General features: G+C 33.7%; 8 protein-coding genes across 8 annotated transcripts; all 8 read left to right on the forward strand.

Moving 5' to 3' along the window:
• The first annotated feature begins 6,771 nt into the window (after positions 1–6,771).
• Positions 6,772–7,456, forward strand: LOC131864153 (putative germin-like protein 2-3). Its single transcript, XM_059215170.1, has 2 exons — positions 6,772–6,829; positions 6,924–7,456. Exons 1-2 carry the CDS (start codon positions 6,772–6,774, stop codon positions 7,454–7,456), a joined length of 591 nt encoding a protein of 196 aa, XP_059071153.1.
• A 16,584-nt stretch (positions 7,457–24,040) lies between these two features.
• LOC131078320 (putative germin-like protein 2-3) lies at positions 24,041–24,725 on the forward strand. Its single transcript, XM_058015988.1, has 2 exons — positions 24,041–24,098; positions 24,193–24,725. Exons 1-2 carry the CDS (start codon positions 24,041–24,043, stop codon positions 24,723–24,725), a joined length of 591 nt encoding a protein of 196 aa, XP_057871971.1.
• Positions 24,726–41,309: 16,584 nt separating this feature from the next.
• On the forward strand, positions 41,310–41,994 carry LOC131864154 (putative germin-like protein 2-3). Its single transcript, XM_059215172.1, has 2 exons — positions 41,310–41,367; positions 41,462–41,994. The coding sequence occupies exons 1-2, from the start codon at positions 41,310–41,312 to the stop codon at positions 41,992–41,994; spliced, it is 591 nt and encodes a 196-aa protein (XP_059071155.1).
• Positions 41,995–58,509: 16,515 nt separating this feature from the next.
• On the forward strand, positions 58,510–59,263 carry LOC131864127 (putative germin-like protein 2-1). Its single transcript, XM_059215144.1, has 2 exons — positions 58,510–58,636; positions 58,731–59,263. Exons 1-2 carry the CDS (start codon positions 58,510–58,512, stop codon positions 59,261–59,263), a joined length of 660 nt encoding a protein of 219 aa, XP_059071127.1.
• A 16,515-nt stretch (positions 59,264–75,778) lies between these two features.
• Positions 75,779–76,532, forward strand: LOC131864128 (putative germin-like protein 2-1). Its single transcript, XM_059215145.1, has 2 exons — positions 75,779–75,905; positions 76,000–76,532. Exons 1-2 carry the CDS (start codon positions 75,779–75,781, stop codon positions 76,530–76,532), a joined length of 660 nt encoding a protein of 219 aa, XP_059071128.1.
• A 16,515-nt stretch (positions 76,533–93,047) lies between these two features.
• Positions 93,048–93,801, forward strand: LOC131864129 (putative germin-like protein 2-1). Its single transcript, XM_059215146.1, has 2 exons — positions 93,048–93,174; positions 93,269–93,801. Exons 1-2 carry the CDS (start codon positions 93,048–93,050, stop codon positions 93,799–93,801), a joined length of 660 nt encoding a protein of 219 aa, XP_059071129.1.
• A 16,584-nt stretch (positions 93,802–110,385) lies between these two features.
• On the forward strand, positions 110,386–111,070 carry LOC131864155 (putative germin-like protein 2-3). Its single transcript, XM_059215173.1, has 2 exons — positions 110,386–110,443; positions 110,538–111,070. Exons 1-2 carry the CDS (start codon positions 110,386–110,388, stop codon positions 111,068–111,070), a joined length of 591 nt encoding a protein of 196 aa, XP_059071156.1.
• Positions 111,071–127,585: 16,515 nt separating this feature from the next.
• On the forward strand, positions 127,586–128,339 carry LOC131864130 (putative germin-like protein 2-1). The gene is made up of 2 exons (XM_059215147.1): positions 127,586–127,712; positions 127,807–128,339. Exons 1-2 carry the CDS (start codon positions 127,586–127,588, stop codon positions 128,337–128,339), a joined length of 660 nt encoding a protein of 219 aa, XP_059071130.1.
• The last annotated feature ends 15,840 nt before the right edge of the window (positions 128,340–144,179 follow it).

The raw sequence follows: 144,179 nt of genomic DNA on the forward strand, positions 1-144,179 counted from the left end.
CAAATTTATTAGAAGTAGCACCCTGTCGGGTTTATGCTTCTAGAAAGGAGCACTTGGTTTGGATTTTGATAGCTACCTTTGTTCATTTGAAATAATATTAGAACTGTTATAAAATGAAGAACGATTAAAGTTGAATGTAAATCTTGACTGTGGATTCGCATGGTCATTGAAATATCCCAAATGTCTAGTTGGCATAAAAGTGCATGTAGCATATTTGAAGTTTTAAAATCTCTGATCATGGATGCTATCACTTTTTAATTCACAAAAAGGAATGGACTAAAGGGATGAGATTATTAAAGTTGTAAGATTGAAAATATTTATTACCTTATTGGGCTTAGTTTTCCTCCAATGATTATAATCCTTCTAAAGATGGAAAAGCTCGAAATATGTTAATAGTAATCTAATCGTGTCGCTTCTTCCTTTTTTGAGAAAGTCCAACTTTTCCAAAAGATTTGTGGGTATAAAAAATTACGGAAATCGATATGAGAAAAGATTAGAGTTGATCAACCTATGAGCTTCTGAAGAAGAACAACATGCGAAGGATTTGTGAAGTTGGAGGGGTTTCAAATTAATTCATGGCCATGTAGAACGGCCACAATCTACTTCTTTCAAAGAAGTTCACATTCTCTAAGAACCTGAGGGAAGTGAAAATGGATGGGATGAGTTCTATTGTAACTTACAAGATGATAGAAAAGGATACTGTAATCAGTTGCTAGGGGTGAAAGGTTAAGAGAAACCATAAATATCAGGACATCCCTAGCCTACATCAAGGCTTAATATACTACCTTCACCAAATCTATTTGCATACAACCTCTCCTATGCTCTAATCTGGCCTAATTTTGGTATCAAAGAGATCAAAGTGAAAGATGGCTTCAAGAGCCCTCAAAATTACCAAGAAACCCCTTAGAATTTCTAGTGGTTTTGGAATTGCTTCCACATAAGCATTCAATCTCCCTAAAAATTCCCAAAAGGGCAATTCCCATATCGAGAGAGATAAAAAAGGGAATGCCCTAGAGATAAAGAGCTAAAAATTGTGTCAAAAGAAGATAATGTTAACAGTAGACTGCATGTAGAATTACAATCTCTCTTGGGATACCAATTTGAAACTGAGGAAAGAAGTAAAGATAAAAATGAAAAACACGTTAAAAATCGAAAAAATAGAAAAGGCAAATCTAAAAAATGAAAGGGTAATGAAGGAGAGTAAGAAGAGGAGATCGACATTAATTGTGGTAATTAATATCCAAGACAAAGAAATTTGAAACTAAAACGATGACACATATATGATAACTAACACTTTGAAAGTGATATTGTACTCAGTTGAGGAAAGAAAAGGTCAAGTATTTGACCTACCTACAAAATATTTCACTTTGGACCTATCCCTTAAAGACGTCTCCAAATCATAGTATCTTATCATCGTGGAGGAGGAGGACTTGGAAACCAGCTTGGCTTCCATAGCACCAGATCCCACCCCGCTTATTTAAACTTCACAAAGAAACAAGAGTGTTAAGCATGGTGAAGAGGAGGATAACGATGACTATGAGATGGAGGTAAAACAAGGTAGACTGAAAGAGAAAACAAATTTATTGGGCAATAGAGATTCTCAATTTGGGGACTCAATTTTCCATTTTCTTGCTATCATTAAGGACCTAATGGATTTATTCTATGACTTCTCGACCTATTTGGCTGAGTATCGCAATAGGCATAAGTCTAGGATGGAACAAAAAAGGCACAAAGAAAAAAGAAATTGAACCAAATATGGAAGGTGAAAAGAGGCAAAGAGGGTGCTACTTGAGAGAACTAGAATTCAAGACTAAAATTGGTCATGAAAGAGTTTGATGCTCTTATGAGCCTCCATAATATGAAGTCTACATAGTTTTTCGTGGTTTGTTATTTTGGTAGTGTTGGGGTTGTGTTGGTGCAATAACTTGTTTGTTATTGAGCTTCTCTGTTTTAATATTCTAACTTTGGGCATGGGACCCTCTTCCCACCTTATCTAATCAAAAACAAATTTTGTGTACACTTTTAATATTACAAATCAATGTTAGATGTGGTTAAAAAACATTAAAATATAGTCAGGTCATAGTATGATGTTGCATTGGACTATGTTGGTAGTGAAGAATTAAATTGTTTACGAGTTTATTTTTATCAAATGAATTGTGGAAATCTCATATCTTTAATTAAATTGTTATCAAATGTATGATTATGTGTGTATCTTATTTCAATTTATATTGGAAATAATTTTTTTTTTTATTTGAGCGTGTAGGAAATTTTCATAGCTAATATAAATTGGAGTTCCCTAAGAGAATCCTAGTCATTTTCAATTCCTAGTGAAGCCTTGACCTTAGTTAATGATAGGGACTAAGGTCTCTGATTTTAGTAATTGTTGTAATGTGATGTATTTTGTGTTTTAAATATAGTTTTATTTTATTTTGATATTTGAGTAAGTTAGCATTTGCGTCCAGCGGCATCCTTATGGAAAGATAGATTTCACACTGAGTAGGTTTTTGAATGACTTTCAAGTGTTTGTTTCATCTATTTATAAGTGTACACAGACCCATACTGAAACACTTAGGAGATGGAGGTAAAACAAGGTAGACTGAAAGAGAAAATAAATTTATTAGGCGATAGAGTTTCTCAATTTGGGGACTCATTTTTTTCATTTTCTTACTATCATTAAGGACCTAATGGATTTTTTCTATGACTTCTCGATCTTTTTGACTGACTATCGCAATAGGCATAAGTCAAGGATGGAACAAAAAAGGCAAAAAGAAAAAAGAAATCAAACTAAATATGGAAGGTGAAAAGAAGCAACGAGGGTACTGCTTGAGAGAGCTATAATTAAAGACAAAAATTGGTCATGAAAGAGTCAAATGCTCTTATGAGCCTCCATAATATGAAGTCTAAATATTTTTTCGTGGTTTGTTATTTTGGTAGTTTTGCGGTTGTGTCGGCGCAGTAACTTGTTTGTTATTGAACTTCTTTATTCTAGTATTCTAACTTTGGTTGTGGGACCCTCTTCCCACCTTATCCAATCAAAAACAAATTTTATCTACACTTTTTATATTACAAATCAATGTCAGATTTCGTTAATAAACATTAAAATATAATCAAGTTATAGTACGATGTTGTATTGGACTATGTTGGTCGTGAAGAATTATTTTTTTATCAAATGTATGATTATGTGTGCATTTTATTTCAACCTATATTGGAAATTTATTTATTTTCTTTGAGTGTGTAGGAAATTTTCATAGCTAATAGAAATTGGAGTTTCCTAAGAAAATCCTATTCATTTTAAATTCTTAGTGAAGCCTTGACCTTAGTTAATGATAGGGACTAAGGTCTTTGATTTTAGCAATTGTTGTAATGTGATGTATTTTTTTTTTTAAATATATTTTTGTTTTGTTTTTATATATGAGTAAGTTAGTATCTGCGCCCAGTGGCATCCTTATAGAAAAAATAGGTGTTATGTTGAGCATTTTTTTGAATGATTTTAAAGTGTCGGTTTCATCTATTTTTGAGTGTATTTAGGCCCATAAAGAAACACTTATGAGTTGGGTACCTTTTTGGGAATTAGTCCATGGGATTTTGCCATCATTTGATCTTGTCCAAGTCTCTTAGAAAAAAGGTGTCGAAAGTCTAACTTGCGGGTGACAGTAAGTAAATTACCACTTTCAAATCCACTCCAACAATTTTATGAATGGTGCTTCCGCATGCCTCACACATATGAGTGGATCCAAAGGATCCTATTGGGGAAGAGTATACAATATTATTCCTCTCATCCCAATGCTCTCACACGTAGGAGCATTTGTGATATCCACATACCCTTAGGTTTTGGTGAGAAGGGGTTAGAGGAGGTGAATGAGATCAATGTGGTACCTCCTGACCAGGGGAGGGGAGGTCATATGACGCATATTGTATATACCATTCTAAGAGTCTTTGTATGGCTTATTATTTTATTTTTTGCATCTTTCTTTTTGGGATTTTTTGGGAGGCTTTGTGGAAGGACTCAAAAGAGTCTTTGAGAAATTTCTATCAAACCCTCCTCATCTATTAAGGAAATATTTTGATATGATTCAATCTTTAGAATGCTATATTCCATTTTGTTGTAAATATGTTAGTGGAGGCTTTTGATTTGATTTTTAAATTTCATCTTTCTATGTCTTTTCTTATGTATATGACACGTGTGTGAGGGTTTAGGCTCTCCCAAGTTGATCAGAGAAACTCATGTGTAGGGTGAGGGATATGTGGAACCTCCAAGGGAACGATTTTTTCTCGTTGAGAAGGAGATTTCTTGGGTATGAGTATCCTTGATTCTTTTGGAAAATCTGTGGAAAAATGGTTCGATATAATTTAGAAGGGATGTGAATTATATGGTGTTGGACTCCCTTAATGGATTTTACATCTGCGTGGAGTATTTATATTGGGAAATCAAGTTTCTCATGGGCCTCTTAGCTTGGGGGTTGGTTGTGAGAAAGCCCAAATGTTGGAAGGTGAGCTCTCCATTGGCTTGTTTAAAAATTGTGTTTTGTAAGATTTTTTGTGGAATCAAATGGGGTGCTACCTTGACATTGGAATGAAAATATTCATTCTCACGTTTGGGTTAGAATTTTTATTACATTTTTTAAATGGGTTGGAGTAAGTTGTTAAAAATTTTATCAAATGGGTCCCTTGTAATGTTGTGTATATCAAGTTGATAAATGATGATGTTGTTGTGTTTAGAAGCGATTATATTTTACTTTTCTAAAAAATATACATATTGTTTAAGGGCTGAGTTTGTTTAAGAAATAACTTAGCGCTTGTGATAATTTGCATTTCATACGTTTAAAAGTTATTGATACTTAATGAACAAATTAAAGTTATTAGTAATAGTGGATTAAATTAGCTTTAAGAGTGTGAAATTTTCATGCACTTTTCTTAATATTTTTAGTTAATAAAGTGAAGGGGATGTTTATCACGCAAATATTGTTCTCTTTGTTATCCTACAAAATAAAAAAACTTGCTCTACTTAAACTTTGGTTTAAAATTAAAAATAGTTATTTGTAATTAGATGTGTATGTTCACCTATTTAAAAATATATATTTTATACAAAGTATATTTACCTTTGTAAACACACACACACAGCAAACTTGAGTTTGGGTTTCTAGTGTTACCATATCGGTTAAGGCCCCATTAAGCGGGTTTAGCATGATAATTAATTCTTTTAAGAGAATTTAATTTAATATAACTTTAGGAAATGAAAAACCTTAGGTGGAGTTGGTGTGCTAGGTTTTAGGATTTAACATGTCTTGGAATCGTTTAAATGTGATGTGGCCTCTCAAATTAATTAGTCAAGTGAAATAATTTAATTTATCTAATTGATAGTGAATGGTAATTAATTAAATTAAATCTGAAATCAAAGTGTAGTATACTTTTATTTCAAAAATTTGGTTTTAAAAGAAAGTAAAATATCAGCTTAGGATTGAGAAAATTCACTCTTTATTTCGTTTTAATTTAGTTGAGTTGGACTCTTCAGAAGAATAAACTATCGTTGTGGCTAATATTTAGTTAAAACAAACAGTATATTTACTTATTAAAAATATTTAATAGAAAATTATCATTTATTCGTTTGCCGCATTTAATCTCTTTATATATCATTGGTAATTAGTTAAAATTTGTTAAATTTATATATAATTTAGCTTAGTTAGGGTTTACTTAGCTATAGGTGTTAGGTCACGCCATAGAGGCCCGACCGGTTCACTACCAATTAGGAATTAGAGGGAATGTTGCCTTCAGGAGTTCCTCCCTTGAGACATGTTGCATAAGGGTTCCAAATCTCGATCACCTTATCATTCTTGTTTTACGTTGTGCGAAATGAGTGTCATAACGCCCACTCGTCTTATTCCTTTTCTCACCTCGTCTAGCATGAGTCCTATGACGTTGAGTATGTAACATATACATGCACATGCCACGATGAATTTGCCTTGTACACCAAGTTCATCCTTTCAATCACAAAACAACCCATTCTCTTATTTATTTATTTAAATTCTCGCAACCAAACTCTATAATTAACATGAATCCTTAATATTATAAACCAAAAATATTAATGATAATTTAGAACTATTCTTTGTTTTAAAGGCTCACGAATATAACACGTATATTTTTATAATAAAACTGAGATTATCCTACCCGAGCGTAAAAAGGTTTTCAAGAAAGACGCAATATAAAGCATGCATGGACGGTGTTTGTGTCAACATCCAAGAAAATTTCCTCTTTTACCAATTCTGAGACGGCTGAGAAAAATGTATATATTAGTTCCTTTGAAGAAGGCCATCGCTCCAATAAAGTCTAATCGTTTCCACATTACTAAATTAATGGCGGTGGCGAGAATATGAGGAAGAATACGTCTAAGGCAGGAGGTAAGCTGATCTTCAGATAAGCATATGCAGCAGAAGATAGAAAATTTCAACGATAATGAAAGAATGGTGAGAATACATCTGCGGTAGCAGGTGAGATAGCCATATGCTGCAGCAAGACTTACTCTGACGTATCGAAAAGAGCAACAACTCTGGAAGTATATTATTATAATATTACAAGGATTGGTGATTTAATATACGGAGTGAAGATGAATTAGTCATAAGGTTTGGGCTATATAAAGCTTGTAATGGGCTTGTAACACACATTCATATCCTTCTGAGCTCTTGTACTATCTGCGTTTCTATTATAATGGCTAACCGAATGATTTACTTCACACTGGGACTTTTTCTGTTGATATGTTGTTACAGCGACAGGGTCATGGCAGGGGATTCCGATCCCTTGCAAGATTTCTGCGTTGCAGATGAGGAAAGCAAAGGTGAGTAAAAAACTTTATACATAAACAATGGTAATGATTTGCTTATTAGACGAGTCGAGTTAGTAATAGATTGATTTGATTTTGCTTTAAACAGTTTTGGTGAACGGGTTCGTTTGCAAAGACCCAATGCAAGTTTCAGCAGACGACTTCTTCTTCCGGGGACTTGGGCAGGCAGGGAACACCGACAATGATGTGGGCTCCAACGTAACGATGGCGAACGTTAAACAGATACCAGGCCTCAATACGTTGGGAATATCGTTGGTCCGCATCGACTACGCAGTGGGTGGAATAAATCCTCCTCACACACACCCAAGAGCCACCGAAGTTCTTGTTTTACTGGAAGGCCAGCTTCTTGTGGGTTTCATTGACACCAACAACAAGTTTTTCAGCAAAACGTTGGAGAAGGGAGATGTGTTTGTGTTTCCAAAGGCACTTGTGCATTTCCAGCAGAATGTGGGGCATGAAAATGCGGTGGCCATATCTGCATTGAGCAGCCAGCTTCCGGGAGTTCAGACAATCGCCAACTCTCTGTTTGCAGCGGATCCTCCTCTCCCAGATTCCGTATTGGCCAAGGCCTTCCGCATCACACAGGAAGTTGTGGATTACATTCAGAAGAAATTCGCATAAGAATTTGCTGTGTTCTATCAAACAAAACAATCAAGAGGGGACCAAGTCTTTCCCAAATTCTTTTTCCTTGCCGTTCAATAAAACAATCTTTCTAGAGTTATTGCCGTCCTCTTCTGCTATTCATAGCATCTGTTTTGAACATGACTATATCCTCCGCATATTCCAAAGATGAAGGATTAATTTGAAGCATCTGAAGGCATTTATGAATATTTTATACAAGAGCATCCTTGTATTAGGTATACATTCATTTGCAACATGTTAACAATATATTCTTTAACATAAATATTGCAGGAACAACAACAAACAAAGTGCTTGACTTGGATAGAATGAGTAACACTATAATTCTTGCATGCCAATCTGTCAAGGGTGTTCTTTAACATAGTCTTAACCTCATTTTAGCTCTGACATAAAAGGTGAATGGTTTGGAAGTAGGAAATAGTTATTGGGAAATATAATTGGTAGTTGTTCTTCAAATCACCCTCACAATCATCCAATGCTTCAAGACTCCCCATCAAAGAAGTCATTCCAGAAGGTTAGGGACTCTCCTCAAGATAAGAATGATTGCTCTAATAAATATAGTATACCTTCGATGGAATGCAATACGGTTTCATTATGTCTAAATTCCAAGAAAATCCATAGAACTAGAATATCCATTGCATCCAATATCGCAATATTTTATCGGGGATAATATGATAACCTTGACACATATTACACCTATTCTTACATCAATCTACCTACATAAGGGTTATGATTGAGGGGCCTCTTGTATTAAACATTTCTAATAAGTTGGAATGACATGGAAAATCTAAGACAGTGAAGATAGATTATTGATAATAACACAATTCATTTACATGGTGTTAATTATGAGGGTAATTAATTTATGGCTTCCCAAAATAAGCTTTTCTAAATCTCCCCTAATTCATTCCTACGTTATAATAAATATGTCAATGTGGATGTTATGTATGAAGATCTAAATACTAAAGGGAAAAAGGATAATGCTCATGTTGATTTTAAAAACTTTGTATGTAATATTAAAAATATGATTAGTTGAAAAATTTAGCAATATATTACCTTGTTCAATCATAAACTATCAGTTCGGTTACAAAAAAAATTCCTCAAACCATTTCCTCCTTGTATAAGCATTTCTATAGATCATCAAATATGATAACCAATAATTTAACCATAGGTTTCCTATCAAAGCAAATGCAAATCTGCATATGTGAATAAGCACAATAGGATAGGAAAATATTGTTGCCGTAGGCCATGTATGTTTCATGCGGGAAAAATATTATTGTTGCAAGCCTAAGAGGTGCATAAAGGAGCTCCTTGGATCCATGGATATGCAGGTGTAAGTTTGAGAAATATGTGAAGGCGGAGGATATTTTCATATTGAAGCCATTTGCTAATTGATATGAGGAAGATAAAAGTGTCGTCATATTGAGAAGTTGTCAATTACACTGTAATGAAGAATAAGATAATAGATATAACTGATACATTATCGGTGAGATATGTCAATTTTATAATCTTCTATTTTTCCTATGTATTTTTAGGGGTTCAAATGAATAAAGCTTCATATATAGCCCCTCTAGCGATCAGTTCATTGTGAAGCTTAAAAGCCTCTTCCGTCATGCCTTGGATGTCTATACCTCAAATAATCTAGTAATATGAGAAGTTTCATTGCGCTTGCATCCATCTCCAACTGTATCGATCAATATATTAATTATCAAGCCCATTCTACATTGTTCACATAGATAACAAATAAGGCTATTGTAAGATGACACATTGCTCTGATAGATTGTGCTTATGATCTTTTCTTTAGCATGTCTAATGCCACATATGTGATCCCTTGCCTACGCAAATAGGGAGTCAATGAGGTATAAGTAATTACTTGATCATGTTCCATGAGGAATCTATTTATTCACCGGGTTTCTCGTCTCTCTATGAAAGATTCGCACGTCAATCATATGAGTCCTGCAAATAGTGGTGGTTCACTAGCACAAATAATTCATGACATTCACTAAACCTAGGGTTCTCTCTCAAGGTCATTGTGGTTAATGCTACACCAAAATAGAATAATGTGGCTTTGGTTATTTATGTACAAGATTCAAGTTGGGAAAATCCAAAATATTGGAAAATGTAGACAAAATGCATGACCCAATGGTGAGCAATATCTCCGATATTTTTTATGTTTTGCAAGAACTTGAGTTATTGTTCATTATTTGAGTAAGTGGTCTTAATAACATGCATCCAAATAAAAGAGAGTGATTGCAAATTCTAGAATTGAGGTAGATCTTCAAAGGAAAGGACAAAACAATAGCGGACATGTTGCATCGAGTTGAGCCATATGTGACCTTAGATATCCAAATTTAAAAAATGTAAAAGAGACAATTTACATTAAATGATATAGAACTCTAGATAACCAATAGATTTATTTGACTCACAAATTTGTCATTGAAGAGGTTTTAGGTCAATACAATACAACTAATTCAGGTCAATAATCTATTGTTGCAAGTCTTTACAAATATGATGTCATTTCCTATCACCGAGTCATCCATAGGTGATCATTCCTTTGGTTTTAGCTTGACGATCTATCTAGATCACATACCGGTTCCATAATTTGCATCGTAAGATCTTTTATATTGGTTCCATCATTCTAATATATCTCCACTTGCACTAAAATCAGGAATCCCCATTAAAAATAGGGTTTTAAGGAAATATATTTCAATAGAACATGCTCTATCCATATTGTTGACACAAATTTGAGTCAATCATTTCATAATTTTTTCACCCTCAAATCGAAAAATATAAACTAGTGATAAATTTTTACAACCTTTCGAAAAATATAAAAATATAACAAAATCATGTGCTAACTGACTGAGGAGAAAATTTATGAAAACCCCTAAAATTGTAATGAGTTACTCAAAATGAATTCAAATCTAGACTTCTGGTGGATCAATGTGCCCTTGTTTAACCACCTAGAATAAATAAAAACAACGATCACTGTTTTGCAACACTAAGAGTGAATTTTGTGGAACCCCTAAGTTCACAATAGCTACCTCAAATATGCTAAAAATCAATATTGTAATAGACTGGACAAGTTCTTGATTAAAAGCCTCTATGAATTATAATTTTCTTTTGTCAAATCGAGAGAGATATGAGCTTCACATGTTGACCTTCTTAATTGATATACAAAAATAGAATAATGCCTTGAGGTCCGATAACAGTTTATAATATTCCTTATGGAAGAATTCGCTACATACTATATCTCCAAGAGACTCCAAATGCAATGTCGTATTCAACACATGTCTTTGCAATGACAATCGTGTCCTATATCTAGAACTCCTAGCAATATAACTGAGGTGTAAACCACTAAATTCATCTAGGCCTCCTAATTATCTAATATAGCTTATGACCAATTATAACTAATTTAAGGTATGTGTACCACATGTTGGCATATGCATTGAATAACATACATTATAATATCATATCCTTGGCTACATAATATATTTCGCATACTCCAAACAATATGATTTGACAAGCACTTTATAATAGTAGAGGAAATGAAGATAAACAAGGATAATGAATGAAAACATATAAAGTTGCTATTATTAAGACCAATATTCGAAATCTTCATCATGCTTGACTGGTTCGCCTACATATGAACTTGATCTACAAAAGATGGGGATGTGTAAATAATTTTCTCTACAACTAGATGAGCCCCATACAAGACAAAAAGATGAACAGTCTGGAGAGATCTTAGATTGATATTACTTTAGTTATTGTGTGTTAGATGTGTTTTAATTCCTCTAGATGCAACTTAATCACGCACTTGTAATTATACATATACCCGTTCAGGTCATGTCCAAATAAATAATTTCATTGAAACATCTATTCTCATATTGGTGACATGTAGAAGATGATTGTTGCAATAGTCAAGCATGTGGATTAAGCGAGTCTTCCTTATAATGCAAGCTAGTGAATTGTGAGCGTTCTAGAAAAGGTCCAAAATGTATTTGAAAGGTCATTAAGCATTTGGCTTGTAAAACTTCTGAGATGATAATGGACTAAGCACCTCACCTTTTCAGCATTTTTTTATTAGGATAAAACAAGTTTTGAAGGGGCCCCAAACCCCTTTACAAACAGAGGGTTTGCATTGAGAAATGGACCAGACTACCTGACAGTGGACAACAGGTTTTAAAAAGGACCTGAAACCTTCTAGACTTACGGGCATCCACCAATCAAAATATGAACATCACAAAACAGGATGGCACAACCATAAGCTCGAAAACAACAAACAAAACATCTCAAAAAACAGAGAACGAGGGTTTTTCTGGCACCCTCGGCCAACTAGAAGCGTTTTCCTAGGCTCCCTCAACTTGTAATAGATTCGTAGGACCACATAAAGCCACAAAGACCAATGCTAACCAAAAACCAACATTGGCCAAACTTGGCCCTTGAAAACTGCTAGCATCCAACCTGTCCCTACAAGAAACAAAAAACATGGGGTTTTTCTGAGCTCCCTCAACCACCGTGGGTTTTATCATGGCTCCAAAAACCATATGCTTTAAAATATGCCATACTGAGAGAAACTTGCCCAACAACCAACTCTCCACCTCTATAGGAGACACACAAGAGTCAGCAAGAAGATCGGCATCAACATCCTTACAGCCAAGAAGAGGGGCCCCATCAACACCCCAACGACACTTCCAGGAAACACCAAAAACATCATACTCCACCTCAATAGGAGACAAGTCAACTCCAACTACATCCATCTCCCCCTCAATAGAAGGGAACCTTCCACAGAGAATCCCACGGACCCGAAAAAAACAGCACTCCAAAACAGCCCAACTCGCAAGAAACCAAACAAGCAGACCAAAAACATCATGTGTTTCAAGACCGATACACAGAGGGAACTGCCCGAAGCCCATTCGGAAGGTAAATAACACCTCAAGGACCACCAAATAGTTACATGAGCCACAAGAATCATTATACTCTTTGTGGCACTATTGGTCTTGTGGATTTAGAGGAATCACATTATTGTATGGAACATAAAAGGGTGCGAGGATAGCATTGTTGGTATTTATGAGAGAATGTACACAATTTCAAGAGAAGTGAAATATGAAGATAGAACCAAAAAAAAATTCCTTCATATCAATGTTGGCTTCAGTAGTACCACATTTATATCAACGTAATATGCAATATTTTGTACTTAAATAAATATTGGTTTCCGTGGCATGTTGAATTATACCATCCCGTAAATTAAGTTAAATATCAAAATGGAGGAAACAAGATCATAACATTAACCAATGCCAATGACATTAGGAATAAGAAAAGGCCTAGTTGTTATCTTTAAGGAAGAGCTAGGAACTTAGGTTCCTTTTCCTTTTGTTGCGAGGGATTGAGATTTTTTCTAAATCATGAGAATGAATCTAAATGGCATTGATGCATGAATTAATATCTGTTCATTTTGAGAATCTTTGTTACCAATTTACATAATCAAATAAAAGGAGTATAGCCATAATTTCCCAGTTTTGGCAAATGAGGCTCACACATTCATTTTCCTAATTGTTTGCAGCTCACAAGTATGCAAGCATCTCCCATGCTAGACTTATCAAATTCCTAAGACTTGGCTCAATTTTTGCAAAGCCAACTGAGAAAATTCAGATGAAAGTAGATATGAGAAGCATTATTTCAGTACAGCCACTTCAACCTTTCTAATGTGACAAGATTTTGGAGTCCTATTTTTAGAGGACCTGCGAATTGCAACGAATGTTGATCTACCAGGTATGTCACGTTCAATAAGATATGTAAAGTAGGAAAAAAAAAAAAAAAAAAAAAGGGAGTTAATTATATATTATTTTTAAAATATAGTTTGGGGAAGAAATATATTGCAGTTAATGTCACCATGAAGCTTTATGCCTGTACTTTTTATTTGATACGTACAGAACAAATTCACTTTTTTAGGATTTGGTTTAAGTCTGGTCTAATATCAATTTTCTAAAATTTTATTAATCGCACATAGCAGCCCCGACATGCTTAGCGGTTACATGAACAATGGTTAAAAGTAAATGATATGTTGTAAATTGTGGTGTTTGCAACCTAGATATAGAGATTGGTAGTTAGAATGAAACTTTAACAATTTGCACATGATTGGAAATGGCATATTCTAATACCACAACGAAGATGTAATCTGTGAACCTTACCCTTCACAAATTGAAACTTGTAAATAAAGAAATGTGTAGTTGTACAGTGATAGATTAACAAAGAAAGACAAATCATAATTTCTAATCTATTTTTGAATTTGGCTCAAATGATCGAATCTGTGAATGCAAAAAAATTTATGTGAAGTAGATTGCTAGAATTTAATTGGAGATCTTTGGAAAAAAACAAATTCTTATTTTAACAGTTGAGTATAACTGATTACAACACAAATTACCAACCATGTTTTGCATTGAAGAGTAGGAGCTCTTTGGTAACACTTGCAATGAAATATTCAATTATTTCCAATTGATATTGCATGCAAGCAAGAGAAATTTGGTATACTTGGAATGAAAAGTTAATTATTTTGAATCCACATTGTATGTAATCAGTTCTATTCTCATTTTTTGATTACTACATATGCATTGTGCCTCATGTGTATGTTGGTATGTAATAGTAGGGGGATATGTGAATATCAACAAGGCAACGAACCCTTGATACAACAATGAATGGGAGGCCCTTCTGACCGTCATCTCCAGTGTTGATTGTTTCTTTTTCTATCATTAGCCCATGAAATTTATATATTTCTAATGAATACACTTTAAGGGGAAGTTGGTAGAACCCACCTTTATTTATTTGGATCTCAATGTGATACAATTATTTCGAGTGCAACTAGTCATCTCATTGATAAATTTTCTAGCATGAGGCATGCAGATGTTTGAATGTGTGGGTTGAACAATTGGACTCTATGAAATCAATAACAGATACCTATAAAAGTTGGTGGTAATACGAGCATACCAATTTTTTCTAGTATCAAATTCACAAAGAACAATCATGCCAAATCCATTCATTTGAACACCTATATTGAGGTAGACTTGATAGGATTTTACATTCTTCAAGATTGTGGTGTTGCATTCTATCTTGACCGTTGCAAGATATCTCATTACTATGTGAATGGTCTGCTAGAAAAATCATAGAGTCTTATATATCATTTCAATTGAACTGGTGGAGAACCAATTAAATATGTGTTTCTCTCAGATGTATTTATATTTCAACTATTCTTAATTCACATTCAATTCAATGATCAAAGATAAAGTTTTTAGCAATGAAGTTGTAAAATTACTACTAATTATATAAGAGTTTTATGGGAGCTCCTCAATCAACAATTTGAGTGGATGGCATACTGGGTTTAGGCAAAATCTAGTGATCACAAGTTACACATATTTCTAAAAATCTGATGTGATTTTAAACTCTTAATGTTATTTGAGTGTCTCACAATGGATGCACATGTTAAGGTTATAGTTGACAGATATTTGTTAGGTTTCACAAATTATTACGTACTTTTCCACAAATAAAGTGTTGCAACATTTTCTTTCTAAATTCTTTGGATTAAGGTGGAACATTATCAACTAAATTTCACTATGAAAGAGTATTGTTATTGATTTGAGAATAATCTTGAACATCTTGATGTAGAGTAGATATATCCTAGACTATGAGAGGTGCATGGTTGACAAAGGAGTACATATTCATGTAGAATTTAATGAATGACAATATGGATTAGATGGGAGATATCGTAGAGGTGGACCTGGAAACCATGCGATTAGAAGGTAGCTTTCACACAAGGAGGTTTAAATTGACAACCATGCCATGTGTCAAGAGGAGAGGATAAAGGAGATGGCTTTGGGATGGGAAACAACGTGCTAATAGTTACTAATAGTTAAAATTCCCATGTTTTCTCTAGGGTTCAAGTCAATTGGTTGGATTGATTCACAACAACAAGAACCTATGGGGCACACAAATGGAGCTAAAAAAATTTGGGGCTCTGTTAGAGGTAAACAAGCCTAGTTTCACACTTGTTGTACAATTGTATCATGTAGATTACAAAATTGGAATTCGCAAGGCTGATCTAGAGGCCTCGCATGACATATTTGTGTGGTGCATAATTGATATAGATAGCATTGAACAACTTGATTTTAAGGGAAAAATACTTATAGGTAAGAGGTAATTTGAAAGATTCATAGGAGAAAAAGAGAAATTTCTATAAGATCCATCATTGCTTGTATTTATTTTAAAAGAAATGGTGAAGCATGCTATAGAAACTAGGTTTTGTCTATTGTTAATAATAATTTGTATATGTATGCTTTATTGAAATCAAAAGGGGGAAAATTGTTTTTTTGTTAAAACTTATTTTTAATTATTGAATTATTTGATGTTAAGGAATAATTAAATTTTTAGGCTGTAATGTCGTAAATCGCATACATTCGCAACTTCACCTACGTTTTGTGTGTACTTTGGTGTCCATTCGCTTAATATTTTTGTAGGCTCATTTTAGTACTTACATAAGCCTTCTTCTTTACCAAGGTGCTCAGGCCGCATTTCTCATGGACATTGGTTTATGTCACCTTTGCATTAGTCCTATATTTTCTTTTCTCCCAAAATTTTTGAACGTATATTATCTAGATACGAGTTTTTCACACGGACATTTGCACATCATGATAGCATCCTACAAAAAAAAATATGCAAGCATTTCTAAACAAAATTCAACTTTTTAGCTTTATAGGGCAGTTGCAATGTTTCGAGATGAATCTAAATGACTCATCAGTATTTTTTCATTCCCCACTCTCTTTATGAACCTTTCTTTTATTTGGCCTGCTCTCTCTTGGCTCTCTCTTTCTCTCTCAATATCTCACACGCTACTCTTAATCTTTTCACGCTACTCTCACGATATTTGTAAAAAGTTGGATTGTGATGTCTCTAAGTAACTCCATTTAGTTTGATTGATTCGCATTAATCAAAATTTAAAGACCTCCCACCGAGGGAGCTAGAGGATGATGGCTCTTTTGGAGGTAGAAAAAAGTAGTTTCATAACTATCACAGTCGCCTAATGCAGATTCTAAAATTGCGGAATTGGAATGGTGATTTAGAGGATTCACATGAGATAGTTGTGAGGTACATAATTTATTTGGATAGAGTTGAACAACCGAATTTTAGGGAAAAATAACTCATAGAGAAAAGGTAATTTGAGAGATTTCTTGGAGAAAAATAGAACTTTTTATAAGATGCATGTTTTTACCTTTTTTCAAAAGGAATGGAGAGGTAGTCTATATAAATTCAGTCTTGCCTATTGTCAAATAAGAATGAGTAGTTTCATCCTTTAAAAATTAATAAAATATATATTAAAATTTAGTTTTTTAGTTTGCTGATTAAACTTTCTTTAATTATTAAGTTATCTGATATTTACGAATATCAAAAAAATTATTTGAATTACATGAATTTAAGTAGTCGGCTATGACTAAATTCGGATCAAGAATCGAAACTACTAGTTGTGAGGCCCACCCTTTGGTGGCTTCGATATTGGCATTATTGGACCATGATTGAATTCTAGGGCTGTATAAGTTTTTAAAGTTATTAGTATTAACACGTGATGATGTTATTAGAATATGTCAAATGTGGAGTGCATCTGTAGAGCAGTTTGATTTTAATATATGCATATGATGAGGACAAAAATTTTGATAGTTAATTAGGTATTTTGATTTCCATGTGATTATAGTGGGTTAATTGATGCTTTGACTTTATAAACATGAAATTCAACTATATCGTGAATTATTAAATTATCAAATTTATTAGAAGTAGCACCCTGTCGGGTTTATGCTTCTAGAAAGGAGCACTTGGTTTGGATTTTGATAGCTACCTTTGTTCATTTGAAATAATATTAGAACTGTTATAAAATGAAGAACGATTAAAGTTGAATGTAAATCTTGACTGTGGATTCGCATGGTCATTGAAATATCCCAAATGTCTAGTTGGCATAAAAGTGCATGTAGCATATTTGAAGTTTTAAAATCTCTGATCATGGATGCTATCACTTTTTAATTCACAAAAAGGAATGGACTAAAGGGATGAGATTATTAAAGTTGTAAGATTGAAAATATTTATTACCTTATTGGGCTTAGTTTTCCTCCAATGATTATAATCCTTCTAAAGATGGCAAAGCTCGAAATATGTTAATAGTAATCTAATCGTGTCGCTTCTTCCTTTTTTGAGAAAGTCCAACTTTTCCAAAAGATTTGTGGGTATAAAAAATTACGGAAATCGATATGAGAAAAGATTAGAGTTGATCAACCTATGAGCTTCTGAAGAAGAACAACATGCGAAGGATTTGTGAAGTTGGAGGGGTTTCAAATTAATTCATGGCCATGTAGAACGGCCACAATCTACTTCTTTCAAAGAAGTTCACATTCTCTAAGAACCTGAGGGAAGTGAAAATGGATGGGATGAGTTCTATTGTAACTTACAAGATGATAGAAAAGGATACTGTAATCAGTTGCTAGGGGTGAAAGGTTAAGAGAAACCATAAATATCAGGACATCCCTAGCCTACATCAAGGCTTAATATACTACCTTCACCAAATCTATTTGCATACAACCTCTCCTATGCTCTAATCTGGCCTAATTTTGGTATCAAAGAGATCAAAGTGAAAGATGGCTTCAAGAGCCCTCAAAATTACCAAGAAACCCCTTAGAATTTCTAGTGGTTTTGGAATTGCTTCCACATAAGCATTCAATCTCCCTAAAAATTCCCAAAAGGGCAATTCCCATATCGAGAGAGATAAAAAAGGGAATGCCCTAGAGATAAAGAGCTAAAAATTGTGTCAAAAGAAGATAATGTTAACAGTAGACTGCATGTAGAATTACAATCTCTCTTGGGATACCAATTTGAAACTGAGGAAAGAAGTAAAGATAAAAATGAAAAACACGTTAAAAATCGAAAAAATAGAAAAGGCAAATCTAAAAAATGAAAGGGTAATGAAGGAGAGTAAGAAGAGGAGATCGACATTAATTGTGGTAATTAATATCCAAGACAAAGAAATTTGAAACTAAAACGATGACACATATATGATAACTAACACTTTGAAAGTGATATTGTACTCAGTTGAGGAAAGAAAAGGTCAAGTATTTGACCTACCTACAAAATATTTCACTTTGGACCTATCCCTTAAAGACGTCTCCAAATCATAGTATCTTATCATCGTGGAGGAGGAGGACTTGGAAACCAGCTTGGCTTCCATAGCACCAGATCCCACCCCGCTTATTTAAACTTCACAAAGAAACAAGAGTGTTAAGCATGGTGAAGAGGAGGATAACGATGACTATGAGATGGAGGTAAAACAAGGTAGACTGAAAGAGAAAACAAATTTATTGGGCAATAGAGATTCTCAATTTGGGGACTCAATTTTCCATTTTCTTGCTATCATTAAGGACCTAATGGATTTATTCTATGACTTCTCGACCTATTTGGCTGAGTATCGCAATAGGCATAAGTCTAGGATGGAACAAAAAAGGCACAAAGAAAAAAGAAATTGAACCAAATATGGAAGGTGAAAAGAGGCAAAGAGGGTGCTACTTGAGAGAACTAGAATTCAAGACTAAAATTGGTCATGAAAGAGTTTGATGCTCTTATGAGCCTCCATAATATGAAGTCTACATAGTTTTTCGTGGTTTGTTATTTTGGTAGTGTTGGGGTTGTGTTGGTGCAATAACTTGTTTGTTATTGAGCTTCTCTGTTTTAATATTCTAACTTTGGGCATGGGACCCTCTTCCCACCTTATCTAATCAAAAACAAATTTTGTGTACACTTTTAATATTACAAATCAATGTTAGATGTGGTTAAAAAACATTAAAATATAGTCAGGTCATAGTATGATGTTGCATTGGACTATGTTGGTAGTGAAGAATTAAATTGTTTACGAGTTTATTTTTATCAAATGAATTGTGGAAATCTCATATCTTTAATTAAATTGTTATCAAATGTATGATTATGTGTGTATCTTATTTCAATTTATATTGGAAATAATTTTTTTTTTTATTTGAGCGTGTAGGAAATTTTCATAGCTAATATAAATTGGAGTTCCCTAAGAGAATCCTAGTCATTTTCAATTCCTAGTGAAGCCTTGACCTTAGTTAATGATAGGGACTAAGGTCTCTGATTTTAGTAATTGTTGTAATGTGATGTATTTTGTGTTTTAAATATAGTTTTATTTTATTTTGATATTTGAGTAAGTTAGCATTTGCGTCCAGCGGCATCCTTATGGAAAGATAGATTTCACACTGAGTAGGTTTTTGAATGACTTTCAAGTGTTTGTTTCATCTATTTATAAGTGTACACAGACCCATACTGAAACACTTAGGAGATGGAGGTAAAACAAGGTAGACTGAAAGAGAAAATAAATTTATTAGGCGATAGAGTTTCTCAATTTGGGGACTCATTTTTTTCATTTTCTTACTATCATTAAGGACCTAATGGATTTTTTCTATGACTTCTCGATCTTTTTGACTGACTATCGCAATAGGCATAAGTCAAGGATGGAACAAAAAAGGCAAAAAGAAAAAAGAAATCAAACTAAATATGGAAGGTGAAAAGAAGCAACGAGGGTACTGCTTGAGAGAGCTATAATTAAAGACAAAAATTGGTCATGAAAGAGTCAAATGCTCTTATGAGCCTCCATAATATGAAGTCTAAATATTTTTTCGTGGTTTGTTATTTTGGTAGTTTTGCGGTTGTGTCGGCGCAGTAACTTGTTTGTTATTGAACTTCTTTATTCTAGTATTCTAACTTTGGTTGTGGGACCCTCTTCCCACCTTATCCAATCAAAAACAAATTTTATCTACACTTTTTATATTACAAATCAATGTCAGATTTCGTTAATAAACATTAAAATATAATCAAGTTATAGTACGATGTTGTATTGGACTATGTTGGTCGTGAAGAATTATTTTTTTATCAAATGTATGATTATGTGTGCATTTTATTTCAACCTATATTGGAAATTTATTTATTTTCTTTGAGTGTGTAGGAAATTTTCATAGCTAATAGAAATTGGAGTTTCCTAAGAAAATCCTATTCATTTTAAATTCTTAGTGAAGCCTTGACCTTAGTTAATGATAGGGACTAAGGTCTTTGATTTTAGCAATTGTTGTAATGTGATGTATTTTTTTTTTTAAATATATTTTTGTTTTGTTTTTATATATGAGTAAGTTAGTATCTGCGCCCAGTGGCATCCTTATAGAAAAAATAGGTGTTATGTTGAGCATTTTTTTGAATGATTTTAAAGTGTCGGTTTCATCTATTTTTGAGTGTATTTAGGCCCATAAAGAAACACTTATGAGTTGGGTACCTTTTTGGGAATTAGTCCATGGGATTTTGCCATCATTTGATCTTGTCCAAGTCTCTTAGAAAAAAGGTGTCGAAAGTCTAACTTGCGGGTGACAGTAAGTAAATTACCACTTTCAAATCCACTCCAACAATTTTATGAATGGTGCTTCCGCATGCCTCACACATATGAGTGGATCCAAAGGATCCTATTGGGGAAGAGTATACAATATTATTCCTCTCATCCCAATGCTCTCACACGTAGGAGCATTTGTGATATCCACATACCCTTAGGTTTTGGTGAGAAGGGGTTAGAGGAGGTGAATGAGATCAATGTGGTACCTCCTGACCAGGGGAGGGGAGGTCATATGACACATATTGTATATACCATTCTAAGAGTCTTTGTATGGCTTATTATTTTATTTTTTGCATCTTTCTTTTTGGGATTTTTTGGGAGGCTTTGTGGAAGGACTCAAAAGAGTCTTTGAGAAATTTCTATCAAACCCTCCTCATCTATTAAGGAAATATTTTGATATGATTCAATCTTTAGAATGCTATATTCCATTTTGTTGTAAATATGTTAGTGGAGGCTTTTGATTTGATTTTTAAATTTCATCTTTCTATGTCTTTTCTTATGTATATGACACGTGTGTGAGGGTTTAGGCTCTCCCAAGTTGATCAGAGAAACTCATGTGTAGGGTGAGGGATATGTGGAACCTCCAAGGGAACGATTTTTTCTCGTTGAGAAGGAGATTTCTTGGGTATGAGTATCCTTGATTCTTTTGGAAAATCTGTGGAAAAATGGTTCGATATAATTTAGAAGGGATGTGAATTATATGGTGTTGGACTCCCTTAATGGATTTTACATCTGCGTGGAGTATTTATATTGGGAAATCAAGTTTCTCATGGGCCTCTTAGCTTGGGGGTTGGTTGTGAGAAAGCCCAAATGTTGGAAGGTGAGCTCTCCATTGGCTTGTTTAAAAATTGTGTTTTGTAAGATTTTTTGTGGAATCAAATGGGGTGCTACCTTGACATTGGAATGAAAATATTCATTCTCACGTTTGGGTTAGAATTTTTATTACATTTTTTAAATGGGTTGGAGTAAGTTGTTAAAAATTTTATCAAATGGGTCCCTTGTAATGTTGTGTATATCAAGTTGATAAATGATGATGTTGTTGTGTTTAGAAGCGATTATATTTTACTTTTCTAAAAAATATACATATTGTTTAAGGGCTGAGTTTGTTTAAGAAATAACTTAGCGCTTGTGATAATTTGCATTTCATACGTTTAAAAGTTATTGATACTTAATGAACAAATTAAAGTTATTAGTAATAGTGGATTAAATTAGCTTTAAGAGTGTGAAATTTTCATGCACTTTTCTTAATATTTTTAGTTAATAAAGTGAAGGGGATGTTTATCACGCAAATATTGTTCTCTTTGTTATCCTACAAAATAAAAAAACTTGCTCTACTTAAACTTTGGTTTAAAATTAAAAATAGTTATTTGTAATTAGATGTGTATGTTCACCTATTTAAAAATATATATTTTATACAAAGTATATTTACCTTTGTAAACACACACACACAGCAAACTTGAGTTTGGGTTTCTAGTGTTACCATATCGGTTAAGGCCCCATTAAGCGGGTTTAGCATGATAATTAATTCTTTTAAGAGAATTTAATTTAATATAACTTTAGGAAATGAAAAACCTTAGGTGGAGTTGGTGTGCTAGGTTTTAGGATTTAACATGTCTTGGAATCGTTTAAATGTGATGTGGCCTCTCAAATTAATTAGTCAAGTGAAATAATTTAATTTATCTAATTGATAGTGAATGGTAATTAATTAAATTAAATCTGAAATCAAAGTGTAGTATACTTTTATTTCAAAAATTTGGTTTTAAAAGAAAGTAAAATATCAGCTTAGGATTGAGAAAATTCACTCTTTATTTCGTTTTAATTTAGTTGAGTTGGACTCTTCAGAAGAATAAACTATCGTTGTGGCTAATATTTAGTTAAAACAAACAGTATATTTACTTATTAAAAATATTTAATAGAAAATTATCATTTATTCGTTTGCCGCATTTAATCTCTTTATATATCATTGGTAATTAGTTAAAATTTGTTAAATTTATATATAATTTAGCTTAGTTAGGGTTTACTTAGCTATAGGTGTTAGGTCACGCCATAGAGGCCCGACCGGTTCACTACCAATTAGGAATTAGAGGGAATGTTGCCTTCAGGAGTTCCTCCCTTGAGACATGTTGCATAAGGGTTCCAAATCTCGATCACCTTATCATTCTTGTTTTACGTTGTGCGAAATGAGTGTCATAACGCCCACTCGTCTTATTCCTTTTCTCACCTCGTCTAGCATGAGTCCTATGACGTTGAGTATGTAACATATACATGCACATGCCACGATGAATTTGCCTTGTACACCAAGTTCATCCTTTCAATCACAAAACAACCCATTCTCTTATTTATTTATTTAAATTCTCGCAACCAAACTCTATAATTAACATGAATCCTTAATATTATAAACCAAAAATATTAATGATAATTTAGAACTATTCTTTGTTTTAAAGGCTCACGAATATAACACGTATATTTTTATAATAAAACTGAGATTATCCTACCCGAGCGTAAAAAGGTTTTCAAGAAAGACGCAATATAAAGCATGCATGGACGGTGTTTGTGTCAACATCCAAGAAAATTTCCTCTTTTACCAATTCTGAGACGGCTGAGAAAAATGTATATATTAGTTCCTTTGAAGAAGGCCATCGCTCCAATAAAGTCTAATCGTTTCCACATTACTAAATTAATGGCGGTGGCGAGAATATGAGGAAGAATACGTCTAAGGCAGGAGGTAAGCTGATCTTCAGATAAGCATATGCAGCAGAAGATAGAAAATTTCAACGATAATGAAAGAATGGTGAGAATACATCTGCGGTAGCAGGTGAGATAGCCATATGCTGCAGCAAGACTTACTCTGACGTATCGAAAAGAGCAACAACTCTGGAAGTATATTATTATAATATTACAAGGATTGGTGATTTAATATACGGAGTGAAGATGAATTAGTCATAAGGTTTGGGCTATATAAAGCTTGTAATGGGCTTGTAACACACATTCATATCCTTCTGAGCTCTTGTACTATCTGCGTTTCTATTATAATGGCTAACCGAATGATTTACTTCACACTGGGACTTTTTCTGTTGATATGTTGTTACAGCGACAGGGTCATGGCAGGGGATTCCGATCCCTTGCAAGATTTCTGCGTTGCAGATGAGGAAAGCAAAGGTGAGTAAAAAACTTTATACATAAACAATGGTAATGATTTGCTTATTAGACGAGTCGAGTTAGTAATAGATTGATTTGATTTTGCTTTAAACAGTTTTGGTGAACGGGTTCGTTTGCAAAGACCCAATGCAAGTTTCAGCAGACGACTTCTTCTTCCGGGGACTTGGGCAGGCAGGGAACACCGACAATGATGTGGGCTCCAACGTAACGATGGCGAACGTTAAACAGATACCAGGCCTCAATACGTTGGGAATATCGTTGGTCCGCATCGACTACGCAGTGGGTGGAATAAATCCTCCTCACACACACCCAAGAGCCACCGAAGTTCTTGTTTTACTGGAAGGCCAGCTTCTTGTGGGTTTCATTGACACCAACAACAAGTTTTTCAGCAAAACGTTGGAGAAGGGAGATGTGTTTGTGTTTCCAAAGGCACTTGTGCATTTCCAGCAGAATGTGGGGCATGAAAATGCGGTGGCCATATCTGCATTGAGCAGCCAGCTTCCGGGAGTTCAGACAATCGCCAACTCTCTGTTTGCAGCGGATCCTCCTCTCCCAGATTCCGTATTGGCCAAGGCCTTCCGCATCACACAGGAAGTTGTGGATTACATTCAGAAGAAATTCGCATAAGAATTTGCTGTGTTCTATCAAACAAAACAATCAAGAGGGGACCAAGTCTTTCCCAAATTCTTTTTCCTTGCCGTTCAATAAAACAATCTTTCTAGAGTTATTGCCGTCCTCTTCTGCTATTCATAGCATCTGTTTTGAACATGACTATATCCTCCGCATATTCCAAAGATGAAGGATTAATTTGAAGCATCTGAAGGCATTTATGAATATTTTATACAAGAGCATCCTTGTATTAGGTATACATTCATTTGCAACATGTTAACAATATATTCTTTAACATAAATATTGCAGGAACAACAACAAACAAAGTGCTTGACTTGGATAGAATGAGTAACACTATAATTCTTGCATGCCAATCTGTCAAGGGTGTTCTTTAACATAGTCTTAACCTCATTTTAGCTCTGACATAAAAGGTGAATGGTTTGGAAGTAGGAAATAGTTATTGGGAAATATAATTGGTAGTTGTTCTTCAAATCACCCTCACAATCATCCAATGCTTCAAGACTCCCCATCAAAGAAGTCATTCCAGAAGGTTAGGGACTCTCCTCAAGATAAGAATGATTGCTCTAATAAATATAGTATACCTTCGATGGAATGCAATACGGTTTCATTATGTCTAAATTCCAAGAAAATCCATAGAACTAGAATATCCATTGCATCCAATATCGCAATATTTTATCGGGGATAATATGATAACCTTGACACATATTACACCTATTCTTACATCAATCTACCTACATAAGGGTTATGATTGAGGGGCCTCTTGTATTAAACATTTCTAATAAGTTGGAATGACATGGAAAATCTAAGACAGTGAAGATAGATTATTGATAATAACACAATTCATTTACATGGTGTTAATTATGAGGGTAATTAATTTATGGCTTCCCAAAATAAGCTTTTCTAAATCTCCCCTAATTCATTCCTACGTTATAATAAATATGTCAATGTGGATGTTATGTATGAAGATCTAAATACTAAAGGGAAAAAGGATAATGCTCATGTTGATTTTAAAAACTTTGTATGTAATATTAAAAATATGATTAGTTGAAAAATTTAGCAATATATTACCTTGTTCAATCATAAACTATCAGTTCGGTTACAAAAAAAATTCCTCAAACCATTTCCTCCTTGTATAAGCATTTCTATAGATCATCAAATATGATAACCAATAATTTAACCATAGGTTTCCTATCAAAGCAAATGCAAATCTGCATATGTGAATAAGCACAATAGGATAGGAAAATATTGTTGCCGTAGGCCATGTATGTTTCATGCGGGAAAAATATTATTGTTGCAAGCCTAAGAGGTGCATAAAGGAGCTCCTTGGATCCATGGATATGCAGGTGTAAGTTTGAGAAATATGTGAAGGCGGAGGATATTTTCATATTGAAGCCATTTGCTAATTGATATGAGGAAGATAAAAGTGTCGTCATATTGAGAAGTTGTCAATTACACTGTAATGAAGAATAAGATAATAGATATAACTGATACATTATCGGTGAGATATGTCAATTTTATAATCTTCTATTTTTCCTATGTATTTTTAGGGGTTCAAATGAATAAAGCTTCATATATAGCCCCTCTAGCGATCAGTTCATTGTGAAGCTTAAAAGCCTCTTCCGTCATGCCTTGGATGTCTATACCTCAAATAATCTAGTAATATGAGAAGTTTCATTGCGCTTGCATCCATCTCCAACTGTATCGATCAATATATTAATTATCAAGCCCATTCTACATTGTTCACATAGATAACAAATAAGGCTATTGTAAGATGACACATTGCTCTGATAGATTGTGCTTATGATCTTTTCTTTAGCATGTCTAATGCCACATATGTGATCCCTTGCCTACGCAAATAGGGAGTCAATGAGGTATAAGTAATTACTTGATCATGTTCCACGAGGAATCTATTTATTCACCGGGTTTCTCGTCTCTCTATGAAAGATTCGCACGTCAATCATATGAGTCCTGCAAATAGTGGTGGTTCACTAGCACAAATAATTCATGACATTCACTAAACCTAGGGTTCTCTCTCAAGGTCATTGTGGTTAATGCTACACCAAAATAGAATAATGTGGCTTTGGTTATTTATGTACAAGATTCAAGTTGGGAAAATCCAAAATATTGGAAAATGTAGACAAAATGCATGACCCAATGGTGAGCAATATCTCCGATATTTTTTATGTTTTGCAAGAACTTGAGTTATTGTTCATTATTTGAGTAAGTGGTCTTAATAACATGCATCCAAATAAAAGAGAGTGATTGCAAATTCTAGAATTGAGGTAGATCTTCAAAGGAAAGGACAAAACAATAGCGGACATGTTGCATCGAGTTGAGCCATATGTGACCTTAGATATCCAAATTTAAAAAATGTAAAAGAGACAATTTACATTAAATGATATAGAACTCTAGATAACCAATAGATTTATTTGACTCACAAATTTGTCATTGAAGAGGTTTTAGGTCAATACAATACAACTAATTCAGGTCAATAATCTATTGTTGCAAGTCTTTACAAATATGATGTCATTTCCTATCACCGAGTCATCCATAGGTGATCATTCCTTTGGTTTTAGCTTGACGATCTATCTAGATCACATACCGGTTCCATAATTTGCATCGTAAGATCTTTTATATTGGTTCCATCATTCTAATATATCTCCACTTGCACTAAAATCAGGAATCCCCATTAAAAATAGGGTTTTAAGGAAATATATTTCAATAGAACATGCTCTATCCATATTGTTGACACAAATTTGAGTCAATCATTTCATAATTTTTTCACCCTCAAATCGAAAAATATAAACTAGTGATAAATTTTTACAACCTTTCGAAAAATATAAAAATATAACAAAATCATGTGCTAACTGACTGAGGAGAAAATTTATGAAAACCCCTAAAATTGTAATGAGTTACTCAAAATGAATTCAAATCTAGACTTCTGGTGGATCAATGTGCCCTTGTTTAACCACCTAGAATAAATAAAAACAACGATCACTGTTTTGCAACACTAAGAGTGAATTTTGTGGAACCCCTAAGTTCACAATAGCTACCTCAAATATGCTAAAAATCAATATTGTAATAGACTGGACAAGTTCTTGATTAAAAGCCTCTATGAATTATAATTTTCTTTTGTCAAATCGAGAGAGATATGAGCTTCACATGTTGACCTTCTTAATTGATATACAAAAATAGAATAATGCCTTGAGGTCCGATAACAGTTTATAATATTCCTTATGGAAGAATTCGCTACATACTATATCTCCAAGAGACTCCAAATGCAATGTCGTATTCAACACATGTCTTTGCAATGACAATCGTGTCCTATATCTAGAACTCCTAGCAATATAACTGAGGTGTAAACCACTAAATTCATCTAGGCCTCCTAATTATCTAATATAGCTTATGACCAATTATAACTAATTTAAGGTATGTGTACCACATGTTGGCATATGCATTGAATAACATACATTATAATATCATATCCTTGGCTACATAATATATTTCGCATACTCCAAACAATATGATTTGACAAGCACTTTATAATAGTAGAGGAAATGAAGATAAACAAGGATAATGAATGAAAACATATAAAGTTGCTATTATTAAGACCAATATTCGAAATCTTCATCATGCTTGACTGGTTCGCCTACATATGAACTTGATCTACAAAAGATGGGGATGTGTAAATAATTTTCTCTACAACTAGATGAGCCCCATACAAGACAAAAAGATGAACAGTCTGGAGAGATCTTAGATTGATATTACTTTAGTTATTGTGTGTTAGATGTGTTTTAATTCCTCTAGATGCAACTTAATCACGCACTTGTAATTATACATATACCCGTTCAGGTCATGTCCAAATAAATAATTTCATTGAAACATCTATTCTCATATTGGTGACATGTAGAAGATGATTGTTGCAATAGTCAAGCATGTGGATTAAGCGAGTCTTCCTTATAATGCAAGCTAGTGAATTGTGAGCGTTCTAGAAAAGGTCCAAAATGTATTTGAAAGGTCATTAAGCATTTGGCTTGTAAAACTTCTGAGATGATAATGGACTAAGCACCTCACCTTTTCAGCATTTTTTTATTAGGATAAAACAAGTTTTGAAGGGGCCCCAAACCCCTTTACAAACAGAGGGTTTGCATTGAGAAATGGACCAGACTACCTGACAGTGGACAACAGGTTTTAAAAAGGACCTGAAACCTTCTAGACTTACGGGCATCCACCAATCAAAATATGAACATCACAAAACAGGATGGCACAACCATAAGCTCGAAAACAACAAACAAAACATCTCAAAAAACAGAGAACGAGGGTTTTTCTGGCACCCTCGGCCAACTAGAAGCGTTTTCCTAGGCTCCCTCAACTTGTAATAGATTCGTAGGACCACATAAAGCCACAAAGACCAATGCTAACCAAAAACCAACATTGGCCAAACTTGGCCCTTGAAAACTGCTAGCATCCAACCTGTCCCTACAAGAAACAAAAAACATGGGGTTTTTCTGAGCTCCCTCAACCACCGTGGGTTTTATCATGGCTCCAAAAACCATATGCTTTAAAATATGCCATACTGAGAGAAACTTGCCCAACAACCAACTCTCCACCTCTATAGGAGACACACAAGAGTCAGCAAGAAGATCGGCATCAACATCCTTACAGCCAAGAAGAGGGGCCCCATCAACACCCCAACGACACTTCCAGGAAACACCAAAAACATCATACTCCACCTCAATAGGAGACAAGTCAACTCCAACTACATCCATCTCCCCCTCAATAGAAGGGAACCTTCCACAGAGAATCCCACGGACCCGAAAAAAACAGCACTCCAAAACAGCCCAACTCGCAAGAAACCAAACAAGCAGACCAAAAACATCATGTGTTTCAAGACCGATACACAGAGGGAACTGCCCGAAGCCCATTCGGAAGGTAAATAACACCTCAAGGACCACCAAATAGTTACATGAGCCACAAGAATCATTATACTCTTTGTGGCACTATTGGTCTTGTGGATTTAGAGGAATCACATTATTGTATGGAACATAAAAGGGTGCGAGGATAGCATTGTTGGTATTTATGAGAGAATGTACACAATTTCAAGAGAAGTGAAATATGAAGATAGAACCAAAAAAAAATTCCTTCATATCAATGTTGGCTTCAGTAGTACCACATTTATATCAACGTAATATGCAATATTTTGTACTTAAATAAATATTGGTTTCCGTGGCATGTTGAATTATACCATCCCGTAAATTAAGTTAAATATCAAAATGGAGGAAACAAGATCATAACATTAACCAATGCCAATGACATTAGGAATAAGAAAAGGCCTAGTTGTTATCTTTAAGGAAGAGCTAGGAACTTAGGTTCCTTTTCCTTTTGTTGCGAGGGATTGAGATTTTTTCTAAATCATGAGAATGAATCTAAATGGCATTGATGCATGAATTAATATCTGTTCATTTTGAGAATCTTTGTTACCAATTTACATAATCAAATAAAAGGAGTATAGCCATAATTTCCCAGTTTTGGCAAATGAGGCTCACACATTCATTTTCCTAATTGTTTGCAGCTCACAAGTATGCAAGCATCTCCCATGCTAGACTTATCAAATTCCTAAGACTTGGCTCAATTTTTGCAAAGCCAACTGAGAAAATTCAGATGAAAGTAGATATGAGAAGCATTATTTCAGTACAGCCACTTCAACCTTTCTAATGTGACAAGATTTTGGAGTCCTATTTTTAGAGGACCTGCGAATTGCAACGAATGTTGATCTACCAGGTATGTCACGTTCAATAAGATATGTAAAGTAGGAAAAAAAAAAAAAAAAAAAAAGGGAGTTAATTATATATTATTTTTAAAATATAGTTTGGGGAAGAAATATATTGCAGTTAATGTCACCATGAAGCTTTATGCCTGTACTTTTTATTTGATACGTACAGAACAAATTCACTTTTTTAGGATTTGGTTTAAGTCTGGTCTAATATCAATTTTCTAAAATTTTATTAATCGCACATAGCAGCCCCGACATGCTTAGCGGTTACATGAACAATGGTTAAAAGTAAATGATATGTTGTAAATTGTGGTGTTTGCAACCTAGATATAGAGATTGGTAGTTAGAATGAAACTTTAACAATTTGCACATGATTGGAAATGGCATATTCTAATACCACAACGAAGATGTAATCTGTGAACCTTACCCTTCACAAATTGAAACTTGTAAATAAAGAAATGTGTAGTTGTACAGTGATAGATTAACAAAGAAAGACAAATCATAATTTCTAATCTATTTTTGAATTTGGCTCAAATGATCGAATCTGTGAATGCAAAAAAATTTATGTGAAGTAGATTGCTAGAATTTAATTGGAGATCTTTGGAAAAAAACAAATTCTTATTTTAACAGTTGAGTATAACTGATTACAACACAAATTACCAACCATGTTTTGCATTGAAGAGTAGGAGCTCTTTGGTAACACTTGCAATGAAATATTCAATTATTTCCAATTGATATTGCATGCAAGCAAGAGAAATTTGGTATACTTGGAATGAAAAGTTAATTATTTTGAATCCACATTGTATGTAATCAGTTCTATTCTCATTTTTTGATTACTACATATGCATTGTGCCTCATGTGTATGTTGGTATGTAATAGTAGGGGGATATGTGAATATCAACAAGGCAACGAACCCTTGATACAACAATGAATGGGAGGCCCTTCTGACCGTCATCTCCAGTGTTGATTGTTTCTTTTTCTATCATTAGCCCATGAAATTTATATATTTCTAATGAATACACTTTAAGGGGAAGTTGGTAGAACCCACCTTTATTTATTTGGATCTCAATGTGATACAATTATTTCGAGTGCAACTAGTCATCTCATTGATAAATTTTCTAGCATGAGGCATGCAGATGTTTGAATGTGTGGGTTGAACAATTGGACTCTATGAAATCAATAACAGATACCTATAAAAGTTGGTGGTAATACGAGCATACCAATTTTTTCTAGTATCAAATTCACAAAGAACAATCATGCCAAATCCATTCATTTGAACACCTATATTGAGGTAGACTTGATAGGATTTTACATTCTTCAAGATTGTGGTGTTGCATTCTATCTTGACCGTTGCAAGATATCTCATTACTATGTGAATGGTCTGCTAGAAAAATCATAGAGTCTTATATATCATTTCAATTGAACTGGTGGAGAACCAATTAAATATGTGTTTCTCTCAGATGTATTTATATTTCAACTATTCTTAATTCACATTCAATTCAATGATCAAAGATAAAGTTTTTAGCAATGAAGTTGTAAAATTACTACTAATTATATAAGAGTTTTATGGGAGCTCCTCAATCAACAATTTGAGTGGATGGCATACTGGGTTTAGGCAAAATCTAGTGATCACAAGTTACACATATTTCTAAAAATCTGATGTGATTTTAAACTCTTAATGTTATTTGAGTGTCTCACAATGGATGCACATGTTAAGGTTATAGTTGACAGATATTTGTTAGGTTTCACAAATTATTACGTACTTTTCCACAAATAAAGTGTTGCAACATTTTCTTTCTAAATTCTTTGGATTAAGGTGGAACATTATCAACTAAATTTCACTATGAAAGAGTATTGTTATTGATTTGAGAATAATCTTGAACATCTTGATGTAGAGTAGATATATCCTAGACTATGAGAGGTGCATGGTTGACAAAGGAGTACATATTCATGTAGAATTTAATGAATGACAATATGGATTAGATGGGAGATATCGTAGAGGTGGACCTGGAAACCATGCGATTAGAAGGTAGCTTTCACACAAGGAGGTTTAAATTGACAACCATGCCATGTGTCAAGAGGAGAGGATAAAGGAGATGGCTTTGGGATGGGAAACAACGTGCTAATAGTTACTAATAGTTAAAATTCCCATGTTTTCTCTAGGGTTCAAGTCAATTGGTTGGATTGATTCACAACAACAAGAACCTATGGGGCACACAAATGGAGCTAAAAAAATTTGGGGCTCTGTTAGAGGTAAACAAGCCTAGTTTCACACTTGTTGTACAATTGTATCATGTAGATTACAAAATTGGAATTCGCAAGGCTGATCTAGAGGCCTCGCATGACATATTTGTGTGGTGCATAATTGATATAGATAGCATTGAACAACTTGATTTTAAGGGAAAAATACTTATAGGTAAGAGGTAATTTGAAAGATTCATAGGAGAAAAAGAGAAATTTCTATAAGATCCATCATTGCTTGTATTTATTTTAAAAGAAATGGTGAAGCATGCTATAGAAACTAGGTTTTGTCTATTGTTAATAATAATTTGTATATGTATGCTTTATTGAAATCAAAAGGGGGAAAATTGTTTTTTTGTTAAAACTTATTTTTAATTATTGAATTATTTGATGTTAAGGAATAATTAAATTTTTAGGCTGTAATGTCGTAAATCGCATACATTCGCAACTTCACCTACGTTTTGTGTGTACTTTGGTGTCCATTCGCTTAATATTTTTGTAGGCTCATTTTAGTACTTACATAAGCCTTCTTCTTTACCAAGGTGCTCAGGCCGCATTTCTCATGGACATTGGTTTATGTCACCTTTGCATTAGTCCTATATTTTCTTTTCTCCCAAAATTTTTGAACGTATATTATCTAGATACGAGTTTTTCACATGGACATTTGCACATCATGATAGCATCCTACAAAAAAAAATATGCAAGCATTTCTAAACAAAATTCAACTTTTTAGCTTTATAGGGCAGTTGCAATGTTTCGAGATGAATCTAAATGACTCATCAGTATTTTTTCATTCCCCACTCTCTTTATGAACCTTTCTTTTATTTGGCCTGCTCTCTCTTGGCTCTCTCTTTCTCTCTCAATATCTCACACGCTACTCTTAATCTTTTCACGCTACTCTCACGATATTTGTAAAAAGTTGGATTGTGATGTCTCTAAGTAACTCCATTTAGTTTGATTGATTCGCATTAATCAAAATTTAAAGACCTCCCACCGAGGGAGCTAGAGGATGATGGCTCTTTTGGAGGTAGAAAAAAGTAGTTTCATAACTATCACAGTCGCCTAATGCAGATTCTAAAATTGCGGAATTGGAATGGTGATTTAGAGGATTCACATGAGATAGTTGTGAGGTACATAATTTATTTGGATAGAGTTGAACAACCGAATTTTAGGGAAAAATAACTCATAGAGAAAAGGTAATTTGAGAGATTTCTTGGAGAAAAATAGAACTTTTTATAAGATGCATGTTTTTACCTTTTTTCAAAAGGAATGGAGAGGTAGTCTATATAAATTCGGTCTTGCCTATTGTCAAATAAGAATGAGTAGTTTCATCCTTTAAAAATTAATAAAATATATATTAAAATTTAGTTTTTTAGTTTGCTGATTAAACTTTCTTTAATTATTAAGTTATCTGATATTTACGAATATCAAAAAAATTATTTGAATTACATGAATTTAAGTAGTCGGCTATGACTAAATTCGGATCAAGAATCGAAACTACTAGTTGTGAGGCCCACCCTTTGGTGGCTTCGATATTGGCATTATTGGACCATGATTGAATTCTAGGGCTGTATAAGTTTTTAAAGTTATTAGTATTAACACGTGATGATGTTATTAGAATATGTCAAATGTGGAGTGCATCTGTAGAGCAGTTTGATTTTAATATATGCATATGATGAGGACAAAAATTTTGATAGTTAATTAGGTATTTTGATTTCCATGTGATTATAGTGGGTTAATTGATGCTTTGACTTTATAAACATGAAATTCAACTATATCGTGAATTATTAAATTATCAAATTTATTAGAAGTAGCACCCTGTCGGGTTTATGCTTCTAGAAAGGAGCACTTGGTTTGGATTTTGATAGCTACCTTTGTTCATTTGAAATAATATTAGAACTGTTATAAAATGAAGAACGATTAAAGTTGAATGTAAATCTTGACTGTGGATTCGCATGGTCATTGAAATATCCCAAATGTCTAGTTGGCATAAAAGTGCATGTAGCATATTTGAAGTTTTAAAATCTCTGATCATGGATGCTATCACTTTTTAATTCACAAAAAGGAATGGACTAAAGGGATGAGATTATTAAAGTTGTAAGATTGAAAATATTTATTACCTTATTGGGCTTAGTTTTCCTCCAATGATTATAATCCTTCTAAAGATGGAAAAGCTCGAAATATGTTAATAGTAATCTAATCGTGTCGCTTCTTCCTTTTTTGAGAAAGTCCAACTTTTCCAAAAGATTTGTGGGTATAAAAAATTACGGAAATCGATATGAGAAAAGATTAGAGTTGATCAACCTATGAGCTTCTGAAGAAGAACAACATGCGAAGGATTTGTGAAGTTGGAGGGGTTTCAAATTAATTCATGGCCATGTAGAACGGCCACAATCTACTTCTTTCAAAGAAGTTCACATTCTCTAAGAACCTGAGGGAAGTGAAAATGGATGGGATGAGTTCTATTGTAACTTACAAGATGATAGAAAAGGATACTGTAATCAGTTGCTAGGGGTGAAAGGTTAAGAGAAACCATAAATATCAGGACATCCCTAGCCTACATCAAGGCTTAATATACTACCTTCACCAAATCTATTTGCATACAACCTCTCCTATGCTCTAATCTGGCCTAATTTTGGTATCAAAGAGATCAAAGTGAAAGATGGCTTCAAGAGCCCTCAAAATTACCAAGAAACCCCTTAGAATTTCTAGTGGTTTTGGAATTGCTTCCACATAAGCATTCAATCTCCCTAAAAATTCCCAAAAGGGCAATTCCCATATCGAGAGAGATAAAAAAGGGAATGCCCTAGAGATAAAGAGCTAAAAATTGTGTCAAAAGAAGATAATGTTAACAGTAGACTGCATGTAGAATTACAATCTCTCTTGGGATACCAATTTGAAACTGAGGAAAGAAGTAAAGATAAAAATGAAAAACACGTTAAAAATCGAAAAAATAGAAAAGGCAAATCTAAAAAATGAAAGGGTAATGAAGGAGAGTAAGAAGAGGAGATCGACATTAATTGTGGTAATTAATATCCAAGACAAAGAAATTTGAAACTAAAACGATGACACATATATGATAACTAACACTTTGAAAGTGATATTGTACTCAGTTGAGGAAAGAAAAGGTCAAGTATTTGACCTACCTACAAAATATTTCACTTTGGACCTATCCCTTAAAGACGTCTCCAAATCATAGTATCTTATCATCGTGGAGGAGGAGGACTTGGAAACCAGCTTGGCTTCCATAGCACCAGATCCCACCCCGCTTATTTAAACTTCACAAAGAAACAAGAGTGTTAAGCATGGTGAAGAGGAGGATAACGATGACTATGAGATGGAGGTAAAACAAGGTAGACTGAAAGAGAAAACAAATTTATTGGGCAATAGAGATTCTCAATTTGGGGACTCAATTTTCCATTTTCTTGCTATCATTAAGGACCTAATGGATTTATTCTATGACTTCTCGACCTATTTGGCTGAGTATCGCAATAGGCATAAGTCTAGGATGGAACAAAAAAGGCACAAAGAAAAAAGAAATTGAACCAAATATGGAAGGTGAAAAGAGGCAAAGAGGGTGCTACTTGAGAGAACTAGAATTCAAGACTAAAATTGGTCATGAAAGAGTTTGATGCTCTTATGAGCCTCCATAATATGAAGTCTACATAGTTTTTCGTGGTTTGTTATTTTGGTAGTGTTGGGGTTGTGTTGGTGCAATAACTTGTTTGTTATTGAGCTTCTCTGTTTTAATATTCTAACTTTGGGCATGGGACCCTCTTCCCACCTTATCTAATCAAAAACAAATTTTGTGTACACTTTTAATATTACAAATCAATGTTAGATGTGGTTAAAAAACATTAAAATATAGTCAGGTCATAGTATGATGTTGCATTGGACTATGTTGGTAGTGAAGAATTAAATTGTTTACGAGTTTATTTTTATCAAATGAATTGTGGAAATCTCATATCTTTAATTAAATTGTTATCAAATGTATGATTATGTGTGTATCTTATTTCAATTTATATTGGAAATAATTTTTTTTTTTATTTGAGCGTGTAGGAAATTTTCATAGCTAATATAAATTGGAGTTCCCTAAGAGAATCCTAGTCATTTTCAATTCCTAGTGAAGCCTTGACCTTAGTTAATGATAGGGACTAAGGTCTCTGATTTTAGTAATTGTTGTAATGTGATGTATTTTGTGTTTTAAATATAGTTTTATTTTATTTTGATATTTGAGTAAGTTAGCATTTGCGTCCAGCGGCATCCTTATGGCAAGATAGATTTCACACTGAGTAGGTTTTTGAATGACTTTCAAGTGTTTGTTTCATCTATTTATAAGTGTACACAGACCCATACTGAAACACTTAGGAGATGGAGGTAAAACAAGGTAGACTGAAAGAGAAAATAAATTTATTAGGCGATAGAGTTTCTCAATTTGGGGACTCATTTTTTTCATTTTCTTACTATCATTAAGGACCTAATGGATTTTTTCTATGACTTCTCGATCTTTTTGACTGACTATCACAATAGGCATAAGTCAAGGATGGAACAAAAAAGGCAAAAAGAAAAAAGAAATCAAACTAAATATGGAAGGTGAAAAGAAGCAACGAGGGTACTGCTTGAGAGAGCTATAATTAAAGACAAAAATTGGTCATGAAAGAGTCAAATGCTCTTATGAGCCTCCATAATATGAAGTCTAAATATTTTTTCGTGGTTTGTTATTTTGGTAGTTTTGCGGTTGTGTCGGCGCAGTAACTTGTTTGTTATTGAACTTCTTTATTCTAGTATTCTAACTTTGGTTGTGGGACCCTCTTCCCACCTTATCCAATCAAAAACAAATTTTATCTACACTTTTTATATTACAAATCAATGTCAGATTTCGTTAATAAACATTAAAATATAATCAAGTTATAGTACGATGTTGTATTGGACTATGTTGGTCGTGAAGAATTATTTTTTTATCAAATGTATGATTATGTGTGCATTTTATTTCAACCTATATTGGAAATTTATTTATTTTCTTTGAGTGTGTAGGAAATTTTCATAGCTAATAGAAATTGGAGTTTCCTAAGAAAATCCTATTCATTTTAAATTCTTAGTGAAGCCTTGACCTTAGTTAATGATAGGGACTAAGGTCTTTGATTTTAGCAATTGTTGTAATGTGATGTATTTTTTTTTTTAAATATATTTTTGTTTTGTTTTTATATATGAGTAAGTTAGTATCTGCGCCCAGTGGCATCCTTATAGAAAAAATAGGTGTTATGTTGAGCATTTTTTTGAATGATTTTAAAGTGTCGGTTTCATCTATTTTTGAGTGTATTTAGGCCCATAAAGAAACACTTATGAGTTGGGTACCTTTTTGGGAATTAGTCCATGGGATTTTGCCATCATTTGATCTTGTCCAAGTCTCTTAGAAAAAAGGTGTCGAAAGTCTAACTTGCGGGTGACAGTAAGTAAATTACCACTTTCAAATCCACTCCAACAATTTTATGAATGGTGCTTCCGCATGCCTCACACATATGAGTGGATCCAAAGGATCCTATTGGGGAAGAGTATACAATATTATTCCTCTCATCCCAATGCTCTCACACGTAGGAGCATTTGTGATATCCACATACCCTTAGGTTTTGGTGAGAAGGGGTTAGAGGAGGTGAATGAGATCAATGTGGTACCTCCTGACCAGGGGAGGGGAGGTCATATGACACATATTGTATATACCATTCTAAGAGTCTTTGTATGGCTTATTATTTTATTTTTTGCATCTTTCTTTTTGGGATTTTTTGGGAGGCTTTGTGGAAGGACTCAAAAGAGTCTTTGAGAAATTTCTATCAAACCCTCCTCATCTATTAAGGAAATATTTTGATATGATTCAATCTTTAGAATGCTATATTCCATTTTGTTGTAAATATGTTAGTGGAGGCTTTTGATTTGATTTTTAAATTTCATCTTTCTATGTCTTTTCTTATGTATATGACACGTGTGTGAGGGTTTAGGCTCTCCCAAGTTGATCAGAGAAACTCATGTGTAGGGTGAGGGATATGTGGAACCTCCAAGGGAACGATTTTTTCTCGTTGAGAAGGAGATTTCTTGGGTATGAGTATCCTTGATTCTTTTGGAAAATCTGTGGAAAAATGGTTCGATATAATTTAGAAGGGATGTGAATTATATGGTGTTGGACTCCCTTAATGGATTTTACATCTGCGTGGAGTATTTATATTGGGAAATCAAGTTTCTCATGGGCCTCTTAGCTTGGGGGTTGGTTGTGAGAAAGCCCAAATGTTGGAAGGTGAGCTCTCCATTGGCTTGTTTAAAAATTGTGTTTTGTAAGATTTTTTGTGGAATCAAATGGGGTGCTACCTTGACATTGGAATGAAAATATTCATTCTCACGTTTGGGTTAGAATTTTTATTACATTTTTTAAATGGGTTGGAGTAAGTTGTTAAAAATTTTATCAAATGGGTCCCTTGTAATGTTGTGTATATCAAGTTGATAAATGATGATGTTGTTGTGTTTAGAAGCGATTATATTTTACTTTTCTAAAAAATATACATATTGTTTAAGGGCTGAGTTTGTTTAAGAAATAACTTAGCGCTTGTGATAATTTGCATTTCATACGTTTAAAAGTTATTGATACTTAATGAACAAATTAAAGTTATTAGTAATAGTGGATTAAATTAGCTTTAAGAGTGTGAAATTTTCATGCACTTTTCTTAATATTTTTAGTTAATAAAGTGAAGGGGATGTTTATCACGCAAATATTGTTCTCTTTGTTATCCTACAAAATAAAAAAACTTGCTCTACTTAAACTTTGGTTTAAAATTAAAAATAGTTATTTGTAATTAGATGTGTATGTTCACCTATTTAAAAATATATATTTTATACAAAGTATATTTACCTTTGTAAACACACACACACAGCAAACTTGAGTTTGGGTTTCTAGTGTTACCATATCGGTTAAGGCCCCATTAAGCGGGTTTAGCATGATAATTAATTCTTTTAAGAGAATTTAATTTAATATAACTTTAGGAAATGAAAAACCTTAGGTGGAGTTGGTGTGCTAGGTTTTAGGATTTAACATGTCTTGGAATCGTTTAAATGTGATGTGGCCTCTCAAATTAATTAGTCAAGTGAAATAATTTAATTTATCTAATTGATAGTGAATGGTAATTAATTAAATTAAATCTGAAATCAAAGTGTAGTATACTTTTATTTCAAAAATTTGGTTTTAAAAGAAAGTAAAATATCAGCTTAGGATTGAGAAAATTCACTCTTTATTTCGTTTTAATTTAGTTGAGTTGGACTCTTCAGAAGAATAAACTATCGTTGTGGCTAATATTTAGTTAAAACAAACAGTATATTTACTTATTAAAAATATTTAATAGAAAATTATCATTTATTCGTTTGCCGCATTTAATCTCTTTATATATCATTGGTAATTAGTTAAAATTTGTTAAATTTATATATAATTTAGCTTAGTTAGGGTTTACTTAGCTATAGGTGTTAGGTCACGCCATAGAGGCCCGACCGGTTCACTACCAATTAGGAATTAGAGGGAATGTTGCCTTCAGGAGTTCCTCCCTTGAGACATGTTGCATAAGGGTTCCAAATCTCGATCACCTTATCATTCTTGTTTTACGTTGTGCGAAATGAGTGTCATAACGCCCACTCGTCTTATTCCTTTTCTCACCTCGTCTAGCATGAGTCCTATGACGTTGAGTATGTAACATATACATGCACATGCCACGATGAATTTGCCTTGTACACCAAGTTCATCCTTTCAATCACAAAACAACCCATTCTCTTATTTATTTATTTAAATTCTCGCAACCAAACTCTATAATTAACATGAATCCTTAATATTATAAACCAAAAATATTAATGATAATTTAGAACTATTCTTTGTTTTAAAGGCTCACGAATATAACACGTATATTTTTATAATAAAACTGAGATTATCCTACCCGAGCGTAAAAAGGTTTTCAAGAAAGACGCAATATAAAGCATGCATGGACGGTGTTTGTGTCAACATCCAAGAAAATTTCCTCTTTTACCAATTCTGAGACGGCTGAGAAAAATGTATATATTAGTTCCTTTGAAGAAGGCCATCGCTCCAATAAAGTCTAATCGTTTCCACATTACTAAATTAATGGCGGTGGCGAGAATATGAGGAAGAATACGTCTAAGGCAGGAGGTAAGCTGATCTTCAGATAAGCATATGCAGCAGAAGATAGAAAATTTCAACGATAATGAAAGAATGGTGAGAATACATCTGCGGTAGCAGGTGAGATAGCCATATGCTGCAGCAAGACTTACTCTGACGTATCGAAAAGAGCAACAACTCTGGAAGTATATTATTATAATATTACAAGGATTGGTGATTTAATATACGGAGTGAAGATGAATTAGTCATAAGGTTTGGGCTATATAAAGCTTGTAATGGGCTTGTAACACACATTCATATCCTTCTGAGCTCTTGTACTATCTGCGTTTCTATTATAATGGCTAACCGAATGATTTACTTCACACTGGGACTTTTTCTGTTGATATGTTGTTACAGCGACAGGGTCATGGCAGGGGATTCCGATCCCTTGCAAGATTTCTGCGTTGCAGATGAGGAAAGCAAAGGTGAGTAAAAAACTTTATACATAAACAATGGTAATGATTTGCTTATTAGACGAGTCGAGTTAGTAATAGATTGATTTGATTTTGCTTTAAACAGTTTTGGTGAACGGGTTCGTTTGCAAAGACCCAATGCAAGTTTCAGCAGACGACTTCTTCTTCCGGGGACTTGGGCAGGCAGGGAACACCGACAATGATGTGGGCTCCAACGTAACGATGGCGAACGTTAAACAGATACCAGGCCTCAATACGTTGGGAATATCGTTGGTCCGCATCGACTACGCAGTGGGTGGAATAAATCCTCCTCACACACACCCAAGAGCCACCGAAGTTCTTGTTTTACTGGAAGGCCAGCTTCTTGTGGGTTTCATTGACACCAACAACAAGTTTTTCAGCAAAACGTTGGAGAAGGGAGATGTGTTTGTGTTTCCAAAGGCACTTGTGCATTTCCAGCAGAATGTGGGGCATGAAAATGCGGTGGCCATATCTGCATTGAGCAGCCAGCTTCCGGGAGTTCAGACAATCGCCAACTCTCTGTTTGCAGCGGATCCTCCTCTCCCAGATTCCGTATTGGCCAAGGCCTTCCGCATCACACAGGAAGTTGTGGATTACATTCAGAAGAAATTCGCATAAGAATTTGCTGTGTTCTATCAAACAAAACAATCAAGAGGGGACCAAGTCTTTCCCAAATTCTTTTTCCTTGCCGTTCAATAAAACAATCTTTCTAGAGTTATTGCCGTCCTCTTCTGCTATTCATAGCATCTGTTTTGAACATGACTATATCCTCCGCATATTCCAAAGATGAAGGATTAATTTGAAGCATCTGAAGGCATTTATGAATATTTTATACAAGAGCATCCTTGTATTAGGTATACATTCATTTGCAACATGTTAACAATATATTCTTTAACATAAATATTGCAGGAACAACAACAAACAAAGTGCTTGACTTGGATAGAATGAGTAACACTATAATTCTTGCATGCCAATCTGTCAAGGGTGTTCTTTAACATAGTCTTAACCTCATTTTAGCTCTGACATAAAAGGTGAATGGTTTGGAAGTAGGAAATAGTTATTGGGAAATATAATTAGTAGTTGTTCTTCAAATCACCCTCACAATCATCCAATGCTTCAAGACTCCCCATCAAAGAAGTCATTCCAGAAGGTTAGGGACTCTCCTCAAGATAAGAATGATTGCTCTAATAAATATAGTATACCTTCGATGGAATGCAATACGGTTTCATTATGTCTAAATTCCAAGAAAATCCATAGAACTAGAATATCCATTGCATCCAATATCGCAATATTTTATCGGGGATAATATGATAACCTTGACACATATTACACCTATTCTTACATCAATCTACCTACATAAGGGTTATGATTGAGGGGCCTCTTGTATTAAACATTTCTAATAAGTTGGAATGACATGGAAAATCTAAGACAGTGAAGATAGATTATTGATAATAACACAATTCATTTACATGGTGTTAATTATGAGGGTAATTAATTTATGGCTTCCCAAAATAAGCTTTTCTAAATCTCCCCTAATTCATTCCTACGTTATAATAAATATGTCAATGTGGATGTTATGTATGAAGATCTAAATACTAAAGGGAAAAAGGATAATGCTCATGTTGATTTTAAAAACTTTGTATGTAATATTAAAAATATGATTAGTTGAAAAATTTAGCAATATATTACCTTGTTCAATCATAAACTATCAGTTCGGTTACAAAAAAAATTCCTCAAACCATTTCCTCCTTGTATAAGCATTTCTATAGATCATCAAATATGATAACCAATAATTTAACCATAGGTTTCCTATCAAAGCAAATGCAAATCTGCATATGTGAATAAGCACAATAGGATAGGAAAATATTGTTGCCGTAGGCCATGTATGTTTCATGCGGGAAAAATATTATTGTTGCAAGCCTAAGAGGTGCATAAAGGAGCTCCTTGGATCCATGGATATGCAGGTGTAAGTTTGAGAAATATGTGAAGGCGGAGGATATTTTCATATTGAAGCCATTTGCTAATTGATATGAGGAAGATAAAAGTGTCGTCATATTGAGAAGTTGTCAATTACACTGTAATGAAGAATAAGATAATAGATATAACTGATACATTATCGGTGAGATATGTCAATTTTATAATCTTCTATTTTTCCTATGTATTTTTAGGGGTTCAAATGAATAAAGCTTCATATATAGCCCCTCTAGCGATCAGTTCATTGTGAAGCTTAAAAGCCTCTTCCGTCATGCCTTGGATGTCTATACCTCAAATAATCTAGTAATATGAGAAGTTTCATTGCGCTTGCATCCATCTCCAACTGTATCGATCAATATATTAATTATCAAGCCCATTCTACATTGTTCACATAGATAACAAATAAGGCTATTGTAAGATGACACATTGCTCTGATAGATTGTGCTTATGATCTTTTCTTTAGCATGTCTAATGCCACATATGTGATCCCTTGCCTACGCAAATAGGGAGTCAATGAGGTATAAGTAATTACTTGATCATGTTCCACGAGGAATCTATTTATTCACCGGGTTTCTCGTCTCTCTATGAAAGATTCGCACGTCAATCATATGAGTCCTGCAAATAGTGGTGGTTCACTAGCACAAATAATTCATGACATTCACTAAACCTAGGGTTCTCTCTCAAGGTCATTGTGGTTAATGCTACACCAAAATAGAATAATGTGGCTTTGGTTATTTATGTACAAGATTCAAGTTGGGAAAATCCAAAATATTGGAAAATGTAGACAAAATGCATGACCCAATGGTGAGCAATATCTCCGATATTTTTTATGTTTTGCAAGAACTTGAGTTATTGTTCATTATTTGAGTAAGTGGTCTTAATAACATGCATCCAAATAAAAGAGAGTGATTGCAAATTCTAGAATTGAGGTAGATCTTCAAAGGAAAGGACAAAACAATAGCGGACATGTTGCATCGAGTTGAGCCATATGTGACCTTAGATATCCAAATTTAAAAAATGTAAAAGAGACAATTTACATTAAATGATATAGAACTCTAGATAACCAATAGATTTATTTGACTCACAAATTTGTCATTGAAGAGGTTTTAGGTCAATACAATACAACTAATTCAGGTCAATAATCTATTGTTGCAAGTCTTTACAAATATGATGTCATTTCCTATCACCGAGTCATCCATAGGTGATCATTCCTTTGGTTTTAGCTTGACGATCTATCTAGATCACATACCGGTTCCATAATTTGCATCGTAAGATCTTTTATATTGGTTCCATCATTCTAATATATCTCCACTTGCACTAAAATCAGGAATCCCCATTAAAAATAGGGTTTTAAGGAAATATATTTCAATAGAACATGCTCTATCCATATTGTTGACACAAATTTGAGTCAATCATTTCATAATTTTTTCACCCTCAAATCGAAAAATATAAACTAGTGATAAATTTTTACAACCTTTCGAAAAATATAAAAATATAACAAAATCATGTGCTAACTGACTGAGGAGAAAATTTATGAAAACCCCTAAAATTGTAATGAGTTACTCAAAATGAATTCAAATCTAGACTTCTGGTGGATCAATGTGCCCTTGTTTAACCACCTAGAATAAATAAAAACAACGATCACTGTTTTGCAACACTAAGAGTGAATTTTGTGGAACCCCTAAGTTCACAATAGCTACCTCAAATATGCTAAAAATCAATATTGTAATAGACTGGACAAGTTCTTGATTAAAAGCCTCTATGAATTATAATTTTCTTTTGTCAAATCGAGAGAGATATGAGCTTCACATGTTGACCTTCTTAATTGATATACAAAAATAGAATAATGCCTTGAGGTCCGATAACAGTTTATAATATTCCTTATGGAAGAATTCGCTACATACTATATCTCCAAGAGACTCCAAATGCAATGTCGTATTCAACACATGTCTTTGCAATGACAATCGTGTCCTATATCTAGAACTCCTAGCAATATAACTGAGGTGTAAACCACTAAATTCATCTAGGCCTCCTAATTATCTAATATAGCTTATGACCAATTATAACTAATTTAAGGTATGTGTACCACATGTTGGCATATGCATTGAATAACATACATTATAATATCATATCCTTGGCTACATAATATATTTCGCATACTCCAAACAATATGATTTGACAAGCACTTTATAATAGTAGAGGAAATGAAGATAAACAAGGATAATGAATGAAAACATATAAAGTTGCTATTATTAAGACCAATATTCGAAATCTTCATCATGCTTGACTGGTTCGCCTACATATGAACTTGATCTACAAAAGATGGGGATGTGTAAATAATTTTCTCTACAACTAGATGAGCCCCATACAAGACAAAAAGATGAACAGTCTGGAGAGATCTTAGATTGATATTACTTTAGTTATTGTGTGTTAGATGTGTTTTAATTCCTCTAGATGCAACTTAATCACGCACTTGTAATTATACATATACCCGTTCAGGTCATGTCCAAATAAATAATTTCATTGAAACATCTATTCTCATATTGGTGACATGTAGAAGATGATTGTTGCAATAGTCAAGCATGTGGATTAAGCGAGTCTTCCTTATAATGCAAGCTAGTGAATTGTGAGCGTTCTAGAAAAGGTCCAAAATGTATTTGAAAGGTCATTAAGCATTTGGCTTGTAAAACTTCTGAGATGATAATGGACTAAGCACCTCACCTTTTCAGCATTTTTTTATTAGGATAAAACAAGTTTTGAAGGGGCCCCAAACCCCTTTACAAACAGAGGGTTTGCATTGAGAAATGGACCAGACTACCTGACAGTGGACAACAGGTTTTAAAAAGGACCTGAAACCTTCTAGACTTACGGGCATCCACCAATCAAAATATGAACATCACAAAACAGGATGGCACAACCATAAGCTCGAAAACAACAAACAAAACATCTCAAAAAACAGAGAACGAGGGTTTTTCTGGCACCCTCGGCCAACTAGAAGCGTTTTCCTAGGCTCCCTCAACTTGTAATAGATTCGTAGGACCACATAAAGCCACAAAGACCAATGCTAACCAAAAACCAACATTGGCCAAACTTGGCCCTTGAAAACTGCTAGCATCCAACCTGTCCCTACAAGAAACAAAAAACATGGGGTTTTTCTGAGCTCCCTCAACCACCGTGGGTTTTATCATGGCTCCAAAAACCATATGCTTTAAAATATGCCATACTGAGAGAAACTTGCCCAACAACCAACTCTCCACCTCTATAGGAGACACACAAGAGTCAGCAAGAAGATCGGCATCAACATCCTTACAGCCAAGAAGAGGGGCCCCATCAACACCCCAACGACACTTCCAGGAAACACCAAAAACATCATACTCCACCTCAATAGGAGACAAGTCAACTCCAACTACATCCATCTCCCCCTCAATAGAAGGGAACCTTCCACAGAGAATCCCACGGACCCGAAAAAAACAGCACTCCAAAACAGCCCAACTCGCAAGAAACCAAACAAGCAGACCAAAAACATCATGTGTTTCAAGACCGATACACAGAGGGAACTGCCCGAAGCCCATTCGGAAGGTAAATAACACCTCAAGGACCACCAAATAGTTACATGAGCCACAAGAATCATTATACTCTTTGTGGCACTATTGGTCTTGTGGATTTAGAGGAATCACATTATTGTATGGAACATAAAAGGGTGCGAGGATAGCATTGTTGGTATTTATGAGAGAATGTACACAATTTCAAGAGAAGTGAAATATGAAGATAGAACCAAAAAAAAATTCCTTCATATCAATGTTGGCTTCAGTAGTACCACATTTATATCAACGTAATATGCAATATTTTGTACTTAAATAAATATTGGTTTCCGTGGCATGTTGAATTATACCATCCCGTAAATTAAGTTAAATATCAAAATGGAGGAAACAAGATCATAACATTAACCAATGCCAATGACATTAGGAATAAGAAAAGGCCTAGTTGTTATCTTTAAGGAAGAGCTAGGAACTTAGGTTCCTTTTCCTTTTGTTGCGAGGGATTGAGATTTTTTCTAAATCATGAGAATGAATCTAAATGGCATTGATGCATGAATTAATATCTGTTCATTTTGAGAATCTTTGTTACCAATTTACATAATCAAATAAAAGGAGTATAGCCATAATTTCCCAGTTTTGGCAAATGAGGCTCACACATTCATTTTCCTAATTGTTTGCAGCTCACAAGTATGCAAGCATCTCCCATGCTAGACTTATCAAATTCCTAAGACTTGGCTCAATTTTTGCAAAGCCAACTGAGAAAATTCAGATGAAAGTAGATATGAGAAGCATTATTTCAGTACAGCCACTTCAACCTTTCTAATGTGACAAGATTTTGGAGTCCTATTTTTAGAGGACCTGCGAATTGCAACGAATGTTGATCTACCAGGTATGTCACGTTCAATAAGATATGTAAAGTAGGAAAAAAAAAAAAAAAAAAAAAGGGAGTTAATTATATATTATTTTTAAAATATAGTTTGGGGAAGAAATATATTGCAGTTAATGTCACCATGAAGCTTTATGCCTGTACTTTTTATTTGATACGTACAGAACAAATTCACTTTTTTAGGATTTGGTTTAAGTCTGGTCTAATATCAATTTTCTAAAATTTTATTAATCGCACATAGCAGCCCCGACATGCTTAGCGGTTACATGAACAATGGTTAAAAGTAAATGATATGTTGTAAATTGTGGTGTTTGCAACCTAGATATAGAGATTGGTAGTTAGAATGAAACTTTAACAATTTGCACATGATTGGAAATGGCATATTCTAATACCACAACGAAGATGTAATCTGTGAACCTTACCCTTCACAAATTGAAACTTGTAAATAAAGAAATGTGTAGTTGTACAGTGATAGATTAACAAAGAAAGACAAATCATAATTTCTAATCTATTTTTGAATTTGGCTCAAATGATCGAATCTGTGAATGCAAAAAAATTTATGTGAAGTAGATTGCTAGAATTTAATTGGAGATCTTTGGAAAAAAACAAATTCTTATTTTAACAGTTGAGTATAACTGATTACAACACAAATTACCAACCATGTTTTGCATTGAAGAGTAGGAGCTCTTTGGTAACACTTGCAATGAAATATTCAATTATTTCCAATTGATATTGCATGCAAGCAAGAGAAATTTGGTATACTTGGAATGAAAAGTTAATTATTTTGAATCCACATTGTATGTAATCAGTTCTATTCTCATTTTTTGATTACTACATATGCATTGTGCCTCATGTGTATGTTGGTATGTAATAGTAGGGGGATATGTGAATATCAACAAGGCAACGAACCCTTGATACAACAATGAATGGGAGGCCCTTCTGACCGTCATCTCCAGTGTTGATTGTTTCTTTTTCTATCATTAGCCCATGAAATTTATATATTTCTAATGAATACACTTTAAGGGGAAGTTGGTAGAACCCACCTTTATTTATTTGGATCTCAATGTGATACAATTATTTCGAGTGCAACTAGTCATCTCATTGATAAATTTTCTAGCATGAGGCATGCAGATGTTTGAATGTGTGGGTTGAACAATTGGACTCTATGAAATCAATAACAGATACCTATAAAAGTTGGTGGTAATACGAGCATACCAATTTTTTCTAGTATCAAATTCACAAAGAACAATCATGCCAAATCCATTCATTTGAACACCTATATTGAGGTAGACTTGATAGGATTTTACATTCTTCAAGATTGTGGTGTTGCATTCTATCTTGACCGTTGCAAGATATCTCATTACTATGTGAATGGTCTGCTAGAAAAATCATAGAGTCTTATATATCATTTCAATTGAACTGGTGGAGAACCAATTAAATATGTGTTTCTCTCAGATGTATTTATATTTCAACTATTCTTAATTCACATTCAATTCAATGATCAAAGATAAAGTTTTTAGCAATGAAGTTGTAAAATTACTACTAATTATATAAGAGTTTTATGGGAGCTCCTCAATCAACAATTTGAGTGGATGGCATACTGGGTTTAGGCAAAATCTAGTGATCACAAGTTACACATATTTCTAAAAATCTGATGTGATTTTAAACTCTTAATGTTATTTGAGTGTCTCACAATGGATGCACATGTTAAGGTTATAGTTGACAGATATTTGTTAGGTTTCACAAATTATTACGTACTTTTCCACAAATAAAGTGTTGCAACATTTTCTTTCTAAATTCTTTGGATTAAGGTGGAACATTATCAACTAAATTTCACTATGAAAGAGTATTGTTATTGATTTGAGAATAATCTTGAACATCTTGATGTAGAGTAGATATATCCTAGACTATGAGAGGTGCATGGTTGACAAAGGAGTACATATTCATGTAGAATTTAATGAATGACAATATGGATTAGATGGGAGATATCGTAGAGGTGGACCTGGAAACCATGCGATTAGAAGGTAGCTTTCACACAAGGAGGTTTAAATTGACAACCATGCCATGTGTCAAGAGGAGAGGATAAAGGAGATGGCTTTGGGATGGGAAACAACGTGCTAATAGTTACTAATAGTTAAAATTCCCATGTTTTCTCTAGGGTTCAAGTCAATTGGTTGGATTGATTCACAACAACAAGAACCTATGGGGCACACAAATGGAGCTAAAAAAATTTGGGGCTCTGTTAGAGGTAAACAAGCCTAGTTTCACACTTGTTGTACAATTGTATCATGTAGATTACAAAATTGGAATTCGCAAGGCTGATCTAGAGGCCTCGCATGACATATTTGTGTGGTGCATAATTGATATAGATAGCATTGAACAACTTGATTTTAAGGGAAAAATACTTATAGGTAAGAGGTAATTTGAAAGATTCATAGGAGAAAAAGAGAAATTTCTATAAGATCCATCATTGCTTGTATTTATTTTAAAAGAAATGGTGAAGCATGCTATAGAAACTAGGTTTTGTCTATTGTTAATAATAATTTGTATATGTATGCTTTATTGAAATCAAAAGGGGGAAAATTGTTTTTTTGTTAAAACTTATTTTTAATTATTGAATTATTTGATGTTAAGGAATAATTAAATTTTTAGGCTGTAATGTCGTAAATCGCATACATTCGCAACTTCACCTACGTTTTGTGTGTACTTTGGTGTCCATTCGCTTAATATTTTTGTAGGCTCATTTTAGTACTTACATAAGCCTTCTTCTTTACCAAGGTGCTCAGGCCGCATTTCTCATGGACATTGGTTTATGTCACCTTTGCATTAGTCCTATATTTTCTTTTCTCCCAAAATTTTTGAACGTATATTATCTAGATACGAGTTTTTCACACGGACATTTGCACATCATGATAGCATCCTACAAAAAAAAATATGCAAGCATTTCTAAACAAAATTCAACTTTTTAGCTTTATAGGGCAGTTGCAATGTTTCGAGATGAATCTAAATGACTCATCAGTATTTTTTCATTCCCCACTCTCTTTATGAACCTTTCTTTTATTTGGCCTGCTCTCTCTTGGCTCTCTCTTTCTCTCTCAATATCTCACACGCTACTCTTAATCTTTTCACGCTACTCTCACGATATTTGTAAAAAGTTGGATTGTGATGTCTCTAAGTAACTCCATTTAGTTTGATTGATTCGCATTAATCAAAATTTAAAGACCTCCCACCGAGGGAGCTAGAGGATGATGGCTCTTTTGGAGGTAGAAAAAAGTAGTTTCATAACTATCACAGTCGCCTAATGCAGATTCTAAAATTGCGGAATTGGAATGGTGATTTAGAGGATTCACATGAGATAGTTGTGAGGTACATAATTTATTTGGATAGAGTTGAACAACCGAATTTTAGGGAAAAATAACTCATAGAGAAAAGGTAATTTGAGAGATTTCTTGGAGAAAAATAGAACTTTTTATAAGATGCATGTTTTTACCTTTTTTCAAAAGGAATGGAGAGGTAGTCTATATAAATTCGGTCTTGCCTATTGTCAAATAAGAATGAGTAGTTTCATCCTTTAAAAATTAATAAAATATATATTAAAATTTAGTTTTTTAGTTTGCTGATTAAACTTTCTTTAATTATTAAGTTATCTGATATTTACGAATATCAAAAAAATTATTTGAATTACATGAATTTAAGTAGTCGGCTATGACTAAATTCGGATCAAGAATCGAAACTACTAGTTGTGAGGCCCACCCTTTGGTGGCTTCGATATTGGCATTATTGGACCATGATTGAATTCTAGGGCTGTATAAGTTTTTAAAGTTATTAGTATTAACACGTGATGATGTTATTAGAATATGTCAAATGTGGAGTGCATCTGTAGAGCAGTTTGATTTTAATATATGCATATGATGAGGACAAAAATTTTGATAGTTAATTAGGTATTTTGATTTCCATGTGATTATAGTGGGTTAATTGATGCTTTGACTTTATAAACATGAAATTCAACTATATCGTGAATTATTAAATTATCAAATTTATTAGAAGTAGCACCCTGTCGGGTTTATGCTTCTAGAAAGGAGCACTTGGTTTGGATTTTGATAGCTACCTTTGTTCATTTGAAATAATATTAGAACTGTTATAAAATGAAGAACGATTAAAGTTGAATGTAAATCTTGACTGTGGATTCGCATGGTCATTGAAATATCCCAAATGTCTAGTTGGCATAAAAGTGCATGTAGCATATTTGAAGTTTTAAAATCTCTGATCATGGATGCTATCACTTTTTAATTCACAAAAAGGAATGGACTAAAGGGATGAGATTATTAAAGTTGTAAGATTGAAAATATTTATTACCTTATTGGGCTTAGTTTTCCTCCAATGATTATAATCCTTCTAAAGATGGAAAAGCTCGAAATATGTTAATAGTAATCTAATCGTGTCGCTTCTTCCTTTTTTGAGAAAGTCCAACTTTTCCAAAAGATTTGTGGGTATAAAAAATTACGGAAATCGATATGAGAAAAGATTAGAGTTGATCAACCTATGAGCTTCTGAAGAAGAACAACATGCGAAGGATTTGTGAAGTTGGAGGGGTTTCAAATTAATTCATGGCCATGTAGAACGGCCACAATCTACTTCTTTCAAAGAAGTTCACATTCTCTAAGAACCTGAGGGAAGTGAAAATGGATGGGATGAGTTCTATTGTAACTTACAAGATGATAGAAAAGGATACTGTAATCAGTTGCTAGGGGTGAAAGGTTAAGAGAAACCATAAATATCAGGACATCCCTAGCCTACATCAAGGCTTAATATACTACCTTCACCAAATCTATTTGCATACAACCTCTCCTATGCTCTAATCTGGCCTAATTTTGGTATCAAAGAGATCAAAGTGAAAGATGGCTTCAAGAGCCCTCAAAATTACCAAGAAACCCCTTAGAATTTCTAGTGGTTTTGGAATTGCTTCCACATAAGCATTCAATCTCCCTAAAAATTCCCAAAAGGGCAATTCCCATATCGAGAGAGATAAAAAAGGGAATGCCCTAGAGATAAAGAGCTAAAAATTGTGTCAAAAGAAGATAATGTTAACAGTAGACTGCATGTAGAATTACAATCTCTCTTGGGATACCAATTTGAAACTGAGGAAAGAAGTAAAGATAAAAATGAAAAACACGTTAAAAATCGAAAAAATAGAAAAGGCAAATCTAAAAAATGAAAGGGTAATGAAGGAGAGTAAGAAGAGGAGATCGACATTAATTGTGGTAATTAATATCCAAGACAAAGAAATTTGAAACTAAAACGATGACACATATATGATAACTAACACTTTGAAAGTGATATTGTACTCAGTTGAGGAAAGAAAAGGTCAAGTATTTGACCTACCTACAAAATATTTCACTTTGGACCTATCCCTTAAAGACGTCTCCAAATCATAGTATCTTATCATCGTGGAGGAGGAGGACTTGGAAACCAGCTTGGCTTCCATAGCACCAGATCCCACCCCGCTTATTTAAACTTCACAAAGAAACAAGAGTGTTAAGCATGGTGAAGAGGAGGATAACGATGACTATGAGATGGAGGTAAAACAAGGTAGACTGAAAGAGAAAACAAATTTATTGGGCAATAGAGATTCTCAATTTGGGGACTCAATTTTCCATTTTCTTGCTATCATTAAGGACCTAATGGATTTATTCTATGACTTCTCGACCTATTTGGCTGAGTATCGCAATAGGCATAAGTCTAGGATGGAACAAAAAAGGCACAAAGAAAAAAGAAATTGAACCAAATATGGAAGGTGAAAAGAGGCAAAGAGGGTGCTACTTGAGAGAACTAGAATTCAAGACTAAAATTGGTCATGAAAGAGTTTGATGCTCTTATGAGCCTCCATAATATGAAGTCTACATAGTTTTTCGTGGTTTGTTATTTTGGTAGTGTTGGGGTTGTGTTGGTGCAATAACTTGTTTGTTATTGAGCTTCTCTGTTTTAATATTCTAACTTTGGGCATGGGACCCTCTTCCCACCTTATCTAATCAAAAACAAATTTTGTGTACACTTTTAATATTACAAATCAATGTTAGATGTGGTTAAAAAACATTAAAATATAGTCAGGTCATAGTATGATGTTGCATTGGACTATGTTGGTAGTGAAGAATTAAATTGTTTACGAGTTTATTTTTATCAAATGAATTGTGGAAATCTCATATCTTTAATTAAATTGTTATCAAATGTATGATTATGTGTGTATCTTATTTCAATTTATATTGGAAATAATTTTTTTTTTTATTTGAGCGTGTAGGAAATTTTCATAGCTAATATAAATTGGAGTTCCCTAAGAGAATCCTAGTCATTTTCAATTCCTAGTGAAGCCTTGACCTTAGTTAATGATAGGGACTAAGGTCTCTGATTTTAGTAATTGTTGTAATGTGATGTATTTTGTGTTTTAAATATAGTTTTATTTTATTTTGATATTTGAGTAAGTTAGCATTTGCGTCCAGCGGCATCCTTATGGAAAGATAGATTTCACACTGAGTAGGTTTTTGAATGACTTTCAAGTGTTTGTTTCATCTATTTATAAGTGTACACAGACCCATACTGAAACACTTAGGAGATGGAGGTAAAACAAGGTAGACTGAAAGAGAAAATAAATTTATTAGGCGATAGAGTTTCTCAATTTGGGGACTCATTTTTTTCATTTTCTTACTATCATTAAGGACCTAATGGATTTTTTCTATGACTTCTCGATCTTTTTGACTGACTATCGCAATAGGCATAAGTCAAGGATGGAACAAAAAAGGCAAAAAGAAAAAAGAAATCAAACTAAATATGGAAGGTGAAAAGAAGCAACGAGGGTACTGCTTGAGAGAGCTATAATTAAAGACAAAAATTGGTCATGAAAGAGTCAAATGCTCTTATGAGCCTCCATAATATGAAGTCTAAATATTTTTTCGTGGTTTGTTATTTTGGTAGTTTTGCGGTTGTGTCGGTGCAGTAACTTGTTTGTTATTGAACTTCTTTATTCTAGTATTCTAACTTTGGTTGTGGGACCCTCTTCCCACCTTATCCAATCAAAAACAAATTTTATCTACACTTTTTATATTACAAATCAATGTCAGATTTCGTTAATAAACATTAAAATATAATCAAGTTATAGTACGATGTTGTATTGGACTATGTTGGTCGTGAAGAATTATTTTTTTATCAAATGTATGATTATGTGTGCATTTTATTTCAACCTATATTGGAAATTTATTTATTTTCTTTGAGTGTGTAGGAAATTTTCATAGCTAATAGAAATTGGAGTTTCCTAAGAAAATCCTATTCATTTTAAATTCTTAGTGAAGCCTTGACCTTAGTTAATGATAGGGACTAAGGTCTTTGATTTTAGCAATTGTTGTAATGTGATGTATTTTTTTTTTTAAATATATTTTTGTTTTGTTTTTATATATGAGTAAGTTAGTATCTGCGCCCAGTGGCATCCTTATAGAAAAAATAGGTGTTATGTTGAGCATTTTTTTGAATGATTTTAAAGTGTCGGTTTCATCTATTTTTGAGTGTATTTAGGCCCATAAAGAAACACTTATGAGTTGGGTACCTTTTTGGGAATTAGTCCATGGGATTTTGCCATCATTTGATCTTGTCCAAGTCTCTTAGAAAAAAGGTGTCGAAAGTCTAACTTGCGGGTGACAGTAAGTAAATTACCACTTTCAAATCCACTCCAACAATTTTATGAATGGTGCTTCCGCATGCCTCACACATATGAGTGGATCCAAAGGATCCTATTGGGGAAGAGTATACAATATTATTCCTCTCATCCCAATGCTCTCACACGTAGGAGCATTTGTGATATCCACATACCCTTAGGTTTTGGTGAGAAGGGGTTAGAGGAGGTGAATGAGATCAATGTGGTACCTCCTGACCAGGGGAGGGGAGGTCATATGACACATATTGTATATACCATTCTAAGAGTCTTTGTATGGCTTATTATTTTATTTTTTGCATCTTTCTTTTTGGGATTTTTTGGGAGGCTTTGTGGAAGGACTCAAAAGAGTCTTTGAGAAATTTCTATCAAACCCTCCTCATCTATTAAGGAAATATTTTGATATGATTCAATCTTTAGAATGCTATATTCCATTTTGTTGTAAATATGTTAGTGGAGGCTTTTGATTTGATTTTTAAATTTCATCTTTCTATGTCTTTTCTTATGTATATGACACGTGTGTGAGGGTTTAGGCTCTCCCAAGTTGATCAGAGAAACTCATGTGTAGGGTGAGGGATATGTGGAACCTCCAAGGGAACGATTTTTTCTCGTTGAGAAGGAGATTTCTTGGGTATGAGTATCCTTGATTCTTTTGGAAAATCTGTGGAAAAATGGTTCGATATAATTTAGAAGGGATGTGAATTATATGGTGTTGGACTCCCTTAATGGATTTTACATCTGCGTGGAGTATTTATATTGGGAAATCAAGTTTCTCATGGGCCTCTTAGCTTGGGGGTTGGTTGTGAGAAAGCCCAAATGTTGGAAGGTGAGCTCTCCATTGGCTTGTTTAAAAATTGTGTTTTGTAAGATTTTTTGTGGAATCAAATGGGGTGCTACCTTGACATTGGAATGAAAATATTCATTCTCACGTTTGGGTTAGAATTTTTATTACATTTTTTAAATGGGTTGGAGTAAGTTGTTAAAAATTTTATCAAATGGGTCCCTTGTAATGTTGTGTATATCAAGTTGATAAATGATGATGTTGTTGTGTTTAGAAGCGATTATATTTTACTTTTCTAAAAAATATACATATTGTTTAAGGGCTGAGTTTGTTTAAGAAATAACTTAGCGCTTGTGATAATTTGCATTTCATACGTTTAAAAGTTATTGATACTTAATGAACAAATTAAAGTTATTAGTAATAGTGGATTAAATTAGCTTTAAGAGTGTGAAATTTTCATGCACTTTTCTTAATATTTTTAGTTAATAAAGTGAAGGGGATGTTTATCACGCAAATATTGTTCTCTTTGTTATCCTACAAAATAAAAAAACTTGCTCTACTTAAACTTTGGTTTAAAATTAAAAATAGTTATTTGTAATTAGATGTGTATGTTCACCTATTTAAAAATATATATTTTATACAAAGTATATTTACCTTTGTAAACACACACACACAGCAAACTTGAGTTTGGGTTTCTAGTGTTACCATATCGGTTAAGGCCCCATTAAGCGGGTTTAGCATGATAATTAATTCTTTTAAGAGAATTTAATTTAATATAACTTTAGGAAATGAAAAACCTTAGGTGGAGTTGGTGTGCTAGGTTTTAGGATTTAACATGTCTTGGAATCGTTTAAATGTGATGTGGCCTCTCAAATTAATTAGTCAAGTGAAATAATTTAATTTATCTAATTGATAGTGAATGGTAATTAATTAAATTAAATCTGAAATCAAAGTGTAGTATACTTTTATTTCAAAAATTTGGTTTTAAAAGAAAGTAAAATATCAGCTTAGGATTGAGAAAATTCACTCTTTATTTCGTTTTAATTTAGTTGAGTTGGACTCTTCAGAAGAATAAACTATCGTTGTGGCTAATATTTAGTTAAAACAAACAGTATATTTACTTATTAAAAATATTTAATAGAAAATTATCATTTATTCGTTTGCCGCATTTAATCTCTTTATATATCATTGGTAATTAGTTAAAATTTGTTAAATTTATATATAATTTAGCTTAGTTAGGGTTTACTTAGCTATAGGTGTTAGGTCACGCCATAGAGGCCCGACCGGTTCACTACCAATTAGGAATTAGAGGGAATGTTGCCTTCAGGAGTTCCTCCCTTGAGACATGTTGCATAAGGGTTCCAAATCTCGATCACCTTATCATTCTTGTTTTACGTTGTGCGAAATGAGTGTCATAACGCCCACTCGTCTTATTCCTTTTCTCACCTCGTCTAGCATGAGTCCTATGACGTTGAGTATGTAACATATACATGCACATGCCACGATGAATTTGCCTTGTACACCAAGTTCATCCTTTCAATCACAAAACAACCCATTCTCTTATTTATTTATTTAAATTCTCGCAACCAAACTCTATAATTAACATGAATCCTTAATATTATAAACCAAAAATATTAATGATAATTTAGAACTATTCTTTGTTTTAAAGGCTCACGAATATAACACGTATATTTTTATAATAAAACTGAGATTATCCTACCCGAGCGTAAAAAGGTTTTCAAGAAAGACGCAATATAAAGCATGCATGGACGGTGTTTGTGTCAACATCCAAGAAAATTTCCTCTTTTACCAATTCTGAGACGGCTGAGAAAAATGTATATATTAGTTCCTTTGAAGAAGGCCATCGCTCCAATAAAGTCTAATCGTTTCCACATTACTAAATTAATGGCGGTGGCGAGAATATGAGGAAGAATACGTCTAAGGCAGGAGGTAAGCTGATCTTCAGATAAGCATATGCAGCAGAAGATAGAAAATTTCAACGATAATGAAAGAATGGTGAGAATACATCTGCGGTAGCAGGTGAGATAGCCATATGCTGCAGCAAGACTTACTCTGACGTATCGAAAAGAGCAACAACTCTGGAAGTATATTATTATAATATTACAAGGATTGGTGATTTAATATACGGAGTGAAGATGAATTAGTCATAAGGTTTGGGCTATATAAAGCTTGTAATGGGCTTGTAACACACATTCATATCCTTCTGAGCTCTTGTACTATCTGCGTTTCTATTATAATGGCTAACCGAATGATTTACTTCACACTGGGACTTTTTCTGTTGATATGTTGTTACAGCGACAGGGTCATGGCAGGGGATTCCGATCCCTTGCAAGATTTCTGCGTTGCAGATGAGGAAAGCAAAGGTGAGTAAAAAACTTTATACATAAACAATGGTAATGATTTGCTTATTAGACGAGTCGAGTTAGTAATAGATTGATTTGATTTTGCTTTAAACAGTTTTGGTGAACGGGTTCGTTTGCAAAGACCCAATGCAAGTTTCAGCAGACGACTTCTTCTTCCGGGGACTTGGGCAGGCAGGGAACACCGACAATGATGTGGGCTCCAACGTAACGATGGCGAACGTTAAACAGATACCAGGCCTCAATACGTTGGGAATATCGTTGGTCCGCATCGACTACGCAGTGGGTGGAATAAATCCTCCTCACACACACCCAAGAGCCACCGAAGTTCTTGTTTTACTGGAAGGCCAGCTTCTTGTGGGTTTCATTGACACCAACAACAAGTTTTTCAGCAAAACGTTGGAGAAGGGAGATGTGTTTGTGTTTCCAAAGGCACTTGTGCATTTCCAGCAGAATGTGGGGCATGAAAATGCGGTGGCCATATCTGCATTGAGCAGCCAGCTTCCGGGAGTTCAGACAATCGCCAACTCTCTGTTTGCAGCGGATCCTCCTCTCCCAGATTCCGTATTGGCCAAGGCCTTCCGCATCACACAGGAAGTTGTGGATTACATTCAGAAGAAATTCGCATAAGAATTTGCTGTGTTCTATCAAACAAAACAATCAAGAGGGGACCAAGTCTTTCCCAAATTCTTTTTCCTTGCCGTTCAATAAAACAATCTTTCTAGAGTTATTGCCGTCCTCTTCTGCTATTCATAGCATCTGTTTTGAACATGACTATATCCTCCGCATATTCCAAAGATGAAGGATTAATTTGAAGCATCTGAAGGCATTTATGAATATTTTATACAAGAGCATCCTTGTATTAGGTATACATTCATTTGCAACATGTTAACAATATATTCTTTAACATAAATATTGCAGGAACAACAACAAACAAAGTGCTTGACTTGGATAGAATGAGTAACACTATAATTCTTGCATGCCAATCTGTCAAGGGTGTTCTTTAACATAGTCTTAACCTCATTTTAGCTCTGACATAAAAGGTGAATGGTTTGGAAGTAGGAAATAGTTATTGGGAAATATAATTAGTAGTTGTTCTTCAAATCACCCTCACAATCATCCAATGCTTCAAGACTCCCCATCAAAGAAGTCATTCCAGAAGGTTAGGGACTCTCCTCAAGATAAGAATGATTGCTCTAATAAATATAGTATACCTTCGATGGAATGCAATACGGTTTCATTATGTCTAAATTCCAAGAAAATCCATAGAACTAGAATATCCATTGCATCCAATATCGCAATATTTTATCGGGGATAATATGATAACCTTGACACATATTACACCTATTCTTACATCAATCTACCTACATAAGGGTTATGATTGAGGGGCCTCTTGTATTAAACATTTCTAATAAGTTGGAATGACATGGAAAATCTAAGACAGTGAAGATAGATTATTGATAATAACACAATTCATTTACATGGTGTTAATTATGAGGGTAATTAATTTATGGCTTCCCAAAATAAGCTTTTCTAAATCTCCCCTAATTCATTCCTACGTTATAATAAATATGTCAATGTGGATGTTATGTATGAAGATCTAAATACTAAAGGGAAAAAGGATAATGCTCATGTTGATTTTAAAAACTTTGTATGTAATATTAAAAATATGATTAGTTGAAAAATTTAGCAATATATTACCTTGTTCAATCATAAACTATCAGTTCGGTTACAAAAAAAATTCCTCAAACCATTTCCTCCTTGTATAAGCATTTCTATAGATCATCAAATATGATAACCAATAATTTAACCATAGGTTTCCTATCAAAGCAAATGCAAATCTGCATATGTGAATAAGCACAATAGGATAGGAAAATATTGTTGCCGTAGGCCATGTATGTTTCATGCGGGAAAAATATTATTGTTGCAAGCCTAAGAGGTGCATAAAGGAGCTCCTTGGATCCATGGATATGCAGGTGTAAGTTTGAGAAATATGTGAAGGCGGAGGATATTTTCATATTGAAGCCATTTGCTAATTGATATGAGGAAGATAAAAGTGTCGTCATATTGAGAAGTTGTCAATTACACTGTAATGAAGAATAAGATAATAGATATAACTGATACATTATCGGTGAGATATGTCAATTTTATAATCTTCTATTTTTCCTATGTATTTTTAGGGGTTCAAATGAATAAAGCTTCATATATAGCCCCTCTAGCGATCAGTTCATTGTGAAGCTTAAAAGCCTCTTCCGTCATGCCTTGGATGTCTATACCTCAAATAATCTAGTAATATGAGAAGTTTCATTGCGCTTGCATCCATCTCCAACTGTATCGATCAATATATTAATTATCAAGCCCATTCTACATTGTTCACATAGATAACAAATAAGGCTATTGTAAGATGACACATTGCTCTGATAGATTGTGCTTATGATCTTTTCTTTAGCATGTCTAATGCCACATATGCGATCCCTTGCCTACGCAAATAGGGAGTCAATGAGGTATAAGTAATTACTTGATCATGTTCCACGAGGAATCTATTTATTCACCGGGTTTCTCGTCTCTCTATGAAAGATTCGCACGTCAATCATATGAGTCCTGCAAATAGTGGTGGTTCACTAGCACAAATAATTCATGACATTCACTAAACCTAGGGTTCTCTCTCAAGGTCATTGTGGTTAATGCTACACCAAAATAGAATAATGTGGCTTTGGTTATTTATGTACAAGATTCAAGTTGGGAAAATCCAAAATATTGGAAAATGTAGACAAAATGCATGACCCAATGGTGAGCAATATCTCCGATATTTTTTATGTTTTGCAAGAACTTGAGTTATTGTTCATTATTTGAGTAAGTGGTCTTAATAACATGCATCCAAATAAAAGAGAGTGATTGCAAATTCTAGAATTGAGGTAGATCTTCAAAGGAAAGGACAAAACAATAGCGGACATGTTGCATCGAGTTGAGCCATATGTGACCTTAGATATCCAAATTTAAAAAATGTAAAAGAGACAATTTACATTAAATGATATAGAACTCTAGATAACCAATAGATTTATTTGACTCACAAATTTGTCATTGAAGAGGTTTTAGGTCAATACAATACAACTAATTCAGGTCAATAATCTATTGTTGCAAGTCTTTACAAATATGATGTCATTTCCTATCACCGAGTCATCCATAGGTGATCATTCCTTTGGTTTTAGCTTGACGATCTATCTAGATCACATACCGGTTCCATAATTTGCATCGTAAGATCTTTTATATTGGTTCCATCATTCTAATATATCTCCACTTGCACTAAAATCAGGAATCCCCATTAAAAATAGGGTTTTAAGGAAATATATTTCAATAGAACATGCTCTATCCATATTGTTGACACAAATTTGAGTCAATCATTTCATAATTTTTTCACCCTCAAATCGAAAAATATAAACTAGTGATAAATTTTTACAACCTTTCGAAAAATATAAAAATATAAGAAAATCATGTGCTAACTGACTGAGGAGAAAATTTATGAAAACCCCTAAAATTGTAATGAGTTACTCAAAATGAATTCAAATCTAGACTTCTGGTGGATCAATGTGCCCTTGTTTAACCACCTAGAATAAATAAAAACAACGATCACTGTTTTGCAACACTAAGAGTGAATTTTGTGGAACCCCTAAGTTCACAATAGCTACCTCAAATATGCTAAAAATCAATATTGTAATAGACTGGACAAGTTCTTGATTAAAAGCCTCTATGAATTATAATTTTCTTTTGTCAAATCGAGAGAGATATGAGCTTCACATGTTGACCTTCTTAATTGATATACAAAAATAGAATAATGCCTTGAGGTCCGATAACAGTTTATAATATTCCTTATGGAAGAATTCGCTACATACTATATCTCCAAGAGACTCCAAATGCAATGTCGTATTCAACACATGTCTTTGCAATGACAATCGTGTCCTATATCTAGAACTCCTAGCAATATAACTGAGGTGTAAACCACTAAATTCATCTAGGCCTCCTAATTATCTAATATAGCTTATGACCAATTATAACTAATTTAAGGTATGTGTACCACATGTTGGCATATGCATTGAATAACATACATTATAATATCATATCCTTGGCTACATAATATATTTCGCATACTCCAAACAATATGATTTGACAAGCACTTTATAATAGTAGAGGAAATGAAGATAAACAAGGATAATGAATGAAAACATATAAAGTTGCTATTATTAAGACCAATATTCGAAATCTTCATCATGCTTGACTGGTTCGCCTACATATGAACTTGATCTACAGAAGATGGGGATGTGTAAATAATTTTCTCTACAACTAGATGAGCCCCATACAAGACAAAAAGATGAACAGTCTGGAGAGATCTTAGATTGATATTACTTTAGTTATTGTGTGTTAGATGTGTTTTAATTCCTCTAGATGCAACTTAATCACGCACTTGTAATTATACATATACCCGTTCAGGTCATGTCCAAATAAATAATTTCATTGAAACATCTATTCTCATATTGGTGACATGTAGAAGATGATTGTTGCAATAGTCAAGCATGTGGATTAAGCGAGTCTTCCTTATAATGCAAGCTAGTGAATTGTGAGCGTTCTAGAAAAGGTCCAAAATGTATTTGAAAGGTCATTAAGCATTTGGCTTGTAAAACTTCTGAGATGATAATGGACTAAGCACCTCACCTTTTCAGCATTTTTTTATTAGGATAAAACAAGTTTTGAAGGGGCCCCAAACCCCTTTACAAACAGAGGGTTTGCATTGAGAAATGGACCAGACTACCTGACAGTGGACAACAGGTTTTAAAAAGGACCTGAAACCTTCTAGACTTACGGGCATCCACCAATCAAAATATGAACATCACAAAACAGGATGGCACAACCATAAGCTCGAAAACAACAAACAAAACATCTCAAAAAACAGAGAACGAGGGTTTTTCTGGCACCCTCGGCCAACTAGAAGCGTTTTCCTAGGCTCCCTCAACTTGTAATAGATTCGTAGGACCACATAAAGCCACAAAGACCAATGCTAACCAAAAACCAACATTGGCCAAACTTGGCCCTTGAAAACTGCTAGCATCCAACCTGTCCCTACAAGAAACAAAAAACATGGGGTTTTTCTGAGCTCCCTCAACCACCGTGGGTTTTATCATGGCTCCAAAAACCATATGCTTTAAAATATGCCATACTGAGAGAAACTTGCCCAACAACCAACTCTCCACCTCTATAGGAGACACACAAGAGTCAGCAAGAAGATCGGCATCAACATCCTTACAGCCAAGAAGAGGGGCCCCATCAACACCCCAACGACACTTCCAGGAAACACCAAAAACATCATACTCCACCTCAATAGGAGACAAGTCAACTCCAACTACATCCATCTCCCCCTCAATAGAAGGGAACCTTCCACAGAGAATCCCACGGACCCGAAAAAAACAGCACTCCAAAACAGCCCAACTCGCAAGAAACCAAACAAGCAGACCAAAAACATCATGTGTTTCAAGACCGATACACAGAGGGAACTGCCCGAAGCCCATTCGGAAGGTAAATAACACCTCAAGGACCACCAAATAGTTACATGAGCCACAAGAATCATTATACTCTTTGTGGCACTATTGGTCTTGTGGATTTAGAGGAATCACATTATTGTATGGAACATAAAAGGGTGCGAGGATAGCATTGTTGGTATTTATGAGAGAATGTACACAATTTCAAGAGAAGTGAAATATGAAGATAGAACCAAAAAAAAATTCCTTCATATCAATGTTGGCTTCAGTAGTACCACATTTATATCAACGTAATATGCAATATTTTGTACTTAAATAAATATTGGTTTCCGTGGCATGTTGAATTATACCATCCCGTAAATTAAGTTAAATATCAAAATGGAGGAAACAAGATCATAACATTAACCAATGCCAATGACATTAGGAATAAGAAAAGGCCTAGTTGTTATCTTTAAGGAAGAGCTAGGAACTTAGGTTCCTTTTCCTTTTGTTGCGAGGGATTGAGATTTTTTCTAAATCATGAGAATGAATCTAAATGGCATTGATGCATGAATTAATATCTGTTCATTTTGAGAATCTTTGTTACCAATTTACATAATCAAATAAAAGGAGTATAGCCATAATTTCCCAGTTTTGGCAAATGAGGCTCACACATTCATTTTCCTAATTGTTTGCAGCTCACAAGTATGCAAGCATCTCCCATGCTAGACTTATCAAATTCCTAAGACTTGGCTCAATTTTTGCAAAGCCAACTGAGAAAATTCAGATGAAAGTAGATATGAGAAGCATTATTTCAGTACAGCCACTTCAACCTTTCTAATGTGACAAGATTTTGGAGTCCTATTTTTAGAGGACCTGCGAATTGCAACGAATGTTGATCTACCAGGTATGTCACGTTCAATAAGATATGTAAAGTAGGAAAAAAAAAAAAAAAAAAAAAGGGAGTTAATTATATATTATTTTTAAAATATAGTTTGGGGAAGAAATATATTGCAGTTAATGTCACCATGAAGCTTTATGCCTGTACTTTTTATTTGATACGTACAGAACAAATTCACTTTTTTAGGATTTGGTTTAAGTCTGGTCTAATATCAATTTTCTAAAATTTTATTAATCGCACATAGCAGCCCCGACATGCTTAGCGGTTACATGAACAATGGTTAAAAGTAAATGATATGTTGTAAATTGTGGTGTTTGCAACCTAGATATAGAGATTGGTAGTTAGAATGAAACTTTAACAATTTGCACATGATTGGAAATGGCATATTCTAATACCACAACGAAGATGTAATCTGTGAACCTTACCCTTCACAAATTGAAACTTGTAAATAAAGAAATGTGTAGTTGTACAGTGATAGATTAACAAAGAAAGACAAATCATAATTTCTAATCTATTTTTGAATTTGGCTCAAATGATCGAATCTGTGAATGCAAAAAAATTTATGTGAAGTAGATTGCTAGAATTTAATTGGAGATCTTTGGAAAAAAACAAATTCTTATTTTAACAGTTGAGTATAACTGATTACAACACAAATTACCAACCATGTTTTGCATTGAAGAGTAGGAGCTCTTTGGTAACACTTGCAATGAAATATTCAATTATTTCCAATTGATATTGCATGCAAGCAAGAGAAATTTGGTATACTTGGAATGAAAAGTTAATTATTTTGAATCCACATTGTATGTAATCAGTTCTATTCTCATTTTTTGATTACTACATATGCATTGTGCCTCATGTGTATGTTGGTATGTAATAGTAGGGGGATATGTGAATATCAACAAGGCAACGAACCCTTGATACAACAATGAATGGGAGGCCCTTCTGACCGTCATCTCCAGTGTTGATTGTTTCTTTTTCTATCATTAGCCCATGAAATTTATATATTTCTAATGAATACACTTTAAGGGGAAGTTGGTAGAACCCACCTTTATTTATTTGGATCTCAATGTGATACAATTATTTCGAGTGCAACTAGTCATCTCATTGATAAATTTTCTAGCATGAGGCATGCAGATGTTTGAATGTGTGGGTTGAACAATTGGACTCTATGAAATCAATAACAGATACCTATAAAAGTTGGTGGTAATACGAGCATACCAATTTTTTCTAGTATCAAATTCACAAAGAACAATCATGCCAAATCCATTCATTTGAACACCTATATTGAGGTAGACTTGATAGGATTTTACATTCTTCAAGATTGTGGTGTTGCATTCTATCTTGACCGTTGCAAGATATCTCATTACTATGTGAATGGTCTGCTAGAAAAATCATAGAGTCTTATATATCATTTCAATTGAACTGGTGGAGAACCAATTAAATATGTGTTTCTCTCAGATGTATTTATATTTCAACTATTCTTAATTCACATTCAATTCAATGATCAAAGATAAAGTTTTTAGCAATGAAGTTGTAAAATTACTACTAATTATATAAGAGTTTTATGGGAGCTCCTCAATCAACAATTTGAGTGGATGGCATACTGGGTTTAGGCAAAATCTAGTGATCACAAGTTACACATATTTCTAAAAATCTGATGTGATTTTAAACTCTTAATGTTATTTGAGTGTCTCACAATGGATGCACATGTTAAGGTTATAGTTGACAGATATTTGTTAGGTTTCACAAATTATTACGTACTTTTCCACAAATAAAGTGTTGCAACATTTTCTTTCTAAATTCTTTGGATTAAGGTGGAACATTATCAACTAAATTTCACTATGAAAGAGTATTGTTATTGATTTGAGAATAATCTTGAACATCTTGATGTAGAGTAGATATATCCTAGACTATGAGAGGTGCATGGTTGACAAAGGAGTACATATTCATGTAGAATTTAATGAATGACAATATGGATTAGATGGGAGATATCGTAGAGGTGGACCTGGAAACCATGCGATTAGAAGGTAGCTTTCACACAAGGAGGTTTAAATTGACAACCATGCCATGTGTCAAGAGGAGAGGATAAAGGAGATGGCTTTGGGATGGGAAACAACGTGCTAATAGTTACTAATAGTTAAAATTCCCATGTTTTCTCTAGGGTTCAAGTCAATTGGTTGGATTGATTCACAACAACAAGAACCTATGGGGCACACAAATGGAGCTAAAAAAATTTGGGGCTCTGTTAGAGGTAAACAAGCCTAGTTTCACACTTGTTGTACAATTGTATCATGTAGATTACAAAATTGGAATTCGCAAGGCTGATCTAGAGGCCTCGCATGACATATTTGTGTGGTGCATAATTGATATAGATAGCATTGAACAACTTGATTTTAAGGGAAAAATACTTATAGGTAAGAGGTAATTTGAAAGATTCATAGGAGAAAAAGAGAAATTTCTATAAGATCCATCATTGCTTGTATTTATTTTAAAAGAAATGGTGAAGCATGCTATAGAAACTAGGTTTTGTCTATTGTTAATAATAATTTGTATATGTATGCTTTATTGAAATCAAAAGGGGGAAAATTGTTTTTTTGTTAAAACTTATTTTTAATTATTGAATTATTTGATGTTAAGGAATAATTAAATTTTTAGGCTGTAATGTCGTAAATCGCATACATTCGCAACTTCACCTACGTTTTGTGTGTACTTTGGTGTCCATTCGCTTAATATTTTTGTAGGCTCATTTTAGTACTTACATAAGCCTTCTTCTTTACCAAGGTGCTCAGGCCGCATTTCTCATGGACATTGGTTTATGTCACCTTTGCATTAGTCCTATATTTTCTTTTCTCCCAAAATTTTTGAACGTATATTATCTAGATACGAGTTTTTCACACGGACATTTGCACATCATGATAGCATCCTACAAAAAAAAATATGCAAGCATTTCTAAACAAAATTCAACTTTTTAGCTTTATAGGGCAGTTGCAATGTTTCGAGATGAATCTAAATGACTCATCAGTATTTTTTCATTCCCCACTCTCTTTATGAACCTTTCTTTTATTTGGCCTGCTCTCTCTTGGCTCTCTCTTTCTCTCTCAATATCTCACACGCTACTCTTAATCTTTTCACGCTACTCTCACGATATTTGTAAAAAGTTGGATTGTGATGTCTCTAAGTAACTCCATTTAGTTTGATTGATTCGCATTAATCAAAATTTAAAGACCTCCCACCGAGGGAGCTAGAGGATGATGGCTCTTTTGGAGGTAGAAAAAAGTAGTTTCATAACTATCACAGTCGCCTAATGCAGATTCTAAAATTGCGGAATTGGAATGGTGATTTAGAGGATTCACATGAGATAGTTGTGAGGTACATAATTTATTTGGATAGAGTTGAACAACCGAATTTTAGGGAAAAATAACTCATAGAGAAAAGGTAATTTGAGAGATTTCTTGGAGAAAAATAGAACTTTTTATAAGATGCATGTTTTTACCTTTTTTCAAAAGGAATGGAGAGGTAGTCTATATAAATTCGGTCTTGCCTATTGTCAAATAAGAATGAGTAGTTTCATCCTTTAAAAATTAATAAAATATATATTAAAATTTAGTTTTTTAGTTTGCTGATTAAACTTTCTTTAATTATTAAGTTATCTGATATTTACGAATATCAAAAAAATTATTTGAATTACATGAATTTAAGTAGTCGGCTATGACTAAATTCGGATCAAGAATCGAAACTACTAGTTGTGAGGCCCACCCTTTGGTGGCTTCGATATTGGCATTATTGGACCATGATTGAATTCTAGGGCTGTATAAGTTTTTAAAGTTATTAGTATTAACACGTGATGATGTTATTAGAATATGTCAAATGTGGAGTGCATCTGTAGAGCAGTTTGATTTTAATATATGCATATGATGAGGACAAAAATTTTGATAGTTAATTAGGTATTTTGATTTCCATGTGATTATAGTGGGTTAATTGATGCTTTGACTTTATAAACATGAAATTCAACTATATCGTGAATTATTAAATTATCAAATTTATTAGAAGTAGCACCCTGTCGGGTTTATGCTTCTAGAAAGGAGCACTTGGTTTGGATTTTGATAGCTACCTTTGTTCATTTGAAATAATATTAGAACTGTTATAAAATGAAGAACGATTAAAGTTGAATGTAAATCTTGACTGTGGATTCGCATGGTCATTGAAATATCCCAAATGTCTAGTTGGCATAAAAGTGCATGTAGCATATTTGAAGTTTTAAAATCTCTGATCATGGATGCTATCACTTTTTAATTCACAAAAAGGAATGGACTAAAGGGATGAGATTATTAAAGTTGTAAGATTGAAAATATTTATTACCTTATTGGGCTTAGTTTTCCTCCAATGATTATAATCCTTCTAAAGATGGAAAAGCTCGAAATATGTTAATAGTAATCTAATCGTGTCGCTTCTTCCTTTTTTGAGAAAGTCCAACTTTTCCAAAAGATTTGTGGGTATAAAAAATTACGGAAATCGATATGAGAAAAGATTAGAGTTGATCAACCTATGAGCTTCTGAAGAAGAACAACATGCGAAGGATTTGTGAAGTTGGAGGGGTTTCAAATTAATTCATGGCCATGTAGAACGGCCACAATCTACTTCTTTCAAAGAAGTTCACATTCTCTAAGAACCTGAGGGAAGTGAAAATGGATGGGATGAGTTCTATTGTAACTTACAAGATGATAGAAAAGGATACTGTAATCAGTTGCTAGGGGTGAAAGGTTAAGAGAAACCATAAATATCAGGACATCCCTAGCCTACATCAAGGCTTAATATACTACCTTCACCAAATCTATTTGCATACAACCTCTCCTATGCTCTAATCTGGCCTAATTTTGGTATCAAAGAGATCAAAGTGAAAGATGGCTTCAAGAGCCCTCAAAATTACCAAGAAACCCCTTAGAATTTCTAGTGGTTTTGGAATTGCTTCCACATAAGCATTCAATCTCCCTAAAAATTCCCAAAAGGGCAATTCCCATATCGAGAGAGATAAAAAAGGGAATGCCCTAGAGATAAAGAGCTAAAAATTGTGTCAAAAGAAGATAATGTTAACAGTAGACTGCATGTAGAATTACAATCTCTCTTGGGATACCAATTTGAAACTGAGGAAAGAAGTAAAGATAAAAATGAAAAACACGTTAAAAATCGAAAAAATAGAAAAGGCAAATCTAAAAAATGAAAGGGTAATGAAGGAGAGTAAGAAGAGGAGATCGACATTAATTGTGGTAATTAATATCCAAGACAAAGAAATTTGAAACTAAAACGATGACACATATATGATAACTAACACTTTGAAAGTGATATTGTACTCAGTTGAGGAAAGAAAAGGTCAAGTATTTGACCTACCTACAAAATATTTCACTTTGGACCTATCCCTTAAAGACGTCTCCAAATCATAGTATCTTATCATCGTGGAGGAGGAGGACTTGGAAACCAGCTTGGCTTCCATAGCACCAGATCCCACCCCGCTTATTTAAACTTCACAAAGAAACAAGAGTGTTAAGCATGGTGAAGAGGAGGATAACGATGACTATGAGATGGAGGTAAAACAAGGTAGACTGAAAGAGAAAACAAATTTATTGGGCAATAGAGATTCTCAATTTGGGGACTCAATTTTCCATTTTCTTGCTATCATTAAGGACCTAATGGATTTATTCTATGACTTCTCGACCTATTTGGCTGAGTATCGCAATAGGCATAAGTCTAGGATGGAACAAAAAAGGCACAAAGAAAAAAGAAATTGAACCAAATATGGAAGGTGAAAAGAGGCAAAGAGGGTGCTACTTGAGAGAACTAGAATTCAAGACTAAAATTGGTCATGAAAGAGTTTGATGCTCTTATGAGCCTCCATAATATGAAGTCTACATAGTTTTTCGTGGTTTGTTATTTTGGTAGTGTTGGGGTTGTGTTGGTGCAATAACTTGTTTGTTATTGAGCTTCTCTGTTTTAATATTCTAACTTTGGGCATGGGACCCTCTTCCCACCTTATCTAATCAAAAACAAATTTTGTGTACACTTTTAATATTACAAATCAATGTTAGATGTGGTTAAAAAACATTAAAATATAGTCAGGTCATAGTATGATGTTGCATTGGACTATGTTGGTAGTGAAGAATTAAATTGTTTACGAGTTTATTTTTATCAAATGAATTGTGGAAATCTCATATCTTTAATTAAATTGTTATCAAATGTATGATTATGTGTGTATCTTATTTCAATTTATATTGGAAATAATTTTTTTTTTTATTTGAGCGTGTAGGAAATTTTCATAGCTAATATAAATTGGAGTTCCCTAAGAGAATCCTAGTCATTTTCAATTCCTAGTGAAGCCTTGACCTTAGTTAATGATAGGGACTAAGGTCTCTGATTTTAGTAATTGTTGTAATGTGATGTATTTTGTGTTTTAAATATAGTTTTATTTTATTTTGATATTTGAGTAAGTTAGCATTTGCGTCCAGCGGCATCCTTATGGAAAGATAGATTTCACACTGAGTAGGTTTTTGAATGACTTTCAAGTGTTTGTTTCATCTATTTATAAGTGTACACAGACCCATACTGAAACACTTAGGAGATGGAGGTAAAACAAGGTAGACTGAAAGAGAAAATAAATTTATTAGGCGATAGAGTTTCTCAATTTGGGGACTCATTTTTTTCATTTTCTTACTATCATTAAGGACCTAATGGATTTTTTCTATGACTTCTCGATCTTTTTGACTGACTATCGCAATAGGCATAAGTCAAGGATGGAACAAAAAAGGCAAAAAGAAAAAAGAAATCAAACTAAATATGGAAGGTGAAAAGAAGCAACGAGGGTACTGCTTGAGAGAGCTATAATTAAAGACAAAAATTGGTCATGAAAGAGTCAAATGCTCTTATGAGCCTCCATAATATGAAGTCTAAATATTTTTTCGTGGTTTGTTATTTTGGTAGTTTTGCGGTTGTGTCGGCGCAGTAACTTGTTTGTTATTGAACTTCTTTATTCTAGTATTCTAACTTTGGTTGTGGGACCCTCTTCCCACCTTATCCAATCAAAAACAAATTTTATCTACACTTTTTATATTACAAATCAATGTCAGATTTCGTTAATAAACATTAAAATATAATCAAGTTATAGTACGATGTTGTATTGGACTATGTTGGTCGTGAAGAATTATTTTTTTATCAAATGTATGATTATGTGTGCATTTTATTTCAACCTATATTGGAAATTTATTTATTTTCTTTGAGTGTGTAGGAAATTTTCATAGCTAATAGAAATTGGAGTTTCCTAAGAAAATCCTATTCATTTTAAATTCTTAGTGAAGCCTTGACCTTAGTTAATGATAGGGACTAAGGTCTTTGATTTTAGCAATTGTTGTAATGTGATGTATTTTTTTTTTTAAATATATTTTTGTTTTGTTTTTATATATGAGTAAGTTAGTATCTGCGCCCAGTGGCATCCTTATAGAAAAAATAGGTGTTATGTTGAGCATTTTTTTGAATGATTTTAAAGTGTCGGTTTCATCTATTTTTGAGTGTATTTAGGCCCATAAAGAAACACTTATGAGTTGGGTACCTTTTTGGGAATTAGTCCATGGGATTTTGCCATCATTTGATCTTGTCCAAGTCTCTTAGAAAAAAGGTGTCGAAAGTCTAACTTGCGGGTGACAGTAAGTAAATTACCACTTTCAAATCCACTCCAACAATTTTATGAATGGTGCTTCCGCATGCCTCACACATATGAGTGGATCCAAAGGATCCTATTGGGGAAGAGTATACAATATTATTCCTCTCATCCCAATGCTCTCACACGTAGGAGCATTTGTGATATCCACATACCCTTAGGTTTTGGTGAGAAGGGGTTAGAGGAGGTGAATGAGATCAATGTGGTACCTCCTGACCAGGGGAGGGGAGGTCATATGACACATATTGTATATACCATTCTAAGAGTCTTTGTATGGCTTATTATTTTATTTTTTGCATCTTTCTTTTTGGGATTTTTTGGGAGGCTTTGTGGAAGGACTCAAAAGAGTCTTTGAGAAATTTCTATCAAACCCTCCTCATCTATTAAGGAAATATTTTGATATGATTCAATCTTTAGAATGCTATATTCCATTTTGTTGTAAATATGTTAGTGGAGGCTTTTGATTTGATTTTTAAATTTCATCTTTCTATGTCTTTTCTTATGTATATGACACGTGTGTGAGGGTTTAGGCTCTCCCAAGTTGATCAGAGAAACTCATGTGTAGGGTGAGGGATATGTGGAACCTCCAAGGGAACGATTTTTTCTCGTTGAGAAGGAGATTTCTTGGGTATGAGTATCCTTGATTCTTTTGGAAAATCTGTGGAAAAATGGTTCGATATAATTTAGAAGGGATGTGAATTATATGGTGTTGGACTCCCTTAATGGATTTTACATCTGCGTGGAGTATTTATATTGGGAAATCAAGTTTCTCATGGGCCTCTTAGCTTGGGGGTTGGTTGTGAGAAAGCCCAAATGTTGGAAGGTGAGCTCTCCATTGGCTTGTTTAAAAATTGTGTTTTGTAAGATTTTTTGTGGAATCAAATGGGGTGCTACCTTGACATTGGAATGAAAATATTCATTCTCACGTTTGGGTTAGAATTTTTATTACATTTTTTAAATGGGTTGGAGTAAGTTGTTAAAAATTTTATCAAATGGGTCCCTTGTAATGTTGTGTATATCAAGTTGATAAATGATGATGTTGTTGTGTTTAGAAGCGATTATATTTTACTTTTCTAAAAAATATACATATTGTTTAAGGGCTGAGTTTGTTTAAGAAATAACTTAGCGCTTGTGATAATTTGCATTTCATACGTTTAAAAGTTATTGATACTTAATGAACAAATTAAAGTTATTAGTAATAGTGGATTAAATTAGCTTTAAGAGTGTGAAATTTTCATGCACTTTTCTTAATATTTTTAGTTAATAAAGTGAAGGGGATGTTTATCACGCAAATATTGTTCTCTTTGTTATCCTACAAAATAAAAAAACTTGCTCTACTTAAACTTTGGTTTAAAATTAAAAATAGTTATTTGTAATTAGATGTGTATGTTCACCTATTTAAAAATATATATTTTATACAAAGTATATTTACCTTTGTAAACACACACACACAGCAAACTTGAGTTTGGGTTTCTAGTGTTACCATATCGGTTAAGGCCCCATTAAGCGGGTTTAGCATGATAATTAATTCTTTTAAGAGAATTTAATTTAATATAACTTTAGGAAATGAAAAACCTTAGGTGGAGTTGGTGTGCTAGGTTTTAGGATTTAACATGTCTTGGAATCGTTTAAATGTGATGTGGCCTCTCAAATTAATTAGTCAAGTGAAATAATTTAATTTATCTAATTGATAGTGAATGGTAATTAATTAAATTAAATCTGAAATCAAAGTGTAGTATACTTTTATTTCAAAAATTTGGTTTTAAAAGAAAGTAAAATATCAGCTTAGGATTGAGAAAATTCACTCTTTATTTCGTTTTAATTTAGTTGAGTTGGACTCTTCAGAAGAATAAACTATCGTTGTGGCTAATATTTAGTTAAAACAAACAGTATATTTACTTATTAAAAATATTTAATAGAAAATTATCATTTATTCGTTTGCCGCATTTAATCTCTTTATATATCATTGGTAATTAGTTAAAATTTGTTAAATTTATATATAATTTAGCTTAGTTAGGGTTTACTTAGCTATAGGTGTTAGGTCACGCCATAGAGGCCCGACCGGTTCACTACCAATTAGGAATTAGAGGGAATGTTGCCTTCAGGAGTTCCTCCCTTGAGACATGTTGCATAAGGGTTCCAAATCTCGATCACCTTATCATTCTTGTTTTACGTTGTGCGAAATGAGTGTCATAACGCCCACTCGTCTTATTCCTTTTCTCACCTCGTCTAGCATGAGTCCTATGACGTTGAGTATGTAACATATACATGCACATGCCACGATGAATTTGCCTTGTACACCAAGTTCATCCTTTCAATCACAAAACAACCCATTCTCTTATTTATTTATTTAAATTCTCGCAACCAAACTCTATAATTAACATGAATCCTTAATATTATAAACCAAAAATATTAATGATAATTTAGAACTATTCTTTGTTTTAAAGGCTCACGAATATAACACGTATATTTTTATAATAAAACTGAGATTATCCTACCCGAGCGTAAAAAGGTTTTCAAGAAAGACGCAATATAAAGCATGCATGGACGGTGTTTGTGTCAACATCCAAGAAAATTTCCTCTTTTACCAATTCTGAGACGGCTGAGAAAAATGTATATATTAGTTCCTTTGAAGAAGGCCATCGCTCCAATAAAGTCTAATCGTTTCCACATTACTAAATTAATGGCGGTGGCGAGAATATGAGGAAGAATACGTCTAAGGCAGGAGGTAAGCTGATCTTCAGATAAGCATATGCAGCAGAAGATAGAAAATTTCAACGATAATGAAAGAATGGTGAGAATACATCTGCGGTAGCAGGTGAGATAGCCATATGCTGCAGCAAGACTTACTCTGACGTATCGAAAAGAGCAACAACTCTGGAAGTATATTATTATAATATTACAAGGATTGGTGATTTAATATACGGAGTGAAGATGAATTAGTCATAAGGTTTGGGCTATATAAAGCTTGTAATGGGCTTGTAACACACATTCATATCCTTCTGAGCTCTTGTACTATCTGCGTTTCTATTATAATGGCTAACCGAATGATTTACTTCACACTGGGACTTTTTCTGTTGATATGTTGTTACAGCGACAGGGTCATGGCAGGGGATTCCGATCCCTTGCAAGATTTCTGCGTTGCAGATGAGGAAAGCAAAGGTGAGTAAAAAACTTTATACATAAACAATGGTAATGATTTGCTTATTAGACGAGTCGAGTTAGTAATAGATTGATTTGATTTTGCTTTAAACAGTTTTGGTGAACGGGTTCGTTTGCAAAGACCCAATGCAAGTTTCAGCAGACGACTTCTTCTTCCGGGGACTTGGGCAGGCAGGGAACACCGACAATGATGTGGGCTCCAACGTAACGATGGCGAACGTTAAACAGATACCAGGCCTCAATACGTTGGGAATATCGTTGGTCCGCATCGACTACGCAGTGGGTGGAATAAATCCTCCTCACACACACCCAAGAGCCACCGAAGTTCTTGTTTTACTGGAAGGCCAGCTTCTTGTGGGTTTCATTGACACCAACAACAAGTTTTTCAGCAAAACGTTGGAGAAGGGAGATGTGTTTGTGTTTCCAAAGGCACTTGTGCATTTCCAGCAGAATGTGGGGCATGAAAATGCGGTGGCCATATCTGCATTGAGCAGCCAGCTTCCGGGAGTTCAGACAATCGCCAACTCTCTGTTTGCAGCGGATCCTCCTCTCCCAGATTCCGTATTGGCCAAGGCCTTCCGCATCACACAGGAAGTTGTGGATTACATTCAGAAGAAATTCGCATAAGAATTTGCTGTGTTCTATCAAACAAAACAATCAAGAGGGGACCAAGTCTTTCCCAAATTCTTTTTCCTTGCCGTTCAATAAAACAATCTTTCTAGAGTTATTGCCGTCCTCTTCTGCTATTCATAGCATCTGTTTTGAACATGACTATATCCTCCGCATATTCCAAAGATGAAGGATTAATTTGAAGCATCTGAAGGCATTTATGAATATTTTATACAAGAGCATCCTTGTATTAGGTATACATTCATTTGCAACATGTTAACAATATATTCTTTAACATAAATATTGCAGGAACAACAACAAACAAAGTGCTTGACTTGGATAGAATGAGTAACACTATAATTCTTGCATGCCAATCTGTCAAGGGTGTTCTTTAACATAGTCTTAACCTCATTTTAGCTCTGACATAAAAGGTGAATGGTTTGGAAGTAGGAAATAGTTATTGGGAAATATAATTAGTAGTTGTTCTTCAAATCACCCTCACAATCATCCAATGCTTCAAGACTCCCCATCAAAGAAGTCATTCCAGAAGGTTAGGGACTCTCCTCAAGATAAGAATGATTGCTCTAATAAATATAGTATACCTTCGATGGAATGCAATACGGTTTCATTATGTCTAAATTCCAAGAAAATCCATAGAACTAGAATATCCATTGCATCCAATATCGCAATATTTTATCGGGGATAATATGATAACCTTGACACATATTACACCTATTCTTACATCAATCTACCTACATAAGGGTTATGATTGAGGGGCCTCTTGTATTAAACATTTCTAATAAGTTGGAATGACATGGAAAATCTAAGACAGTGAAGATAGATTATTGATAATAACACAATTCATTTACATGGTGTTAATTATGAGGGTAATTAATTTATGGCTTCCCAAAATAAGCTTTTCTAAATCTCCCCTAATTCATTCCTACGTTATAATAAATATGTCAATGTGGATGTTATGTATGAAGATCTAAATACTAAAGGGAAAAAGGATAATGCTCATGTTGATTTTAAAAACTTTGTATGTAATATTAAAAATATGATTAGTTGAAAAATTTAGCAATATATTACCTTGTTCAATCATAAACTATCAGTTCGGTTACAAAAAAAATTCCTCAAACCATTTCCTCCTTGTATAAGCATTTCTATAGATCATCAAATATGATAACCAATAATTTAACCATAGGTTTCCTATCAAAGCAAATGCAAATCTGCATATGTGAATAAGCACAATAGGATAGGAAAATATTGTTGCCGTAGGCCATGTATGTTTCATGCGGGAAAAATATTATTGTTGCAAGCCTAAGAGGTGCATAAAGGAGCTCCTTGGATCCATGGATATGCAGGTGTAAGTTTGAGAAATATGTGAAGGCGGAGGATATTTTCATATTGAAGCCATTTGCTAATTGATATGAGGAAGATAAAAGTGTCGTCATATTGAGAAGTTGTCAATTACACTGTAATGAAGAATAAGATAATAGATATAACTGATACATTATCGGTGAGATATGTCAATTTTATAATCTTCTATTTTTCCTATGTATTTTTAGGGGTTCAAATGAATAAAGCTTCATATATAGCCCCTCTAGCGATCAGTTCATTGTGAAGCTTAAAAGCCTCTTCCGTCATGCCTTGGATGTCTATACCTCAAATAATCTAGTAATATGAGAAGTTTCATTGCGCTTGCATCCATCTCCAACTGTATCGATCAATATATTAATTATCAAGCCCATTCTACATTGTTCACATAGATAACAAATAAGGCTATTGTAAGATGACACATTGCTCTGATAGATTGTGCTTATGATCTTTTCTTTAGCATGTCTAATGCCACATATGCGATCCCTTGCCTACGCAAATAGGGAGTCAATGAGGTATAAGTAATTACTTGATCATGTTCCACGAGGAATCTATTTATTCACCGGGTTTCTCGTCTCTCTATGAAAGATTCGCACGTCAATCATATGAGTCCTGCAAATAGTGGTGGTTCACTAGCACAAATAATTCATGACATTCACTAAACCTAGGGTTCTCTCTCAAGGTCATTGTGGTTAATGCTACACCAAAATAGAATAATGTGGCTTTGGTTATTTATGTACAAGATTCAAGTTGGGAAAATCCAAAATATTGGAAAATGTAGACAAAATGCATGACCCAATGGTGAGCAATATCTCCGATATTTTTTATGTTTTGCAAGAACTTGAGTTATTGTTCATTATTTGAGTAAGTGGTCTTAATAACATGCATCCAAATAAAAGAGAGTGATTGCAAATTCTAGAATTGAGGTAGATCTTCAAAGGAATGGACAAAACAATAGCGGACATGTTGCATCGAGTTGAGCCATATGTGACCTTAGATATCCAAATTTAAAAAATGTAAAAGAGACAATTTACATTAAATGATATAGAACTCTAGATAACCAATAGATTTATTTGACTCACAAATTTGTCATTGAAGAGGTTTTAGGTCAATACAATACAACTAATTCAGGTCAATAATCTATTGTTGCAAGTCTTTACAAATATGATGTCATTTCCTATCACCGAGTCATCCATAGGTGATCATTCCTTTGGTTTTAGCTTGACGATCTATCTAGATCACATACCGGTTCCATAATTTGCATCGTAAGATCTTTTATATTGGTTCCATCATTCTAATATATCTCCACTTGCACTAAAATCAGGAATCCCCATTAAAAATAGGGTTTTAAGGAAATATATTTCAATAGAACATGCTCTATCCATATTGTTGACACAAATTTGAGTCAATCATTTCATAATTTTTTCACCCTCAAATCGAAAAATATAAACTAGTGATAAATTTTTACAACCTTTCGAAAAATATAAAAATATAAGAAAATCATGTGCTAACTGACTGAGGAGAAAATTTATGAAAACCCCTAAAATTGTAATGAGTTACTCAAAATGAATTCAAATCTAGACTTCTGGTGGATCAATGTGCCCTTGTTTAACCACCTAGAATAAATAAAAACAACGATCACTGTTTTGCAACACTAAGAGTGAATTTTGTGGAACCCCTAAGTTCACAATAGCTACCTCAAATATGCTAAAAATCAATATTGTAATAGACTGGACAAGTTCTTGATTAAAAGCCTCTATGAATTATAATTTTCTTTTGTCAAATCGAGAGAGCTATGAGCTTCACATGTTGACCTTCTTAATTGATATACAAAAATAGAATAATGCCTTGAGGTCCGATAACAGTTTATAATATTCCTTATGGAAGAATTCGCTACATACTATATCTCCAAGAGACTCCAAATGCAATGTCGTATTCAACACATGTCTTTGCAATGACAATCGTGTCCTATATCTAGAACTCCTAGCAATATAACTGAGGTGTAAACCACTAAATTCATCTAGGCCTCCTAATTATCTAATATAGCTTATGACCAATTATAACTAATTTAAGGTATGTGTACCACATGTTGGCATATGCATTGAATAACATACATTATAATATCATATCCTTGGCTACATAATATATTTCGCATACTCCAAACAATATGATTTGACAAGCACTTTATAATAGTAGAGGAAATGAAGATAAACAAGGATAATGAATGAAAACATATAAAGTTGCTATTATTAAGACCAATATTCGAAATCTTCATCATGCTTGACTGGTTCGCCTACATATGAACTTGATCTACAGAAGATGGGGATGTGTAAATAATTTTCTCTACAACTAGATGAGCCCCATACAAGACAAAAAGATGAACAGTCTGGAGAGATCTTAGATTGATATTACTTTAGTTATTGTGTGTTAGATGTGTTTTAATTCCTCTAGATGCAACTTAATCACACACTTGTAATTATACATATACCCGTTCAGGTCATGTCCAAATAAATAATTTCATTGAAACATCTATTCTCATATTGGTGACATGTAGAAGATGATTGTTGCAATAGTCAAGCATGTGGATTAAGCGAGTCTTCCTTATAATGCAAGCTAGTGAATTGTGAGCGTTCTAGAAAAGGTCCAAAATGTATTTGAAAGGTCATTAAGCATTTGGCTTGTAAAACTTCTGAGATGATAATGGACTAAGCACCTCACCTTTTCAGCATTTTTTTATTAGGATAAAACAAGTTTTGAAGGGGCCCCAAACCCCTTTACAAACAGAGGGTTTGCATTGAGAAATGGACCAGACTACCTGACAGTGGACAACAGGTTTTAAAAAGGACCTGAAACCTTCTAGACTTACGGGCATCCACCAATCAAAATATGAACATCACAAAACAGGATGGCACAACCATAAGCTCGAAAACAACAAACAAAACATCTCAAAAAACAGAGAACGAGGGTTTTTCTGGCACCCTCGGCCAACTAGAAGCGTTTTCCTAGGCTCCCTCAACTTGTAATAGATTCGTAGGACCACATAAAGCCACAAAGACCAATGCTAACCAAAAACCAACATTGGCCAAACTTGGCCCTTGAAAACTGCTAGCATCCAACCTGTCCCTACAAGAAACAAAAAACATGGGGTTTTTCTGAGCTCCCTCAACCACCGTGGGTTTTATCATGGCTCCAAAAACCATATGCTTTAAAATATGCCATACTGAGAGAAACTTGCCCAACAACCAACTCTCCACCTCTATAGGAGACACACAAGAGTCAGCAAGAAGATCGGCATCAACATCCTTACAGCCAAGAAGAGGGGCCCCATCAACACCCCAACGACACTTCCAGGAAACACCAAAAACATCATACTCCACCTCAATAGGAGACAAGTCAACTCCAACTACATCCATCTCCCCCTCAATAGAAGGGAACCTTCCACAGAGAATCCCACGGACCCGAAAAAAACAGCACTCCAAAACAGCCCAACTCGCAAGAAACCAAACAAGCAGACCAAAAACATCATGTGTTTCAAGACCGATACACAGAGGGAACTGCCCGAAGCCCATTCGGAAGGTAAATAACACCTCAAGGACCACCAAATAGTTACATGAGCCACAAGAATCATTATACTCTTTGTGGCACTATTGGTCTTGTGGATTTAGAGGAATCACATTATTGTATGGAACATAAAAGGGTGCGAGGATAGCATTGTTGGTATTTATGAGAGAATGTACACAATTTCAAGAGAAGTGAAATATGAAGATAGAACCAAAAAAAAATTCCTTCATATCAATGTTGGCTTCAGTAGTACCACATTTATATCAACGTAATATGCAATATTTTGTACTTAAATAAATATTGGTTTCCGTGGCATGTTGAATTATACCATCCCGTAAATTAAGTTAAATATCAAAATGGAGGAAACAAGATCATAACATTAACCAATGCCAATGACATTAGGAATAAGAAAAGGCCTAGTTGTTATCTTTAAGGAAGAGCTAGGAACTTAGGTTCCTTTTCCTTTTGTTGCGAGGGATTGAGATTTTTTCTAAATCATGAGAATGAATCTAAATGGCATTGATGCATGAATTAATATCTGTTCATTTTGAGAATCTTTGTTACCAATTTACATAATCAAATAAAAGGAGTATAGCCATAATTTCCCAGTTTTGGCAAATGAGGCTCACACATTCATTTTCCTAATTGTTTGCAGCTCACAAGTATGCAAGCATCTCCCATGCTAGACTTATCAAATTCCTAAGACTTGGCTCAATTTTTGCAAAGCCAACTGAGAAAATTCAGATGAAAGTAGATATGAGAAGCATTATTTCAGTACAGCCACTTCAACCTTTCTAATGTGACAAGATTTTGGAGTCCTATTTTTAGAGGACCTGCGAATTGCAACGAATGTTGATCTACCAGGTATGTCACGTTCAATAAGATATGTAAAGTAGGAAAAAAAAAAAAAAAAAAAAAGGGAGTTAATTATATATTATTTTTAAAATATAGTTTGGGGAAGAAATATATTGCAGTTAATGTCACCATGAAGCTTTATGCCTGTACTTTTTATTTGATACGTACAGAACAAATTCACTTTTTTAGGATTTGGTTTAAGTCTGGTCTAATATCAATTTTCTAAAATTTTATTAATCGCACATAGCAGCCCCGACATGCTTAGCGGTTACATGAACAATGGTTAAAAGTAAATGATATGTTGTAAATTGTGGTGTTTGCAACCTAGATATAGAGATTGGTAGTTAGAATGAAACTTTAACAATTTGCACATGATTGGAAATGGCATATTCTAATACCACAACGAAGATGTAATCTGTGAACCTTACCCTTCACAAATTGAAACTTGTAAATAAAGAAATGTGTAGTTGTACAGTGATAGATTAACAAAGAAAGACAAATCATAATTTCTAATCTATTTTTGAATTTGGCTCAAATGATCGAATCTGTGAATGCAAAAAAATTTATGTGAAGTAGATTGCTAGAATTTAATTGGAGATCTTTGGAAAAAAACAAATTCTTATTTTAACAGTTGAGTATAACTGATTACAACACAAATTACCAACCATGTTTTGCATTGAAGAGTAGGAGCTCTTTGGTAACACTTGCAATGAAATATTCAATTATTTCCAATTGATATTGCATGCAAGCAAGAGAAATTTGGTATACTTGGAATGAAAAGTTAATTATTTTGAATCCACATTGTATGTAATCAGTTCTATTCTCATTTTTTGATTACTACATATCCATTGTGCCTCATGTGTATGTTGGTATGTAATAGTAGGGGGATATGTGAATATCAACAAGGCAACGAACCCTTGATACAACAATGAATGGGAGGCCCTTCTGACCGTCATCTCCAGTGTTGATTGTTTCTTTTTCTATCATTAGCCCATGAAATTTATATATTTCTAATGAATACACTTTAAGGGGAAGTTGGTAGAACCCACCTTTATTTATTTGGATCTCAATGTGATACAATTATTTCGAGTGCAACTAGTCATCTCATTGATAAATTTTCTAGCATGAGGCATGCAGATGTTTGAATGTGTGGGTTGAACAATTGGACTCTATGAAATCAATAACAGATACCTATAAAAGTTGGTGGTAATACGAGCATACCAATTTTTTCTAGTATCAAATTCACAAAGAACAATCATGCCAAATCCATTCATTTGAACACCTATATTGAGGTAGACTTGATAGGATTTTACATTCTTCAAGATTGTGGTGTTGCATTCTATCTTGACCGTTGCAAGATATCTCATTACTATGTGAATGGTCTGCTAGAAAAATCATAGAGTCTTATATATCATTTCAATTGAACTGGTGGAGAACCAATTAAATATGTGTTTCTCTCAGATGTATTTATATTTCAACTATTCTTAATTCACATTCAATTCAATGATCAAAGATAAAGTTTTTAGCAATGAAGTTGTAAAATTACTACTAATTATATAAGAGTTTTATGGGAGCTCCTCAATCAACAATTTGAGTGGATGGCATACTGGGTTTAGGCAAAATCTAGTGATCACAAGTTACACATATTTCTAAAAATCTGATGTGATTTTAAACTCTTAATGTTATTTGAGTGTCTCACAATGGATGCACATGTTAAGGTTATAGTTGACAGATATTTGTTAGGTTTCACAAATTATTACGTACTTTTCCACAAATAAAGTGTTGCAACATTTTCTTTCTAAATTCTTTGGATTAAGGTGGAACATTATCAACTAAATTTCACTATGAAAGAGTATTGTTATTGATTTGAGAATAATCTTGAACATCTTGATGTAGAGTAGATATATCCTAGACTATGAGAGGTGCATGGTTGACAAAGGAGTACATATTCATGTAGAATTTAATGAATGACAATATGGATTAGATGGGAGATATCGTAGAGGTGGACCTGGAAACCATGCGATTAGAAGGTAGCTTTCACACAAGGAGGTTTAAATTGACAACCATGCCATGTGTCAAGAGGAGAGGATAAAGGAGATGGCTTTGGGATGGGAAACAACGTGCTAATAGTTACTAATAGTTAAAATTCCCATGTTTTCTCTAGGGTTCAAGTCAATTGGTTGGATTGATTCACAACAACAAGAACCTATGGGGCACACAAATGGAGCTAAAAAAATTTGGGGCTCTGTTAGAGGTAAACAAGCCTAGTTTCACACTTGTTGTACAATTGTATCATGTAGATTACAAAATTGGAATTCGCAAGGCTGATCTAGAGGCCTCGCATGACATATTTGTGTGGTGCATAATTGATATAGATAGCATTGAACAACTTGATTTTAAGGGAAAAATACTTATAGGTAAGAGGTAATTTGAAAGATTCATAGGAGAAAAAGAGAAATTTCTATAAGATCCATCATTGCTTGTATTTATTTTAAAAGAAATGGTGAAGCATGCTATAGAAACTAGGTTTTGTCTATTGTTAATAATAATTTGTATATGTATGCTTTATTGAAATCAAAAGGGGGAAAATTGTTTTTTTGTTAAAACTTATTTTTAATTATTGAATTATTTGATGTTAAGGAATAATTAAATTTTTAGGCTGTAATGTCGTAAATCGCATACATTCGCAACTTCACCTACGTTTTGTGTGTACTTTGGTGTCCATTCGCTTAATATTTTTGTAGGCTCATTTTAGTACTTACATAAGCCTTCTTCTTTACCAAGGTGCTCAGGCCGCATTTCTCATGGACATTGGTTTATGTCACCTTTGCATTAGTCCTATATTTTCTTTTCTCCCAAAATTTTTGAATGTATATTATCTAGATACGAGTTTTTCACACGGACATTTGCACATCATGATAGCATCCTACAAAAAAAAATATGCAAGCATTTCTAAACAAAATTCAACTTTTTAGCTTTATAGGGCAGTTGCAATGTTTCGAGATGAATCTAAATGACTCATCAGTATTTTTTCATTCCCCACTCTCTTTATGAACCTTTCTTTTATTTGGCCTGCTCTCTCTTGGCTCTCTCTTTCTCTCTCAATATCTCACACGCTACTCTTAATCTTTTCACGCTACTCTCACGATATTTGTAAAAAGTTGGATTGTGATGTCTCTAAGTAACTCCATTTAGTTTGATTGATTCGCATTAATCAAAATTTAAAGACCTCCCACCGAGGGAGCTAGAGGATGATGGCTCTTTTGGAGGTAGAAAAAAGTAGTTTCATAACTATCACAGTCGCCTAATGCAGATTCTAAAATTGCGGAATTGGAATGGTGATTTAGAGGATTCACATGAGATAGTTGTGAGGTACATAATTTATTTGGATAGAGTTGAACAACCGAATTTTAGGGAAAAATAACTCATAGAGAAAAGGTAATTTGAGAGATTTCTTGGAGAAAAATAGAACTTTTTATAAGATGCATGTTTTTACCTTTTTTCAAAAGGAATGGAGAGGTAGTCTATATAAATTCGGTCTTGCCTATTGTCAAATAAGAATGAGTAGTTTCATCCTTTAAAAATTAATAAAATATATATTAAAATTTAGTTTTTTAGTTTGCTGATTAAACTTTCTTTAATTATTAAGTTATCTGATATTTACGAATATCAAAAAAATTATTTGAATTACATGAATTTAAGTAGTCGGCTATGACTAAATTCGGATCAAGAATCGAAACTACTAGTTGTGAGGCCCACCCTTTGGTGGCTTCGATATTGGCATTATTGGACCATGATTGAATTCTAGGGCTGTATAAGTTTTTAAAGTTATTAGTATTAACACGTGATGATGTTATTAGAATATGTCAAATGTGGAGTGCATCTGTAGAGCAGTTTGATTTTAATATATGCATATGATGAGGACAAAAATTTTGATAGTTAATTAGGTATTTTGATTTCCATGTGATTATAGTGGGTTAATTGATGCTTTGACTTTATAAACATGAAATTCAACTATATCGTGAATTATTAAATTATCAAATTTATTAGAAGTAGCACCCTGTCGGGTTTATGCTTCTAGAAAGGAGCACTTGGTTTGGATTTTGATAGCTACCTTTGTTCATTTGAAATAATATTAGAACTGTTATAAAATGAAGAACGATTAAAGTTGAATGTAAATCTTGACTGTGGATTCGCATGGTCATTGAAATATCCCAAATGTCTAGTTGGCATAAAAGTGCATGTAGCATATTTGAAGTTTTAAAATCTCTGATCATGGATGCTATCACTTTTTAATTCACAAAAAGGAATGGACTAAAGGGATGAGATTATTAAAGTTGTAAGATTGAAAATATTTATTACCTTATTGGGCTTAGTTTTCCTCCAATGATTATAATCCTTCTAAAGATGGAAAAGCTCGAAATATGTTAATAGTAATCTAATCGTGTCGCTTCTTCCTTTTTTGAGAAAGTCCAACTTTTCCAAAAGATTTGTGGGTATAAAAAATTACGGAAATCGATATGAGAAAAGATTAGAGTTGATCAACCTATGAGCTTCTGAAGAAGAACAACATGCGAAGGATTTGTGAAGTTGGAGGGGTTTCAAATTAATTCATGGCCATGTAGAATGGCCACAATCTACTTCTTTCAAAGAAGTTCACATTCTCTAAGAACCTGAGGGAAGTGAAAATGGATGGGATGAGTTCTATTGTAACTTACAAGATGATAGAAAAGGATACTGTAATCAGTTGCTAGGGGTGAAAGGTTAAGAGAAACCATAAATATCAGGACATCCCTAGCCTACATCAAGGCTTAATATACTACCTTCACCAAATCTATTTGCATACAACCTCTCCTATGCTCTAATCTGGCCTAATTTTGGTATCAAAGAGATCAAAGTGAAAGATGGCTTCAAGAGCCCTCAAAATTACCAAGAAACCCCTTAGAATTTCTAGTGGTTTTGGAATTGCTTCCACATAAGCATTCAATCTCCCTAAAAATTCCCAAAAGGGCAATTCCCATATCGAGAGAGATAAAAAAGGGAATGCCCTAGAGATAAAGAGCTAAAAATTGTGTCAAAAGAAGATAATGTTAACAGTAGACTGCATGTAGAATTACAATCTCTCTTGGGATACCAATTTGAAACTGAGGAAAGAAGTAAAGATAAAAATGAAAAACACGTTAAAAATCGAAAAAATAGAAAAGGCAAATCTAAAAAATGAAAGGGTAATGAAGGAGAGTAAGAAGAGGAGATCGACATTAATTGTGGTAATTAATATCCAAGACAAAGAAATTTGAAACTAAAACGATGACACATATATGATAACTAACACTTTGAAAGTGATATTGTACTCAGTTGAGGAAAGAAAAGGTCAAGTATTTGACCTACCTACAAAATATTTCACTTTGGACCTATCCCTTAAAGACGTCTCCAAATCATAGTATCTTATCATCGTGGAGGAGGAGGACTTGGAAACCAGCTTGGCTTCCATAGCACCAGATCCCACCCCGCTTATTTAAACTTCACAAAGAAACAAGAGTGTTAAGCATGGTGAAGAGGAGGATAACGATGACTATGAGATGGAGGTAAAACAAGGTAGACTGAAAGAGAAAACAAATTTATTGGGCAATAGAGATTCTCAATTTGGGGACTCAATTTTCCATTTTCTTGCTATCATTAAGGACCTAATGGATTTATTCTATGACTTCTCGACCTATTTGGCTGAGTATCGCAATAGGCATAAGTCTAGGATGGAACAAAAAAGGCACAAAGAAAAAAGAAATTGAACCAAATATGGAAGGTGAAAAGAGGCAAAGAGGGTGCTACTTGAGAGAACTAGAATTCAAGACTAAAATTGGTCATGAAAGAGTTTGATGCTCTTATGAGCCTCCATAATATGAAGTCTACATAGTTTTTCGTGGTTTGTTATTTTGGTAGTGTTGGGGTTGTGTTGGTGCAATAACTTGTTTGTTATTGAGCTTCTCTGTTTTAATATTCTAACTTTGGGCATGGGACCCTCTTCCCACCTTATCTAATCAAAAACAAATTTTGTGTACACTTTTAATATTACAAATCAATGTTAGATGTGGTTAAAAAACATTAAAATATAGTCAGGTCATAGTATGATGTTGCATTGGACTATGTTGGTAGTGAAGAATTAAATTGTTTACGAGTTTATTTTTATCAAATGAATTGTGGAAATCTCATATCTTTAATTAAATTGTTATCAAATGTATGATTATGTGTGTATCTTATTTCAATTTATATTGGAAATAATTTTTTTTTTTATTTGAGCGTGTAGGAAATTTTCATAGCTAATATAAATTGGAGTTCCCTAAGAGAATCCTAGTCATTTTCAATTCCTAGTGAAGCCTTGACCTTAGTTAATGATAGGGACTAAGGTCTCTGATTTTAGTAATTGTTGTAATGTGATGTATTTTGTGTTTTAAATATAGTTTTATTTTATTTTGATATTTGAGTAAGTTAGCATTTGCGTCCAGCGGCATCCTTATGGAAAGATAGATTTCACACTGAGTAGGTTTTTGAATGACTTTCAAGTGTTTGTTTCATCTATTTATAAGTGTACACAGACCCATACTGAAACACTTAGGAGATGGAGGTAAAACAAGGTAGACTGAAAGAGAAAATAAATTTATTAGGCGATAGAGTTTCTCAATTTGGGGACTCATTTTTTTCATTTTCTTACTATCATTAAGGACCTAATGGATTTTTTCTATGACTTCTCGATCTTTTTGACTGACTATCGCAATAGGCATAAGTCAAGGATGGAACAAAAAAGGCAAAAAGAAAAAAGAAATCAAACTAAATATGGAAGGTGAAAAGAAGCAACGAGGGTACTGCTTGAGAGAGCTATAATTAAAGACAAAAATTGGTCATGAAAGAGTCAAATGCTCTTATGAGCCTCCATAATATGAAGTCTAAATATTTTTTCGTGGTTTGTTATTTTGGTAGTTTTGCGGTTGTGTCGGCGCAGTAACTTGTTTGTTATTGAACTTCTTTATTCTAGTATTCTAACTTTGGTTGTGGGACCCTCTTCCCACCTTATCCAATCAAAAACAAATTTTATCTACACTTTTTATATTACAAATCAATGTCAGATTTCGTTAATAAACATTAAAATATAATCAAGTTATAGTACGATGTTGTATTGGACTATGTTGGTCGTGAAGAATTATTTTTTTATCAAATGTATGATTATGTGTGCATTTTATTTCAACCTATATTGGAAATTTATTTATTTTCTTTGAGTGTGTAGGAAATTTTCATAGCTAATAGAAATTGGAGTTTCCTAAGAAAATCCTATTCATTTTAAATTCTTAGTGAAGCCTTGACCTTAGTTAATGATAGGGACTAAGGTCTTTGATTTTAGCAATTGTTGTAATGTGATGTATTTTTTTTTTTAAATATATTTTTGTTTTGTTTTTATATATGAGTAAGTTAGTATCTGCGCCCAGTGGCATCCTTATAGAAAAAATAGGTGTTATGTTGAGCATTTTTTTGAATGATTTTAAAGTGTCGGTTTCATCTATTTTTGAGTGTATTTAGGCCCATAAAGAAACACTTATGAGTTGGGTACCTTTTTGGGAATTAGTCCATGGGATTTTGCCATCATTTGATCTTGTCCAAGTCTCTTAGAAAAAAGGTGTCGAAAGTCTAACTTGCGGGTGACAGTAAGTAAATTACCACTTTCAAATCCACTCCAACAATTTTATGAATGGTGCTTCCGCATGCCTCACACATATGAGTGGATCCAAAGGATCCTATTGGGGAAGAGTATACAATATTATTCCTCTCATCCCAATGCTCTCACACGTAGGAGCATTTGTGATATCCACATACCCTTAGGTTTTGGTGAGAAGGGGTTAGAGGAGGTGAATGAGATCAATGTGGTACCTCCTGACCAGGGGAGGGGAGGTCATATGACACATATTGTATATACCATTCTAAGAGTCTTTGTATGGCTTATTATTTTATTTTTTGCATCTTTCTTTTTGGGATTTTTTGGGAGGCTTTGTGGAAGGACTCAAAAGAGTCTTTGAGAAATTTCTATCAAACCCTCCTCATCTATTAAGGAAATATTTTGATATGATTCAATCTTTAGAATGCTATATTCCATTTTGTTGTAAATATGTTAGTGGAGGCTTTTGATTTGATTTTTAAATTTCATCTTTCTATGTCTTTTCTTATGTATATGACACGTGTGTGAGGGTTTAGGCTCTCCCAAGTTGATCAGAGAAACTCATGTGTAGGGTGAGGGATATGTGGAACCTCCAAGGGAACGATTTTTTCTCGTTGAGAAGGAGATTTCTTGGGTATGAGTATCCTTGATTCTTTTGGAAAATCTGTGGAAAAATGGTTCGATATAATTTAGAAGGGATGTGAATTATATGGTGTTGGACTCCCTTAATGGATTTTACATCTGCGTGGAGTATTTATATTGGGAAATCAAGTTTCTCATGGGCCTCTTAGCTTGGGGGTTGGTTGTGAGAAAGCCCAAATGTTGGAAGGTGAGCTCTCCATTGGCTTGTTTAAAAATTGTGTTTTGTAAGATTTTTTGTGGAATCAAATGGGGTGCTACCTTGACATTGGAATGAAAATATTCATTCTCACGTTTGGGTTAGAATTTTTATTACATTTTTTAAATGGGTTGGAGTAAGTTGTTAAAAATTTTATCAAATGGGTCCCTTGTAATGTTGTGTATATCAAGTTGATAAATGATGATGTTGTTGTGTTTAGAAGCGATTATATTTTACTTTTCTAAAAAATATACATATTGTTTAAGGGCTGAGTTTGTTTAAGAAATAACTTAGCGCTTGTGATAATTTGCATTTCATACGTTTAAAAGTTATTGATACTTAATGAACAAATTAAAGTTATTAGTAATAGTGGATTAAATTAGCTTTAAGAGTGTGAAATTTTCATGCACTTTTCTTAATATTTTTAGTTAATAAAGTGAAGGGGATGTTTATCACGCAAATATTGTTCTCTTTGTTATCCTACAAAATAAAAAAACTTGCTCTACTTAAACTTTGGTTTAAAATTAAAAATAGTTATTTGTAATTAGATGTGTATGTTCACCTATTTAAAAATATATATTTTATACAAAGTATATTTACCTTTGTAAACACACACACACAGCAAACTTGAGTTTGGGTTTCTAGTGTTACCATATCGGTTAAGGCCCCATTAAGCGGGTTTAGCATGATAATTAATTCTTTTAAGAGAATTTAATTTAATATAACTTTAGGAAATGAAAAACCTTAGGTGGAGTTGGTGTGCTAGGTTTTAGGATTTAACATGTCTTGGAATCGTTTAAATGTGATGTGGCCTCTCAAATTAATTAGTCAAGTGAAATAATTTAATTTATCTAATTGATAGTGAATGGTAATTAATTAAATTAAATCTGAAATCAAAGTGTAGTATACTTTTATTTCAAAAATTTGGTTTTAAAAGAAAGTAAAATATCAGCTTAGGATTGAGAAAATTCACTCTTTATTTCGTTTTAATTTAGTTGAGTTGGACTCTTCAGAAGAATAAACTATCGTTGTGGCTAATATTTAGTTAAAACAAACAGTATATTTACTTATTAAAAATATTTAATAGAAAATTATCATTTATTCGTTTGCCGCATTTAATCTCTTTATATATCATTGGTAATTAGTTAAAATTTGTTAAATTTATATATAATTTAGCTTAGTTAGGGTTTACTTAGCTATAGGTGTTAGGTCACGCCATAGAGGCCCGACCGGTTCACTACCAATTAGGAATTAGAGGGAATGTTGCCTTCAGGAGTTCCTCCCTTGAGACATGTTGCATAAGGGTTCCAAATCTCGATCACCTTATCATTCTTGTTTTACGTTGTGCGAAATGAGTGTCATAACGCCCACTCGTCTTATTCCTTTTCTCACCTCGTCTAGCATGAGTCCTATGACGTTGAGTATGTAACATATACATGCACATGCCACGATGAATTTGCCTTGTACACCAAGTTCATCCTTTCAATCACAAAACAACCCATTCTCTTATTTATTTATTTAAATTCTCGCAACCAAACTCTATAATTAACATGAATCCTTAATATTATAAACCAAAAATATTAATGATAATTTAGAACTATTCTTTGTTTTAAAGGCTCACGAATATAACACGTATATTTTTATAATAAAACTGAGATTATCCTACCCGAGCGTAAAAAGGTTTTCAAGAAAGACGCAATATAAAGCATGCATGGACGGTGTTTGTGTCAACATCCAAGAAAATTTCCTCTTTTACCAATTCTGAGACGGCTGAGAAAAATGTATATATTAGTTCCTTTGAAGAAGGCCATCGCTCCAATAAAGTCTAATCGTTTCCACATTACTAAATTAATGGCGGTGGCGAGAATATGAGGAAGAATACGTCTAAGGCAGGAGGTAAGCTGATCTTCAGATAAGCATATGCAGCAGAAGATAGAAAATTTCAACGATAATGAAAGAATGGTGAGAATACATCTGCGGTAGCAGGTGAGATAGCCATATGCTGCAGCAAGACTTACTCTGACGTATCGAAAAGAGCAACAACTCTGGAAGTATATTATTATAATATTACAAGGATTGGTGATTTAATATACGGAGTGAAGATGAATTAGTCATAAGGTTTGGGCTATATAAAGCTTGTAATGGGCTTGTAACACACATTCATATCCTTCTGAGCTCTTGTACTATCTGCGTTTCTATTATAATGGCTAACCGAATGATTTACTTCACACTGGGACTTTTTCTGTTGATATGTTGTTACAGCGACAGGGTCATGGCAGGGGATTCCGATCCCTTGCAAGATTTCTGCGTTGCAGATGAGGAAAGCAAAGGTGAGTAAAAAACTTTATACATAAACAATGGTAATGATTTGCTTATTAGACGAGTCGAGTTAGTAATAGATTGATTTGATTTTGCTTTAAACAGTTTTGGTGAACGGGTTCGTTTGCAAAGACCCAATGCAAGTTTCAGCAGACGACTTCTTCTTCCGGGGACTTGGGCAGGCAGGGAACACCGACAATGATGTGGGCTCCAACGTAACGATGGCGAACGTTAAACAGATACCAGGCCTCAATACGTTGGGAATATCGTTGGTCCGCATCGACTACGCAGTGGGTGGAATAAATCCTCCTCACACACACCCAAGAGCCACCGAAGTTCTTGTTTTACTGGAAGGCCAGCTTCTTGTGGGTTTCATTGACACCAACAACAAGTTTTTCAGCAAAACGTTGGAGAAGGGAGATGTGTTTGTGTTTCCAAAGGCACTTGTGCATTTCCAGCAGAATGTGGGGCATGAAAATGCGGTGGCCATATCTGCATTGAGCAGCCAGCTTCCGGGAGTTCAGACAATCGCCAACTCTCTGTTTGCAGCGGATCCTCCTCTCCCAGATTCCGTATTGGCCAAGGCCTTCCGCATCACACAGGAAGTTGTGGATTACATTCAGAAGAAATTCGCATAAGAATTTGCTGTGTTCTATCAAACAAAACAATCAAGAGGGGACCAAGTCTTTCCCAAATTCTTTTTCCTTGCCGTTCAATAAAACAATCTTTCTAGAGTTATTGCCGTCCTCTTCTGCTATTCATAGCATCTGTTTTGAACATGACTATATCCTCCGCATATTCCAAAGATGAAGGATTAATTTGAAGCATCTGAAGGCATTTATGAATATTTTATACAAGAGCATCCTTGTATTAGGTATACATTCATTTGCAACATGTTAACAATATATTCTTTAACATAAATATTGCAGGAACAACAACAAACAAAGTGCTTGACTTGGATAGAATGAGTAACACTATAATTCTTGCATGCCAATCTGTCAAGGGTGGTCTTTAACATAGTCTTAACCTCATTTTAGCTCTGACATAAAAGGTGAATGGTTTGGAAGTAGGAAATAGTTATTGGGAAATATAATTAGTAGTTGTTCTTCAAATCACCCTCACAATCATCCAATGCTTCAAGACTCCCCATCAAAGAAGTCATTCCAGAAGGTTAGGGACTCTCCTCAAGATAAGAATGATTGCTCTAATAAATATAGTATACCTTCGATGGAATGCAATACGGTTTCATTATGTCTAAATTCCAAGAAAATCCATAGAACTAGAATATCCATTGCATCCAATATCGCAATATTTTATCGGGGATAATATGATAACCTTGACACATATTACACCTATTCTTACATCAATCTACCTACATAAGGGTTATGATTGAGGGGCCTCTTGTATTAAACATTTCTAATAAGTTGGAATGACATGGAAAATCTAAGACAGTGAAGATAGATTATTGATAATAACACAATTCATTTACATGGTGTTAATTATGAGGGTAATTAATTTATGGCTTCCCAAAATAAGCTTTTCTAAATCTCCCCTAATTCATTCCTACGTTATAATAAATATGTCAATGTGGATGTTATGTATGAAGATCTAAATACTAAAGGGAAAAAGGATAATGCTCATGTTGATTTTAAAAACTTTGTATGTAATATTAAAAATATGATTAGTTGAAAAATTTAGCAATATATTACCTTGTTCAATCATAAACTATCAGTTCGGTTACAAAAAAAATTCCTCAAACCATTTCCTCCTTGTATAAGCATTTCTATAGATCATCAAATATGATAACCAATAATTTAACCATAGGTTTCCTATCAAAGCAAATGCAAATCTGCATATGTGAATAAGCACAATAGGATAGGAAAATATTGTTGCCGTAGGCCATGTATGTTTCATGCGGGAAAAATATTATTGTTGCAAGCCTAAGAGGTGCATAAAGGAGCTCCTTGGATCCATGGATATGCAGGTGTAAGTTTGAGAAATATGTGAAGGCGGAGGATATTTTCATATTGAAGCCATTTGCTAATTGATATGAGGAAGATAAAAGTGTCGTCATATTGAGAAGTTGTCAATTACACTGTAATGAAGAATAAGATAATAGATATAACTGATACATTATCGGTGAGATATGTCAATTTTATAATCTTCTATTTTTCCTATGTATTTTTAGGGGTTCAAATGAATAAAGCTTCATATATAGCCCCTCTAGCGATCAGTTCATTGTGAAGCTTAAAAGCCTCTTCCGTCATGCCTTGGATGTCTATACCTCAAATAATCTAGTAATATGAGAAGTTTCATTGCGCTTGCATCCATCTCCAACTGTATCGATCAATATATTAATTATCAAGCCCATTCTACATTGTTCACATAGATAACAAATAAGGCTATTGTAAGATGACACATTGCTCTGATAGATTGTGCTTATGATCTTTTCTTTAGCATGTCTAATGCCACATATGCGATCCCTTGCCTACGCAAATAGGGAGTCAATGAGGTATAAGTAATTACTTGATCATGTTCCACGAGGAATCTATTTATTCACCGGGTTTCTCGTCTCTCTATGAAAGATTCGCACGTCAATCATATGAGTCCTGCAAATAGTGGTGGTTCACTAGCACAAATAATTCATGACATTCACTAAACCTAGGGTTCTCTCTCAAGGTCATTGTGGTTAATGCTACACCAAAATAGAATAATGTGGCTTTGGTTATTTATGTACAAGATTCAAGTTGGGAAAATCCAAAATATTGGAAAATGTAGACAAAATGCATGACCCAATGGTGAGCAATATCTCCGATATTTTTTATGTTTTGCAAGAACTTGAGTTATTGTTCATTATTTGAGTAAGTGGTCTTAATAACATGCATCCAAATAAAAGAGAGTGATTGCAAATTCTAGAATTGAGGTAGATCTTCAAAGGAATGGACAAAACAATAGCGGACATGTTGCATCGAGTTGAGCCATATGTGACCTTAGATATCCAAATTTAAAAAATGTAAAAGAGACAATTTACATTAAATGATATAGAACTCTAGATAACCAATAGATTTATTTGACTCACAAATTTGTCATTGAAGAGGTTTTAGGTCAATACAATACAACTAATTCAGGTCAATAATCTATTGTTGCAAGTCTTTACAAATATGATGTCATTTCCTATCACCGAGTCATCCATAGGTGATCATTCCTTTGGTTTTAGCTTGACGATCTATCTAGATCACATACCGGTTCCATAATTTGCATCGTAAGATCTTTTATATTGGTTCCATCATTCTAATATATCTCCACTTGCACTAAAATCAGGAATCCCCATTAAAAATAGGGTTTTAAGGAAATATATTTCAATAGAACATGCTCTATCCATATTGTTGACACAAATTTGAGTCAATCATTTCATAATTTTTTCACCCTCAAATCGAAAAATATAAACTAGTGATAAATTTTTACAACCTTTCGAAAAATATAAAAATATAAGAAAATCATGTGCTAACTGACTGAGGAGAAAATTTATGAAAACCCCTAAAATTGTAATGAGTTACTCAAAATGAATTCAAATCTAGACTTCTGGTGGATCAATGTGCCCTTGTTTAACCACCTAGAATAAATAAAAACAACGATCACTGTTTTGCAACACTAAGAGTGAATTTTGTGGAACCCCTAAGTTCACAATAGCTACCTCAAATATGCTAAAAATCAATATTGTAATAGACTGGACAAGTTCTTGATTAAAAGCCTCTATGAATTATAATTTTCTTTTGTCAAATCGAGAGAGATATGAGCTTCACATGTTGACCTTCTTAATTGATATACAAAAATAGAATAATGCCTTGAGGTCCGATAACAGTTTATAATATTCCTTATGGAAGAATTCGCTACATACTATATCTCCAAGAGACTCCAAATGCAATGTCGTATTCAACACATGTCTTTGCAATGACAATCGTGTCCTATATCTAGAACTCCTAGCAATATAACTGAGGTGTAAACCACTAAATTCATCTAGGCCTCCTAATTATCTAATATAGCTTATGACCAATTATAACTAATTTAAGGTATGTGTACCACATGTTGGCATATGCATTGAATAACATACATTATAATATCATATCCTTGGCTACATAATATATTTCGCATACTCCAAACAATATGATTTGACAAGCACTTTATAATAGTAGAGGAAATGAAGATAAACAAGGATAATGAATGAAAACATATAAAGTTGCTATTATTAAGACCAATATTCGAAATCTTCATCATGCTTGACTGGTTCGCCTACATATGAACTTGATCTACAAAAGATGGGGATGTGTAAATAATTTTCTCTACAACTAGATGAGCCCCATACAAGACAAAAAGATGAACAGTCTGGAGAGATCTTAGATTGATATTACTTTAGTTATTGTGTGTTAGATGTGTTTTAATTCCTCTAGATGCAACTTAATCACGCACTTGTAATTATACATATACCCGTTCAGGTCATGTCCAAATAAATAATTTCATTGAAACATCTATTCTCATATTGGTGACATGTAGAAGATGATTGTTGCAATAGTCAAGCATGTGGATTAAGCGAGTCTTCCTTATAATGCAAGCTAGTGAATTGTGAGCGTTCTAGAAAAGGTCCAAAATGTATTTGAAAGGTCATTAAGCATTTGGCTTGTAAAACTTCTGAGATGATAATGGACTAAGCACCTCACCTTTTCAGCATTTTTTTATTAGGATAAAACAAGTTTTGAAGGGGCCCCAAACCCCTTTACAAACAGAGGGTTTGCATTGAGAAATGGACCAGACTACCTGACAGTGGACAACAGGTTTTAAAAAGGACCTGAAACCTTCTAGACTTACGGGCATCCACCAATCAAAATATGAACATCACAAAACAGGATGGCACAACCATAAGCTCGAAAACAACAAACAAAACATCTCAAAAAACAGAGAACGAGGGTTTTTCTGGCACCCTCGGCCAACTAGAAGCGTTTTCCTAGGCTCCCTCAACTTGTAATAGATTCGTAGGACCACATAAAGCCACAAAGACCAATGCTAACCAAAAACCAACATTGGCCAAACTTGGCCCTTGAAAACTGCTAGCATCCAACCTGTCCCTACAAGAAACAAAAAACATGGGGTTTTTCTGAGCTCCCTCAACCACCGTGGGTTTTATCATGGCTCCAAAAACCATATGCTTTAAAATATGCCATACTGAGAGAAACTTGCCCAACAACCAACTCTCCACCTCTATAGGAGACACACAAGAGTCAGCAAGAAGATCGGCATCAACATCCTTACAGCCAAGAAGAGGGGCCCCATCAACACCCCAACGACACTTCCAGGAAACACCAAAAACATCATACTCCACCTCAATAGGAGACAAGTCAACTCCAACTACATCCATCTCCCCCTCAATAGAAGGGAACCTTCCACAGAGAATCCCACGGACCCGAAAAAAACAGCACTCCAAAACAGCCCAACTCGCAAGAAACCAAACAAGCAGACCAAAAACATCATGTGTTTCAAGACCGATACACAGAGGGAACTGCCCGAAGCCCATTCGGAAGGTAAATAACACCTCAAGGACCACCAAATAGTTACATGAGCCACAAGAATCATTATACTCTTTGTGGCACTATTGGTCTTGTGGATTTAGAGGAATCACATTATTGTATGGAACATAAAAGGGTGCGAGGATAGCATTGTTGGTATTTATGAGAGAATGTACACAATTTCAAGAGAAGTGAAATATGAAGATAGAACCAAAAAAAAATTCCTTCATATCAATGTTGGCTTCAGTAGTACCACATTTATATCAACGTAATATGCAATATTTTGTACTTAAATAAATATTGGTTTCCGTGGCATGTTGAATTATACCATCCCGTAAATTAAGTTAAATATCAAAATGGAGGAAACAAGATCATAACATTAACCAATGCCAATGACATTAGGAATAAGAAAAGGCCTAGTTGTTATCTTTAAGGAAGAGCTAGGAACTTAGGTTCCTTTTCCTTTTGTTGCGAGGGATTGAGATTTTTTCTAAATCATGAGAATGAATCTAAATGGCATTGATGCATGAATTAATATCTGTTCATTTTGAGAATCTTTGTTACCAATTTACATAATCAAATAAAAGGAGTATAGCCATAATTTCCCAGTTTTGGCAAATGAGGCTCACACATTCATTTTCCTAATTGTTTGCAGCTCACAAGTATGCAAGCATCTCCCATGCTAGACTTATCAAATTCCTAAGACTTGGCTCAATTTTTGCAAAGCCAACTGAGAAAATTCAGATGAAAGTAGATATGAGAAGCATTATTTCAGTACAGCCACTTCAACCTTTCTAATGTGACAAGATTTTGGAGTCCTATTTTTAGAGGACCTGCGAATTGCAACGAATGTTGATCTACCAGGTATGTCACGTTCAATAAGATATGTAAAGTAGGAAAAAAAAAAAAAAAAAAAAAGGGAGTTAATTATATATTATTTTTAAAATATAGTTTGGGGAAGAAATATATTGCAGTTAATGTCACCATGAAGCTTTATGCCTGTACTTTTTATTTGATACGTACAGAACAAATTCACTTTTTTAGGATTTGGTTTAAGTCTGGTCTAATATCAATTTTCTAAAATTTTATTAATCGCACATAGCAGCCCCGACATGCTTAGCGGTTACATGAACAATGGTTAAAAGTAAATGATATGTTGTAAATTGTGGTGTTTGCAACCTAGATATAGAGATTGGTAGTTAGAATGAAACTTTAACAATTTGCACATGATTGGAAATGGCATATTCTAATACCACAACGAAGATGTAATCTGTGAACCTTACCCTTCACAAATTGAAACTTGTAAATAAAGAAATGTGTAGTTGTACAGTGATAGATTAACAAAGAAAGACAAATCATAATTTCTAATCTATTTTTGAATTTGGCTCAAATGATCGAATCTGTGAATGCAAAAAAATTTATGTGAAGTAGATTGCTAGAATTTAATTGGAGATCTTTGGAAAAAAACAAATTCTTATTTTAACAGTTGAGTATAACTGATTACAACACAAATTACCAACCATGTTTTGCATTGAAGAGTAGGAGCTCTTTGGTAACACTTGCAATGAAATATTCAATTATTTCCAATTGATATTGCATGCAAGCAAGAGAAATTTGGTATACTTGGAATGAAAAGTTAATTATTTTGAATCCACATTGTATGTAATCAGTTCTATTCTCATTTTTTGATTACTACATATCCATTGTGCCTCATGTGTATGTTGGTATGTAATAGTAGGGGGATATGTGAATATCAACAAGGCAACGAACCCTTGATACAACAATGAATGGGAGGCCCTTCTGACCGTCATCTCCAGTGTTGATTGTTTCTTTTTCTATCATTAGCCCATGAAATTTATATATTTCTAATGAATACACTTTAAGGGGAAGTTGGTAGAACCCACCTTTATTTATTTGGATCTCAATGTGATACAATTATTTCGAGTGCAACTAGTCATCTCATTGATAAATTTTCTAGCATGAGGCATGCAGATGTTTGAATGTGTGGGTTGAACAATTGGACTCTATGAAATCAATAACAGATACCTATAAAAGTTGGTGGTAATACGAGCATACCAATTTTTTCTAGTATCAAATTCACAAAGAACAATCATGCCAAATCCATTCATTTGAACACCTATATTGAGGTAGACTTGATAGGATTTTACATTCTTCAAGATTGTGGTGTTGCATTCTATCTTGACCGTTGCAAGATATCTCATTACTATGTGAATGGTCTGCTAGAAAAATCATAGAGTCTTATATATCATTTCAATTGAACTGGTGGAGAACCAATTAAATATGTGTTTCTCTCAGATGTATTTATATTTCAACTATTCTTAATTCACATTCAATTCAATGATCAAAGATAAAGTTTTTAGCAATGAAGTTGTAAAATTACTACTAATTATATAAGAGTTTTATGGGAGCTCCTCAATCAACAATTTGAGTGGATGGCATACTGGGTTTAGGCAAAATCTAGTGATCACAAGTTACACATATTTCTAAAAATCTGATGTGATTTTAAACTCTTAATGTTATTTGAGTGTCTCACAATGGATGCACATGTTAAGGTTATAGTTGACAGATATTTGTTAGGTTTCACAAATTATTACGTACTTTTCCACAAATAAAGTGTTGCAACATTTTCTTTCTAAATTCTTTGGATTAAGGTGGAACATTATCAACTAAATTTCACTATGAAAGAGTATTGTTATTGATTTGAGAATAATCTTGAACATCTTGATGTAGAGTAGATATATCCTAGACTATGAGAGGTGCATGGTTGACAAAGGAGTACATATTCATGTAGAATTTAATGAATGACAATATGGATTAGATGGGAGATATCGTAGAGGTGGACCTGGAAACCATGCGATTAGAAGGTAGCTTTCACACAAGGAGGTTTAAATTGACAACCATGCCATGTGTCAAGAGGAGAGGATAAAGGAGATGGCTTTGGGATGGGAAACAACGTGCTAATAGTTACTAATAGTTAAAATTCCCATGTTTTCTCTAGGGTTCAAGTCAATTGGTTGGATTGATTCACAACAACAAGAACCTATGGGGCACACAAATGGAGCTAAAAAAATTTGGGGCTCTGTTAGAGGTAAACAAGCCTAGTTTCACACTTGTTGTACAATTGTATCATGTAGATTACAAAATTGGAATTCGCAAGGCTGATCTAGAGGCCTCGCATGACATATTTGTGTGGTGCATAATTGATATAGATAGCATTGAACAACTTGATTTTAAGGGAAAAATACTTATAGGTAAGAGGTAATTTGAAAGATTCATAGGAGAAAAAGAGAAATTTCTATAAGATCCATCATTGCTTGTATTTATTTTAAAAGAAATGGTGAAGCATGCTATAGAAACTAGGTTTTGTCTATTGTTAATAATAATTTGTATATGTATGCTTTATTGAAATCAAAAGGGGGAAAATTGTTTTTTTGTTAAAACTTATTTTTAATTATTGAATTATTTGATGTTAAGGAATAATTAAATTTTTAGGCTGTAATGTCGTAAATCGCATACATTCGCAACTTCACCTACGTTTTGTGTGTACTTTGGTGTCCATTCGCTTAATATTTTTGTAGGCTCATTTTAGTACTTACATAAGCCTTCTTCTTTACCAAGGTGCTCAGGCCGCATTTCTCATGGACATTGGTTTATGTCACCTTTGCATTAGTCCTATATTTTCTTTTCTCCCAAAATTTTTGAATGTATATTATCTAGATACGAGTTTTTCACACGGACATTTGCACATCATGATAGCATCCTACAAAAAAAAATATGCAAGCATTTCTAAACAAAATTCAACTTTTTAGCTTTATAGGGCAGTTGCAATGTTTCGAGATGAATCTAAATGACTCATCAGTATTTTTTCATTCCCCACTCTCTTTATGAACCTTTCTTTTATTTGGCCTGCTCTCTCTTGGCTCTCTCTTTCTCTCTCAATATCTCACACGCTACTCTTAATCTTTTCACGCTACTCTCACGATATTTGTAAAAAGTTGGATTGTGATGTCTCTAAGTAACTCCATTTAGTTTGATTGATTCGCATTAATCAAAATTTAAAGACCTCCCACCGAGGGAGCTAGAGGATGATGGCTCTTTTGGAGGTAGAAAAAAGTAGTTTCATAACTATCACAGTCGCCTAATGCAGATTCTAAAATTGCGGAATTGGAATGGTGATTTAGAGGATTCACATGAGATAGTTGTGAGGTACATAATTTATTTGGATAGAGTTGAACAACCGAATTTTAGGGAAAAATAACTCATAGAGAAAAGGTAATTTGAGAGATTTCTTGGAGAAAAATAGAACTTTTTATAAGATGCATGTTTTTACCTTTTTTCAAAAGGAATGGAGAGGTAGTCTATATAAATTCGGTCTTGCCTATTGTCAAATAAGAATGAGTAGTTTCATCCTTTAAAAATTAATAAAATATATATTAAAATTTAGTTTTTTAGTTTGCTGATTAAACTTTCTTTAATTATTAAGTTATCTGATATTTACGAATATCAAAAAAATTATTTGAATTACATGAATTTAAGTAGTCGGCTATGACTAAATTCGGATCAAGAATCGAAACTACTAGTTGTGAGGCCCACCCTTTGGTGGCTTCGATATTGGCATTATTGGACCATGATTGAATTCTAGGGCTGTATAAGTTTTTAAAGTTATTAGTATTAACACGTGATGATGTTATTAGAATATGTCAAATGTGGAGTGCATCTGTAGAGCAGTTTGATTTTAATATATGCATATGATGAGGACAAAAATTTTGATAGTTAATTAGGTATTTTGATTTCCATGTGATTATAGTGGGTTAATTGATGCTTTGACTTTATAAACATGAAATTCAACTATATCGTGAATTATTAAATTATCAAATTTATTAGAAGTAGCACCCTGTCGGGTTTATGCTTCTAGAAAGGAGCACTTGGTTTGGATTTTGATAGCTACCTTTGTTCATTTGAAATAATATTAGAACTGTTATAAAATGAAGAACGATTAAAGTTGAATGTAAATCTTGACTGTGGATTCGCATGGTCATTGAAATATCCCAAATGTCTAGTTGGCATAAAAGTGCATGTAGCATATTTGAAGTTTTAAAATCTCTGATCATGGATGCTATCACTTTTTAATTCACAAAAAGGAATGGACTAAAGGGATGAGATTATTAAAGTTGTAAGATTGAAAATATTTATTACCTTATTGGGCTTAGTTTTCCTCCAATGATTATAATCCTTCTAAAGATGGAAAAGCTCGAAATATGTTAATAGTAATCTAATCGTGTCGCTTCTTCCTTTTTTGAGAAAGTCCAACTTTTCCAAAAGATTTGTGGGTATAAAAAATTACGGAAATCGATATGAGAAAAGATTAGAGTTGATCAACCTATGAGCTTCTGAAGAAGAACAACATGCGAAGGATTTGTGAAGTTGGAGGGGTTTCAAATTAATTCATGGCCATGTAGAACGGCCACAATCTACTTCTTTCAAAGAAGTTCACATTCTCTAAGAACCTGAGGGAAGTGAAAATGGATGGGATGAGTTCTATTGTAACTTACAAGATGATAGAAAAGGATACTGTAATCAGTTGCTAGGGGTGAAAGGTTAAGAGAAACCATAAATATCAGGACATCCCTAGCCTACATCAAGGCTTAATATACTACCTTCACCAAATCTATTTGCATACAACCTCTCCTATGCTCTAATCTGGCCTAATTTTGGTATCAAAGAGATCAAAGTGAAAGATGGCTTCAAGAGCCCTCAAAATTACCAAGAAACCCCTTAGAATTTCTAGTGGTTTTGGAATTGCTTCCACATAAGCATTCAATCTCCCTAAAAATTCCCAAAAGGGCAATTCCCATATCGAGAGAGATAAAAAAGGGAATGCCCTAGAGATAAAGAGCTAAAAATTGTGTCAAAAGAAGATAATGTTAACAGTAGACTGCATGTAGAATTACAATCTCTCTTGGGATACCAATTTGAAACTGAGGAAAGAAGTAAAGATAAAAATGAAAAACACGTTAAAAATCGAAAAAATAGAAAAGGCAAATCTAAAAAATGAAAGGGTAATGAAGGAGAGTAAGAAGAGGAGATCGACATTAATTGTGGTAATTAATATCCAAGACAAAGAAATTTGAAACTAAAACGATGACACATATATGATAACTAACACTTTGAAAGTGATATTGTACTCAGTTGAGGAAAGAAAAGGTCAAGTATTTGACCTACCTACAAAATATTTCACTTTGGACCTATCCCTTAAAGACGTCTCCAAATCATAGTATCTTATCATCGTGGAGGAGGAGGACTTGGAAACCAGCTTGGCTTCCATAGCACCAGATCCCACCCCGCTTATTTAAACTTCACAAAGAAACAAGAGTGTTAAGCATGGTGAAGAGGAGGATAACGATGACTATGAGATGGAGGTAAAACAAGGTAGACTGAAAGAGAAAACAAATTTATTGGGCAATAGAGATTCTCAATTTGGGGACTCAATTTTCCATTTTCTTGCTATCATTAAGGACCTAATGGATTTATTCTATGACTTCTCGACCTATTTGGCTGAGTATCGCAATAGGCATAAGTCTAGGATGGAACAAAAAAGGCACAAAGAAAAAAGAAATTGAACCAAATATGGAAGGTGAAAAGAGGCAAAGAGGGTGCTACTTGAGAGAACTAGAATTCAAGACTAAAATTGGTCATGAAAGAGTTTGATGCTCTTATGAGCCTCCATAATATGAAGTCTACATAGTTTTTCGTGGTTTGTTATTTTGGTAGTGTTGGGGTTGTGTTGGTGCAATAACTTGTTTGTTATTGAGCTTCTCTGTTTTAATATTCTAACTTTGGGCATGGGACCCTCTTCCCACCTTATCTAATCAAAAACAAATTTTGTGTACACTTTTAATATTACAAATCAATGTTAGATGTGGTTAAAAAACATTAAAATATAGTCAGGTCATAGTATGATGTTGCATTGGACTATGTTGGTAGTGAAGAATTAAATTGTTTACGAGTTTATTTTTATCAAATGAATTGTGGAAATCTCATATCTTTAATTAAATTGTTATCAAATGTATGATTATGTGTGTATCTTATTTCAATTTATATTGGAAATAATTTTTTTTTTTATTTGAGCGTGTAGGAAATTTTCATAGCTAATATAAATTGGAGTTCCCTAAGAGAATCCTAGTCATTTTCAATTCCTAGTGAAGCCTTGACCTTAGTTAATGATAGGGACTAAGGTCTCTGATTTTAGTAATTGTTGTAATGTGATGTATTTTGTGTTTTAAATATAGTTTTATTTTATTTTGATATTTGAGTAAGTTAGCATTTGCGTCCAGCGGCATCCTTATGGAAAGATAGATTTCACACTGAGTAGGTTTTTGAATGACTTTCAAGTGTTTGTTTCATCTATTTATAAGTGTACACAGACCCATACTGAAACACTTAGGAGATGGAGGTAAAACAAGGTAGACTGAAAGAGAAAATAAATTTATTAGGCGATAGAGTTTCTCAATTTGGGGACTCATTTTTTTCATTTTCTTACTATCATTAAGGACCTAATGGATTTTTTCTATGACTTCTCGATCTTTTTGACTGACTATCGCAATAGGCATAAGTCAAGGATGGAACAAAAAAGGCAAAAAGAAAAAAGAAATCAAACTAAATATGGAAGGTGAAAAGAAGCAACGAGGGTACTGCTTGAGAGAGCTATAATTAAAGACAAAAATTGGTCATGAAAGAGTCAAATGCTCTTATGAGCCTCCATAATATGAAGTCTAAATATTTTTTCGTGGTTTGTTATTTTGGTAGTTTTGCGGTTGTGTCGGCGCAGTAACTTGTTTGTTATTGAACTTCTTTATTCTAGTATTCTAACTTTGGTTGTGGGACCCTCTTCCCACCTTATCCAATCAAAAACAAATTTTATCTACACTTTTTATATTACAAATCAATGTCAGATTTCGTTAATAAACATTAAAATATAATCAAGTTATAGTACGATGTTGTATTGGACTATGTTGGTCGTGAAGAATTATTTTTTTATCAAATGTATGATTATGTGTGCATTTTATTTCAACCTATATTGGAAATTTATTTATTTTCTTTGAGTGTGTAGGAAATTTTCATAGCTAATAGAAATTGGAGTTTCCTAAGAAAATCCTATTCATTTTAAATTCTTAGTGAAGCCTTGACCTTAGTTAATGATAGGGACTAAGGTCTTTGATTTTAGCAATTGTTGTAATGTGATGTATTTTTTTTTTTAAATATATTTTTGTTTTGTTTTTATATATGAGTAAGTTAGTATCTGCGCCCAGTGGCATCCTTATAGAAAAAATAGGTGTTATGTTGAGCATTTTTTTGAATGATTTTAAAGTGTCGGTTTCATCTATTTTTGAGTGTATTTAGGCCCATAAAGAAACACTTATGAGTTGGGTACCTTTTTGGGAATTAGTCCATGGGATTTTGCCATCATTTGATCTTGTCCAAGTCTCTTAGAAAAAAGGTGTCGAAAGTCTAACTTGCGGGTGACAGTAAGTAAATTACCACTTTCAAATCCACTCCAACAATTTTATGAATGGTGCTTCCGCATGCCTCACACATATGAGTGGATCCAAAGGATCCTATTGGGGAAGAGTATACAATATTATTCCTCTCATCCCAATGCTCTCACACGTAGGAGCATTTGTGATATCCACATACCCTTAGGTTTTGGTGAGAAGGGGTTAGAGGAGGTGAATGAGATCAATGTGGTACCTCCTGACCAGGGGAGGGGAGGTCATATGACACATATTGTATATACCATTCTAAGAGTCTTTGTATGGCTTATTATTTTATTTTTTGCATCTTTCTTTTTGGGATTTTTTGGGAGGCTTTGTGGAAGGACTCAAAAGAGTCTTTGAGAAATTTCTATCAAACCCTCCTCATCTATTAAGGAAATATTTTGATATGATTCAATCTTTAGAATGCTATATTCCATTTTGTTGTAAATATGTTAGTGGAGGCTTTTGATTTGATTTTTAAATTTCATCTTTCTATGTCTTTTCTTATGTATATGACACGTGTGTGAGGGTTTAGGCTCTCCCAAGTTGATCAGAGAAACTCATGTGTAGGGTGAGGGATATGTGGAACCTCCAAGGGAACGATTTTTTCTCGTTGAGAAGGAGATTTCTTGGGTATGAGTATCCTTGATTCTTTTGGAAAATCTGTGGAAAAATGGTTCGATATAATTTAGAAGGGATGTGAATTATATGGTGTTGGACTCCCTTAATGGATTTTACATCTGCGTGGAGTATTTATATTGGGAAATCAAGTTTCTCATGGGCCTCTTAGCTTGGGGGTTGGTTGTGAGAAAGCCCAAATGTTGGAAGGTGAGCTCTCCATTGGCTTGTTTAAAAATTGTGTTTTGTAAGATTTTTTGTGGAATCAAATGGGGTGCTACCTTGACATTGGAATGAAAATATTCATTCTCACGTTTGGGTTAGAATTTTTATTACATTTTTTAAATGGGTTGGAGTAAGTTGTTAAAAATTTTATCAAATGGGTCCCTTGTAATGTTGTGTATATCAAGTTGATAAATGATGATGTTGTTGTGTTTAGAAGCGATTATATTTTACTTTTCTAAAAAATATACATATTGTTTAAGGGCTGAGTTTGTTTAAGAAATAACTTAGCGCTTGTGATAATTTGCATTTCATACGTTTAAAAGTTATTGATACTTAATGAACAAATTAAAGTTATTAGTAATAGTGGATTAAATTAGCTTTAAGAGTGTGAAATTTTCATGCACTTTTCTTAATATTTTTAGTTAATAAAGTGAAGGGGATGTTTATCACGCAAATATTGTTCTCTTTGTTATCCTACAAAATAAAAAAACTTGCTCTACTTAAACTTTGGTTTAAAATTAAAAATAGTTATTTGTAATTAGATGTGTATGTTCACCTATTTAAAAATATATATTTTATACAAAGTATATTTACCTTTGTAAACACACACACACAGCAAACTTGAGTTTGGGTTTCTAGTGTTACCATATCGGTTAAGGCCCCATTAAGCGGGTTTAGCATGATAATTAATTCTTTTAAGAGAATTTAATTTAATATAACTTTAGGAAATGAAAAACCTTAGGTGGAGTTGGTGTGCTAGGTTTTAGGATTTAACATGTCTTGGAATCGTTTAAATGTGATGTGGCCTCTCAAATTAATTAGTCAAGTGAAATAATTTAATTTATCTAATTGATAGTGAATGGTAATTAATTAAATTAAATCTGAAATCAAAGTGTAGTATACTTTTATTTCAAAAATTTGGTTTTAAAAGAAAGTAAAATATCAGCTTAGGATTGAGAAAATTCACTCTTTATTTCGTTTTAATTTAGTTGAGTTGGACTCTTCAGAAGAATAAACTATCGTTGTGGCTAATATTTAGTTAAAACAAACAGTATATTTACTTATTAAAAATATTTAATAGAAAATTATCATTTATTCGTTTGCCGCATTTAATCTCTTTATATATCATTGGTAATTAGTTAAAATTTGTTAAATTTATATATAATTTAGCTTAGTTAGGGTTTACTTAGCTATAGGTGTTAGGTCACGCCATAGAGGCCCGACCGGTTCACTACCAATTAGGAATTAGAGGGAATGTTGCCTTCAGGAGTTCCTCCCTTGAGACATGTTGCATAAGGGTTCCAAATCTCGATCACCTTATCATTCTTGTTTTACGTTGTGCGAAATGAGTGTCATAACGCCCACTCGTCTTATTCCTTTTCTCACCTCGTCTAGCATGAGTCCTATGACGTTGAGTATGTAACATATACATGCACATGCCACGATGAATTTGCCTTGTACACCAAGTTCATCCTTTCAATCACAAAACAACCCATTCTCTTATTTATTTATTTAAATTCTCGCAACCAAACTCTATAATTAACATGAATCCTTAATATTATAAACCAAAAATATTAATGATAATTTAGAACTATTCTTTGTTTTAAAGGCTCACGAATATAACACGTATATTTTTATAATAAAACTGAGATTATCCTACCCGAGCGTAAAAAGGTTTTCAAGAAAGACGCAATATAAAGCATGCATGGACGGTGTTTGTGTCAACATCCAAGAAAATTTCCTCTTTTACCAATTCTGAGACGGCTGAGAAAAATGTATATATTAGTTCCTTTGAAGAAGGCCATCGCTCCAATAAAGTCTAATCGTTTCCACATTACTAAATTAATGGCGGTGGCGAGAATATGAGGAAGAATACGTCTAAGGCAGGAGGTAAGCTGATCTTCAGATAAGCATATGCAGCAGAAGATAGAAAATTTCAACGATAATGAAAGAATGGTGAGAATACATCTGCGGTAGCAGGTGAGATAGCCATATGCTGCAGCAAGACTTACTCTGACGTATCGAAAAGAGCAACAACTCTGGAAGTATATTATTATAATATTACAAGGATTGGTGATTTAATATACGGAGTGAAGATGAATTAGTCATAAGGTTTGGGCTATATAAAGCTTGTAATGGGCTTGTAACACACATTCATATCCTTCTGAGCTCTTGTACTATCTGCGTTTCTATTATAATGGCTAACCGAATGATTTACTTCACACTGGGACTTTTTCTGTTGATATGTTGTTACAGCGACAGGGTCATGGCAGGGGATTCCGATCCCTTGCAAGATTTCTGCGTTGCAGATGAGGAAAGCAAAGGTGAGTAAAAAACTTTATACATAAACAATGGTAATGATTTGCTTATTAGACGAGTCGAGTTAGTAATAGATTGATTTGATTTTGCTTTAAACAGTTTTGGTGAACGGGTTCGTTTGCAAAGACCCAATGCAAGTTTCAGCAGACGACTTCTTCTTCCGGGGACTTGGGCAGGCAGGGAACACCGACAATGATGTGGGCTCCAACGTAACGATGGCGAACGTTAAACAGATACCAGGCCTCAATACGTTGGGAATATCGTTGGTCCGCATCGACTACGCAGTGGGTGGAATAAATCCTCCTCACACACACCCAAGAGCCACCGAAGTTCTTGTTTTACTGGAAGGCCAGCTTCTTGTGGGTTTCATTGACACCAACAACAAGTTTTTCAGCAAAACGTTGGAGAAGGGAGATGTGTTTGTGTTTCCAAAGGCACTTGTGCATTTCCAGCAGAATGTGGGGCATGAAAATGCGGTGGCCATATCTGCATTGAGCAGCCAGCTTCCGGGAGTTCAGACAATCGCCAACTCTCTGTTTGCAGCGGATCCTTCTCTCCCAGATTCCGTATTGGCCAAGGCCTTCCGCATCACACAGGAAGTTGTGGATTACATTCAGAAGAAATTCGCATAAGAATTTGCTGTGTTCTATCAAACAAAACAATCAAGAGGGGACCAAGTCTTTCCCAAATTCTTTTTCCTTGCCGTTCAATAAAACAATCTTTCTAGAGTTATTGCCGTCCTCTTCTGCTATTCATAGCATCTGTTTTGAACATGACTATATCCTCCGCATATTCCAAAGATGAAGGATTAATTTGAAGCATCTGAAGGCATTTATGAATATTTTATACAAGAGCATCCTTGTATTAGGTATACATTCATTTGCAACATGTTAACAATATATTCTTTAACATAAATATTGCAGGAACAACAACAAACAAAGTGCTTGACTTGGATAGAATGAGTAACACTATAATTCTTGCATGCCAATCTGTCAAGGGTGTTCTTTAACATAGTCTTAACCTCATTTTAGCTCTGACATAAAAGGTGAATGGTTTGGAAGTAGGAAATAGTTATTGGGAAATATAATTAGTAGTTGTTCTTCAAATCACCCTCACAATCATCCAATGCTTCAAGACTCCCCATCAAAGAAGTCATTCCAGAAGGTTAGGGACTCTCCTCAAGATAAGAATGATTGCTCTAATAAATATAGTATACCTTCGATGGAATGCAATACGGTTTCATTATGTCTAAATTCCAAGAAAATCCATAGAACTAGAATATCCATTGCATCCAATATCGCAATATTTTATCGGGGATAATATGATAACCTTGACACATATTACACCTATTCTTACATCAATCTACCTACATAAGGGTTATGATTGAGGGGCCTCTTGTATTAAACATTTCTAATAAGTTGGAATGACATGGAAAATCTAAGACAGTGAAGATAGATTATTGATAATAACACAATTCATTTACATGGTGTTAATTATGAGGGTAATTAATTTATGGCTTCCCAAAATAAGCTTTTCTAAATCTCCCCTAATTCATTCCTACGTTATAATAAATATGTCAATGTGGATGTTATGTATGAAGATCTAAATACTAAAGGGAAAAAGGATAATGCTCATGTTGATTTTAAAAACTTTGTATGTAATATTAAAAATATGATTAGTTGAAAAATTTAGCAATATATTACCTTGTTCAATCATAAACTATCAGTTCGGTTACAAAAAAAATTCCTCAAACCATTTCCTCCTTGTATAAGCATTTCTATAGATCATCAAATATGATAACCAATAATTTAACCATAGGTTTCCTATCAAAGCAAATGCAAATCTGCATATGTGAATAAGCACAATAGGATAGGAAAATATTGTTGCCGTAGGCCATGTATGTTTCATGCGGGAAAAATATTATTGTTGCAAGCCTAAGAGGTGCATAAAGGAGCTCCTTGGATCCATGGATATGCAGGTGTAAGTTTGAGAAATATGTGAAGGCGGAGGATATTTTCATATTGAAGCCATTTGCTAATTGATATGAGGAAGATAAAAGTGTCGTCATATTGAGAAGTTGTCAATTACACTGTAATGAAGAATAAGATAATAGATATAACTGATACATTATCGGTGAGATATGTCAATTTTATAATCTTCTATTTTTCCTATGTATTTTTAGGGGTTCAAATGAATAAAGCTTCATATATAGCCCCTCTAGCGATCAGTTCATTGTGAAGCTTAAAAGCCTCTTCCGTCATGCCTTGGATGTCTATACCTCAAATAATCTAGTAATATGAGAAGTTTCATTGCGCTTGCATCCATCTCCAACTGTATCGATCAATATATTAATTATCAAGCCCATTCTACATTGTTCACATAGATAACAAATAAGGCTATTGTAAGATGACACATTGCTCTGATAGATTGTGCTTATGATCTTTTCTTTAGCATGTCTAATGCCACATATGCGATCCCTTGCCTACGCAAATAGGGAGTCAATGAGGTATAAGTAATTACTTGATCATGTTCCACGAGGAATCTATTTATTCACCGGGTTTCTCGTCTCTCTATGAAAGATTCGCACGTCAATCATATGAGTCCTGCAAATAGTGGTGGTTCACTAGCACAAATAATTCATGACATTCACTAAACCTAGGGTTCTCTCTCAAGGTCATTGTGGTTAATGCTACACCAAAATAGAATAATGTGGCTTTGGTTATTTATGTACAAGATTCAAGTTGGGAAAATCCAAAATATTGGAAAATGTAGACAAAATGCATGACCCAATGGTGAGCAATATCTCCGATATTTTTTATGTTTTGCAAGAACTTGAGTTATTGTTCATTATTTGAGTAAGTGGTCTTAATAACATGCATCCAAATAAAAGAGAGTGATTGCAAATTCTAGAATTGAGGTAGATCTTCAAAGGAAAGGACAAAACAATAGCGGACATGTTGCATCGAGTTGAGCCATATGTGACCTTAGATATCCAAATTTAAAAAATGTAAAAGAGACAATTTACATTAAATGATATAGAACTCTAGATAACCAATAGATGTATTTGACTCACAAATTTGTCATTGAAGAGGTTTTAGGTCAATACAATACAACTAATTCAGGTCAATAATCTATTGTTGCAAGTCTTTACAAATATGATGTCATTTCCTATCACCGAGTCATCCATAGGTGATCATTCCTTTGGTTTTAGCTTGACGATCTATCTAGATCACATACCGGTTCCATAATTTGCATCGTAAGATCTTTTATATTGGTTCCATCATTCTAATATATCTCCACTTGCACTAAAATCAGGAATCCCCATTAAAAATAGGGTTTTAAGGAAATATATTTCAATAGAACATGCTCTATCCATATTGTTGACACAAATTTGAGTCAATCATTTCATAATTTTTTCACCCTCAAATCGAAAAATATAAACTAGTGATAAATTTTTACAACCTTTCGAAAAATATAAAAATATAAGAAAATCATGTGCTAACTGACTGAGGAGAAAATTTATGAAAACCCCTAAAATTGTAATGAGTTACTCAAAATGAATTCAAATCTAGACTTCTGGTGGATCAATGTGCCCTTGTTTAACCACCTAGAATAAATAAAAACAACGATCACTGTTTTGCAACACTAAGAGTGAATTTTGTGGAACCCCTAAGTTCACAATAGCTACCTCAAATATGCTAAAAATCAATATTGTAATAGACTGGACAAGTTCTTGATTAAAAGCCTCTATGAATTATAATTTTCTTTTGTCAAATCGAGAGAGATATGAGCTTCACATGTTGACCTTCTTAATTGATATACAAAAATAGAATAATGCCTTGAGGTCCGATAACAGTTTATAATATTCCTTATGGAAGAATTCGCTACATACTATATCTCCAAGAGACTCCAAATGCAATGTCGTATTCAACACATGTCTTTGCAATGACAATCGTGTCCTATATCTAGAACTCCTAGCAATATAACTAAGGTGTAAACCACTAAATTCATCTAGGCCTCCTAATTATCTAATATAGCTTATGACCAATTATAACTAATTTAAGGTATGTGTACCACATGTTGGCATATGCATTGAATAACATACATTATAATATCATATCCTTGGCTACATAATATATTTCGCATACTCCAAACAATATGATTTGACAAGCACTTTATAATAGTAGAGGAAATGAAGATAAACAAGGATAATGAATGAAAACATATAAAGTTGCTATTATTAAGACCAATATTCGAAATCTTCATCATGCTTGACTGGTTCGCCTACATATGAACTTGATCTACAAAAGATGGGGATGTGTAAATAATTTTCTCTACAACTAGATGAGCCCCATACAAGACAAAAAGATGAACAGTCTGGAGAGATCTTAGATTGATATTACTTTAGTTATTGTGTGTTAGATGTGTTTTAATTCCTCTAGATGCAACTTAATCACGCACTTGTAATTATACATATACCCGTTCAGGTCATGTCCAAATAAATAATTTCATTGAAACATCTATTCTCATATTGGTGACATGTAGAAGATGATTGTTGCAATAGTCAAGCATGTGGATTAAGCGAGTCTTCCTTATAATGCAAGCTAGTGAATTGTGAGCGTTCTAGAAAAGGTCCAAAATGTATTTGAAAGGTCATTAAGCATTTGGCTTGTAAAACTTCTGAGATGATAATGGACTAAGCACCTCACCTTTTCAGCATTTTTTTATTAGGATAAAACAAGTTTTGAAGGGGCCCCAAACCCCTTTACAAACAGAGGGTTTGCATTGAGAAATGGACCAGACTACCTGACAGTGGACAACAGGTTTTAAAAAGGACCTGAAACCTTCTAGACTTACGGGCATCCACCAATCAAAATATGAACATCACAAAACAGGATGGCACAACCATAAGCTCGAAAACAACAAACAAAACATCTCAAAAAACAGAGAACGAGGGTTTTTCTGGCACCCTCGGCCAACTAGAAGCGTTTTCCTAGGCTCCCTCAACTTGTAATAGATTCGTAGGACCACATAAAGCCACAAAGACCAATGCTAACCAAAAACCAACATTGGCCAAACTTGGCCCTTGAAAACTGCTAGCATCCAACCTGTCCCTACAAGAAACAAAAAACATGGGGTTTTTCTGAGCTCCCTCAACCACCGTGGGTTTTATCATGGCTCCAAAAACCATATGCTTTAAAATATGCCATACTGAGAGAAACTTGCCCAACAACCAACTCTCCACCTCTATAGGAGACACACAAGAGTCAGCAAGAAGATCGGCATCAACATCCTTACAGCCAAGAAGAGGGGCCCCATCAACACCCCAACGACACTTCCAGGAAACACCAAAAACATCATACTCCACCTCAATAGGAGACAAGTCAACTCCAACTACATCCATCTCCCCCTCAATAGAAGGGAACCTTCCACAGAGAATCCCACGGACCCGAAAAAAACAGCACTCCAAAACAGCCCAACTCGCAAGAAACCAAACAAGCAGACCAAAAACATCATGTGTTTCAAGACCGATACACAGAGGGAACTGCCCGAAGCCCATTCGGAAGGTAAATAACACCTCAAGGACCACCAAATAGTTACATGAGCCACAAGAATCATTATACTCTTTGTGGCACTATTGGTCTTGTGGATTTAGAGGAATCACATTATTGTATGGAACATAAAAGGGTGCGAGGATAGCATTGTTGGTATTTATGAGAGAATGTACACAATTTCAAGAGAAGTGAAATATGAAGATAGAACCAAAAAAAAATTCCTTCATATCAATGTTGGCTTCAGTAGTACCACATTTATATCAACGTAATATGCAATATTTTGTACTTAAATAAATATTGGTTTCCGTGGCATGTTGAATTATACCATCCCGTAAATTAAGTTAAATATCAAAATGGAGGAAACAAGATCATAACATTAACCAATGCCAATGACATTAGGAATAAGAAAAGGCCTAGTTGTTATCTTTAAGGAAGAGCTAGGAACTTAGGTTCCTTTTCCTTTTGTTGCGAGGGATTGAGATTTTTTCTAAATCATGAGAATGAATCTAAATGGCATTGATGCATGAATTAATATCTGTTCATTTTGAGAATCTTTGTTACCAATTTACATAATCAAATAAAAGGAGTATAGCCATAATTTCCCAGTTTTGGCAAATGAGGCTCACACATTCATTTTCCTAATTGTTTGCAGCTCACAAGTATGCAAGCATCTCCCATGCTAGACTTATCAAATTCCTAAGACTTGGCTCAATTTTTGCAAAGCCAACTGAGAAAATTCAGATGAAAGTAGATATGAGAAGCATTATTTCAGTACAGCCACTTCAACCTTTCTAATGTGACAAGATTTTGGAGTCCTATTTTTAGAGGACCTGCGAATTGCAACGAATGTTGATCTACCAGGTATGTCACGTTCAATAAGATATGTAAAGTAGGAAAAAAAAAAAAAAAAAAAAAGGGAGTTAATTATATATTATTTTTAAAATATAGTTTGGGGAAGAAATATATTGCAGTTAATGTCACCATGAAGCTTTATGCCTGTACTTTTTATTTGATACGTACAGAACAAATTCACTTTTTTAGGATTTGGTTTAAGTCTGGTCTAATATCAATTTTCTAAAATTTTATTAATCGCACATAGCAGCCCCGACATGCTTAGCGGTTACATGAACAATGGTTAAAAGTAAATGATATGTTGTAAATTGTGGTGTTTGCAACCTAGATATAGAGATTGGTAGTTAGAATGAAACTTTAACAATTTGCACATGATTGGAAATGGCATATTCTAATACCACAACGAAGATGTAATCTGTGAACCTTACCCTTCACAAATTGAAACTTGTAAATAAAGAAATGTGTAGTTGTACAGTGATAGATTAACAAAGAAAGACAAATCATAATTTCTAATCTATTTTTGAATTTGGCTCAAATGATCGAATCTGTGAATGCAAAAAAATTTATGTGAAGTAGATTGCTAGAATTTAATTGGAGATCTTTGGAAAAAAACAAATTCTTATTTTAACAGTTGAGTATAACTGATTACAACACAAATTACCAACCATGTTTTGCATTGAAGAGTAGGAGCTCTTTGGTAACACTTGCAATGAAATATTCAATTATTTCCAATTGATATTGCATGCAAGCAAGAGAAATTTGGTATACTTGGAATGAAAAGTTAATTATTTTGAATCCACATTGTATGTAATCAGTTCTATTCTCATTTTTTGATTACTACATATGCATTGTGCCTCATGTGTATGTTGGTATGTAATAGTAGGGGGATATGTGAATATCAACAAGGCAACGAACCCTTGATACAACAATGAATGGGAGGCCCTTCTGACCGTCATCTCCAGTGTTGATTGTTTCTTTTTCTATCATTAGCCCATGAAATTTATATATTTCTAATGAATACACTTTAAGGGGAAGTTGGTAGAACCCACCTTTATTTATTTGGATCTCAATGTGATACAATTATTTCGAGTGCAACTAGTCATCTCATTGATAAATTTTCTAGCATGAGGCATGCAGATGTTTGAATGTGTGGGTTGAACAATTGGACTCTATGAAATCAATAACAGATACCTATAAAAGTTGGTGGTAATACGAGCATACCAATTTTTTCTAGTATCAAATTCACAAAGAACAATCATGCCAAATCCATTCATTTGAACACCTATATTGAGGTAGACTTGATAGGATTTTACATTCTTCAAGATTGTGGTGTTGCATTCTATCTTGACCGTTGCAAGATATCTCATTACTATGTGAATGGTCTGCTAGAAAAATCATAGAGTCTTATATATCATTTCAATTGAACTGGTGGAGAACCAATTAAATATGTGTTTCTCTCAGATGTATTTATATTTCAACTATTCTTAATTCACATTCAATTCAATGATCAAAGATAAAGTTTTTAGCAATGAAGTTGTAAAATTACTACTAATTATATAAGAGTTTTATGGGAGCTCCTCAATCAACAATTTGAGTGGATGGCATACTGGGTTTAGGCAAAATCTAGTGATCACAAGTTACACATATTTCTAAAAATCTGATGTGATTTTAAACTCTTAATGTTATTTGAGTGTCTCACAATGGATGCACATGTTAAGGTTATAGTTGACAGATATTTGTTAGGTTTCACAAATTATTACGTACTTTTCCACAAATAAAGTGTTGCAACATTTTCTTTCTAAATTCTTTGGATTAAGGTGGAACATTATCAACTAAATTTCACTATGAAAGAGTATTGTTATTGATTTGAGAATAATCTTGAACATCTTGATGTAGAGTAGATATATCCTAGACTATGAGAGGTGCATGGTTGACAAAGGAGTACATATTCATGTAGAATTTAATGAATGACAATATGGATTAGATGGGAGATATCGTAGAGGTGGACCTGGAAACCATGCGATTAGAAGGTAGCTTTCACACAAGGAGGTTTAAATTGACAACCATGCCATGTGTCAAGAGGAGAGGATAAAGGAGATGGCTTTGGGATGGGAAACAACGTGCTAATAGTTACTAATAGTTAAAATTCCCATGTTTTCTCTAGGGTTCAAGTCAATTGGTTGGATTGATTCACAACAACAAGAACCTATGGGGCACACAAATGGAGCTAAAAAAATTTGGGGCTCTGTTAGAGGTAAACAAGCCTAGTTTCACACTTGTTGTACAATTGTATCATGTAGATTACAAAATTGGAATTCGCAAGGCTGATCTAGAGGCCTCGCATGACATATTTGTGTGGTGCATAATTGATATAGATAGCATTGAACAACTTGATTTTAAGGGAAAAATACTTATAGGTAAGAGGTAATTTGAAAGATTCATAGGAGAAAAAGAGAAATTTCTATAAGATCCATCATTGCTTGTATTTATTTTAAAAGAAATGGTGAAGCATGCTATAGAAACTAGGTTTTGTCTATTGTTAATAATAATTTGTATATGTATGCTTTATTGAAATCAAAAGGGGGAAAATTGTTTTTTTGTTAAAACTTATTTTTAATTATTGAATTATTTGATGTTAAGGAATAATTAAATTTTTAGGCTGTAATGTCGTAAATCGCATACATTCGCAACTTCACCTACGTTTTGTGTGTACTTTGGTGTCCATTCGCTTAATATTTTTGTAGGCTCATTTTAGTACTTACATAAGCCTTCTTCTTTACCAAGGTGCTCAGGCCGCATTTCTCATGGACATTGGTTTATGTCACCTTTGCATTAGTCCTATATTTTCTTTTCTCCCAAAATTTTTGAACGTATATTATCTAGATACGAGTTTTTCACACGGACATTTGCACATCATGATAGCATCCTACAAAAAAAAATATGCAAGCATTTCTAAACAAAATTCAACTTTTTAGCTTTATAGGGCAGTTGCAATGTTTCGAGATGAATCTAAATGACTCATCAGTATTTTTTCATTCCCCACTCTCTTTATGAACCTTTCTTTTATTTGGCCTGCTCTCTCTTGGCTCTCTCTTTCTCTCTCAATATCTCACACGCTACTCTTAATCTTTTCACGCTACTCTCACGATATTTGTAAAAAGTTGGATTGTGATGTCTCTAAGTAACTCCATTTAGTTTGATTGATTCGCATTAATCAAAATTTAAAGACCTCCCACCGAGGGAGCTAGAGGATGATGGCTCTTTTGGAGGTAGAAAAAAGTAGTTTCATAACTATCACAGTCGCCTAATGCAGATTCTAAAATTGCGGAATTGGAATGGTGATTTAGAGGATTCACATGAGATAGTTGTGAGGTACATAATTTATTTGGATAGAGTTGAACAACCGAATTTTAGGGAAAAATAACTCATAGAGAAAAGGTAATTTGAGAGATTTCTTGGAGAAAAATAGAACTTTTTATAAGATGCATGTTTTTACCTTTTTTCAAAAGGAATGGAGAGGTAGTCTATATAAATTCGGTCTTGCCTATTGTCAAATAAGAATGAGTAGTTTCATCCTTTAAAAATTAATAAAATATATATTAAAATTTAGTTTTTTAGTTTGCTGATTAAACTTTCTTTAATTATTAAGTTATCTGATATTTACGAATATCAAAAAAATTATTTGAATTACATGAATTTAAGTAGTCGGCTATGACTAAATTCGGATCAAGAATCGAAACTACTAGTTGTGAGGCCCACCCTTTGGTGGCTTCGATATTGGCATTATTGGACCATGATTGAATTCTAGGGCTGTATAAGTTTTTAAAGTTATTAGTATTAACACGTGATGATGTTATTAGAATATGTCAAATGTGGAGTGCATCTGTAGAGCAGTTTGATTTTAATATATGCATATGATGAGGACAAAAATTTTGATAGTTAATTAGGTATTTTGATTTCCATGTGATTATAGTGGGTTAATTGATGCTTTGACTTTATAAACATGAAATTCAACTATATCGTGAATTATTAAATTATCAAATTTATTAGAAGTAGCACCCTGTCGGGTTTATGCTTCTAGAAAGGAGCACTTGGTTTGGATTTTGATAGCTACCTTTGTTCATTTGAAATAATATTAGAACTGTTATAAAATGAAGAACGATTAAAGTTGAATGTAAATCTTGACTGTGGATTCGCATGGTCATTGAAATATCCCAAATGTCTAGTTGGCATAAAAGTGCATGTAGCATATTTGAAGTTTTAAAATCTCTGATCATGGATGCTATCACTTTTTAATTCACAAAAAGGAATGGACTAAAGGGATGAGATTATTAAAGTTGTAAGATTGAAAATATTTATTACCTTATTGGGCTTAGTTTTCCTCCAATGATTATAATCCTTCTAAAGATGGAAAAGCTCGAAATATGTTAATAGTAATCTAATCGTGTCGCTTCTTCCTTTTTTGAGAAAGTCCAACTTTTCCAAAAGATTTGTGGGTATAAAAAATTACGGAAATCGATATGAGAAAAGATTAGAGTTGATCAACCTATGAGCTTCTGAAGAAGAACAACATGCGAAGGATTTGTGAAGTTGGAGGGGTTTCAAATTAATTCATGGCCATGTAGAACGGCCACAATCTACTTCTTTCAAAGAAGTTCACATTCTCTAAGAACCTGAGGGAAGTGAAAATGGATGGGATGAGTTCTATTGTAACTTACAAGATGATAGAAAAGGATACTGTAATCAGTTGCTAGGGGTGAAAGGTTAAGAGAAACCATAAATATCAGGACATCCCTAGCCTACATCAAGGCTTAATATACTACCTTCACCAAATCTATTTGCATACAACCTCTCCTATGCTCTAATCTGGCCTAATTTTGGTATCAAAGAGATCAAAGTGAAAGATGGCTTCAAGAGCCCTCAAAATTACCAAGAAACCCCTTAGAATTTCTAGTGGTTTTGGAATTGCTTCCACATAAGCATTCAATCTCCCTAAAAATTCCCAAAAGGGCAATTCCCATATCGAGAGAGATAAAAAAGGGAATGCCCTAGAGATAAAGAGCTAAAAATTGTGTCAAAAGAAGATAATGTTAACAGTAGACTGCATGTAGAATTACAATCTCTCTTGGGATACCAATTTGAAACTGAGGAAAGAAGTAAAGATAAAAATGAAAAACACGTTAAAAATCGAAAAAATAGAAAAGGCAAATCTAAAAAATGAAAGGGTAATGAAGGAGAGTAAGAAGAGGAGATCGACATTAATTGTGGTAATTAATATCCAAGACAAAGAAATTTGAAACTAAAACGATGACACATATATGATAACTAACACTTTGAAAGTGATATTGTACTCAGTTGAGGAAAGAAAAGGTCAAGTATTTGACCTACCTACAAAATATTTCACTTTGGACCTATCCCTTAAAGACGTCTCCAAATCATAGTATCTTATCATCGTGGAGGAGGAGGACTTGGAAACCAGCTTGGCTTCCATAGCACCAGATCCCACCCCGCTTATTTAAACTTCACAAAGAAACAAGAGTGTTAAGCATGGTGAAGAGGAGGATAACGATGACTATGAGATGGAGGTAAAACAAGGTAGACTGAAAGAGAAAACAAATTTATTGGGCAATAGAGATTCTCAATTTGGGGACTCAATTTTCCATTTTCTTGCTATCATTAAGGACCTAATGGATTTATTCTATGACTTCTCGACCTATTTGGCTGAGTATCGCAATAGGCATAAGTCTAGGATGGAACAAAAAAGGCACAAAGAAAAAAGAAATTGAACCAAATATGGAAGGTGAAAAGAGGCAAAGAGGGTGCTACTTGAGAGAACTAGAATTCAAGACTAAAATTGGTCATGAAAGAGTTTGATGCTCTTATGAGCCTCCATAATATGAAGTCTACATAGTTTTTCGTGGTTTGTTATTTTGGTAGTGTTGGGGTTGTGTTGGTGCAATAACTTGTTTGTTATTGAGCTTCTCTGTTTTAATATTCTAACTTTGGGCATGGGACCCTCTTCCCACCTTATCTAATCAAAAACAAATTTTGTGTACACTTTTAATATTACAAATCAATGTTAGATGTGGTTAAAAAACATTAAAATATAGTCAGGTCATAGTATGATGTTGCATTGGACTATGTTGGTAGTGAAGAATTAAATTGTTTACGAGTTTATTTTTATCAAATGAATTGTGGAAATCTCATATCTTTAATTAAATTGTTATCAAATGTATGATTATGTGTGTATCTTATTTCAATTTATATTGGAAATAATTTTTTTTTTTATTTGAGCGTGTAGGAAATTTTCATAGCTAATATAAATTGGAGTTCCCTAAGAGAATCCTAGTCATTTTCAATTCCTAGTGAAGCCTTGACCTTAGTTAATGATAGGGACTAAGGTCTCTGATTTTAGTAATTGTTGTAATGTGATGTATTTTGTGTTTTAAATATAGTTTTATTTTATTTTGATATTTGAGTAAGTTAGCATTTGCGTCCAGCGGCATCCTTATGGAAAGATAGATTTCACACTGAGTAGGTTTTTGAATGACTTTCAAGTGTTTGTTTCATCTATTTATAAGTGTACACAGACCCATACTGAAACACTTAGGAGATGGAGGTAAAACAAGGTAGACTGAAAGAGAAAATAAATTTATTAGGCGATAGAGTTTCTCAATTTGGGGACTCATTTTTTTCATTTTCTTACTATCATTAAGGACCTAATGGATTTTTTCTATGACTTCTCGATCTTTTTGACTGACTATCGCAATAGGCATAAGTCAAGGATGGAACAAAAAAGGCAAAAAGAAAAAAGAAATCAAACTAAATATGGAAGGTGAAAAGAAGCAACGAGGGTACTGCTTGAGAGAGCTATAATTAAAGACAAAAATTGGTCATGAAAGAGTCAAATGCTCTTATGAGCCTCCATAATATGAAGTCTAAATATTTTTTCGTGGTTTGTTATTTTGGTAGTTTTGCGGTTGTGTCGGCGCAGTAACTTGTTTGTTATTGAACTTCTTTATTCTAGTATTCTAACTTTGGTTGTGGGACCCTCTTCCCACCTTATCCAATCAAAAACAAATTTTATCTACACTTTTTATATTACAAATCAATGTCAGATTTCGTTAATAAACATTAAAATATAATCAAGTTATAGTACGATGTTGTATTGGACTATGTTGGTCGTGAAGAATTATTTTTTTATCAAATGTATGATTATGTGTGCATTTTATTTCAACCTATATTGGAAATTTATTTATTTTCTTTGAGTGTGTAGGAAATTTTCATAGCTAATAGAAATTGGAGTTTCCTAAGAAAATCCTATTCATTTTAAATTCTTAGTGAAGCCTTGACCTTAGTTAATGATAGGGACTAAGGTCTTTGATTTTAGCAATTGTTGTAATGTGATGTATTTTTTTTTTTAAATATATTTTTGTTTTGTTTTTATATATGAGTAAGTTAGTATCTGCGCCCAGTGGCATCCTTATAGAAAAAATAGGTGTTATGTTGAGCATTTTTTTGAATGATTTTAAAGTGTCGGTTTCATCTATTTTTGAGTGTATTTAGGCCCATAAAGAAACACTTATGAGTTGGGTACCTTTTTGGGAATTAGTCCATGGGATTTTGCCATCATTTGATCTTGTCCAAGTCTCTTAGAAAAAAGGTGTCGAAAGTCTAACTTGCGGGTGACAGTAAGTAAATTACCACTTTCAAATCCACTCCAACAATTTTATGAATGGTGCTTCCGCATGCCTCACACATATGAGTGGATCCAAAGGATCCTATTGGGGAAGAGTATACAATATTATTCCTCTCATCCCAATGCTCTCACGCGTAGGAGCATTTGTGATATCCACATACCCTTAGGTTTTGGTGAGAAGGGGTTAGAGGAGGTGAATGAGATCAATGTGGTACCTCCTGACCAGGGGAGGGGAGGTCATATGACACATATTGTATATACCATTCTAAGAGTCTTTGTATGGCTTATTATTTTATTTTTTGCATCTTTCTTTTTGGGATTTTTTGGGAGGCTTTGTGGAAGGACTCAAAAGAGTCTTTGAGAAATTTCTATCAAACCCTCCTCATCTATTAAGGAAATATTTTGATATGATTCAATCTTTAGAATGCTATATTCCATTTTGTTGTAAATATGTTAGTGGAGGCTTTTGATTTGATTTTTAAATTTCATCTTTCTATGTCTTTTCTTATGTATATGACACGTGTGTGAGGGTTTAGGCTCTCCCAAGTTGATCAGAGAAACTCATGTGTAGGGTGAGGGATATGTGGAACCTCCAAGGGAACGATTTTTTCTCGTTGAGAAGGAGATTTCTTGGGTATGAGTATCCTTGATTCTTTTGGAAAATCTGTGGAAAAATGGTTCGATATAATTTAGAAGGGATGTGAATTATATGGTGTTGGACTCCCTTAATGGATTTTACATCTGCGTAGAGTATTTATATTGGGAAATCAAGTTTCTCATGGGCCTCTTAGCTTGGGGGTTGGTTGTGAGAAAGCCCAAATGTTGGAAGGTGAGCTCTCCATTGGCTTGTTTAAAAATTGTGTTTTGTAAGATTTTTTGTGGAATCAAATGGGGTGCTACCTTGACATTGGAATGAAAATATTCATTCTCACGTTTGGGTTAGAATTTTTATTACATTTTTTAAATGGGTTGGAGTAAGTTGTTAAAATTTTTATCAAATGGGTCCCTTGTAATGTTGTGTATATCAAGTTGATAAATGATGATGTTGTTGTGTTTAGAAGCGATTATATTTTACTTTTCTAAAAAATATACATATTGTTTAAGGGCTGAGTTTGTTTAAGAAATAACTTAGCGCTTGTGATAATTTGCATTTCATACGTTTAAAAGTTATTGATACTTAATGAACAAATTAAAGTTATTAGTAATAGTGGATTAAATTAGCTTTAAGAGTGTGAAATTTTCATGCACTTTTCTTAATATTTTTAGTTAATAAAGTGAAGGGGATGTTTATCACGCAAATATTGTTCTCTTTGTTATCCTACAAAATAAAAAAACTTGCTCTACTTAAACTTTGGTTTAAAATTAAAAATAGTTATTTGTAATTAGATGTGTATGTTCACCTATTTAAAAATATATATTTTATACAAAGTATATTTACCTTTGTAAACACACACACACAGCAAACTTGAGTTTGGGTTTCTAGTGTTACCATATCGGTTAAGGCCCCATTAAGCGGGTTTAGCATGATAATTAATTCTTTTAAGAGAATTTAATTTAATATAACTTTAGGAAATGAAAAACCTTAGGTGGAGTTGGTGTGCTAGGTTTTAGGATTTAACATGTCTTGGAATCGTTTAAATGTGATGTGGCCTCTCAAATTAATTAGTCAAGTGAAATAATTTAATTTATCTAATTGATAGTGAATGGTAATTAATTAAATTAAATCTGAAATCAAAGTGTAGTATACTTTTATTTCAAAAATTTGGTTTTAAAAGAAAGTAAAATATCAGCTTAGGATTGAGAAAATTCACTCTTTATTTCGTTTTAATTTAGTTGAGTTGGACTCTTCAGAAGAATAAACTATCGTTGTGGCTAATATTTAGTTAAAACAAACAGTATATTTACTTATTAAAAATATTTAATAGAAAATTATCATTTATTCGTTTGCCGCATTTAATCTCTTTATATATCATTGGTAATTAGTTAAAATTTGTTAAATTTATATATAATTTAGCTTAGTTAGGGTTTACTTAGCTATAGGTGTTAGGTCACGCCATAGAGGCCCGACCGGTTCACTACCAATTAGGAATTAGAGGGAATGTTGCCTTCAGGAGTTCCTCCCTTGAGACATGTTGCGTAAGGGTTCCAAATCTCGATCACCTTATCATTCTTGTTTTACGTTGTGCGAAATGAGTGTCATAACGCCCACTCGTCTTATTCCTTTTCTCACCTCGTCTAGCATGAGTCCTATGACGTTGAGTATGTAACATATACATGCACATGCCACGATGAATTTGCCTTGTACACCAAGTTCATCCTTTCAATCACAAAACAACCCATTCTCTTATTTATTTATTTAAATTCTCGCAACCAAACTCTATAATTAACATGAATCCTTAATATTATAAACCAAAAATATTAATGATAATTTAGAACTATTCTTTGTTTTAAAGGCTCACGAATATAACACGTATATTTTTATAATAAAACTGAGATTATCCTACCCGAGCGTAAAAAGGTTTTCAAGAAAGACGCAATATAAAGCATGCATGGACGGTGTTTGTGTCAACATCCAAGAAAATTTCCTCTTTTACCAATTCTGAGACGGCTGAGAAAAATGTATATATTAGTTCCTTTGAAGAAGGCCATCGCTCCAATAAAGTCTAATCGTTTCCACATTACTAAATTAATGGCGGTGGCGAGAATATGAGGAAGAATACGTCTAAGGCAGGAGGTAAGCTGATCTTCAGATAAGCATATGCAGCAGAAGATAGAAAATTTCAACGATAATGAAAGAATGGTGAGAATACATCTGCGGTAGCAGGTGAGATAGCCATATGCTGCAGCAAGACTTACTCTGACGTATCGAAAAGAGCAACAACTCTGGAAGTATATTATTATAATATTACAAGGATTGGTGATTTAATATACGGAGTGAAGATGAATTAGTCATAAGGTTTGGGCTATATAAAGCTTGTAATGGGCTTGTAACACACATTCATATCCTTCTGAGCTCTTGTACTATCTGCGTTTCTATTATAATGGCTAACCGAATGATTTACTTCACACTGGGACTTTTTCTGTTGATATGTTGTTACAGCGACAGGGTCATGGCAGGGGATTCCGATCCCTTGCAAGATTTCTGCGTTGCAGATGAGGAAAGCAAAGGTGAGTAAAAAACTTTATACATAAACAATGGTAATGATTTGCTTATTAGACGAGTCGAGTTAGTAATAGATTGATTTGATTTTGCTTTAAACAGTTTTGGTGAACGGGTTCGTTTGCAAAGACCCAATGCAAGTTTCAGCAGACGACTTCTTCTTCCGGGGACTTGGGCAGGCAGGGAACACCGACAATGATGTGGGCTCCAACGTAACGATGGCGAACGTTAAACAGATACCAGGCCTCAATACGTTGGGAATATCGTTGGTCCGCATCGACTACGCAGTGGGTGGAATAAATCCTCCTCACACACACCCAAGAGCCACCGAAGTTCTTGTTTTACTGGAAGGCCAGCTTCTTGTGGGTTTCATTGACACCAACAACAAGTTTTTCAGCAAAACGTTGGAGAAGGGAGATGTGTTTGTGTTTCCAAAGGCACTTGTGCATTTCCAGCAGAATGTGGGGCATGAAAATGCGGTGGCCATATCTGCATTGAGCAGCCAGCTTCCGGGAGTTCAGACAATCGCCAACTCTCTGTTTGCAGCGGATCCTCCTCTCCCAGATTCCGTATTGGCCAAGGCCTTCCGCATCACACAGGAAGTTGTGGATTACATTCAGAAGAAATTCGCATAAGAATTTGCTGTGTTCTATCAAACAAAACAATCAAGAGGGGACCAAGTCTTTCCCAAATTCTTTTTCCTTGCCGTTCAATAAAACAATCTTTCTAGAGTTATTGCCGTCCTCTTCTGCTATTCATAGCATCTGTTTTGAACATGACTATATCCTCCGCATATTCCAAAGATGAAGGATTAATTTGAAGCATCTGAAGGCATTTATGAATATTTTATACAAGAGCATCCTTGTATTAGGTATACATTCATTTGCAACATGTTAACAATATATTCTTTAACATAAATATTGCAGGAACAACAACAAACAAAGTGCTTGACTTGGATAGAATGAGTAACACTATAATTCTTGCATGCCAATCTGTCAAGGGTGTTCTTTAACATAGTCTTAACCTCATTTTAGCTCTGACATAAAAGGTGAATGGTTTGGAAGTAGGAAATAGTTATTGGGAAATATAATTAGTAGTTGTTCTTCAAATCACCCTCACAATCATCCAATGCTTCAAGACTCCCCATCAAAGAAGTCATTCCAGAAGGTTAGGGACTCTCCTCAAGATAAGAATGATTGCTCTAATAAATATAGTATACCTTCGATGGAATGCAATACGGTTTCATTATGTCTAAATTCCAAGAAAATCCATAGAACTAGAATATCCATTGCATCCAATATCGCAATATTTTATCGGGGATAATATGATAACCTTGACACATATTACACCTATTCTTACATCAATCTACCTACATAAGGGTTATGATTGAGGGGCCTCTTGTATTAAACATTTCTAATAAGTTGGAATGACATGGAAAATCTAAGACAGTGAAGATAGATTATTGATAATAACACAATTCATTTACATGGTGTTAATTATGAGGGTAATTAATTTATGGCTTCCCAAAATAAGCTTTTCTAAATCTCCCCTAATTCATTCCTACGTTATAATAAATATGTCAATGTGGATGTTATGTATGAAGATCTAAATACTAAAGGGAAAAAGGATAATGCTCATGTTGATTTTAAAAACTTTGTATGTAATATTAAAAATATGATTAGTTGAAAAATTTAGCAATATATTACCTTGTTCAATCATAAACTATCAGTTCGGTTACAAAAAAAATTCCTCAAACCATTTCCTCCTTGTATAAGCATTTCTATAGATCATCAAATATGATAACCAATAATTTAACCATAGGTTTCCTATCAAAGCAAATGCAAATCTGCATATGTGAATAAGCACAATAGGATAGGAAAATATTGTTGCCGTAGGCCATGTATGTTTCATGCGGGAAAAATATTATTGTTGCAAGCCTAAGAGGTGCATAAAGGAGCTCCTTGGATCCATGGATATGCAGGTGTAAGTTTGAGAAATATGTGAAGGCGGAGGATATTTTCATATTGAAGCCATTTGCTAATTGATATGAGGAAGATAAAAGTGTCGTCATATTGAGAAGTTGTCAATTACACTGTAATGAAGAATAAGATAATAGATATAACTGATACATTATCGGTGAGATATGTCAATTTTATAATCTTCTATTTTTCCTATGTATTTTTAGGGGTTCAAATGAATAAAGCTTCATATATAGCCCCTCTAGCGATCAGTTCATTGTGAAGCTTAAAAGCCTCTTCCGTCATGCCTTGGATGTCTATACCTCAAATAATCTAGTAATATGAGAAGTTTCATTGCGCTTGCATCCATCTCCAACTGTATCGATCAATATATTAATTATCAAGCCCATTCTACATTGTTCACATAGATAACAAATAAGGCTATTGTAAGATGACACATTGCTCTGATAGATTGTGCTTATGATCTTTTCTTTAGCATGTCTAATGCCACATATGCGATCCCTTGCCTACGCAAATAGGGAGTCAATGAGGTATAAGTAATTACTTGATCATGTTCCACGAGGAATCTATTTATTCACCGGGTTTCTCGTCTCTCTATGAAAGATTCGCACGTCAATCATATGAGTCCTGCAAATAGTGGTGGTTCACTAGCACAAATAATTCATGACATTCACTAAACCTAGGGTTCTCTCTCAAGGTCATTGTGGTTAATGCTACACCAAAATAGAATAATGTGGCTTTGGTTATTTATGTACAAGATTCAAGTTGGGAAAATCCAAAATATTGGAAAATGTAGACAAAATGCATGACCCAATGGTGAGCAATATCTCCGATATTTTTTATGTTTTGCAAGAACTTGAGTTATTGTTCATTATTTGAGTAAGTGGTCTTAATAACATGCATCCAAATAAAAGAGAGTGATTGCAAATTCTAGAATTGAGGTAGATCTTCAAAGGAAAGGACAAAACAATAGCGGACATGTTGCATCGAGTTGAGCCATATGTGACCTTAGATATCCAAATTTAAAAAATGTAAAAGAGACAATTTACATTAAATGATATAGAACTCTAGATAACCAATAGATTTATTTGACTCACAAATTTGTCATTGAAGAGGTTTTAGGTCAATACAATACAACTAATTCAGGTCAATAATCTATTGTTGCAAGTCTTTACAAATATGATGTCATTTCCTATCACCGAGTCATCCATAGGTGATCATTCCTTTGGTTTTAGCTTGACGATCTATCTAGATCACATACCGGTTCCATAATTTGCATCGTAAGATCTTTTATATTGGTTCCATCATTCTAATATATCTCCACTTGCACTAAAATCAGGAATCCCCATTAAAAATAGGGTTTTAAGGAAATATATTTCAATAGAACATGCTCTATCCATATTGTTGACACAAATTTGAGTCAATCATTTCATAATTTTTTCACCCTCAAATCGAAAAATATAAACTAGTGATAAATTTTTACAACCTTTCGAAAAATATAAAAATATAAGAAAATCATGTGCTAACTGACTGAGGAGAAAATTTATGAAAACCCCTAAAATTGTAATGAGTTACTCAAAATGAATTCAAATCTAGACTTCTGGTGGATCAATGTGCCCTTGTTTAACCACCTAGAATAAATAAAAACAACGATCACTGTTTTGCAACACTAAGAGTGAATTTTGTGGAACCCCTAAGTTCACAATAGCTACCTCAAATATGCTAAAAATCAATATTGTAATAGACTGGACAAGTTCTTGATTAAAAGCCTCTATGAATTATAATTTTCTTTTGTCAAATCGAGAGAGCTATGAGCTTCACATGTTGACCTTCTTAATTGATATACAAAAATAGAATAATGCCTTGAGGTCCGATAACAGTTTATAATATTCCTTATGGAAGAATTCGCTACATACTATATCTCCAAGAGACTCCAAATGCAATGTCGTATTCAACACATGTCTTTGCAATGACAATCGTGTCCTATATCTAGGACTCCTAGCAATATAACTGAGGTGTAAACCACTAAATTCATCTAGGCCTCCTAATTATCTAATATAGCTTATGACCAATTATAACTAATTTAAGGTATGTGTACCACATGTTGGCATATGCATTGAATAACATACATTATAATATCATATCCTTGGCTACATAATATATTTCGCATACTCCAAACAATATGATTTGACAAGCACTTTATAATAGTAGAGGAAATGAAGATAAACAAGGATAATGAATGAAAACATATAAAGTTGCTATTATTAAGACCAATATTCGAAATCTTCATCATGCTTGACTGGTTCGCCTACATATGAACTTGATCTACAGAAGATGGGGATGTGTAAATAATTTTCTCTACAACTAGATGAGCCCCATACAAGACAAAAAGATGAACAGTCTGGAGAGATCTTAGATTGATATTACTTTAGTTATTGTGTGTTAGATGTGTTTTAATTCCTCTAGATGCAACTTAATCACGCACTTGTAATTATACATATACCCGTTCAGGTCATGTCCAAATAAATAATTTCATTGAAACATCTATTCTCATATTGGTGACATGTAGAAGATGATTGTTGCAATAGTCAAGCATGTGGATTAAGCGAGTCTTCCTTATAATGCAAGCTAGTGAATTGTGAGCGTTCTAGAAAAGGTCCAAAATGTATTTGAAAGGTCATTAAGCATTTGGCTTGTAAAACTTCTGAGATGATAATGGACTAAGCACCTCACCTTTTCAGCATTTTTTTATTAGGATAAAACAAGTTTTGAAGGGGCCCCAAACCCCTTTACAAACAGAGGGTTTGCATTGAGAAATGGACCAGACTACCTGACAGTGGACAACAGGTTTTAAAAAGGACCTGAAACCTTCTAGACTTACGGGCATCCACCAATCAAAATATGAACATCACAAAACAGGATGGCACAACCATAAGCTCGAAAACAACAAACAAAACATCTCAAAAAACAGAGAACGAGGGTTTTTCTGGCACCCTCGGCCAACTAGAAGCGTTTTCCTAGGCTCCCTCAACTTGTAATAGATTCGTAGGACCACATAAAGCCACAAAGACCAATGCTAACCAAAAACCAACATTGGCCAAACTTGGCCCTTGAAAACTGCTAGCATCCAACCTGTCCCTACAAGAAACAAAAAACATGGGGTTTTTCTGAGCTCCCTCAACCACCGTGGGTTTTATCATGGCTCCAAAAACCATATGCTTTAAAATATGCCATACTGAGAGAAACTTGCCCAACAACCAACTCTCCACCTCTATAGGAGACACACAAGAGTCAGCAAGAAGATCGGCATCAACATCCTTACAGCCAAGAAGAGGGGCCCCATCAACACCCCAACGACACTTCCAGGAAACACCAAAAACATCATACTCCACCTCAATAGGAGACAAGTCAACTCCAACTACATCCATCTCCCCCTCAATAGAAGGGAACCTTCCACAGAGAATCCCACGGACCCGAAAAAAACAGCACTCCAAAACAGCCCAACTCGCAAGAAACCAAACAAGCAGACCAAAAACATCATGTGTTTCAAGACCGATACACAGAGGGAACTGCCCGAAGCCCATTCGGAAGGTAAATAACACCTCAAGGACCACCAAATAGTTACATGAGCCACAAGAATCATTATACTCTTTGTGGCACTATTGGTCTTGTGGATTTAGAGGAATCACATTATTGTATGGAACATAAAAGGGTGCGAGGATAGTATTGTTGGTATTTATGAGAGAATGTACACAATTTCAAGAGAAGTGAAATATGAAGATAGAACCAAAAAAAAATTCCTTCATATCAATGTTGGCTTCAGTAGTACCACATTTATATCAACGTAATATGCAATATTTTGTACTTAAATAAATATTGGTTTCCGTGGCATGTTGAATTATACCATCCCGTAAATTAAGTTAAATATCAAAATGGAGGAAACAAGATCATAACATTAACCAATGCCAATGACATTAGGAATAAGAAAAGGCCTAGTTGTTATCTTTAAGGAAGAGCTAGGAACTTAGGTTCCTTTTCCTTTTGTTGCGAGGGATTGAGATTTTTTCTAAATCATGAGAATGAATCTAAATGGCATTGATGCATGAATTAATATCTGTTCATTTTGAGAATCTTTGTTACCAATTTACATAATCAAATAAAAGGAGTATAGCCATAATTTCCCAGTTTTGGCAAATGAGGCTCACACATTCATTTTCCTAATTGTTTGCAGCTCACAAGTATGCAAGCATCTCCCATGCTAGACTTATCAAATTCCTAAGACTTGGCTCAATTTTTGCAAAGCCAACTGAGAAAATTCAGATGAAAGTAGATATGAGAAGCATTATTTCAGTACAGCCACTTCAACCTTTCTAATGTGACAAGATTTTGGAGTCCTATTTTTAGAGGACCTGCGAATTGCAACGAATGTTGATCTACCAGGTATGTCACGTTCAATAAGATATGTAAAGTAGGAAAAAAAAAAAAAAAAAAAAGGGAGTTAATTATATATTATTTTTAAAATATAGTTTGGGGAAGAAATATATTGCAGTTAATGTCCCCATGAAGCTTTATGCCTGTACTTTTTATTTGATACGTACAGAACAAATTCACTTTTTTAGGATTTGGTTTAAGTCTGGTCTAATATCAATTTTCTAAAATTTTATTAATCGCACATAGCAGCCCCGACATGCTTAGCGGTTACATGAACAATGGTTAAAAGTAAATGATATGTTGTAAATTGTGGTGTTTGCAACCTAGATATAGAGATTGGTAGTTAGAATGAAACTTTAACAATTTGCACATGATTGGAAATGGCATATTCTAATACCACAACGAAGATGTAATCTGTGAACCTTACCCTTCACAAATTGAAACTTGTAAATAAAGAAATGTGTAGTTGTACAGTGATAGATTAACAAAGAAAGACAAATCATAATTTCTAATCTATTTTTGAATTTGGCTCAAATGATCGAATCTGTGAATGCAAAAAAATTTATGTGAAGTAGATTGCTAGAATTTAATTGGAGATCTTTGGAAAAAAACAAATTCTTATTTTAACAGTTGAGTATAACTGATTACAACACAAATTACCAACCATGTTTTGCATTGAAGAGTAGGAGCTCTTTGGTAACACTTGCAATGAAATATTCAATTATTTCCAATTGATATTGCATGCAAGCAAGAGAAATTTGGTATACTTGGAATGAAAAGTTAATTATTTTGAATCCACATTGTATGTAATCAGTTCTATTCTCATTTTTTGATTACTACATATGCATTGTGCCTCATGTGTATGTTGGTATGTAATAGTAGGGGGATATGTGAATATCAACAAGGCAACGAACCCTTGATACAACAATGAATGGGAGGCCCTTCTGACCGTCATCTCCAGTGTTGATTGTTTCTTTTTCTATCATTAGCCCATGAAATTTATATATTTCTAATGAATACACTTTAAGGGGAAGTTGGTAGAACCCACCTTTATTTATTTGGATCTCAATGTGATACAATTATTTCGAGTGCAACTAGTCATCTCATTGATAAATTTTCTAGCATGAGGCATGCAGATGTTTGAATGTGTGGGTTGAACAATTGGACTCTATGAAATCAATAACAGATACCTATAAAAGTTGGTGGTAATACGAGCATACCAATTTTTTCTAGTATCAAATTCACAAAGAACAATCATGCCAAATCCATTCATTTGAACACCTATATTGAGGTAGACTTGATAGGATTTTACATTCTTCAAGATTGTGGTGTTGCATTCTATCTTGACCGTTGCAAGATATCTCATTACTATGTGAATGGTCTGCTAGAAAAATCATAGAGTCTTATATATCATTTCAATTGAACTGGTGGAGAACCAATTAAATATGTGTTTCTCTCAGATGTATTTATATTTCAACTATTCTTAATTCACATTCAATTCAATGATCAAAGATAAAGTTTTTAGCAATGAAGTTGTAAAATTACTACTAATTATATAAGAGTTTTATGGGAGCTCCTCAATCAACAATTTGAGTGGATGGCATACTGGGTTTAGGCAAAATCTAGTGATCACAAGTTACACATATTTCTAAAAATCTGATGTGATTTTAAACTCTTAATGTTATTTGAGTGTCTCACAATGGATGCACATGTTAAGGTTATAGTTGACAGATATTTGTTAGGTTTCACAAATTATTACATACTTTTCCACAAATAAAGTGTTGCAACATTTTCTTTCTAAATTCTTTGGATTAAGGTGGAACATTATCAACTAAATTTCACTATGAAAGAGTATTGTTATTGATTTGAGAATAATCTTGAACATCTTGATGTAGAGTAGATATATCCTAGACTATGAGAGGTGCATGGTTGACAAAGGAGTACATATTCATGTAGAATTTAATGAATGACAATATGGATTAGATGGGAGATATCGTAGAGGTGGACCTGGAAACCATGCGATTAGAAGGTAGCTTTCACACAAGGAGGTTTAAATTGACAACCATGCCATGTGTCAAGAGGAGAGGATAAAGGAGATGGCTTTGGGATGGGAAACAACGTGCTAATAGTTACTAATAGTTAAAATTCCCATGTTTTCTCTAGGGTTCAAGTCAATTGGTTGGATTGATTCACAACAACAAGAACCTATGGGGCACACAAATGGAGCTAAAAAAATTTGGGGCTCTGTTAGAGGTAAACAAGCCTAGTTTCACACTTGTTGTACAATTGTATCATGTAGATTACAAAATTGGAATTCGCAAGGCTGATCTAGAGGCCTCGCATGACATATTTGTGTGGTGCATAATTGATATAGATAGCATTGAACAACTTGATTTTAAGGGAAAAATACTTATAGGTAAGAGGTAATTTGAAAGATTCATAGGAGAAAAAGAGAAATTTCTATAAGATCCATCATTGCTTGTATTTATTTTAAAAGAAATGGTGAAGCATGCTATAGAAACTAGGTTTTGTCTATTGTTAATAATAATTTGTATATGTATGCTTTATTGAAATCAAAAGGGGGAAAATTGTTTTTTTGTTAAAACTTATTTTTAATTATTGAATTATTTGATGTTAAGGAATAATTAAATTTTTAGGCTGTAATGTCGTAAATCGCATACATTCGCAACTTCACCTACGTTTTGTGTGTACTTTGGTGTCCATTCGCTTAATATTTTTGTAGGCTCATTTTAGTACTTACATAAGCCTTCTTCTTTACCAAGGTGCTCAGGCCGCATTTCTCATGGACATTGGTTTATGTCACCTTTGCATTAGTCCTATATTTTCTTTTCTCCCAAAATTTTTGAACGTATATTATCTAGATACGAGTTTTTCACACGGACATTTGCACATCATGATAGCATCCTACAAAAAAAAATATGCAAGCATTTCTAAACAAAATTCAACTTTTTAGCTTTATAGGGCAGTTGCAATGTTTCGAGATGAATCTAAATGACTCATCAGTATTTTTTCATTCCCCACTCTCTTTATGAACCTTTCTTTTATTTGGCCTGCTCTCTCTTGGCTCTCTCTTTCTCTCTCAATATCTCACACGCTACTCTTAATCTTTTCACGCTACTCTCACGATATTTGTAAAAAGTTGGATTGTGATGTCTCTAAGTAACTCCATTTAGTTTGATTGATTCGCATTAATCAAAATTTAAAGACCTCCCACCGAGGGAGCTAGAGGATGATGGCTCTTTTGGAGGTAGAAAAAAGTAGTTTCATAACTATCACAGTCGCCTAATGCAGATTCTAAAATTGCGGAATTGGAATGGTGATTTAGAGGATTCACATGAGATAGTTGTGAGGTACATAATTTATTTGGATAGAGTTGAACAACCGAATTTTAGGGAAAAATAACTCATAGAGAAAAGGTAATTTGAGAGATTTCTTGGAGAAAAATAGAACTTTTTATAAGATGCATGTTTTTACCTTTTTTCAAAAGGAATGGAGAGGTAGTCTATATAAATTCGGTCTTGCCTATTGTCAAATAAGAATGAGTAGTTTCATCCTTTAAAAATTAATAAAATATATATTAAAATTTAGTTTTTTAGTTTGCTGATTAAACTTTCTTTAATTATTAAGTTATCTGATATTTACGAATATCAAAAAAATTATTTGAATTACATGAATTTAAGTAGTCGGCTATGACTAAATTCGGATCAAGAATCGAAACTACTAGTTGTGAGGCCCACCCTTTGGTGGCTTCGATATTGGCATTATTGGACCATGATTGAATTCTAGGGCTGTATAAGTTTTTAAAGTTATTAGTATTAACACGTGATGATGTTATTAGAATATGTCAAATGTGGAGTGCATCTGTAGAGCAGTTTGATTTTAATATATGCATATGATGAGGACAAAAATTTTGATAGTTAATTAGGTATTTTGATTTCCATGTGATTATAGTGGGTTAATTGATGCTTTGACTTTATAAACATGAAATTCAACTATATCGTGAATTATTAAATTATCAAATTTATTAGAAGTAGCACCCTGTCGGGTTTATGCTTCTAGAAAGGAGCACTTGGTTTGGATTTTGATAGCTACCTTTGTTCATTTGAAATAATATTAGAACTGTTATAAAATGAAGAACGATTAAAGTTGAATGTAAATCTTGACTGTGGATTCGCATGGTCATTGAAATATCCCAAATGTCTAGTTGGCATAAAAGTGCATGTAGCATATTTGAAGTTTTAAAATCTCTGATCATGGATGCTATCACTTTTTAATTCACAAAAAGGAATGGACTAAAGGGATGAGATTATTAAAGTTGTAAGATTGAAAATATTTATTACCTTATTGGGCTTAGTTTTCCTCCAATGATTATAATCCTTCTAAAGATGGAAAAGCTCGAAATATGTTAATAGTAATCTAATCGTGTCGCTTCTTCCTTTTTTGAGAAAGTCCAACTTTTCCAAAAGATTTGTGGGTATAAAAAATTACGGAAATCGATATGAGAAAAGATTAGAGTTGATCAACCTATGAGCTTCTGAAGAAGAACAACATGCGAAGGATTTGTGAAGTTGGAGGGGTTTCAAATTAATTCATGGCCATGTAGAACGGCCACAATCTACTTCTTTCAAAGAAGTTCACATTCTCTAAGAACCTGAGGGAAGTGAAAATGGATGGGATGAGTTCTATTGTAACTTACAAGATGATAGAAAAGGATACTGTAATCAGTTGCTAGGGGTGAAAGGTTAAGAGAAACCATAAATATCAGGACATCCCTAGCCTACATCAAGGCTTAATATACTACCTTCACCAAATCTATTTGCATACAACCTCTCCTATGCTCTAATCTGGCCTAATTTTGGTATCAAAGAGATCAAAGTGAAAGATGGCTTCAAGAGCCCTCAAAATTACCAAGAAACCCCTTAGAATTTCTAGTGGTTTTGGAATTGCTTCCACATAAGCATTCAATCTCCCTAAAAATTCCCAAAAGGGCAATTCCCATATCGAGAGAGATAAAAAAGGGAATGCCCTAGAGATAAAGAGCTAAAAATTGTGTCAAAAGAAGATAATGTTAACAGTAGACTGCATGTAGAATTACAATCTCTCTTGGGATACCAATTTGAAACTGAGGAAAGAAGTAAAGATAAAAATGAAAAACACGTTAAAAATCGAAAAAATAGAAAAGGCAAATCTAAAAAATGAAAGGGTAATGAAGGAGAGTAAGAAGAGGAGATCGACATTAATTGTGGTAATTAATATCCAAGACAAAGAAATTTGAAACTAAAACGATGACACATATATGATAACTAACACTTTGAAAGTGATATTGTACTCAGTTGAGGAAAGAAAAGGTCAAGTATTTGACCTACCTACAAAATATTTCACTTTGGACCTATCCCTTAAAGACGTCTCCAAATCATAGTATCTTATCATCGTGGAGGAGGAGGACTTGGAAACCAGCTTGGCTTCCATAGCACCAGATCCCACCCCGCTTATTTAAACTTCACAAAGAAACAAGAGTGTTAAGCATGGTGAAGAGGAGGATAACGATGACTATGAGATGGAGGTAAAACAAGGTAGACTGAAAGAGAAAACAAATTTATTGGGCAATAGAGATTCTCAATTTGGGGACTCAATTTTCCATTTTCTTGCTATCATTAAGGACCTAATGGATTTATTCTATGACTTCTCGACCTATTTGGCTGAGTATCGCAATAGGCATAAGTCTAGGATGGAACAAAAAAGGCACAAAGAAAAAAGAAATTGAACCAAATATGGAAGGTGAAAAGAGGCAAAGAGGGTGCTACTTGAGAGAACTAGAATTCAAGACTAAAATTGGTCATGAAAGAGTTTGATGCTCTTATGAGCCTCCATAATATGAAGTCTACATAGTTTTTCGTGGTTTGTTATTTTGGTAGTGTTGGGGTTGTGTTGGTGCAATAACTTGTTTGTTATTGAGCTTCTCTGTTTTAATATTCTAACTTTGGGCATGGGACCCTCTTCCCACCTTATCTAATCAAAAACAAATTTTGTGTACACTTTTAATATTACAAATCAATGTTAGATGTGGTTAAAAAACATTAAAATATAGTCAGGTCATAGTATGATGTTGCATTGGACTATGTTGGTAGTGAAGAATTAAATTGTTTACGAGTTTATTTTTATCAAATGAATTGTGGAAATCTCATATCTTTAATTAAATTGTTATCAAATGTATGATTATGTGTGTATCTTATTTCAATTTATATTGGAAATAATTTTTTTTTTTATTTGAGCGTGTAGGAAATTTTCATAGCTAATATAAATTGGAGTTCCCTAAGAGAATCCTAGTCATTTTCAATTCCTAGTGAAGCCTTGACCTTAGTTAATGATAGGGACTAAGGTCTCTGATTTTAGTAATTGTTGTAATGTGATGTATTTTGTGTTTTAAATATAGTTTTATTTTATTTTGATATTTGAGTAAGTTAGCATTTGCGTCCAGCGGCATCCTTATGGAAAGATAGATTTCACACTGAGTAGGTTTTTGAATGACTTTCAAGTGTTTGTTTCATCTATTTATAAGTGTACACAGACCCATACTGAAACACTTAGGAGATGGAGGTAAAACAAGGTAGACTGAAAGAGAAAATAAATTTATTAGGCGATAGAGTTTCTCAATTTGGGGACTCATTTTTTTCATTTTCTTACTATCATTAAGGACCTAATGGATTTTTTCTATGACTTCTCGATCTTTTTGACTGACTATCGCAATAGGCATAAGTCAAGGATGGAACAAAAAAGGCAAAAAGAAAAAAGAAATCAAACTAAATATGGAAGGTGAAAAGAAGCAACGAGGGTACTGCTTGAGAGAGCTATAATTAAAGACAAAAATTGGTCATGAAAGAGTCAAATGCTCTTATGAGCCTCCATAATATGAAGTCTAAATATTTTTTCGTGGTTTGTTATTTTGGTAGTTTTGCGGTTGTGTCGGCGCAGTAACTTGTTTGTTATTGAACTTCTTTATTCTAGTATTCTAACTTTGGTTGTGGGACCCTCTTCCCACCTTATCCAATCAAAAACAAATTTTATCTACACTTTTTATATTACAAATCAATGTCAGATTTCGTTAATAAACATTAAAATATAATCAAGTTATAGTACGATGTTGTATTGGACTATGTTGGTCGTGAAGAATTATTTTTTTATCAAATGTATGATTATGTGTGCATTTTATTTCAACCTATATTGGAAATTTATTTATTTTCTTTGAGTGTGTAGGAAATTTTCATAGCTAATAGAAATTGGAGTTTCCTAAGAAAATCCTATTCATTTTAAATTCTTAGTGAAGCCTTGACCTTAGTTAATGATAGGGACTAAGGTCTTTGATTTTAGCAATTGTTGTAATGTGATGTATTTTTTTTTTTAAATATATTTTTGTTTTGTTTTTATATATGAGTAAGTTAGTATCTGCGCCCAGTGGCATCCTTATAGAAAAAATAGGTGTTATGTTGAGCATTTTTTTGAATGATTTTAAAGTGTCGGTTTCATCTATTTTTGAGTGTATTTAGGCCCATAAAGAAACACTTATGAGTTGGGTACCTTTTTGGGAATTAGTCCATGGGATTTTGCCATCATTTGATCTTGTCCAAGTCTCTTAGAAAAAAGGTGTCGAAAGTCTAACTTGCGGGTGACAGTAAGTAAATTACCACTTTCAAATCCACTCCAACAATTTTATGAATGGTGCTTCTGCATGCCTCACACATATGAGTGGATCCAAAGGATCCTATTGGGGAAGAGTATACAATATTATTCCTCTCATCCCAATGCTCTCACGCGTAGGAGCATTTGTGATATCCACATACCCTTAGGTTTTGGTGAGAAGGGGTTAGAGGAGGTGAATGAGATCAATGTGGTACCTCCTGACCAGGGGAGGGGAGGTCATATGACACATATTGTATATACCATTCTAAGAGTCTTTGTATGGCTTATTATTTTATTTTTTGCATCTTTCTTTTTGGGATTTTTTGGGAGGCTTTGTGGAAGGACTCAAAAGAGTCTTTGAGAAATTTCTATCAAACCCTCCTCATCTATTAAGGAAATATTTTGATATGATTCAATCTTTAGAATGCTATATTCCATTTTGTTGTAAATATGTTAGTGGAGGCTTTTGATTTGATTTTTAAATTTCATCTTTCTATGTCTTTTCTTATGTATATGACACGTGTGTGAGGGTTTAGGCTCTCCCAAGTTGATCAGAGAAACTCATGTGTAGGGTGAGGGATATGTGGAACCTCCAAGGGAACGATTTTTTCTCGTTGAGAAGGAGATTTCTTGGGTATGAGTATCCTTGATTCTTTTGGAAAATCTGTGGAAAAATGGTTCGATATAATTTAGAAGGGATGTGAATTATATGGTGTTGGACTCCCTTAATGGATTTTACATCTGCGTGGAGTATTTATATTGGGAAATCAAGTTTCTCATGGGCCTCTTAGCTTGGGGGTTGGTTGTGAGAAAGCCCAAATGTTGGAAGGTGAGCTCTCCATTGGCTTGTTTAAAAATTGTGTTTTGTAAGATTTTTTGTGGAATCAAATGGGGTGCTACCTTGACATTGGAATGAAAATATTCATTCTCACGTTTGGGTTAGAATTTTTATTACATTTTTTAAATGGGTTGGAGTAAGTTGTTAAAAATTTTATCAAATGGGTCCCTTGTAATGTTGTGTATATCAAGTTGATAAATGATGATGTTGTTGTGTTTAGAAGCGATTATATTTTACTTTTCTAAAAAATATACATATTGTTTAAGGGCTGAGTTTGTTTAAGAAATAACTTAGCGCTTGTGATAATTTGCATTTCATACGTTTAAAAGTTATTGATACTTAATGAACAAATTAAAGTTATTAGTAATAGTGGATTAAATTAGCTTTAAGAGTGTGAAATTTTCATGCACTTTTCTTAATATTTTTAGTTAATAAAGTGAAGGGGATGTTTATCACGCAAATATTGTTCTCTTTGTTATCCTACAAAATAAAAAAACTTGCTCTACTTAAACTTTGGTTTAAAATTAAAAATAGTTATTTGTAATTAGATGTGTATGTTCACCTATTTAAAAATATATATTTTATACAAAGTATATTTACCTTTGTAAACACACACACACAGCAAACTTGAGTTTGGGTTTCTAGTGTTACCATATCGGTTAAGGCCCCATTAAGCGGGTTTAGCATGATAATTAATTCTTTTAAGAGAATTTAATTTAATATAACTTTAGGAAATGAAAAACCTTAGGTGGAGTTGGTGTGCTAGGTTTTAGGATTTAACATGTCTTGGAATCGTTTAAATGTGATGTGGCCTCTCAAATTAATTAGTCAAGTGAAATAATTTAATTTATCTAATTGATAGTGAATGGTAATTAATTAAATTAAATCTGAAATCAAAGTGTAGTATACTTTTATTTCAAAAATTTGGTTTTAAAAGAAAGTAAAATATCAGCTTAGGATTGAGAAAATTCACTCTTTATTTCGTTTTAATTTAGTTGAGTTGGACTCTTCAGAAGAATAAACTATCGTTGTGGCTAATATTTAGTTAAAACAAACAGTATATTTACTTATTAAAAATATTTAATAGAAAATTATCATTTATTCGTTTGCCGCATTTAATCTCTTTATATATCATTGGTAATTAGTTAAAATTTGTTAAATTTATATATAATTTAGCTTAGTTAGGGTTTACTTAGCTATAGGTGTTAGGTCACGCCATAGAGGCCCGACCGGTTCACTACCAATTAGGAATTAGAGGGAATGTTGCCTTCAGGAGTTCCTCCCTTGAGACATGTTGCGTAAGGGTTCCAAATCTCGATCACCTTATCATTCTTGTTTTACGTTGTGCGAAATGAGTGTCATAACGCCCACTCGTCTTATTCCTTTTCTCACCTCGTCTAGCATGAGTCCTATGACGTTGAGTATGTAACATATACATGCACATGCCACGATGAATTTGCCTTGTACACCAAGTTCATCCTTTCAATCACAAAACAACCCATTCTCTTATTTATTTATTTAAATTCTCG

The sequence above is a fragment of the Cryptomeria japonica genome, unplaced genomic scaffold, assembly GCF_030272615.1.
Source record: "Cryptomeria japonica unplaced genomic scaffold, Sugi_1.0 HiC_scaffold_77, whole genome shotgun sequence".
NCBI lineage: Eukaryota > Viridiplantae > Streptophyta > Pinopsida > Cupressales > Cupressaceae > Cryptomeria > Cryptomeria japonica.

Bases quoted from the DNA above. Each gene is read 5' to 3' on its own strand.
- LOC131864154 (XM_059215172.1), top strand. From the start codon at position 41,310: ATGGCAGGGGATTCCGATCCCTTGCAAGATTTCTGCGTTGCAGATGAG. The intron at 41,368-41,461 runs GTGAGTAAAAAA...TGCTTTAAACAG, and splicing joins TGCAGATGAGGAAAGCAAAG to TTTTGGTGAACGGGTTCGTT.
- LOC131864130 (XM_059215147.1), top strand. From the start codon at position 127,586: ATGGCTAACCGAATGATTTACTTCACACTGGGACTTTTTCTGTTGATA. The intron at 127,713-127,806 runs GTGAGTAAAAAA...TGCTTTAAACAG, and splicing joins TGCAGATGAGGAAAGCAAAG to TTTTGGTGAACGGGTTCGTT.
- LOC131078320 (XM_058015988.1), top strand. From the start codon at position 24,041: ATGGCAGGGGATTCCGATCCCTTGCAAGATTTCTGCGTTGCAGATGAG. The intron at 24,099-24,192 runs GTGAGTAAAAAA...TGCTTTAAACAG, and splicing joins TGCAGATGAGGAAAGCAAAG to TTTTGGTGAACGGGTTCGTT.
- LOC131864153 (XM_059215170.1), top strand. From the start codon at position 6,772: ATGGCAGGGGATTCCGATCCCTTGCAAGATTTCTGCGTTGCAGATGAG. The intron at 6,830-6,923 runs GTGAGTAAAAAA...TGCTTTAAACAG, and splicing joins TGCAGATGAGGAAAGCAAAG to TTTTGGTGAACGGGTTCGTT.
- LOC131864155 (XM_059215173.1), top strand. From the start codon at position 110,386: ATGGCAGGGGATTCCGATCCCTTGCAAGATTTCTGCGTTGCAGATGAG. The intron at 110,444-110,537 runs GTGAGTAAAAAA...TGCTTTAAACAG, and splicing joins TGCAGATGAGGAAAGCAAAG to TTTTGGTGAACGGGTTCGTT.
- LOC131864128 (XM_059215145.1), top strand. From the start codon at position 75,779: ATGGCTAACCGAATGATTTACTTCACACTGGGACTTTTTCTGTTGATA. The intron at 75,906-75,999 runs GTGAGTAAAAAA...TGCTTTAAACAG, and splicing joins TGCAGATGAGGAAAGCAAAG to TTTTGGTGAACGGGTTCGTT.
- LOC131864127 (XM_059215144.1), top strand. From the start codon at position 58,510: ATGGCTAACCGAATGATTTACTTCACACTGGGACTTTTTCTGTTGATA. The intron at 58,637-58,730 runs GTGAGTAAAAAA...TGCTTTAAACAG, and splicing joins TGCAGATGAGGAAAGCAAAG to TTTTGGTGAACGGGTTCGTT.
- LOC131864129 (XM_059215146.1), top strand. From the start codon at position 93,048: ATGGCTAACCGAATGATTTACTTCACACTGGGACTTTTTCTGTTGATA. The intron at 93,175-93,268 runs GTGAGTAAAAAA...TGCTTTAAACAG, and splicing joins TGCAGATGAGGAAAGCAAAG to TTTTGGTGAACGGGTTCGTT.